Genomic DNA, 144,179 nt, shown 5'->3' on the forward strand with positions numbered 1-144,179 from the left:
AATCACAACTTTAAGGAGTCTCACTCTTCTTGCACTTAAGGCGGCATTGTGCCTTTTGTATTTAATTCCGATGCGATTTCTGTGTTTCATCGTCAATGTGAAGGTCCAAGGAACACATTGAACCTGCAGTGGTGTATCGGAAACTAATACCGGTCTCACAGGAAAGGATCAAAGCACAGACTCTAAGAAGTCTCACTCTACTTCCACTTAAGGCGGCATTGTGCCTTTTGTATTTAATTGCGATGCGATTTCTGTGTTTCATCGTCAATGTGAAGGTCCAAGGAACACATTGAACCTGCAGTGGTGTATCGGAAACTAATACCGGTCTCACAGGAAAGGATCAAAGCACAGACTCTAAGAAGTCTCACTCTACTTCCACTTAAGGCGGCATTGTGCCTTTTGTATTTAATTGCGATGCGATTTCTGTGTTTCATCGTCAATGTGAAGGTCCAAGGAATACATTAAACCTGCAGTGGTGTGTCGGAAACTAATACTGGTCTCACAGGAAATGATCAAAGCACAGACTCTAAGAAGTCACACTCTTCTTGCACTTAAGTCGGCATTGTGCCTTTAGTATTTAATTCCGTTGCGATATCTGTGCTTCATCGTCAATGTGAATGTCCATGGAATACATTGAATTTGCAGTGGTGTATCGGAAACTAATACTGGTCTCACAGGTAAGGATCAAATCACAACTTTAAGGAGTCTCACTCCTCTCGCACTTAAGGCGGCATTGTGCCTTTTGTATTTAATTCCGATGCGATTTCTGTGTTTCATCATCAATGTCAAGGTCCAAGGAATACATTGAAATTGCAAATGAGTATCGGAAACTAATACTGGTCTCACAGGAAAGGATCAATGCACAGACTCTAAGAAGTCTCATTCTTCTTGCACTTAAGGCGGCATTGTACCTTTTGTATTTAATTCCGATGCGATTTCTGTGTTTCATCGTCAATGTGAAGGTCCAAAGAATACATTGAACCTGCAGTGGTGTATCGGAAACTAATACTGGTCTCTCAGGGAACGGTCAAAGCACCGACTGTAAGAAGAGTCTCTATTCTTGTACTTAAAGCGGCATTGTGCCTTTTTGTATTTGATTCCGATGTGATATCTGTGTTTCATCGTCAATGTGAAGGTCCAAGGAACACATTGAACCTGCAGTGGTGTATCGGAAACTAATACCGGTCTCACAGGAAAGGATCAAAGCACAGCCTCTAAGAAGTCTCACTGTACTTGCACTTAAGGCGGCATTGTGCCTTTTGTATTTAATTGCGATGCGATTTCTGTGTTTCATCGTCAATGTGAAGGTCCAAGGAATACATTAAACCTGCAGTGGTGTATCGGAAACTAATACTGGTCTCACAGGAAAGGATCAAAGCACAGACTCTAAGAAGTCACACTCTTCTTGCACTTAAGTCGGCATTGTGCCTTTAGTATTTAATTCCGTTGCGATATCTGTGCTTCATCGTCAATGTGAAAGTCCATGGAATACATTGAATTTGCAGTGGTGTATCGGAAACTAATACTGGTCTCACAGGAAATAATCAAAACACAGACTCCAAGGAGTCGCACTCTTCTTGCACTTAATTCGGCATTGTGCCTTTTGAATTTAATTACGATGCGATTTCTGTGTTTCATCGTCAATGTGAACGTTCAAGGAATACATTGAACCTGCAGTGGTGTATCGGAAACTAATACTGGTTCACAGGAAAGGATCACAGCCCAGCCTCTAAGAAGTCTTACTCTTCTTGCACTTAAGTTGCATTGTGCCTTTGGTAATTAATTCCGATCTAATTTCAGTGTTTTATCGTCAACGTTTGTGTCCAAGGAACACATTGAACCTGCAGTGGTGTATCGGAAACTAATACTGGTCTCACAGGGAAAGCTCAAAGCACCGACTGTAAGAAGAGTGTCTATTCTTGTACTTAAGGCGGCATTGTGCCTTTTGTATTTAATTCCGATACGAATTCTGTATTTCATCGTCAATTTGAATGTCCAAGGAATACATTGAACCTGCAGTGGTGTATCGGAAACTAATACTGGTCTCACAGGAACGGATCAAAGCACAGACTGTCAAAAGTCTCACTCTTCTAGCACTTAAGGCAGCATTGTGCCTTTTGTATTTAATTCCGATGCGATTTCTGTGTTTCATCGTCAATGTGATTGTCCAATGAATACATTGAACCTGCAGTGGAGTATCTGAAACTAATACTGGTCTCACAGGAAAGGATCAATGCACAGACCCTAAGAAGTCACACTCTTCTTGCACTTAAGGCGGCATTGTACCTTTTGTATTTAATTCCGATCTAATTTCAGTGTTTCATCATCAAAGTGTACGTCCAGGGAATACATTGAACCTGCAGTGGTGTATCGGAAACTAATACTGGTCTCACAGAGAATGCTCACAACACGGTATGTAAGAATAGTTTCTATTCTTGTACTTAGGGCGGCATTTTGCTTTTGTATTTAATTCCGATGCGATTTCTGTGTTTCATCGTCAATGTGAAGGTCGAAGGAATACGTTGAACGTGCAGTGATGTATCGGAAACTAATACAGGTCTCACAGGAAAGGATCAAAGCACCGACTGTAAGAAGAGTCTCTATTCTTGTACTTAAGGCGGCATTGTGCCTTTTGTATTTAATGGCGATGCGATTTCTGTGTTTCATCATCAATGTGAAGGTCCAATGATTACATTGAACCTGCACTGGTTTATCGGAAACTAATACTGGACACACAACAAAGGATCCAAGCACAGACTCTATGAAGTGTCACTCTTCTTGCACTTAAGGCGGCACTGTGCCTTTGGATTTATCTCCGTTGTGATTTCTGTTTTTCATCGTCAATGTGAAGGTCCAAGGAATACATTGAACCTGCACTGGTTTATCCGAAACTAGTACTGGTTTCACAGGAAAGGACCAAAGCACAGACTCTATGAGGTGTCACTCTTCTTGCACTTAATGAGGCATTGTGCCTTTTGTATTTAATTCCGATGCGATTTCTGTGTTTCATCGTCAATGTGATGGTCCAAGGAATACATTGACCCTGCAGTGGAGTATCGGAAACTAATACTGGTCTCACAGGAAAAGATCAAAACACAGACTCTAAGAAGTCTCACTCTTCTTGCACTTAAGGTGGCACTGCGCCTTTTGTATTTAATTCCGATGTAATTTCAGTGGTTTATCATCAATGTGTATGTCCTAGGAATACATTGAACCTGCAGTGGTGTATCGGAAACTAATACAGGTCTCACAGGAAAGGATCAAAGCACCGACTGTAAGAAGAGTCTCTATTCTTGTACTTAGGGCGGCATTCTGCCTATTGTATTTAATTCCGATGCGATTTCTGTGTTTCATCGTCAATGTGAAGGTCCAAGGAATACATTGAACCTGCAGTGGGGTATCGGAAACTATTACCGGTCTCACAGGAAATTATCAAAGCACAGACCCTAAGAAGTCTCACTTTTCTTGCACTTAAGTTGCAATGTGCCTTTTGTATTTAATTCCGATCTATTTTCAGTGTTCTATCGTCAACGTTTGCGTCCATGGAATACATTGAACCTGCAGTGGTGAATCGGAAACTAATACTGGTCTCACAGGGATTGCTCAAAACACCGACTGTAAGAAGATCCTCTATTTTTGTACTTAAGGCTGCGTTGTGCCTTTTGTATTTAATTCCGATGCGACTTCTGTGTTTCATCGTCAATGTGTATGTCCAAGGAATACATTGAACCTGCAGTGGTGAATCGGAAACTAATACTGGTCTCACAGGGAATGCTCAGAACACCGCCTGTAAGAAGAGTCTCTATTTTCGTACTTAAGGCTGCATTGTGCCTTTTGTATTTAATTCCGACGCGATTACTGTGTTTCATCGTCAATGAGAAAGGTCCAAGGAATACATTTAACCTGCAGTGGTGTATCGGAAACTAATACTGGTCTCAAGGGAATGCTCAAAGCACCGACTGTAAGAAGAGTCTCTGTTCTTGTACTTAAGGCGGCATTGTGCCTTTTGTATTTAATTCCGATGCGATTTCTGTGTTTCATCGTCAATGTGAATGTCCAATGAATACATTGAACCTGCAGTGGAGTATCTGGAACTAATACTGGTCTCACAGGAAAGGATCAATGCACAGACTCTAAGAAGTCTCACTCTTCTTGCACTTAAGGCGGCATTGTACCTTTTGTATTTAATTCCGATCTAATTTCAGTGTTTCATCATCAAAGTGTACGTCCAGGGAATACATTGAACCTGCAGTGGTGTATCGGAAACTAATACTGGTCTCACAGAGAATGCTCAAAACACTGTATGAAAGAAGAGTCTCTATTCTTGTACTTAGAGCGGCATTTTGCCTTTTGAATGTAATTCCGATGCGATTTCTGTGTTTCAACGTCAATGTGAAGGTCGAAGGAATACATTGAACCTGCAGTGGTGTATCCGAAACTAATACTGGTTCACAGGAAAGGATCAAAGCACAGACTCTAAGAAGTCTCACTCTTCTTGCACTTAGGTTAAATTGTGCCTTTTGTATTTAATTTTGATCTAATCTCAGTGTTTCATCGTCAACGTGTGTGTCCAAGGAATACATGGAACCTGCAGTGGTGTATCGGAAACTAAAACTGGTCTCACAGGGAATGCTCAAAGCACCGACTGTAAGAAGAGTCTCTATTCTTGTTCTTAAGGCGGCATTGAGCCTTTTCTATTTAATTGCGATGCGATTTCTGTGTTTCATCATCAATGTGAAGGTCCAAGGAATACATTGAACCTGCAGTGGTATATCGGAAACTAATACTGGTCTCACAGGTAAGGATCAAATCACAACTTTAAGGAGTCTCACTCTTCTTGCACTTAAGGCGGCATTGTGCCTTTTGTATTTAATTCCGATGCGATTTCTGTGTTTCATCGTCAATGTCAAGGACCAAGGAATGCATTGAAATTGCAAATGAGTATCGGAAACTAATACTGGTCTCACAGGAAAGGATCAATGCACAGAATCTGAGAAGTCTCACTCTTCTTGCACTTAAGGCGGCATTGTGCCTTTTGTATTTAATTCCGATGCGATTTCTGTGTTTCATCGTCAATGTGAAGGTCCAAAGAATACTGTGAACCTGCAGTGGTGTATCGGAAACTAATACTGGACTCACAGGGAACGGTCAAAGCACCGACTGTAAGAAGAGTCTCTATTCTTGTAGTTAAAGCGGCATTGTGCCTTTTTGTATTTGATTCCGATGTGATATCTGTGTTTCATCGTCAATGTGAAGGTCCAAGGAACACATTGAACCTGCAGTGGTGTATCGGAAACTAATACCGGTCTCACAGGAAAGGATCAAAGCACAGACTCTAAGAAGTCTCACTCTACTTCCACTTAAGGCGGCATTGTGCCTTTTGTATTTAATTGCGATGCGATTTCTGTGTTTCATCGTCAATGTGAAGGTCCAAGGAATACATTAAACCTGCAGTGGTGTATCGGAAACTAATACTGGTCTCACAGGAAATGATCAAAGCACAGACTCTAAGAAGTCACACTCTTCTTGCACTTAAGTCGGCATTGTGCCTTTAGTATTTAATTCCGTTGCGATATCTGTGCTTCATCGTCAATGTGAATGTCCATGGAATACATTGAATTTGAAGTGGTGTATCGGAAACTAATACTAGTCTCACAGGAAATAATCAAACCACAGACTCCAAGGAGTCTCACTCTTCTTGCACTTAAGGCGGCATTGTGCCTTTTGAATTTAATTACGATGCGATTTCTGTGTTTCATCGTCAATGTGAACGTCCAAGGAATACATTGAACCTGCAGTGGTGTATCGGAAACAAATACTGGTCTCACAGGAAAGGATCAAAGCCCAGCCTCTAAGAAGTCTTACTCTTCTTGCACTTAAGTTGCATTGTGCCTTTGGTAATTAATTCCGATCTAATTTCAGTGTTTTATCGTCAACGTTTGTGTCCAAGGAACACAATGAACCTGCAGTGGTGTATCGGAAACTAATACTGGTCTCACAGGGAATGCTCAAAGCACCGACTGTAAGAAGAGTCTCTATTCGTGTACTTAAGACGGCATTGTGCCTTTTCTATTCAATTGCGATGCGATTTCTGTGTTTCATCATCAATGTAAAGGTCCAAGGAATACATTGAATCTGCAGTGGTGTATCGAAAACTAATACTGGTTCACAGGAAAGGATCAAACCACAGACTATAAGAAGTCCCACTGTTCTTGCACTTAAGGCGGCATTGTGCCTTTTGTATTTAAGTCTGATCTACTTACAGTAGTTCATCGTCAGTGTGTTTGTAGAAGGAATACATTGAACCTGCAGTGGTGTATCGGAAACTAATACTGGTCTCACAGGGAAAGCTCAAAGCACCGACTGTAAGAAGAGTGTCTATTCTTGTACTTAAGGCGGCATTGTGCCTTTTGTATTTAATTCCGATACGAATTCTGTGTTTCATCGTCAATTTGAATGTCCAAGGAATACATTGAACCTGCAGTGGTGTATCGGAAACTAATACTGGTCTCACAGGAACGGATCAAAGCACAGACTGTCAGAAGTCTCACTCTTCTAGCACTTAAGGCAGCATTGTGCCTTTTGTATTTAATTCCGATGCGATTTCTGTGTTTCATCGTCAATGTGAATGTCCAATGAATACATTGAACCTGCAGTGGAGTATCTGAAACTAATACTGGTCTCACAGGAAAGGATCAATGCACAGACTCTAAGAAGTCACACCCTTCTTGCACTTAAGGCGGCATTGTACCTTTTGTATTTAATTCCGATCTAATTTCAGTGTTTCATCATCAAAGTGTACGTCCAGGGAATACATTGAACCTGCAGTGGTGTATAGGAAACTAATACTGGTCTCACAGAGAATGCTCACAACACGGTATGTAAGAATAGTTTCTATTCTTGTACTTAGGGCGGCATTTTGCCTTTTGTATTTAATTCAGATGCGATTTCTGTGTTTCATCGTCAATGTGAAGGTCCAAGGAATACATTAAACCTGCAGTGGTGTATCGGAAACTAATACTGGTCTCACAGGAAATGATCAAAGCACAGACTCTAAGAAGTCACACTCTTCTTGCACTTAAGTCGGCATTGTGCCTTTAGTATTTAATTCCGTTGCGATATCTGTGCTTCATCGTCAATGTGAATGTCCATGGAATACATTGAATTTGCAGTGGTGTATCGGAAACTAATACTGGTCTCACAGGAAATAATCAAACCACAGACTCCAAGGAGTCTCACTCTTCTTGCACTTAAGGCGGCATTGTGCCTTTTGAATTTAATTACGATGCGATTTCTGTGTTTCATCGTCAATGTGAACGTCCAAGGAATACATTGAACCTGCAGTGGTGTATCGGAAACTAATACTGGTTCACAGGAAAAGATCAAAGCCCAGCCTCTAAGAAGTCTTACTCTTCTTGCACTTAAGTTGCATTGTGCCTTTGGTAATTAATTCCGATCTAATTTCAGTGTTTTATCGTCAACGTTTGTGTCCAAGGAACACATTGAACCTGCAGTGGTATATCGGAAACTAATACTGGTCTCACAGGGAATGCTCAAAGCACCGACTATAAGAAGAGTCTCTATTCGTGTACTTAAGACGGCATTGTGCCTTTTCTATTCAATTGCGATGCGATTTCTGTGTTTCATCATCAATGTAAAGGTCCAAGGAATACATTGAATCTGCAGTGGTGTATCGAAAACTAATACTGGTTCACAGGAAAGGATCAAACCACAGACTATAAGAAGTCCCACTGCTCTTGCACTTAAGGCGGCATTGTGCCTTTTGTATTTAAGTCTGATCTACTTACAGTAGTTCATCGTCAGTGTGTTTGTAGAAGGAATACATTGAACCTGCAGTGGTGTATCGGAAACTAATACTGGTCTCACAGGGAAAGCTCAAAGCACCGACTGTAAGAAGAGTGTCTATTCTTGTACTTAAGGCGGCATTGTGCCTTTTGTATTTAATTCCGATACGAATTCTGTGTTTCATCGTCAATTTGAATGTCCAAGGAATACATTGAACCTGCAGTGGTGTATCGGAAACTAATACTGGTCTCACAGGAACGGATCAAAGCACAGACTGTCAGAAGTCTCACTCTTCTAGCACTTAAGGCAGCATTGTGCCTTTTGTATTTAATTCCGATGCGATTTCTGTGTTTCATCGTCAATGTGAATGTCCAATGAATACATTGAACCTGCAGTGGAGTATCTGAAACTAATACTGGTCTCACAGGTAAGGATCAATGCACAGACTCTAAGAAGTCACACTCTTCTTGCACTTAAGGCGGCATTGTACCTTTTGTATTTAATTCCGATCTAATTTCAGTGTTTCATCATCAAAGTGTACGTCCAGGGAATACATTGAACCTGCAGTGGTGTATAGGAGACTAATACTGGTCTCACAGAGAATGCTCACAACACGGTATGTAAGAATAGTTTCTATTCTTGTACTTAGGGCGGCATTTTGCCTTTTGTATTTAATTCAGATGCGATTTCTGTGTTTCATCGTCAATGTGAAGGTCGAAGGAATACATTGAACGTGCAGTGATGTATCGGAAACTAATACTGGTCTCACAGGAAAGGATCAAAGCACCGACTGTAAGAAGAGTCTCTATTCTTGTACTTAAGGCGGCATTGCGCCTTTTGTATTTAATGGCGTTGCGATTTCTGTGTTTCATCATCAATGTGAAGGTCCAATGAATACATTGAACCTGCACTGGTTTATCGGAAACTAATACTGGTCACACAAGAAAGGATCCAAGCACAGACTCTATGAAGTGTCACTCTTCTTGCACTTAAGGCGGCACTGTGCCTTTGGATTTATCTCCGATGTGATTTCTGTTTTTCATCGTCAATGTGAAGGTCCAAGGAATACATTGAACCTGCACTGGTTTATCCGAAACTAGTACTGGTTTCACAGGAAAGGACCAAAGCACAGACTCTATGAGGTGTCACTCTTCTTGCACTTAATGAGGCATTGTGCCTTTGTATTTAATTCCGATGCAATTTCTGTGTTTCATCGTCAATGTGAAGGTCCAAGGAATGCATTGACCCTGCAGTGGATATCGGAAACTAATACTGGTCTCACAGGAAAAGATCAAAACACAGACTCTAAGAAGTCTCACTCTTCTTGCACTTAAGGTGGCACTGCGCCTTTTGTATTTAATTCCGATGTAATTTCAGTGGTTTATCGTCAATGTGTATGTCCTAGGAATACATTGAACCTGCAGTGGTGTATCGGAAACTAATACTGGTCTCACAGGAAAGGATCAAAGCACATACTCTAAGAGGTCTCACTCTTCTTGCACTTAAGGCGGAATTGTGAGTTTTGTATTCGATTCCGATGTAATTTCAGTGTTTAATCGTCAATGAGTATGTCCAAGGAATACATTGAACGAGCAGTGGTGTGTCAGAAACTAATACTGGTCTCACAGGGAATGCTCTAAACACCGACTGTAAGAGGAGACTCTATTCTTATATTTAAGGCGGCATTGTGCCTTTTGTACTTAATTCCGACGCGATTTCTGTGTTTCGTCGCCAATGTGAAGGTCCAAGGAGTACATTGAACCTGCAGTGGTGTGTCGGAAACTAATACTGGTCTCACGGGAAGGGACCAATGCACAGACTCTAAGAAGTCACACTCTTCTTGCACTTAAAGCGGAATTGTGCCTTTATTATTTAATACCGATGAGATAACTGTGTTTCATCGTCAATGATAATGTCCAAGGTATACATTGAACCTGCAGTGGTGTATCGGAAACTAATACTGACCTCACAGGAATGGATCAAAACACAGACTCAAAAAAGTCTCACTCTTCTTGCACTTAAGTCGAATTGTGCCTTTTGTATTTAATTCCGATCTAATTTCAGTGTTTCATAGTCAATGTGTACGTCCAAGGAATACATTGAACCTGCAGTGGTGTATCGGAAACTAATACTGGTTCACAGGAAAGGTTCAAAGCACAGACCATAAGAAGTCCCACTCTTTTTGCATTTAAGGGGGTATTGTGCCTTTTGTATTTAATTCCGATCTAACTTCAGAAGTTCATCGTCAGTGTGTATGTCCAAGGAATACACTGAACCTGCAGTGGTGTATCGGAAACTAATACTGGACTCACAGGGAAAGCTCAAAGCACCGACTGTAAGAAGAGTCTCTATTCTTGTACTTAAGGCGGCATTATGCGTTTTGCATTTAATTCCGATGCGATTTCTGTGTTTCATCGTCAATGTGAAGGTCCAAGGAATACATTGAACCTTCACTAGTGTATCGGAAACTAATACTGGCCTCACAGGAAAGGATCAAAGCACAGACTCTAAGAAGTCTCACTCTTCTCGCACTTAAGGCGGCATTGTGCCTTTTGTATTTAATTCCGATGCGCTTTCTGTGTTTCATCGTCAATGAGAAGGTCCAAGGAATACATTGAATCTTCAGTGGTATATCGGAAACCGATGCTGGTCTCACAGGAAAGGATCAAAGCACAGTCTCTCAGAAGTCACACGCCTCTTGCACTTAAGGCGGCATTGTGCCTTTTGTATTTAATTCCGATGCGATATCTGTGTTTCATCGTCAATGTGAATGTCCAACAAATACATTGAACCTGCAGTGGTGTATCGGAAACTAATACTGGTATCGCAGGAAAGGATCAAAGCACAGACCCTAAGATGTTTCACACTTGTTGCACTTAAGGCGGCATTGTGCCTTTTGTAATTAATTCCGATGCGATTTCTGTGTTTCATCGTCAATGTGAAGGTCCAAGGAATACATTGAACCTGCAGTGGAGTATCGGAAACTAATACTGGTCTCACAGAAAAGGATCAAAGCACAGACTCTAAGAAGTCACACTCTTCTTGCACTCAAGTCGCATTGTGCTTTTTGTTTTTAATTCCGATCTAATTTCAGTGTTTCATCGTCAACGTGTATGTCCAAGGAATACATTGAACCTGCAGTGGTGTATCGGAAAATAATACTGGTCACACAGGGAATGTTCAAAGCACCGGGTGTAAGAAGAGTCTCTGTTCTTGTACTTAAGGCGGCATTGTGCCGTTTGTATTTAATTCCGATCCGATTTCTGTGTTTCATCGTCAATGTGAAGGTCCAAGGAATACATTGAACCTGCAGTGGTGTATCGGAAACTTATACTGGTCTCACAGGAGAGAATCAAAGCACAGTTTCTAAGATGTCTCACTCTTCTTGCACTTAAGGCGGCATTGTGGATTTTGTATTTAATTCCGATGCGGTTTCTGTGTTTCATTGTCAATGTGTATGTCCAAGGAATACATTGAACCTGCAGTGGTGTATCGGAAACTAATACTGGTCTCACAGGAAAGGATCAAAGCACAGACTCTAAGAAGTCTCACTCTTCTTGCGCTTAAGGCGGCATTGTGCCTTTGGATTTATATCCGGTGAGATTTCTGTGTTTCATCGTCATTGATAATGTCGAAGGAATACATTGAACCTGCAGTAGTGTATCGGAAACTAAAACTGGTCTCACAGGAAAGGTTCAAACACAGACTCTAAGAAGTCTCACACTTCTTGCACTTAAGTCGCATTGTGTCTTTTGTATTTAATTCCGATCTAATTTCGGTGTTTCATCGTTAACGTGTATGTCCAAGGAATACATTGAACCAGCAGTGGTGTATCGGAAACTAATACTGGTCACACAGGAAAGGATCAAAGCACAGACTCTAAGAAGTCTCACTTTTCTTGCACTTAAGTCGTATTGTGCCTTTTGTATTTAATTCCGGTCTAATTTCAGTAGTTCATCGTCAGTGTGTATGTCCAAGGAATACATTGAACCTGCAGTGGTGTATCGGAAACTAATACGGGTCTCACAGGGAAAGCTCAAAGCACCGACTGTAAGAAGAGTCTCTATTCTTGTACTTAAGGCGGCATTGTGCCTTTTGCATTTCATTCCGATGCGATTTATGTGTTTCATCGTCAATGTGAATGTCCAATGAATACATTGAACCTGCAGAGGAGTATCTGAAACTAATACTGGTCTCACAGGAAAGGATCAATGCACAGACTCTAAGAAGTCACACTCTTCTTGCACTTAAGGCGGCATTGTACCTTTTGTATTTAATTCCGATCTAATTTCAGTGTTTCATCATCAAAGCGTACGTCCAGGGAATACATTGAACCTGCAGTGGTGTATAGGAAACTAATACTGGTCTCACAGAGAATGCTCACAATACGGTATGTAAGAATAGTTTCTATTCTTGTACTTAGGGCGGCATTTTGCCTTTTGTATTTAATTCAGATGCTATTTCTGTGTTTCATCGTCAATGTGAAGGTCGAAGGAATACATTGAACGTGCAGTGATGTATCGGAAACTAATACTGGTCTCACAGGAAAGGATCAAAGCACAGACTCTATGAAGTGTCACTCTTCTTGCACTTAAGGCGGCACTGTGCCTTTGGATTTATCTCCGATGTGATTTCTGTTTTTCATCGTCAATGTGAAGGTCCAAGGAATACATTGAACCTGCACTGGTTTATCCGAAACTAGTACTGGTTTCACAGGAAAGGACCAAGACACAGACTCTATGAGGTGTCACTCTTCTTGCACTTAATGAGGCATTGTGCCTTTTGTATTTAATTCCGATGCGATTTCTGTGTTTCATCGTCAATGTGAAGGTAAAAGGAATGCATTGACCCTGCAGTGGAGTATCGGAAACTAATACTGGTCTCACAGGAAAAGATCAAAACACAGACTCTAAGAAGTCTCACTCTTCTTGCACTTAAGGTGGCACTGCGCCTTTTGTATTTAATTCCGATGTAATTTCAGTAGTTTATCGTCAATGTGTATGTCCTAGGAATACATTGAACCTGCAGTGGTGTATCGGAAACTCATACAGGTCTCACAGGAAAGGATCAAAGCACATACTCTAAGAAGTCTCACTCTTCTTGCACTTAAGGCGGCATTGTGAGTTTTGTATTCGATTCCGATTTAATTTCAGTGTTTCATCGTCTATGTGTATGTCCAAGGAATACATTGAACCAGCAGTCGTGTGTCAGAAACTAATACTGGTCTCACAGGGAAATTTCAAAATAGCGACTGTAAGAGGAGTCCCTATTCTTATATTTAAGGCGGCATTGTGGCTTTTGTATTTAATTCCGACGCGATTTCTGTGTTTCATCGTCAATGTGAGGGTCCAAGGAATACATTGAACCTGCAGTGGTGTATCGGAAAATAATACTGGTCTCACAGGGAATGCTCAAAGCACCGACTGTAAGACGTGTGTTTATTCTTGTACTTAAGGCGGCATTGTGCGTTTTGTATTTAATTGCGATGCGATTTCTATGTTTCATCATCAATGTGAAGGTCCAAGGAATACATTGAACTTGCAGTGGTGTATCGGAAACTAATACTGGTCTCACAGGAGAGGATCAAAGCACAGACTCTAAGAAGTCTCACTCTTCTTGCACTTAAGGCGGCATTGTGCCTCTTGTATTTAATTCCGATGCGATTTCTGTGTTTCATCGTCAATGTGAAGGTATAAGGAATACATTGAACCAGCAGTGGTGTATCGGAAACTAATACTGGTCTCACAGGAAAGGATCAAAGCACAGACTCTAAGAAGTCTCACTCTCCTTGCACTTAAGGTGGCTTTGCGCCTTTTGTATTTAATTCCGATGTAATTTCAGTGGTTTATCGTCAATGTGTATGTCCTAGGAATACATTGAACCTGCAGTGGTGTATCGGGAACAAATACTGGTCTCACAGGAAAGGATCAAAGCACAGACTTTAAGAAGTCTCACTCTTCTTGCACTTAAGGCGGCATAATGAGATTTGTATTCAATTCCGATTTAATTTCAGTGTTTAATCGTCAATGAGTATGTCCAAGGAATACATTGAACCAGCAGTGGTGTGTCAGAAACTAATACTGGTCTCACAGGGAATGCTCTAAACACCGACTGTAAAAGGAGACTCTATTCTTATATTTAAGGCGGCATTGTGCCTTTTGTACTTAATTCCGACGCGATTTCTGTGTTTCGTCGCCAATGTGAAGGTCCAAGGAGTACATTGAACCTGCAGTGGTGTGTCGGAAACTAATACTGGTCTCACAGGAAGGGACCAATGCACAGACTCTAAGAAGTCACACTCTTCTTGCACTTAAAGCGGAATTGTGCCTTTAGTATTTGATACCGATGAGATAACTGTGTTTCATCGTCAATGATAATGTCCAAGGTATACATTGAACCTGCAGTGGTGTATCGGAAACTAATACTGACCTCACAGGAAAGGATCAAAACACAGACTCTAAAACGTCTCACTCTTCTTGCACTTAAGTCGAATTGTGCCTTTCGTATTTAATTCCGATCTAATTTCAGTGTTTCATCGTCAATGTGTACGTCCAAGGAATACATTGAACCTGCAGTGGTGTATCGGAAACTAATACTGGACTCACAGGGAAAGCTCAAAGCACCGACTGTAAGAAGAGTCTCTATTCTTGTACTTAAGGCGGCATTGTGCGTTTTGCATTTAATTCCGATGCGATTTCTGTGTTTCATCGTCAATGTGAAGGTCCAAGGAATACATTGAACCTTCACTGGTGTATCGGAAACTAATACTGGCCTCACAGGAAAGGATCAAAGCACAGACTCTAAGAAGTCTCACTCTTCTCGCACTTAAGGCGGCATTGTGTCTTTTGTATTTAATTCCGATGCGCTTTCTGTGTTTCATCGTCAATGAGAAGGTCCAAGGAATACATTGAATCTTCAGTGGTATATCGGAAACCGATGCTGGTCTCACAGGAAAGGATCAAAGCACAGTCTCTCAGAAGTCACACGCCTCTTGCACTTAAGGCGGCATTGTGCCTTTTGTATTTAATTCCGATGCGATATCTGTGTTTCATCGTCAATGTGAATGTCCAACAAATACATTGAACCTGCAGTGGAGTATCGGAAACTAATACTGGTCTCACAGGAAAGGATCAAAGCACAGACTCTAAGAAGTCACACTCTTCTTGCACTCAAGTCGCATTGTGCTTTTTGTTTTTAATTCCGATCTAATTTCAGTGTTTCATCGTCAACGTGTATGTCCAAGGAATACATTGAACCTGCAGTGGTGTATCGGAAAATAATACTGGTCACACAGGGAATGTTCAAAGCACCGGGTGTAAGAAGAGTCTCTGTTCTTGTACTTAAGGCGGCATTGTGCCGTTTGTATTTAATTCCGATCCGATTTCTGTGTTTCATCGTCAATGTGAAGGTCCAAGGAATACATTGAACCTGCAGTGGTGTATCGGAAACTTATACTGGTCTCACAGGAGAGAATCCAAGCACAGTTTCTAAGATGTCTCACTCTTCTTGCACTTAAGGCGGCATTGTGGATTTTGTATTTAATTCCGATGCGGTTTCTGTGTTTCATTGTCAATGTGTATGTCCAAGGAATACATTGAACCTGCAGTGGTGTATCGGAGACTAATACTGGTCTCACAGGAAAGGATCAAAGCACAGACTCTAAGAAGTCTCACTCTTCTTGCGCTTAAGGCGGCATTGTGCCTTTGGATTTATATCCGGCGAGATTTCTGTGTTTCATCGTCAATGATAATGTCGAAGGAATACATTGAACCTGCAGTGGTGTATCGGAAACTAAAACTGGTCTCACAGGAAAGGTTCAAAGCACAGACTCTAAGAAGTCTCACACTTCTTGCACTTAAGTCGCATTGTGTCTTTTGTATTTAATTCCGATCTAATTTCGGTGTTTCATCGTTAACGTGTATGTCCAAGGAATACATTGAACCTGCAGTGGTGTATCGGAAACTAATACTGGTCACACAGGAAAGGATCAAAGCACAGACTCTAAGAAGTCTCACTTTTCTTGCACTTAAGTCGTATTGTGCCTTTTGTATTTAATTCCGGTCTAATTTCAGTAGTTCATCGTCAGTGTGTATGTCCAAAGAATACATTGAACCTGCGGTGGTGTATCGGAAACTAATACGGGTCTCACAGGGAAAGCTCAAAGCACCGACTGTAAGAAGAGTCTCTATTCTTGTACTTAAGGCGGCATTGTGCCTTTTGCATTTAATTCCGATGCTATTTATGTGTTTCATCGTCAATGTGAAGGTCCAAGGAATACATTGAACCTGCAGTGGTGTATCGGAAACTAATACTGGACTCACAGGAAAGGATCAAAGCACAGACTGCAAGAAGAGTCTCTATTCTTGTACTTAAAACGTCATTGTGCCCTTTGTATTTAATTGCGAATCGATTTCTGTGTTTCATCATCAATGTGAAGGTCCAATGAATACATTGAACCTGCAGTGGTGTATCGGGAACTAATACTGGTTCACAGGAAAGGATCGAAGCACAGACTCTAAGAAGTCTCACTCTTCTTTCACGTAAGTTGCATTGTGCCTTTTGTATTTAATTCCGATCTAATTTCAGTGTTTCATCGTCACGTGTGTGTCCAAGGAATACATTGAACCTGCAGTGGTGTATCGGAAACTATTACTGGTCTCGCAGGGAATGCTCAAAACACTGACTGTAAGAAGAGTCTCTATTCTTATACTTAAGGCGGCATTGTGCCTTTCGTATTTAATTCCGATGTGATTTCTGTGTTTTATCGTCAATTTGAAGGTCCAAGGAATGCATTGAACCTGCAGTGGTGTACCGGAAACTAATACTGGTCTCACAGGAAAGGATCAAAGCACAGACTCTAAGATGTCTCACTCTTATTGCACTTAAGGCGGCATTGTGAGTTTTGTATTCAATTCCCATATAATTTCAGTGTTTCATCGTCAATGTGAATGTCCAAGGAGTACATTGAACCTGCAGTGGTGTATCGGAAAATAATACTGGTCTCACAGGAAAGGATCAAAACACAGACTCTATGAAGTTTCACTCTTCTTGCTCTCAAGTCGCATTATGCCTTTTGTATTTAATTCCGATCTAATTTAAGTGTTACATCGTCAACGTGTTTGGCCAAGGAATACATTGAACCTGCAATGGTGTATCGGAAAATAATACTGGTCTCGCAGGGAATGCTCAAAACACTGACTGTAAGAAGAGTCTCTATTCTTATACTTAAGGCGGCATTGTGCCTTTCGTATTTAATTCCGATGCGATTTCTGTGTTTCATCGTCAATGTGTATGTCCAAGGAATACATTGAACCTGCAATGGTGTATCGGAAACTAAAACTGGTCTCACAGGAAAGGATCAAAGCACAGACTCTAAGAAGTCTCACTCTTCTGGCACTTAAGGCGGCATTGTGCATTTGGATTTTTCTCCGATGTGATTTCTGTGTTTCATCGTCAATGTGAAGGTCCAAGGAATACATTGAACCTGCAGTGGTGTATCTGAAACTAATACTGGTCTCACAGCAGAGGATCAAAGCACAGACTCTAAGAAGTCTCACTCTTCTTGCACTTAAGGTGGCACTGCGCCTTTTGTATTTCATTCCGATGTAATTTCAGTGGTTTATCGTCAATGTGTATGTCCTAGGAATACGTTGAACCGGCAGTGGTGTATCGGAAACTAATACTGGTCTCACAGGAAAGGATCAAACCACAGACTCAAAGAAGTCTCACTCCTCTTGCACTTAAGGCGGCATTGTGTGTTTTGTATTCAATTCCGATTTCATTTCAGTGTTTCATCGTCAACTAATATGTCCAAGGAATACATTAAACCAGCAGTGGTGTGTCAGAAACTAATACTGGTCTCACAGGGAAAACTCAAAACACCGTCTTTAAGAGGAGTCTCTATTCCTATATTTAAGGCGGCATTGTGCCTTTCGTATTTAATTCCGACGCGATTTCTGTGTTTCATCGTCAATGTGAAGGTGCAAGGAGTACATTTAACCTGCAGTGATGTATCGGAAACTAATACTGGTCTCACAGGAAAGGATCAAACCACAGACACTAAGAAGTCACACTCTTCTTGCACTTAAGGCGGCATTGTGCCTTTTGCATTTAATACCGATGCGATTTCTGTGTTTCATCGTCAATGTGAATGTCCAAGGAATACATTGAACCTGCAGTGGTGTATAGGAAACTAATACTGGTCTCACAGGAAAGGATCAAAGCACAGACTCTAAGAGGTCTCACTCTTCTTGCACTCAAGTCGCATTATGCCTTTTGTATTTAATTCCGATCTAATTTCAGTGTTACATCGTCAACGTGTATGTCCGAGGAATACATTGAACCTGCAGTGGTGTATCGGAAACTAATACTGGTCTCACAGGGAATGCTCAAAGCACCGGGTGTAAGAAGAGTCTTTGTTCTTGTACTTAAGGTGGCATTATGCCTTTTGTATTTAATTCCGATGCGATTTCTGTGTTTCATCGTCAATGTGAAGGTCCAAGGAATACATTGAAACTGCAGTGGTGTATCTGAAACTAATACTGGTCTCACAGGAGAGGATCAAAGCACAGACTCTAAGATGTCTCACTCTTCTTGCACTTAAGGCGGCATTGTGGCTTTTGTATTTAATTCCGACGCGATTTCAGTGTTTCATCGTCAATGTGTGTGTCCAAGGTATACATTGAACCTGCAGTGGTGTATCGGAAACTAATACTGGTCACACAGGAAAGGATCAAAGCACAGACACTAAGAAGTCTCACTTTTCTTGCACTTAAGTCATATTGTGCCTTTTGTATTTAATTCTGATCTAATTTCAGTGTTTCATCGTCAACGTGCATGTCCACGGAATACATTGAGCCTGCAGTGGTGTATCGGAAACTAATACTGGTCTCACAGGGAATGCTCAAAGCACCGACTGTAAGAAGAGTCTCTATTCCTGTACTTAATGCGGCATTGTGCCTTTTGTATTTAATTGTGATGCGATTTCTGTGTGTCATCATCAATGTGAAGGTCCAAGGAATACATTGAACCTGCAGAGGTGCATCGGAAACTAATACTGGTTCACAGGAAAGGATCAAAGCACAGACTATAAGAAATCCCACTCTTCTTGAACTTAAGGCGGCATTGTGCCTTTTGTATTTAATTCCGATCTAATTTCAGTAGTTCATCGTCAGTGTGTATGTCCAAGGAATACATTGAACCTGCAGTGGTGTATCGGAAACTAATACTGGTCTCACAGGGAATGCTCAAAGCACTGGGTGTGAGATGAGTCTTTGTTCTTGTACTTAAGGCGGCATTGTGCCTTTTGTATTTAATTCCGATGCGATTTCTGTGTTTCATCGTCAATGTGAAGGTCCAAGGAATACATTGAACCTGCAGTGGTGTATCGGAAACTAATACTGGCCTCACAGGAAAGTATCAAAGCACAGACTCTAAGAAGTCACACGCCTCTTGCACTTAAGGCGGCATTGTGCCTTTTGTATTTAATTCCGATGCGATTTCTGTGTTTCATCGTCAATGTGAATGTCCAACAAATACATTCAAACTGCAGTGGAGTATCGGAAACTAATACTGGTCTCACAGGTAAGGATCAAAGCACAGACTCTAAGAAGCCTCACACCTCTTGCACTTAAGGCGGCATTGTGAGTTTTGTATTCAATTCCGATATAGTTTCAGTGTTTCATCGTCAATGTGTATGTCCAAGGAGTACATTGTACCTGCAGTGGTGTATCGGAAACTAATACTGGTGTCGCACGAAAGGATCAAAGCACAGACTCCAAGATGTCTCACTCCTGTTGCACTTAAGGCGGCATTGTGCGCTTTGTATTTAATTCCGATGCGATTTCTGTGTTTCATCGTCAATGTGAAGGACCAAGGAATACATTGAACCTGCAGTGGTGTATCGGAAACTAATACTTGTCTCACAGGAAAGGATCAAACCACAGACCCTAAGTAGTCACACTCTTCTTGCAGTTAAGGCGGCATTGTGCATTTGGATTTATCTCCGATGTGATTTCTGTGTTTCTTCGTCAATGTGAAGGTCCAAGGAATACATTGAACCTGCAGTGGTGTATCGGTAACTAATACTGGTCTTACAGGAAAGGATCAAAGCACAGACTCTAAGAAGTCTCACGCTTCTGGCACTTAAGGCGTCAATGTGCATTTGGATTTATCTCCGATGTGATTTCTGTGTTTCTTCGTCAATGTGAAGGTCCAAGGAATACATTGAACCTGCAGTGATTTATCGGAAACTAATGCTGGTCTCACAGGAAAGGATCAAAGCACAGACTCTAAGAAGTGTCACTCTTCTTGCACTTAATGCGGCATTGCGCCTTTTGTATTTAATTCCGATGCGATTTCTGTGTTTCATCGTCAATGTGAAGGTCTAAGGAATACATTGACCTTGCAGTGGAGTACCGGAAACTAATACTGTTCTCACAGGAAAGGATCAAAGCACAGACTCTAAGAAGTCTCACTCTTCTTGCACTTAATGTGGCACTGTGCCTTTTGTATATAATTCCGATGTAATTTCAGTGGATTATCGTCAATGTGTATGTCCTAGGAATACATTGAACCGGCAGTGGTGTATCGGAAACTAATACTGGTCTGACAGGAAAGGATCAAAGCACAGTCTCAAAGAAGTCTCATTCCTCTTGCACTTAAGGCGGCATTGTGTGTTTTGTATTCAATTCCGATTTAATTTCAGTGTTTCATCGTCAACTAATATGTCCAAGGAATACATTAAACCTGCAGTGGTGTGTCAGAAACTAATACTGGTCTCACAGGGAATACTCAAAACACCGTCGTTAAGAGGAGTCTCTATTCCTATATATAAGGCGGCATTGTGACTTTTGTATTTAATTCCGACGCGATTTCTGTGTTTCATCGTCAATGTGAAGGTGCAAGGAGTACATTTAACCTGCAGTGGTGTATCGGAAACTAATACTGGTCTCACAGGGAATGCTCAAAGCACCGGGTGTAAGAAGAGTCTTTGTTCTTGTACTTAAGCCGGCATTGTGCCTTTTGTATTTAATTCCGATGCGATTTCTGTGTTTCATCGTCAATGTGAAGGTCCAAGGAATACATTGAACCTGCAGTGGTGTATCTGAAACTAATACTGGTCTCACAGCAGAGGATCAAAGCACAGACTCTAAGATGTCTATCTCTTCTTGCACTTAAGGCGGCATTGTGGCTTTTGTATTTAATTCCGATGCGATTTCTGTGTTTCTTGTCAATGTGTGTGTCCAAGGAATACATTGAACCTGCAGTGATGTATCGGAAACTAATACTGGTCACACAGGAAAGGATCAAAGCACAGACACTAAGAAGTCTCACTTTTCTTGCACTTAAGTCGTATTGAGCCTTTTGTATTTAATTCTGATCTAATTTCAGTGTTTCATCGTCAACGTGTATGTCCAAGGAATACATTGAGCCTGCAGTGGTGTATCGGAAACTAATACTGGTCTCACAGGGAATGCTCAAAGCACCGACTGTAGGAAGAGTCTCTATTCCTGTACTTAATCAGGCATTGTGCCTTTTGTATTTAATTGTGATGCGATTTCTGTGTTTCATCGTCAATGTTAATGTCCAAGGAAAACATTGAACCTGCAGTGGTGTGTCGGAAACTAATACTGGTCTCACAGGAAAGGATCAAAGCACAGACTCTAAGAAGTCTCACTCTTCTTGCACTCAAGTCGCATTGTGCCGTTTGTATTTAATTCAGATCTAATTTCAGTGTTTCATCGTCAACATGTATGTCCAAGGAATACATTGAACCTGTAGTGGTGCATCGGATTCTATTACTGGTTCACAGGAAAGGATCAAAGCACAGACTATAAGAAGTACCACTCTTCTTGCACTTAAGGCGGCATTGTGCCTTTTGTATTTAATTCCGATATAATTCCAGTAGTTCATCGTCAGTGTGATTGTCCAAGGAATACATTGAACCTGCAGTGGTGTATCGGAAACTAATACTGGTCTCACAGGGAAAGCTCAAAGCACCGACTGTAAGAAGAGTCTCTATTCTTGTACTTAAGGCGGCATTGTGCCTTTTGTATTTAATTCTGATGCGATTTCTGTGTTTCATCGTCAATGTGAAGGTCCAAGGAAGTCATTGAACCTGCAGTGGTGTATCGGAAACTAATACTGGTCTCACAGGAAAGGAACAAAGCACAGACCCTAAGAAGTCTCACTCTTCTTGCTCTTAAATCGGCATTGTGCCATTTGTATTTCATTCCGATGATATTTCTGTGTTTCATCGTCAATGTGAAGGTTCAAGGAATACATTGTACCTGCAGTGGTATATCGGAAACTAATTTTGGTCTCACAGGAAAGGATCAAAGCACACACTCGAAGAAGTCACCGTCTTCTTGCACTTAAGGCGGCATTCTGCCTTTTGTATTTAATTCCGATGAGATTTCTGTGTTTCATCGTCAATGTAAATGTCCAAAGAATACATTGAAGCTCAGTGGTGTATCGGAAACTAATACTGGTCTCGCAGGAAAGGATCAAAGCACAGACTCTAAAAAGTCTCACTCTTGTTGAACTTAAGGCGGCATTGTGCCTTTTGTATTTAATTCCGATGCGATTTCTGTGTTTCATCGTCAATGTGAAGGTCCAAGGAATACATTGGACCTGCAGTGGTGTATCGGTAACTAATACTGGTCTCACAGGAAAGGATCAAAGCTGAGACTCTAAGAAGTCTCCCTCTTCTTGTACTTAAGGCGGCATTGTGCCTCTTGTATTTAATTCCGATGCGATTTCTGTGTTTCATCGTCAATGTGAAGGTCCAAGGAATACATTGAACGTGCAGTGGTGTATCGGAAACAAATACTGGTCTCACAAGGAATGCTCAAAGCACCGGGTGTAAGAAGAGTCTCTGTTCTTGTACTTATGGCGGCATAGTGCCTTTTGTATTTAATTCCGATGCGATTTCTGTGTTTCATCGTCAATGTGAAGGTCCAATGAATACATTGAACCTGCAGTGGAGTATCGGAGACTAATACTGGTCTCACAGGAAAGTATCAATGCACAGACTCTTAGAAGTATCATTCTTCTTGCACTTATGGCGGCATTGTGCCTTTTGAATATAATTCCGATGCGATTTCTGTGTTTCATCGTCAATGCGAAGGTCCAAGGAATACATTGAACCTGCAGTGGTGTATCGGAAACTAATACTGGTCTCACAGGGAAAGCGCAAAGCACCGACTGTAAGTAGAGTCTGTATTCTTGTACTTAAGGCGGCATTGTGCCTTTTCTATTTAATTCCGATGCGATTTCTGTGTTTCATCGTCATTGTGAAGGTCCAAGGAATACATTGAACCTGCAGTGGTGTATCGGAAACTAATATTGGTCTCACAGGAAAGGAACAAAGCACAGACTCTAAGAAGTCTCACTCTTCTTGCACTTAAGGCATCATAGTGCCATTTGTAGTTAATTCCGATGCGATTTCTGTGTTTCATCGTCAATGTGAAGGTTCAAGAAATACATTGATCCGGCAGCGGTATATCGGAAACTAATACTGGTCTCACAGGAAAGGATCAATGCACAGACTCGAAGAAGTCACACTCCTCTTGCACTTAAGGCGGCATTCTGCCTTTTGTATTAAATTCCGATGCGGTTTCTGTGTTTCATCGTCAATGTGAATGTCCAACGAATACATTGAACCTGCAATGGTGTATCGGAAACTAATACAGGTCTCACAGGGAATGCTCAAAGCACCGACTGTAAGAAGAGTCTCTGTTCTTGTAGTTAAGGTAGCATTGTGCATTTTGTATTTAATTCCGATGCGATTTCTGTGTTTCATCGTCAATGTGTATGTCCAAGGCTTACATAGAACCTGCAGTGGTGCATCGGAAACTAATACTGGTCTCACAGGAAAGGATCAAAGCACAGACCCTAAGAAGTCTCACTCATCTTGCACTTAGGGCGGGATTGTGCCTTTTGTATTTAATTCCCATCTAATTTCAGTGTTTCATCGTCAGAGTGAATGTCCAAGGAATTCATTGAACCTGCAGTGGTGAATCGGAAACTAATACTGGTCTCACAGGGAAGGCTGAAAGCACCGACTGTAAGAAGAGTCTGTATCCTTGTACTTAAGGCGGCATTGTGCCTTTTGTATTTAATTCCGATGAGATTTCTGTGTTTCATCGTCAATGTGACAGATCCAAGGAATACTTTGAACCTGCAGTGGTGTATCGGACACTAATACTGGTCTCACAGGAAAAGATCAAAGCACAGACTCTAAGAAGTCTCACTCTTCTTGCACATAAGGTGGCATTGTGAGTTTTGTATTCAATTCCGATTTAATTTCAGTGTTTCATCGTCAATGTGTATGTCCAAGCAATACATTGAACCTGCAGTGCTGTATCGGAAACTAATACTGGACTCACAGAGAAAGCTCAAAGCAACGACTGTAAGAAGAGTCTCTATTCTTGTACTTAAGGCAGAATTGTGCCTTTTGCATTTAATTCCGATGCGATTTCTGTGTTTCATCGTCAAAGTGAAGGTCCAAGGAATACATTGAACCTGCAGTGGTGTATCGGAAACTAATACTGGCCTCACAGGAAAGGATCAAAGCACAGACTCTAAGAAATCTCACTCCTTTTGCACTTAAGTCGGCATTGTGCCTTTTGTATTTAATTCCGATGCGATTTCTGTGTTTCATCGTCAATGTGAAGGTCCAAGGAATACATTGAATGTGCAGTGGTAAATTGGAAACTGATACTGGTCTTACAGGAAAGGATCAAAGCACAGACTCTAAGAAGTCACCCTCCTCTTCCACTTAAGGCGGCATTGTGCCTTTTGTATTTAATTCCTAAGCGATTTCTGTGTTTCATCGTCAATGTGAATGTCCAAGAAATACATTGAAGCTACAGTAGTGTATCGGAAACTAATACTGGTCTCGCAGGAAAGGATCAAAGCACAGACTCGAAGAAGTCTCACTCTTGTTGCACTTAAGGCGGCAATGTTCCTTTTGTGTTTAATTCCGATGCGATTTCAGTGTTTCATCGTCAATGGGTATGTCCAAGGAGTGCATTGTACCTGCAGTGGTGTGTCAGAAACTAATACTGGTCTCACAGGGAATGCTCAAAACACCGACTGTAAGAAGAGTCTCTATTCTTATACTTAAGGCGGCATTGTGCCTTTTGTATTTAATTCCGAATCGATTTCTGTGTTTCATCGTCAATGTGAAGGTCCAAGGAGTACATTGAACCTGCAGTGGTGTAACGGAAATTAATACTGGTCTCACAGGAATGGATCAAAGCACAGACTCTAAGAAGTCACACTCATCTAGCACTTAGGGCGACATTGTGCCTTTTGTATTTAATACCGATGCGATTTCTGTATTTCATCGTCAACGTGTATGTCCAAGGAATACATTGAACCTGCAGTGGTGTATCGGAAACTAATACTGGTCTCACAGGAAAGGATCAAAGCACAGACTGTAAGAAGTCTGTCTCTTCTTGCACTCAAGTCGCATGTGCCTTTTGTATTTAATTCCGATCCAATTTTAGTGTTTCATCATCAACGTGTATGTCCAAGGAATACATTGAACCTGCAGTGGTGTATCGGAAACTAATACTGGTCTCAATGAAAAGAATCAAAGCACAGACTCTAAGAAATCTCACACTTCTTGCACTTAAGACGGCATTGTGAGTTTTGTATTCAATTCCGATTTAATTTCAGTGTTTCATCGTCAATGTGTATGTCCATGGAATACATTGAACCTGCAGTGGTGTATCGGAAACTAATACTGGTATCACAGGGAATGCTCAAAACACCGACTGTAAGAAGAGTCTCTACTCTTGTACTTAAGGCTGCATTGTGCCTTTTGTACTTAATTCCGACGCGATTTCTGTCTTTCATCGTCAATGTGAAGGTCCAAGGAATACATTGAAACTGCAGTGGTGTATCGGAAACTAATACTGCTCTCACGGGAAAAGATCAAAGCACTGACTCTAAGAAGTCTCTCTCCTCTTGAACTTAAGGCGGCATTGTGCCTTTTGTATTTAATTCCGATCTAATTTCAGTGTTTCATCGTCAATGTGTATGTCCATGGAATACATTGAACCTGCAGTGGTGTATCGGAAACTAATACTGGTCTCACAGGGAATGCCAAAAGCACCGACTGTAAGCGAGTCTCTATTCTTGTACTTAAGGCTGTATTGTGCCTTTTGTACTTAATTCCGACGCGATTTCTGTGTTTCATCGTCAATGCGAAGGTCCAAGGAATACATTGAACCTGCAGTGGTGTGTCGGAAACTAATACTTGTCTCACAGGGAATGCTCAAAGCACCGACTGTAAGACGAGTCTCTGTTCTTGTACTTAAGGTAGCATTGTGCATTTTGTATTTAATTCCGATGCGATTTCTGTGTTTCATCGTCAATGTGTATGTCCAAGGCATACATAGAACCTGCAGTGTTGCATCGGAAACTAATACTGGTCTCACAGGAAAGGATCAAAGCACAGACCCTAAGAAGTCTCACTCATCTTGCACTTAAGGCGGCATTGTGCCTTTTGTATTTAATTCCCATCTAATTTCAGTGTTTCATCGTCAGTGTGTATGTCCAAGGAATTCATTGAACCTGCAGTGGTGAATCGGAAACTAATACTGGTCTCACAGGGAAAGCTGAAAGCACCGACTGTAAGAAGAGTCTGTATCCTTGTACTTAAGGCGGCATTGTGCCTTTTGTATTTAATTCCGATGAGATTTCTGTGTTTCATCGTCAATGTAAATGTCCAAGGAATACATTGAACCAGCAGTGGTGTATCGGAAACTAATACTGGTCTCACAGGAAAGGAACAAAGCACAGACTCTAAGAAGTCTCACTCTGCTTGCACTTAAAGCGGCATTGTGCCATTTGTATTTAATTCCGATGCGATTTCTGTGTTTCATCGTCAATGTGAAGGTTCAAGGAATACATTGAACCTACAGTGGTATATCGGAAACTAATACTGGTCTCACAGGAAAGGATCAATTCACAGACTCGAAGAAGTCAGACTCTTCTTGCACTTAAGGCGGAATTCTGCCTTTTGTATTAAATTCCGATGCGATTTCTGTGTTTCATCGGCAATGTGAATGTCCAAGGAATACATTGAACCTGCAGTGGTGTATCGGAAACTAATACTGGTCTCGCAGGAAAGGATCAAAGCACAGACTCTAAGTAGTCTGACTCTTGTTGCACTTAAGGCGGCATTGTGCCTTTTGTATTTAATTCCGATGCGATTTCTGTGTTTCATCGTCAATGTGAAGGTCCAAGGAATACTTTGAACCTGCAGTGGAGTATCGGAAACTAATACTTGTCTCACAGGAAAGGATCAATGCACAGACTCAAAGATGTCTTACTCTTCTTGCACTTAAGGCGGCATTGTGCTTTTTGTAATTAATTCCGATCTAATTTCTGTGTTTCATCGTCAATGTGTATGTCCATGGAATACATTGAACCTACAGTGGTGTATCGGAAACTAATACTGGTCTGACAGGGAATGCTTAAAACACCGACTGTAAGAAGAGTCTCTATTCATGTACTTAAATCTGCATTGTGCCTTTTGTACTTAATTCCGACGCGATTTCTGAGTTTCATCGTCAATGTCAAGCTCCATGGAATACATTGAACCTGCAGTGGTGTGTCGGAAACTAATACTGGTCTCACACGGAATGCTGAAAGCACCGACTGTAAGAAGAGTCTCTGTTCTTGTACTTAAGGTAGCATTGTGCCTTTTGTATTTAATTCCTATGCGATTTCTGTGTTTCATCGTCAATGTGAAGGTCCAAGGAGTTCATTGAACCTGCAGTGGTGTAACGGAAATTAATACTGGTCTCACAGGAAAGGATCAAAGCACAGACTCTAAGAAGTCACACTCATCTAGCACTTAGGGCGACATTGTGCCTTTTGTATTTAATACCGATGCGATTTCTGTGTTTCATCGTCAACGTGTATGTCCAAGGAATACATTGAACCTGCAGTGGTGTATCGGAAACTAATACTGGTCTCACAGGAAAGGATCAAAGCACAGACTGTAAGAAGTCTGTCTCTTCTTGCACTCATGTCGCATTGTGCCTTTTGTATTTAATTCCGATCCAATTTTAGTGTTTCATCATCAACGTGTATGTCCAAGGAATACATTGAACCTGCAGTGGTGTATCGGAAACTAATACTGGTCTCACAGGGAATGCTCAAAGCACCGGGTGTAAGAAGAGTCTCTGTTCTTGTACTTAAGGCGGAATTGTGCCTTTTCTACTTAATTCCGATGCGATTTCTGTGTTTCATCGTCAGTGTCAAGGTCCAATGAATACATTGAATCTGCAGTGGAGTATCGGAAACAAATACTGGTCTCAGAGGAAAGGATCACTGCACAGACTCTAAGAAGTCTCTCTCTTCTTGCACTTAAGGCGGCATTGTGCCTTTTGTATTTAATTGCGATGCGATTTCTGTGTTTCATCGTCAATGTGAATGTCCAAGGAATACAATGAACCTGCAGTGGTGTATCGGACACTAATACTGGTCTCACAGGAAAGGATCAAAGCATAGACTCTAAGAAGTCTCACACTTCTTGCACTTAAGTCGTATTGTGCCTTTTGTATTTAATTCCTATCTAATTTCATTGTTTCATCGTCAACGTGTATGTCAAGGAATACATTGACCCTGTAGTGGTGTATCGGAAACTAATACTGGTATCACAGGGAATGCTCAAATCACCGACTGTAAGAAGTGTCTCTATTCCTGTACTTAAGGCGGCATTGTTAATTTTGTATTTAATTGCGATGCGATTTCTGTGTTTCATCATCAATGTGAAGGTCCAAGGAATACATTGAACTTGTAGTGATGCATCGGAATCTAATACTGGTTCACAGGAAAGGATCAAAGCACAGACTATAAGAAGTCCCACTCTTCTTGCACTTAAGGGGGCATTGTGCCTTTTGTATTTAATTCCGATCTAATTTCAGTACTTCATCGTAAGTGTGTTTGTCCAAAGAATACATTGAACCTGCAGTAGTGTATCGGAAACTAATACTGGTATAACAGGGAAAGCTCAAATCACCGACTGCAAGAAGAGTCTCTATTCTTGTACTTAAGGCGGCATTGTGCCTTTTGTATTTAATTCCGATGCGATTTCTGTGTTTCATCGTCAATGTGAATATCCAAGGAATACATTGAACCTGCAGTGGTGTATCGGAAACTAATACTGGTCTCACAGGAAAGGATAAAAGCACAGACCCTAAGAAGTATCACTCTTCTTGCACTTAAGGCGGCATTGTGCCATTTGTATTTCATTCCGATGCGATTTCTTTGTTTCATTGTCAATGTGAAGGTTCAAGGAATACATTGAACCTGCAGTGGTATATCGGAAACTAATACTGGTCTCACAGGAAAGGATCAAAGCACACACTCGAAGAAGTCACACTCTTCTTGCTCTTAAGGCGGCATTCTGCCTTTTGTATTTAATTCCGATGCGATATCTGTGTTTCATCGTCAATGTGAATGTCCAAGGAATACATTGAACCTCAGTGGTGTATCGGAAACTAACACTGGTCTCGCAGGAAAGGATCAAAGCACAGACTCTAAGAAGTCTCACTCTCTTTGCCCTTAAGGCGGCTTTGTGCCTTCTGTATTTAATTCCGATGCGATTTCTGTGTTTCATCGTCAATGTGAAGGTCCAAGGAATACACTGAACCTGCAGTGGAGTATCGGAAACTAATACTGGTCTCACAGGAAAGGATCAATGCACAGACTCTAAGAAGTCTCACTCTTCTTGCACTTAAGGCGGCATTGTGCCTTTTGTATTTAATTCCGATGCGATCTCTGTGTTTCATCGTCAATGTGAAGGTCCAAGGAATACATTGACCCTGCAATGGAGTATCGGAAACTAATACCGGTCTGACAGGAATGGATCAAAGCACAGACTCTAAGAAGTCTCACTCTTCTTGCGCTTAAGGCGGCACTGCGCCTTTTGTATTTAATTCCGATGTAATTTCAGTGGTTTATCGTCAATTTGTGTGTCCTAGGATTACATTGAACTTGCAGTGGTGTATCGGAAACTAATACTGGTCTCAATGGAAGGAATCAAAGCACAGACTCTAAGAAATCTCACTCTTCTTGCACTTAAGGCGGCATTGTGAGTTTTGTATTCAATTCCGATTTAATTTCAGTGTTTCATCGTCAATGTGTATGTCCATGGAATACATTGAACCTGCAGTGGTGTATCGGAAACTAATACTGGTATCACAGGGAATGCTCAAAACACCGACTGTAAGAAGAGTCTCTATTCTTGTACTTAAGGCTGCATTGTGCCCTTTGTACTTAATTCCGAGGCGATTTCTGTCTTTCATCGTCAATGTGAAGGTCCAAGGAATACATTGAAACTGCAGTGGTGTATCGGAAACTAATACTGCTCTCACAATAAAAAGATCAAAGCACTGACTCTAAGTGGTCTCTCTCCTCTTGAACTGAAGGCGGCATTGTGCCTTTTGTATTTAATTCCGATCTAATTTCAGTGTTTCATCGTCAATGTGTATGTCCATGGAATACATTGAACCTGCAGTGGTGTATCGGAAACTAATACTGGTCTCACAGGGAATGCCCAAAACACCGACTGTAAGCAGAGTCTCTATTCTTGTACTTAAGGCTGTATTGTGCCTTTTGTACTTAATTCCGACGCGATTTCTGTGTTTCATCGTCAATGCGAAGGTCCAAGGAATACATTGAACCTGCAGTGGTGTGTCGGAAACTAATACTTGTCTCACAGGGAATGCTCAAAGCACCGACAGTAAGACGAGTCTCTGTTCTTGTACTTAAGGTAGCATTGTGCATTTTGTATTTAATTCCGATGCGATTTCTGTATTTCATCGTCAATGTGTATGTCCAAGGCATACATAGAACCTGCAGTTTTGCATCGGAAACTAATACTGGTCTCACAGGAAAGGATCAAAGCACAGACCCTAAGAAGTCTCACTCATCTTGCACTTAAGGCGGCATTGTGCCTTTTGTATTTAATTCCCATCTAATTTCAGTGTTTCATCGTCAGTGTGTATGTCCAAGGAATTCATTGAACCTGCAGTGGTGAATCGTAAACTAATACTGGTCTCACAGGGAAAGCTGAAAACACCGACTGTAAGAAGAGTCTGTATCCTTGTACTTAAGGCGGCATTGTGCCTTTTGTATAAAATTCCGATAAGATTTCTGTGTTTCATCGTCAATGTAAATGTCCAAGGAATTCATTGAACCAGCAGTGGTGTATCGGAAACTAATACTGGTCTCACAGGAAAGGAACAAAGCACAGACTCTAAGAAGTCTCACTCTGCTTGCACTTAAAGCGGCGTTGTGCCATTTGTATTTAATTCCGATGCGATTTCTGTGTTTCATCGTCAATGTGAAGGTTCAAGGAATACATTGAACCTACAGTGGTATATCGGAAACTAATACTGGTCTCACAGGAAAGGATCAATTCACAGACTCGAAGAAGTCAGACTCTTCTTGCACTTAAGGCGGAATTCTGCCTTTTGTATTAAATTCCGATGCGATTTCTGTGTTTCATCGGCAATGTGAATGTCCAAGGAATACATTGAACCTGCAGTGGTGTATCGGAAACTAATACTGGTCTCGCAGGAAAGGATCAAAGCACAGACTCTAAGTAGTCTGACTCTTGTTGCACTTAAGGCGGCATTGTGCCTTTTGTATTTAATTCCGATGCGATTTCTGTGTTTCATCGTCAATGTGAAGGTCCAAGGAATACTTTGAACCTGCAGTGGAGTATCGGAAACTAATACTTGTCTCACAGGAAAGGATCTATGCACAGACTCTAAGATGTCTCACTCTTCTTGCACTTAAGGCGGCATTGTGCTTTTTGTAATTAATTCCGATCTAATTTCAGTGTTTCATCGTCAATGTGTATGTCCATGGAATACATTGAACCTACAGTGGTGTATCGGAAACTAATACTGGTCTGACAGGGAATGCTTAAAACACCGACTGTAAGGAGAGTCTCTATTCATGTACTTAAATCTGCATTGTGCCTTTTGTACTTAATTCCGACGCGATTTCTGAGTTTCATCGTCAATGTGAAGGTCCATGGAATACATTGAACCTGCAGTGGTGTGTCGGAAACTAATACTGGTCTCACACGGAATGCTGAAAGCACTGACTGTAAGAAGAGTCTCTGTTCTTGTACTTAAGGTAGCATTGTGCCTTTTGTATTTAATTCCTATGCGATTTCTGTGTTTCATCGTCAATGTGAAGGTCCAAGGAGTACATTGAACCTGCAGTGGTGTAATGGAAATTAATACTGGTCTCACAGGAAAGGATCAAAGCACAGACTCTAAGAAGTCACACTCATCTAGCACTTAGGGCGACATTGTGCCTTTTGTATTTAATACCGATGCGATTTCTGTGTTTCATCGTCAACGTGTATGTCCAAGGAATACATTGAACCTGCAGTGGTGTATCGGAAACTAATACTGGTCTCACAGGAAAGGATCAAAGCACAGACTGTAAGAAGTCTGTCTCTTCTTGCACTCAAGTCGCATTGTGCCTTTTGTATTTAATTCCGATCCAATTTTAGTGTTTCATCATCAACGTGTATGTCCAAGGAATACATTGAACCTGCAGTGGTGCATCGGAAACTAATACTGGTCTCACAGGGAATGCTCAAAGCACCGGGTGTAAGAAGAGTCTCTGTTCTTGTACTTAAGGCGCCATTGTGCCTTTTCTACTTCATTCCGATGCGATTTCTGTGTTTCATCGTCAATGTCAAGGTCCAATGAATACATTGAATCTGCAGTGGAGTATCGGAAACAAATACTGGTCTCAGAGGAAAGGATCACTGCACAGACTCTAAGAAGTCTCTCTCTTCTTGCACTTAAGGCGGCATTGTGCCTTTTGTATTTAATTGCGATGCGATTTCTGTGTTTCATCGTCAATGTGAAAGTCCAAGGAATACAATGAACCTGCAGTGGTGTATCGGACACTAATACTGGTCTCACAGGAAAGGATCAAAGCATAGACTCTAAGAAGTCTCATACTTCTTGCACTTAAGTCGTATTGTGCCTTTTGTATTTAATTCCTATCTAATTTCATTGTTTCATCGTCAACGTGTAAGTCAAGGAATACATTGACCCTGTAGTGGTGTATCGGAAACTAATACTGGTATCACAGGGAATGCTCAAATCACCGACTGTAAGAAGTGTCTCTATTCCTGTACTTAAGGCGGCATTGTTAATTTTGTATTTAATTGCGATGCGATTTCTGTGTTTCATCATCAATGTGAAGGTCCAAGGAATACATTGAACTTGTAGTGGTGCATCGGAATCTAATAGTGGTTCACAGGAAAGGATCAAAGCACAGACTATAAGAAGTCCCACTCTTCTTGCACTTAAGGGGGCATTGTGCCTTTTGTATTTAATTCCGATCTAATTTCAGTACTTCATCGTAAGTGTGTATGTCCAGGGAATACATTGAACCTGCAGTGGTGTATCGGAAACTAATACTGGTATAACAGGGAAAGCTCAAATCACCGACTGCAAGAAGAGTCTCTATTCTTGTACTTAAGGCGGCATTGTGCCTTTTGTATTTAATTCCGATGCGATTTCTGTGTTTCATCGTCAATGTGAATGTCCAAGGAATACATTGACCCTGCAATGGAGTATCGGAAACTAATACTGGTCTGACAGGAATGGATCAAAGCACAGACTCTAAGAAGTCTCACTCTTCTTGCGCTTAAGGCGGCACTGCGCCTTTTGTATTTAATTCCGATGTAATTTCAGTGGTTTATCGTCAATTTGTGTGTCCTAGCAATACATTGAACCTGCAGTGGTGTATCGGAAACTAATACTGGTCTCAATGGAAAGAATCGAAGCACAGACTCTAAGAAATCTCACTCTTCTTGCACTTAAGGCGGCATTGTGAGTTTTGTATTCAATTCCGATTTAATTTCAGTGTTTCATCGTCAATGTGTATGTCCATGGAATACATTGAACCTGCAGTGGTGTATCGGAAACTAATACTGGTATCACAGGGAATGCTCAAAACACCGACTGTAAGAAGAGTCTCTATTCTTGTACTTAAGGCTGCATTGTGCCTTTTGTACTTAATTCCGACGCGATTTCTGTCTTTCATCGTCAATGTGAAGGTCCAAGGAATACATTGAAACTGCAGTGGTGTATCGGAAACTAATACTGCTCTCACAATAAAAAGATCAAAGCACTGACTCTAAGAAGTCTCTCTCCTCTTGAACTTAAGGCGGCATTGTGCCTTTTGTATTTAATTCCGATCTATTTTCAGTGTTTCATCGTCAATGTGTATGTCCATGGAATACATTGAACCTGCAGTGGTGTATCGGAAACTAATACTGGTATCACAGGGAATGCCAAAAACACCGACTGTAAGCAGAGTCTCTATTCTTGTACTTAAGGCTGTATTGTGCCTTTTGTACTTAATTCCGACGCGATTTCTGTGTTTCATCGTCAATGCGAAGGTCCAAGGAATACATTGAACATGCAGTGGTGTGTCGGAAACTAATACAGGTCTCACAGGGAATGCTCAAAGCACCGACTGTAAGACGAGTCTCTGTTCTTGTACTTAAGGTAGCATTGTGCATTTTGTATTTAATTCCGATGCGATTTCTGTGTTTCATCGTCAATGTGTATGTCCAAGGCATACATAGAACCTGTAGTGTTGCATCGGAAACTAATACTGGTCTCACAGGAAAGGATCAAAGCACAGACCCTAAGAAGTCTCACTCATCTTGCACTTAAGGCGGCATTGTGCCTTTTGTATTTAATTCCCATCTAATTTCAGTGTTTCATCATCAGTGTGTATGTCCAAGGAATTCATTGAACCTGCAGTGGTGAATCGGAAACTAATACTGGTCTCACAGATAAAGCTGAAAGCACCGACTGTAAGAAGAGTCTGTATCCTTGTACTTAAGGCGGCATTGTGCCTTTTGTATTTAATTCCGATGAGATTTCTGTGTTTCATCGTCAATGTAAATGTCCAAGGAATACATTGAACCAGCAGTGGTGTATCGGAAACTAATACTGGTCTCACAGGAAAGGAACAAAGCACAGACTCTAAGAAGTCTCACTCTGCTTGCACTTAAGGCGCCGTTGTACCATTTGTATTTAATTCCGATGCGATTTCTGTTTTTCATCGTCAATGTGAAGGTTCAAGGAATACATTGAACCTACAGTGGTATATCGGAAACTAATACTGGTCTCACAGGAAAGGATCAATTCACAGACTCGAAGAAGTCAGACTCTTCTTGCACTTAAGGCAGAATTCTGCCTTTTGTATTAAATTCCGATGCGATTTCTGTGTTTCATCGGCAATGTGAATGTCCAAGGAATACATTGAACCTGCAGTGGTGTATCGGAAACTAATACTGGTCTCGCAGGAAAGGATCAAAGCACAGACTCTAAGTAGTCTGACTCTTGTTGCACTTAAGGCGGCATTGTGCCTTTTGTATTTAATTCCGATGCGATTTCTGTGTTTCATCGTCAATGTGTATGTCCATGGAATACATTGAACCTGCAGTGGTGTATCGGAAACTAATACTGGTCTCACAGGGAATGCTTAAAACACCGACTGTAAGAAGAGTCTCTATTCATGTACTTAAATCTGCATTGTGCCTTTTGTACTTAATTCCGACGCGATTTCTGAGTTTCATCGTCAATGTGAAGGTCCAAGGAATACATTGAACCTGCAGTGGTGTGTCGGAAACTAATACTGGTCTCACAGGAAAGGATCAAAGCACAGACTCTATGAAGTCTCACTCTTCTTGCACATAAGGCGGCATTGTGCCTTTGGATTTATCTACGATGTGATTTCTGTGTTTCATCGTCAATGTGGCAGGTCCAAGGAATACATTGAACCTGCAGTGGTTTATCGGAAACTAGTACTGGTCTCACAGGAAAGGATCAAAGCACAGACTCTAAGAAGTGTCACTCTTCTTGCACTTAATGCGGCATTGTGCCTTTTGTATTTAATACAGATGCGATTTCTGTGTTTCATCGTCAATGTGAAGGTCCAAGGAATACATTGAACCTGCAGTGGTGTATCGGAAACTAATACTGGTCCCACAGGAAAGGATCAAAGCACAGACTGTAAGAAGTCTCACTCTTCTTGCACTCAAGTCGCATTGTGCCTTTTGTATTTAATTCCGATCCAATTTCAGTGTTTCATCATCAACGTGTATGTCCAAGGAATACATTGAACCTGCAGTGGTGTATCGGAAACTAATACTGGTCTCACAGGGAATGCTCAAAGCACCGGGTGTAAGAAGAGTCTCTGTTCTTGTACTTATGGCGGCAGTGTGCCTTTTCTATTTCATTCCGATGCGATTTCTGTGTTTCATCGTCAATGTCAAGGTTCAATGAATACATTGAATCTGCAGTGGAGTATCGGAAACTAATACTGGTCTCAGAGGAAAGGATCACTGCACAGACTCTAAGAAGTCTCTCTCTTCTTGCACTTAAGGCGGCATTGTGCCTTCTGTATTTAATCCCGATGCGATTTCTGTGTTTCATCGTCAATGTGAAAGTCCAAGGAATACAATGAACCTGTAGTGGTGCATCGGAATCTAATACTGGTTCACAGGAAAGGATCAAAGCACAGACTATAAGAAGTCCCACTCTTCTTGCACTTAAGGGGGCATTGTGCCTTTCGTATTTGATTCCGATCTAATTTCAGTACTTCATCGTAAGTGTGTATGTCCAAGGAATACATTGAACCTGCAGTGGTGTATCGGAAACTAATACTGGTTCACAGGAAAGGATCAAAGCACAGACTATAAGAAGTCCCACTCTTCTTGCTCTTAAGGCGGCATTCTGCCTTTTGTATTTAATTCCGATGCGATATCTGTGTTTCATCGTCAATGTGAATGTCCAAGGAATACATTGAACCTCAGTGGTGTATCGGAAACTAACACTCGTCTCGCAGGAAAGGATTAAAGCACAGACTCTAAGAAGTCTCACTCTCTTTGACCTAAATGCGGCATTGTGCCTTCTGTATTTAATTCCGATGCGATTTCTGTGTTTCATCGTCAATGTGAAGGTCCAAGGAATACATTGAACCTGCAGTGGAGTATCGGAAACTAATACTGGTCTCACAGGAAAGGATCAATGCACAGACTCTAAGAAGTCTCACTCTTCTTGCACTTAAGGCGGCATTGTGCCTTTTGTATTTAATTCCGATGCGATCTCTGTGTTTCATCGTCAATGTGAAGGTCCAGGGAATACATTGACCCTGCAGTGGAGTATCGGAAACTAATACTGGTCTGACAGGAATGGATCAAAGCACAGACTCTAAGAAGTCTCACTCTTCTTGCGCTTAAGGCGGCACTGCGCCTTTTGTATTTAATTCCGATGTAATTTCAGTGGTATATCGTCAATTTGTGTGTCCTAGGAATACATTGAACCTGCAGTGGTGTATCGGAAACTAATACTGGTCTCAATGGAGAGAATCAAAGATCAGACTCTAAGAAATCTCACTCTTCTTGCACTTAAGGCGGCATTGTGAGTTTTGTATTCAATTCCGATTTAATTTCAGTGTTTCATCGTCAATGTGTATGTCCATGGAATACATTGAACCTGCAGTGGTGAATCGGAAACTAATACTGGTATCACAGGGAATGCTCAAAACACCGACTGTAAGAAGAGTCTCTATTCTTGTACTTAAGGCTGCATTGTGCCTTTTGTACATAATTCCGACGCGATTTCTGTCTTTCATCGTCAATGTGAAGGTCCATGGAATACATTGAAACTGCAGTGGTGTATCGGAAACTAATACTGCTCTCACAGGAAAGGATCAAAGCACTGACTCTAAGAAGTCTCTCTCCTCTTGAACTTAAGGCGGCATTGTGCCTTTTGTATTTAATTCCGATCTAATTTCAGTGTTTCATCGTCAATGTGTATGTCCATGGAATACATTGAACCTGCAGTGGTGTATCGGAAACTAATACTGGTCTCACAGGGAATGCCCAAAACACCGACTGAAAGCAGAGTCTCTATTCTTGTACTTAAGGCTGTATTGTGCCTTTTGTACTTAATTCCGACGCGATTTCTGTGTTTCATCGTCAATGCGAAGGTCCAAGGAATACATTGAACCTGCAGTGGTGTGTCGGAAACTAATACTGGTCTCACTGGGAATGCTCAAAGCACCGACTGTAAGACGGGTCTCTGTTCTTGTACTTACGGTAGCATTGTGCATTTTGTATTTAATTCCGAAGCGATTTCTGTGTTTCATCGTCAATGTGTATGTCCAAGGCATACATAGAACCTGCAGTGTTGCGTCGGAAACTAATACTGGTCTCACAGGAAAGGATCAAAGCACAGACCCTAAGAAGTCTCACACATCTTGCACTTAAGGCGGCATTGTGCCTTTTGTATTTAATTCCCATCTAATTTCAGAGTTTCATCGTCAGTGTGTATGTCCAAGGAATTCATTGAACCTGCAGTGGTGAATCGGAAACTAATACTGGTCTCTCAGGGAAAGCTGAAAGCACCGACTGTAAGAAGAGTCTGTAACCTTGTACTTAAGGCGGCATTGTGCCTTTGTATTTAATTCCGATGAGATTTCTGTGTTTCATCGTCAATGTAAATGTCCAAGGAATACATTGAACCTGCAGTGGTGTATCGGAAACTAATACTGGTCTCACAGGAAAGGAAGAAAGCACAGACTCTAAGAAGTCTCACTCTTCTTGCACTTAAGGCGGCGTTGTGCCATTTGTATTTAATTCCGATGCGATTTCTGTGTTTCATCGTCAATGTGAAGGTTCAAGGAATACTTTGAACCTGCAGTGGTATATCGGAAACTAATACTGGTCTCACAGGAAAGGATCAATTCACAGACTCGAAGAAGTCAGACTCTTCTTGCACTTAAGGCGGAATTCTGCCTTTTGTATTAAATTCCGATGCGATTTCTGTGTTTCGTCGGCAATGTGAATGTCCAAGGAATACATTGAACCTCAGTGGTGTATCGGAAACTAACACTGGTCTCGCAGGAAAGGATTAAAGCACAGACTCTAAGTAGTCTGACTCTTGTTGCACTTAAGGCGGCATTGTGCCTTTTGTATTTAATTCCGATGCGATTTCTGTGTTTCATCGTCAATGTGAAGGTCCAAGGAATACATTGAACCTGCAGTGGAGTATCGGAAACTAATACTTGTCTCACAGGAAAGGATCAATGCACAGACTCTAAGATGTCTCACTCTTCTTGCACTTAAGGCGGCATTGTGCTTTTTGTAATTAATTCCGATCTAATTTCAGTGTTTCATCGTCAATGTGTATGTCCATGGAATACATTGAACCTGCAGTGGTGTATCAGAAACTAATACTGGTCTCACAGGGAATGCTTAAAACACCGACTGTAAGAAGAGTCTCTATTCATGTACTTAAATCAGCATTGTGCCTTTTGTATTTAATTCCGATGCGATATCTGTGTTTCATCGTCAATGTGAATGTCCAAGGAATACATTGAACCTCAGTGGTGTATTGGAAACTAACACTGGTCTCGCAGGAAAGGATTAAAGCACAGACTCTAAGAAGTCTCACTCTCTTTGACCTAAATGCGGCATTGTGCCTTCTGTATTTAATTCCGATGCGATTTCTGTGTTTCATCGTCAATGTGAAGGTCCAAGGAATACATTGAACCTGCAGTGGAGTATCGGAAACTAATACTGGTCTCACAGGAAAGGATCAATGCACAGACTCTAAGAAGTCTCACTCTTCTTGCACTTAAGGCGGCATTGTGCCTTTTGTATTTAATTCCGATGCGATCTCTGTGTTTCATCGTCAATGTGAAGGTCCAAGGAATACATTGACCCTGCAGTGGAGTATCGGAAACTAATACTGGTCTGACAGGAATGGATCAAAGCACAGACTCTAAGAAGTCTCACTCTTCTTGCGCTTAAGGCGGCACTGCGCCTTTTGTATTTAATTCCGATGTAATTTCAGTGGTTTATCGTCAATTTGTGTGTCCTAGGAATACATTGAACCTGCAGTGGTGTATCGGAAACTAAAACTGGTCTCAATGGAAAGAATCAAAGATCAGACTCTAAGAAATCTCACTCTTCTTGCACTTAAGGCGGCATTGTGAGTTTAGTATTCAATTCCGATTTAATTTCAGTGTTTCATCGTCAATGTGTATGTCCATGGAATACATTGAACCTGCAGTGGTGAATCGGAAACTAATACTGGTATCACAGGGAATGCTCAAATCACCGACTGTAAGAAGAGTCTCTATTCTTGTACTTAAGGCTGCATTGTGCCTTTTGTACATAATTCCGACGCGATTTCTGTCTTTCATCGTCAATGTGAAGGTCCAAGGAATACATTGAAACTGCAGTGGTGTATCGGAAACTAATACTGCTCTCACAGGAAAGGATCAAAGCACTCACTCTAAGAAGTCTCTCTCCTCTTGAACTTAAGGCGGCATTGTGCCTTTTGTATTTAATTCCGATGCGATTTCTGTGTTTCATCGTCAATGTGAAGGTCCAAGGAATAGTTTGAACCTGCAGTGGAGTATCGGAAACTAATACTTGTCTCACAGGAAAGGATCAATGCACAGACTCTAAGATGTCTCACTCTTCTTGCACTTAAGGCGGCATTGTGCTTTTTGTAATTAATTCCGATCTAATTTCAGTGTTTCATCGTCAATGTGTATGTCCATGGAATACATTGAACCTGCAGTGGTGTATCGGAAACTAATACTGGTCTCACAGGGAATGCTTAAAACACCGACTGTAAGAAGAGTCTCTATTCATGTACTTAATTCCGCATTGTGCCTTTTGTACTTAATTCCGACGCGATTTCTGAGTTTCATCGTCAATGTGAAGGTCCAAGGAATACATTGAACCTGCAGTGGTGTGTCGGAAACTAATACTGGTCTCACAGGGAATGCTGAAAGCACCGACTGTAAGAAGAGTCTCTGTTCTTGTACTTAAGGTAGCATTGTGCCTTTTGTATTTAATTCCGATGCGATTTCTGTGTTTCATCGTCAATGTGTATGTCCAAGGAATACATTGATCCTGCAGTGGTGTATCGGAAACTAATACTGGTCTCACAGGAAAGGATCAAAGCACAGACTCTATGAAGTCTCACTCTTCTTGCACATAAGGCGGCATTGTGCCTTTCGATTTATCTACGATGTGATTTCTGTGTTTCATCGTCAATGTGACAGGTCCAAGGAATACATTGAACCTGCAGTGGTTTATCGGAAACTAGTACTGGTCTCACAGGAAAGGATCAAAGCACAGACTCTAAGAAGTGTCACTCTTCTTGCACTTAATGCGGCATTGTGAATTTTGTATTTAATTCAGATGCGATTTCTGTGTTTCATCGTCAATGTGAAGGTCCAAGGAATACATTGAACCTGCAGTGGAGTATCGGAAACTAATACTGGTCTCACAGAAAGGATCAAAGCACAGACTCTAAGAAGTCTCACTCTTCTTGCACTTAAGGTGGCACTGCGCCTTTTGTATTTAATTCCGATGTAATTTCAGTGGTTTATCGTCAATGTGTATGTCCTAGGAATACATTGAACCTGCAGTGGTGTATCGGAGACTAATACTGGTCTCACAGGAAAGGATCAAAACACAGACTCTAAGAAGTCTCACTCTTCTTGCACTTAAGGTGGCATTGTGAGTTTTGTATTCAATTCCGATTTAATTTCGGTGTTTCACCGTTAATGTGTATGTCCAAGCAATACATTGAACCTGCAGTGGTGTGTCAGAAACTAATACTGGTCTCACAGGGAATGCTCAAAACACCGACTGTAAGATGAGTTTCTATTCATATATTTAAGGCAGCATTGTGGCTTTTGTATTTAATTCCGACGCGATTTCTGTGTTTCATCGTCAATGTGAAGGTCCAAGCAGTACATTCAACCTGCAGTGGTGTGTCGGAAACTAATACTGGTCTCACAGGAAAGGACCAAACCACAGATTCTAAGAAGTCACACTGTTCTTGCACTTAAAGCGGCATTGTGCCTTTTGTATTTAATACCGATGAGATATCTGTGTTTCATCGTCAGTGTTAATGTCCAAGGAATACATTGAACCTGCAGTGGTGTATCGGAAACTAATACTGGTCTCCCAGGAAAGGATCAAAGCACAGACTCTAAGAAGTCTCACTCTTCTTGCACTTAAGTCGCATTGTGCCTTTAGTATTTAATTCTGATCTAATTTCAGTGTTTCATCGTCAACGTGTATGTCCATGGAATACATTGAACCTGCACTGGTGTATCGGAAACTAATACTGGTCTCAAAGGGAATGCTCAAAGCACCGACCGTAAGAAGAGTCTCTATTCCTGTACTTAACGCGGCATTGTGCATTCTGTATTTAATTGTGGTGCGATTTCTGTGTTTCATCATCAATGTGAAGGTCCAAGAAATACATTGAACCTGCAGTGGTGCATCGGAAACTAATACCGGTTCACAGGAAAGGATCAAAGCACAGACTATAAGAAGTCCCACACTTCATGCACTTAAGGCGGCATTGTGCCTTTTGTATTTAATTCCGATCTAATTTCAGTAGTTCATTGTCAGTGTGTATGTCCAAGGAATACATTGAACCTGCAGTGCTGTATCGGAAACTAATAATGGACTCACAGGGAATGCTCAAAACACCGACTGTAAGAAGAGTCCCTATTCTTGTACTTAGGGCTGCATTGTGCCTTTTGCATTTAATTCCGATGCGATATCTGTGTTTCATCGTCAATGTGAAGGTCCAAGGAATACATTGAACCTGCAGTGGTGTATCGGAAACTAATACTGGCCTCACAGGAATGGATCAAAGCACAGACTCTAAGAAATCTCACTCCTTTTGCACTTAAGGCGGCATTGTGCCTTTTGTATTTAATTCCGATGCGATTTCTGTGTTTCAATGTCAATGTGAAGGTCAAAGGAATACATTGAATCTGCAGTGGTAAATCGGAAACTGATACTGGTCTCACAGGAAAGGATCAAACCACAGACTCTAAGAAGTCACACTCCTCTTGCACTTAAGGCGGCATTGTGCCTTTTGTATTTAATTCCGATGAGATTTCTGTGTTTCATCGTCAATGTGGATGTCCAAGAAATACATTGAAACTGCAGTGGTGTATCGGAAACTAATACTGGTCTCGCAGGAAAGGATCAAAGCACAGACTCGAAGAAGTCTCACTCTTGTAGCACTTAAGGCGGCAATGTGCCTTTTGTGTTTAATTCCGATGCGATTTCAGTGTTTCATCGTCAATGTGTATGTCCAAGGAGTACATTGTACCTGCAGTGGTGTGTCAGAAACTAATACTGGTCTCACAGGGAATGCTCATAACACCGACTGTAAGAAGAGTCTCTATTCTTATACTTAAGGCGACATTGTGCCTTTTGTATTTAATTCCGAATCGATTTCTGTGTTTCATCGTCAATGTGAAGGTCCAAGGAGTACATTGAACCTGCAGTGGTGTATCGGAAACTAATACTGGTCTCACAGGAAAGGATCAAAGCACAGCCTCTAAGAAGTCACACTCTTCTTGCACTTAAGGCGGCATTGTGCCTTTTGTATTTAATACCGATGCGATTTCTGTATTTCATCGTCAACGTGTATGTCCAAGGAATACATTGAACCTGCAGTGGTGTATCGGAAACTAATACTGGTCTCACAGGAAAGGATCAAAGCACAGACTCTAAGAAGTCACACTCTTCTGGCACTCAAGTCGCATTGTGCCTTTTGTATTTAATTCCGATCTAATTTCAGTGTTTCATCATCAACGTGTATGTCCAAGGAATACATTGAACCTGCAGTGGTGTATCGGAAACTAATACTGGTCTCACAGGGAATGCTCAAAGCACTGGGTGTAAGAAGAGTCTCTGTTCTTGTACTTAAGGCGGCATTGTGCATTTTCTATTTAAATCCGATGCGATTTCTGTGTTTCATCGTCAATGTCAAGGTCCAATGAATACATTGAATCTGCAGTGGAGTATCGGAAACTAACATTGGTATCAGAGGAAAGGATCTCTGCACAGACTCTAAGAAGTCTCTCTCTTCTTGCACTTAAGGCGGCATTGTGCCTTTTGTATTTAATTCCGATGCGATTTCTGTGTTTCATCGTCAACGTGTATGTCCAAGGAATACATTGAACCTGCAGTGGTGAATCGGAAACTAATACTGGTCTCACAGTGAATGCTCAAAGCACCGACTGTAAGAAGAGTCTCTATTCCTGTACTTAAGGCGGCATTATTAATTTTGTATTTAATTGCGATGCGATTTCTGTGTTTTCATCAACAATGTGAAGGTCCAAGGAATACATTGAACCTGTAGTGGTGCATCGGAATCTAATACTGGTTCATAGGAAAGTATCAAAGCACAGACTATAAGAAGTCCCACTCTTCTTGCACTTAAGGGGGCTTTGTGCCTTTTGTATTTAATTCCGATCTAATTTCAGTAGTTCATCGTAAGTGTGTATGTCCAAGGAATACATTGAACCTGCAGTGGTGTATCGGAAACTAATACTGGTCCAACAGGGAAAGCTCAAATCACCAACTGTAAGAAGTGTCTCTATTCTTGTACTTAAGGCGGCATTGTGCCTTTTGTATTTCATTCCGATGCGATTTCTGTGTTTGATCGTCAATGTGAATGTCCAAGGAATACATTGAACCTGCAGTGGTGTATCGCACACTAATACTGGTCTCACAGGAAAGGATCAAAGCACAGACCCTAAGAAGTATCACTCTTCTTGCACTTAAGGCGGCATTGTGCCATTTGTATTTAATTCCTATGCGATTTCTTTCCTTCATTGTCAATGTGAAGGTTCAAGGAATACATAGTACCTGCAGTGGTATATCGGAAACTAATACTGCTCTCACAGGAAAGGATCAAAGCACACACTCGAAGAAGTCACACTCTTCCTGCTCTTAAGGGGGCATTCTGCCTTTAGTATTTAATTCCGATGCGATATCTGTGTTTCATCGTCAATGTGAATGTCCAAGGAATACATTGAACCTCAGTGGTGTATCGGAAACTATTACTGGTCTCGCTGGAAATGATCAAAGCACAGACTCTAAGAAGTGTCACTCTTGTTGCCCTTAAGGCGGCATTGTGCCTTTGTATTTAATTCCGATGCGATTTCTGTGTTTCATCGTCAATGTGAAGGTCCAAGGAATACATTGAACCTGCAATGGAGTATCGGAAACTAATACTGGTCTCACAGGAAAGGATCAATGCACAGACTCTAAGAAGTCTCACTCTTCTTGCACTTAAGGCAGCATTGTGCCTTTTGTATTTAATTCCGATCTAATTTCAGTAGTTCATCGTCTGTGTGTATGTCCACGGAATACATTGAACCTGCAGTGGTGTATCGGAAACTAATACTGGTCTCACAGGGAAAGCTCAAAGCACCGACTGTAAGAAGAGTCTGTATTCTTGTACTTAAGGCGGCATTCTGCCTTTTGTATTTAATTCCGATGCGATATCTGTGTTTCATCGTCAATGTGAAGGTCCAAGGAATACACTGAACCTGCAGTGGTGTATCGGAAACTAATACTGGTCTCACAGGAAAGGAACAAATCACAGACTCTAAGAAGTCTCACTCTTCTTGCACTTAGGGCGGCATTGTGCCATTTGTATTTCATTCCGATGCGATTTCTGTGTTTCATCGTCAATGTGAAGGATCAAGGAATACATTGAACCTGCAGTGGTATATCAGAAACTAATACTGGTCTCACAGGAAAGGATCAATGCACAGACTCGAAGAAGTCACACTCTTCTTGCACTTAAGGCGGCATTCTGCCTTTTGTATTAAATTCCGATGCGATTTCTGTGTTTCATTGTCAATGTGATTGTCCAAGGAATACAATGAACCTGCAGTGGTGTATCGGAAACCAATACTGGTCCCGCAAGAAAGGATCAAAGCACAGACACTAAGAAGTCTCATTCTTGTTGAACTTAAGGCGGCATTGTGCCTTTTGAATTTAATTCCGATGCGATATCTGTGTTTCATCGTCAATGTGAAGGTCCAAGGTATACATTAAACCTGCAGTGGAGTATCGGAAACTAATACTGGTCTCACAGGAAAGGATCAATGCACAGACTCTAAGAAGTCTCACTCTTCTTGCACTTAAGGCGGCATTGTGCCTTTTATATTTAATTCCGATGCGATTTCTGTGTTTCATTGTCAATGTGAAGGTCAAAGGAATACATTGAACCTACAGTGGTGTATCGGAAACTAATACCGCTCTCACAGGAAAGGATCAAAGCACTGACTCTAAGAAGTCTCACTCTTGTTGCACTTAAGGCGGAATTGTGCCTTTTGTATTTAATTCCGATCTAATTTCAGTGTTTCATCGTCAAAGTGTATGTCCATGGAATACATTGAACCAGCAGTGGTGTATCGGAACCTAATGCTGGTCTCACAGGGAATGCTCAAAGCACCGACTGTAAGAAGAGGTTCTATTCTGGTACTTAAGGCTGCATTGTGCGTTTTGTATTTAATTCCGACGCGATTTCTGAGTTTCATCGTCAATGTGAAGGTCCAAAGAATACATTGAACCTGCAGTGGTGTGTCGGAAACTAATAGTGGTCTCACAGGGAATGCTCAAAGCACCGACTGTAAGAAGAGTCTATGTTCTTGTACTTAAGGTAGCATTGTGCCTTTTGTATTTTATTCCGATGCGATTTCTGTGTTTCATCGTCAAAGTGAAGGTACAAGGAATACATTGAACTTGCAGTGGAGTATCGGAAACTAATACTGGTCTCACAGGATAGGATCAATACACAGACTCTAAGAAGTCTCACTCTTCTTGCACTTAAGGCGGCATTGTGCCTTTTGTATTTAAATCCGATGCGATTTCTGTGTTTCATCGTCACTGTGAAGGTCCAAGGAAGACACTGAACCTGCAGTGGTATATCGGAAACTAATACTGCTCTCACAGGAAAGGATCAAAGCACAGACTCTATGAAGTCTCACTCATCTTGCACGTAAGGCAGCATTGTGCATTTTGTATTTAATTCCGATGCGATTTCTATGTTTCATCGTCAATGTGAAGGTCCAAGGAAAACATTGAACCTGCAGTGGAGTATCTGAAAATAATACTGGTCTCACAGGCTCACAGGAAAGGATCAATGCACAGACTCTAAGAAGTCTCACTCTTCTCGCACTTAAGGCGGCATTGTGCCTTTTGTATTTAATTCCGATCTAATTTCAGTGTTTCATCGTCAACGTGTATGTCCGGCGAATACATTGAACCTGCAGTGGGGAATCGGAAACTAATACTGGTCTCACAGGAAAGGATCAAAGCACAGAATCTAAGAAGTCTCACTCTTCTTGCACTTAAGTCGTATTGTGTCTTTTGTATTTAATTCCGATCTAATTTCAGTGTTTCATCGTCAACGTGTATGTCCAAGGAATACATTGAACCTGTAGTGGTGTATGGGAAACTAATACTGGTCTCACAGGAATGCTCAAAGCACCGACTGTAAGAAGAGTCTCTATTCATGTACTTAAGGCGCCATTGTGCCTTTTGTATTTAATTGCGATGCGATTTCTGTGTTTCATCGTCAATGTGAAGGTCCAAGGAATACAGTGAACCTGCAGTGGTGCATCGGAAACTAATACTGGTTCACAGGAAAGGATCAGAGCACAGACTATAAGAAGTCCCACTCTTCTTGCACTTATGGCGCCATTGTGCCTTTCCGATCTAATTTCAGTAGTTCATCGTCAGTGTGTATGTCCAAGGAATACATTGAAACTGCAGTGGTGTTTCGGAGACTAATAATGGTCTCACAGGGAAAGCTCAAAGCACCGACTGTAAGAAGAGTCTGTGTTCTTGTACTTAAGGCGGCATTGTGCCGTTTGTATTTAATTCCGATGCGATTTATGTGTTTCATCGTCGATGTGAAGGTCCAAGGAATACATTGGATCTGCAGTGGTATATCGGAAACTAATACTGGTCTCACAGGAAAGGATCAAAGCACAGACTCTATGAAGTACCACTCTTCTTGCACTTAAGGTGGCATTGTGCATTTTGTATTTAACTCCGATGCGATTTCTATGTTTCATCTTCAATGTGAGGGTCCAAGGAATACATTGAACCAGCAGTGGAGTATCTGAAACTAATACTGGTCTCACAGGCTCACAGGAAAGGATCAATGCACAGACTCTAAGAAGTCTCATTCTTCTCGCACTTAAGGCGGCATTGTGCCTTTTGTATTTAATTCCGATGCGATTTCTGTGTTTCATCGTCAATGTGAAGGTCCAAGTGTTGTGTCGGTAGCTGGGCCGACACCGTGAAGTTGAGATGGCTGAAAATGCAGACGGGCGTGAAGTACTGGAACATGAGAACTTATAAATGAATAAGAAGAAAGGTATGTAGATGCTTATTACTTATCTTTTATTTAATCCTTGGAATACATCTCTCTTGAATACTCGTAAGCTATAGGCACTGATACAAATGGCGCCTTGCTAGTTCGTAGCCATTAACTTAGCTGATGGCTAATCTGTCTCTCGGCTAATGAGAGAGAAAGGCTTCGTACATCTGGTCGGTAGCTAGGTTCTCGTACAACTGGGCGGTAGCTAGGTTCTCGTACAACTGGGGCGAGTCCACTCTCGTATCACGAGACCTGCCTTGGTGGTGGCGCTAGGTCTGCGATCACAGTGGCGACACGCGGGTCCGACATGTACTAAATGGACCGCGGCCGATTTAATCTACCACCTAGCAAGTGTGGTGTCTGGCGGTGACACCACATTTCTCCCCGCAAATCGGCGAGCGGTCGTGAGATAAGGCTTCCGCCCGCTGTGGGGAGGACCACATGTTGACGTATGCGATGAGGTGGGGAGCCTAACAACAGGCGAGGCTGTGCCACCCGCACCCGGCCATTCGGTCCGAGGGGAGCTAGGAAACGCCTGCAAAACTAGTCCAGGGTGCACGTCAACATGCGGTGTATGCGCCCGTAAAGAGACAGGAGTGACCGAAGGGTCAACCTCCATAGCGTCGGGGTAGCCGACGCGCGATGACGTCATGTGGTCCGGAGCGGGCGGGAGGTCCATGGCGGAGGACAGCTGGTCACGGGAAGCGATCGGCGGCGCGTGACCCTGGGAGGCGCCTGGCGGCTGCAACGAAGCGTCGAATGCGGGCGGCGCCGGCGGGAGAACAAGCGGCGGCGGCGGCGGCTGCTGCTGCTGCGGCGGCGGCGGCGCGTCGCCATGGTGCAAAATGGAAGGCATCGACGGTAACACCTGGGGATGAGGCGAGCCAGTAGATGGGTCCCCAGGGCGCTGACCGGACGGCACCGTCGCTGAAAGCAGACGGGGAGCGGCAGAACCCGAGCGACGACAGAGGCGCAGCTGATTGAGATGCCGACGCACCTCACCAGAGGCCCCCAAAACCAAATACATCGCGCGGCCGAGGCAGCGAAGAATGCGCCCTGCGAGCCAACGCCGTGAACCTCGATAGTTGCGATAAAATACAACGTCGCCTGGAGCAAAAGCAGGATTCTGCCGCTGCACAGGAACCTGATGCGGCGGATGCAGCAAAGACATCAAGGTGCGATGAGGACGACCGTGGAGCAACTCAGCCGGCGAGCGACCATCTCGGGGCTGAGAGCGATACGAAGACAAAAAGAGCAACAATGCGTCCTCCCGAGAATGCGACTCTTTCAATTTCAACATCTGTGACTTGAAAGTCCGGACCAATCGTTCAGCGGCACCGTTGGACTGAGGCGAAAACGGCGCGGATGTCAGATGTTGAATACCATTGGCCTGGCAGAATGACTGAAATTCTGCGGACATGAATTGTGGGCCATTGTCGGAAACAATAGTCTGCGGAAGACCTTCAATGCAAAAGATAGCAGACAACGCTTGTATGGTGGCGGAGGACGTCGTGGAAGACATCCGGGCAACAAAAGGAAAATTACTGAAGGCGTCGACCAGAACCAACCACCGAGCATTCCAGAATGGACCAGCAAAATCAATGTGCAAGCGTTGCCAAGGGGAAGTGGCTTTAGGCCACGCAAAGACTTTCCGCGGCGGTGCGGACTGTTGTTCGGCACACGCCGGGCACGAAGAACACATATGCGTAATCGCAGCATCGATTCCGAACCAAGTACAGTGCTGACGAGCAAGTTGTTTCGTTCGCACTATACCCCAATGTCCTTGGTGAAGAAGCCGTAAAACAGAGGACTGTAACGAACGTGGGACCACGACTCTGGACTGATCATTATCAGAACGCAACAACAAAACACCACGTCGAACAAAAAGTCTCTCCTTGTGAGCAAAAAATCGGCGAACCAACGGATCCTCGATCCGAGACTTGGACAAAGGCCATTTCGTAGCAACAAAACGTAAAACAGTAGCAAGGACAGGGTCAGCAGCTGTGGCTGTAGCGACACGACGAAAATCAATCGGAAACGATTCGACCACTTCATCGGTTTCCGAATCAATGAACATGCAAGCAAGTTCGGAAGAATCGAATGCTTTATCCGCAGCAACAGGCAAACGGGACAACGCATCGGCGTTTCCGTGCGTAGCAGTGGACCGATACAAGATATCGTAGCGGTACTGCGAGAGGAAAATAGACCAGCGAATGAATTTCTGCGCTGTACGTGGAGGTACAGGCTTGGTCGGATGAAAAAGCGATGTCAAAGGTTTGTGGTCTGTGATGATGGTAAAATGACGACCATACAAGAAATCATGGAACTTAGTAACACCAAACACGAGAGCCAAAGCTTCTTTCTCTATCTGTGAATAATTTCTTTGCGCAGACGAGAGCAATTTGGACTCAAAGGCAATAGGGCGATCATGGGAGCCAACTTTGTGCGCAAGCACAGCACCGATCCCGAAATCCGATGCATCTACCATCAACAAAAGGGGTTTCTGGGGATCGAATGGCGTAAGGCAAGTATTAGAAAGCAACGCCGATTTCAACTGGCGAAAGGCGCGTTCACATTCCGTCGTCCAGACGAACGGAACACCTTTACGGCGTAAGCGATGAAGTGGAGCTGAAATGGAAGAGGCATTGCGCAGAAAGCGATGATAATAGTTGATTTTACCCAACACACTCTGTAGCTGTTTCACATTTTGAGGGGAAGGCAATTCTTGTATGGCACGGAGGTGCTCGGGACTCGGATGTATGCCTTGGGCATTAATGACATGTCCCAGGTATGGTAAGTCACGAGCAAAAAACACACATTTGTCCTTCCTCAAGCGAAGACCATTTTGCCGCAAGACCTGAAATAATGTTCGTAAGTTCGCAAGATGATCTTCTTCTGTCTGTCCGGAGATCACTATATCGTCCAGATAGTTTGCTGCAGTATGGACCGACGCACAAATAGTTTGTAAATATTGCTGAAACAAGGCAGGGGCGGATGCACACCCGAATGGCAGTCTTTTGAAGCGGTACAATCCAAGATGCGTGTTAACCACCAATACGCGCTGGGATTCGTCGTCCACCGGTATTTGCAAGTACGCATCGGCTAGGTCCAACTTGGAAAAATATTTTCCCGGGCACAGTTTAGCAAAAAGATCTTCCGGGCGGGGCAAAGGAAAAGTAGCAGTCACTAGCTGTGGATTCACTGTGGCCTTGAAGTCCACGCAAAGTCTCAATTTTCCGGAAGGTTTTGGCAAAATTACTAAGGGTGAGGCCCAGAGAGAAGCTTGCACACGTCCAATTACACCCTGTGATTCGAGATCGTGTAACGTTCTTGCGACCTCTTTACGCAATGCGTGGGGAACATTGCGCGCCCTGAAAAATTTCGGTTGCGCGTTTACCTTCAGTTCTAAATGTGCTTCATAGTTTTTAGCGCAACCTAAGCCCGGTGCAAAAATGTCTGCAAATTCGTCACACAGCCGAGAAACACTGTCTGTAGGCACAGTCTGATTCACTGAGAGGACCTGATTTACAATAGACATGTTAAACAACTGAAATAAATCTAGACCAAACAAATTCACTGCAGAAGAAGAACGAAGAACATAAAATGACACAAGTTTTGTTTGTCCCTTGTATGTTGCAAGAAGGCTGCACTGTCCTAACACAGGAATTTTCTGTCCGGAATATGTAGTTAGCTTAACATTTGCGGAACGCAACGGAGGTTTGCCCAGTTGTTTGTACGTGTCATGATTGAGCAATGAAACTGCAGCTCCGGTATCGAGCTGGAATGGTATCACTTTGCTTCAAAGTCTAAGTCCACAAAAAGTTTATTGTTCTGCTGACGACAAGAGCGACTGTTTTGTGCAATTTGAATAGACACTGGTACAGAATCACTTGCTAATTGACGTGATTTCCGGCGACGTCGACGCACAGTTTTTGTGGGACGAACACAGTCACTGTTAGAGAAAGTGTCACTGGACGAAGTGGAATTAACGACATGAATGTCCATAGGCGAAGGTCCACGAGCCTGAGTGTCCTTGGTTCGATTCCGGCGCGAAGCAAAGGGCCTGGAATGATTGTGATTGTCTGATCTGAGCTTTTTCTGGCAAACACTTTGAACATGTCCTTTCTTATTGCAGAAAAAGCAAATAGCTTGGCGTGACGGGCAATGTTCACGCGAATGTCTAGTAGCACACCGCGGGCATGATTTCACTACATTTGTGGGCTGGCGCGGCACACGTGGCTTAGCACGCGGCGGTCGCTGTGTCGACGTGCGCAAGGCCCGGTTACCGGGCCGCGCAGCGCGTCCAGCGGGCCGGTTAATGTTACACACGGCTGGCGAAGTTTCAAAAGATTCCTGAGCACAGTCAAGTGTGTCCTGTCTATCCAATATGTCTATCACTTGTTGAAGGGAGGGATTAACTAGTTTCAAAATTTGCTCCCGTATGCGAACATCAGAAACGTTCTGTGCAATTGCATCACGCACCATTGTATCTGAATAAGAAAGACCACAGTCACATTCAAAGGCACAGTCCCTAGTAAGTCCTTGCAATGTTGCTACCCACTCCCTATTAGTTTGACCGGCCGTACGTTTTGTACGAAAGAACGTATACCGTTTTGCAACCACATTAACTGTTTCTTTGAAATAGGCATCTAATGCAGACAAAATTGCCTCGTAGGACAGAGTTGCTACGTCTCGTCGGGGAAACAATTTCACTATCACACGGTATGTGGACACACCGACACAAGAAAGCAAAAACGGCTGCCGCTCATTACCTTGAATTCTGTAGGCAGCAAGGTGGAAGTGGAACTGGCGAGACCACTCTTGCCACGTCTCATCGGCTGCCACGTATGGTCGAAAGGGAGGTGCAACAGCGTTTAGTGGCAGCGGTAGCGAAGAAGCGGCGGCGGCCGCATCGGTGTGCAGCGCACGTTGACCCTGGACGAGCTGTCCAAGGGCATCCAATAACGCCTGCGTCTGCTGATTCTGCAAGCGATAAAATTCGGACAGTACATCTGGAGAATGTGGCGAAGCCATGACACAATTAAATGTAAGCAATCAGAAAACACTTTAAATCGTCGCCAATGTTGTAAACGAATTAATACAAACTCTTTTGCTCGTCGCCAATAAATGTTGTGTCGGTAGCTGGGCCGACACCGTGAAGTTGAGATGGCTGAAAATGCAGACGGGCGTGAAGTACTGGAACATGAGAACTTATACATGAATAAGAAGAAAAGTATGTAGATGCTTATTACTTATCTTTTATTTAATCCTTGGAATACATCTCTCTTGAATACTCGTAAGCTATAGGCACTGATACAAATGGCGCCTTGCTAGTTCGTAGCCATTAACTTAGCTGATGGCTATTCTGTCTCTCGGCTAATGAGAGAGAAAGGCTTCGTACATCTGGTCGGTAGCTAGGTTCTCGTACAACTGGGCGGTAGCTAGGTTCTCGTACAACTGGGGCGAGTCCACTCTCGTATCACGAGACCTGCCTTGGTGGTGGCGCTAGGTCTGCGATCACAGTGGCGACACGCGGGTCCGACATGTACTAAATGGACCGCGGCCGATTTAATCTACCACCTAGCAAGTGTGGTGTCTGGCGGTGACACCACACCAAGGAACACATTGATCCTGCAATGGTGTATCGGAAACTAATACTGATCTCACAGGGAATGCTCAAAACACCGACTGTAAGAAGAGTCTCTATTCTTGTACATAAGGCTGCATTGTGCCTTTTGTATTTAATTTCGACGCGATTTCTGAGTTTCATCGTCAATTGGAAGGTCCAAGGAATACATTGAACCTGCAGTGGTGTGTCGGAAACTAATACTGGTCTCAGAGAAAAGGATCAAAGCACAGACTCTAAGAAGTCACACTCTTCTTGCACTTAAGGCGAAATTGTGCCTTTTGTATTTAATACCGATGCTATTTCTGTGTTTCATCCTCAATGTGAATGTCCAAGGAATACATTCAACCTGCAGTGGTGTATCGGAAACTAATATTGGTCTCACAGTAAAGGATCAAAGCACAGACTCTAAGAAGTCTCACTCTTTTTGCACTTAAGTCGCATTGTGCCTTTTGTATTTAATTCCGATCTCATTTCAATGTTTCATCGTCAACGTGTACGTCCGAGGAATACATTGAACCTGCAGTGGGGAATCGGAAACTAATACTTGTCTCACAGGAAAGGATCAAAGCACAGACTCTAAGAAGTCTCACTCTTCTTGCACTTAAGTCGTATTGTGCCTTTTGTATTTAATTCCGATCTAATTTCAGTGTTTCATCGTCAACGTGTATGTCCAAGGAATACATTGAACCTGTAGTGGTGTATCGGAAACTAATACTGGTCTCACAGGCAATGCTCAAAGCACCGACTGTCAGAAGAGTCTCTATTCCTGTACTTAAGGCGGCATTGTGCCTTTTGTATTTAATTCCGATGCGATTTATGTGTTTCATCGTCGATGTGAAGGTCCAAGGAATACATTGAACCTGCAGTGGTGCATCGGAAACTAATACTGGTTCACAGGAAAGGATCAAAGCACAGACTATAAGAAGTCCCACACTTCTTGCACTTAAGGCGGCATTGTACCTTTTGTATTTAATTCCGATCTAATTTCAGTAGTTCATCGTCAGTGTGTTTGTCCAAGGAACACATTGAACCTGCAGTGGTGTATCGGAAACTAATACTGGTCTCACCGGGAAAGCTCAAAGCACCGACTGTAAGAAGAGTCTGTATTATTGTACTTAAGGCGTCATTGTGCCTTTTGTATTTAATTCCGATCTAATTTCAGTGTTTCATCGTCAAAGTGCATGTCCATGGAATACATTGAACCAGCAGTGGTGTATCAGAAACTAATACTGGTCTCACAGCGAATGCTCAAAGCACCGACTGTAAGAAGAGTCTATGTTCTGTACTTAATGTAGCATGGTGCCTTTTGTATTTAATTCCGATGCGATTTCTGTGTTTCTTCGTCAATGTGAAGGTACAAGGAATACATTGAACCTGCAGTGGTGTGTCGGAAAATAATAGTGGTCTCACAGGGAATGCTCAAAGCACCGACTGTAAGAATAGTCTATGTTCTTGTACTTAAGGTAGCATTGTGCCATTTGTATTTAATTCCGATGCGATTTCTGTGTTTCATCGTCAAAGTGGAGGTACAAGGAATACATTGAACTTGCAGTGGAGTATCGGAAACTAATACTGGTCTCACAGGATAGGATCAATACACAGACTCTAAGAAGTCTCACTCTTCTTGCACTTAAGGCGGCATTGTGCCTTTTGTATTTAATTCCGATTCGATTTCTGTGTTTCATCGTCACTGTGAAGGTCCAAGGAATACACTGAACCTGCAGTGGTATATCGGAAACGAATACTGGTCTCACAGGAGAGGATCAATGCACAGACTCTAAGGAGTCAAACTCTTCTTGCACTTAAGGCGGCATTGTGCCTTTTGTATTTAATTCCGATGCGATTTCTGTGTTTCATCGTCAATGTGTATGTCCGGCGAATACATTGAACCTGCAGTGGGGAATCGGAAACTAATACTGGTCTCACAGGAAAGGATCAAAGCACAGACTCTAAGAAGTCTCACTATTCCTGCACTTAAGTCGTATTGTGCCTTTTTGTATTTAATTCCGATCTAATTTCAGTGTTTCATCGTCAACGTGTATGTCCAAGGAATACATTGAACCTGTAGTGGTGTATGGGAAACTAATACTGGTCTCACAGGAATGATCAAAGCACCGACTGTAAGAAGAGTCTCTATTCCTGTATTTAAGGCGCCATTGTGAGTTTTGTATTTAATTGCGATGCGATTTCTGTGTTTCATCGTCAATGTGAAGGTCCAAGGAATACATTGAACCTGCAGTGGTGCATCGGAAACTAATACTGGTTCACAGGAAAGGATCAAAGCACAGACCATAAGAAGTCCCACTCTTCTTGCACTTAAGGCGGCATTGTGCCTTTTGTATTTAATTCCGATGCGATTTCTGTGTTTCATCGTCAAAGTGAAGGTCCAAGGAATACATTTAACCTGCAGTGGTGTAACGGAAACTAATATTGGTCTCACAGGAAAGGAACAAAGCACAGAATCTAAGAAGTCTCACTCTTCTTGCACTTAAGGCAGCATTGTGCCGATTGTATTTAATTCCGATGCGATTTCTGTGTTTCATCGTCAATGTGAAGATTCAAGGAACACATTAAACCTGCAGTGGTATATCGGAAACTAATACTGGTCTCTCAGGAAAGGATCAGTGCACAGACTCGAAGAAGTCACACTCTTCTTGCACTTAAGGCGGATTTCTGCCTTTTGTATTAAATTCCAATGAGATTTCTGTGTTTCATCGTCAATGTGAATGTCCAAGGATTACAATGTACCTGCAGTGGAGTATTAGAAACTAATACTGGTCTCACAGGAAAGGATCAATGCACAGACTCTAAGAAGTCTCACTCTTCTTGCACTTAAGGCGGCATTGTGCCTTATGTATTTAATTCCGATGCGATTTCTGTGTTTCATCGTCAATGTGAAGGTTCAAGGAACACATTAAACCTGCAGTGGTATATCGGAAACTAATACTGGTCTCTCAGGAAAGGATCAGTGCACAGACTCGAAGAAGTCACACTCTTCTTGCACTTAAGGCGGATTTCTGCCTTTTGTATTAAATTCCAATGAGATTTCTGTGTTTCATCGTCAATGTGAATGTCCAAGGATTACAATGTACCTGCAGTGGAGTATTAGAAACTAATACTGGTCTCACAGGAAAGGATCAATGCACAGACTCTAAGAAGTCTCACTCTTCTTGCACTTAAGGCGGCATTGTGCCTTTTGTATTTATTTCCGATGCGATTTCTGTGTTCCATCGTCATTGTGAACGTCCAAGGAATATATTGAACCTGCAATGGTGTATCGGAAACTAAAACTGCTCTCACAGTAAAGGATCAAAGCACAGACTCGAAGAAGTCTCACTCTTCTTGCGCTTAAGTCGTATTGTGCCTTTTATATTTAATTCCGATGCGATTTCTGTGTTTCATTGTCAATGTGAAGGTCCAAGGAATACACTGAACCTGCAGTGGTGTATCGGAAACTAATACCGCTCTCACAGGAAAGAATCAAAGCACTGACTCTAAGAAGTCTCACTCTTGTTGCACTTAAGGCGGCATTGTGCCTTTTGTATTTAATTCCGATCTAATTTCAGTGTTTCATCGTCAAAGTGTATGTCCATGGAATACAGTGAACCAGCAGTGGTGTATCGGAAACTAATGCTGGTCTCACAGGGAATGCTCAAAGCACCGACTGTAAGAAGAGGTTCTATTCTGGTACTTAGGGCTGCATTGTGCCTTTTGTATTTAATTCCGACGCGATTTCTGAGTTTCATCGTCAATGTGAAGGTCCAAAGAATACATTGAACCTGCGGTGGTGTGTCGGAAACTAATAGTGGTCTCACAGGGAATGCTCAAAGCACCGACTGTAAGAAGAGTCTATGTTCTTGTACTTAAGGTAGCATTGTGCCTTTTGTATTTTATTCCGATGCGATTTCTGTGTTTCATCGTCAAAGTGAAGGTACAAGGAATACATTGAACTTGCAGTGGAGTATCGGAAACTAATACTGGTCTCACAGGCTCACAGGAAAGGATCAATGCACAGACTCTAAGAAGTCTCACTCTTCTCGCACTTAAGGCGGCATTGTGCCTTTTGTATATAATTCCGATGCGATTTCTGTGTTTCATCGTCAATGTGTATGTCCAAGGAATACATTGACCCTGCAGTGGTGTATCGGAAACTGATACTGGTCTCACAGGGACGGATCAAAGCACAGACTCTAAGAAGGCTCACTCTTCTTGCACGTAAGGCGCATTGTGCCTTTTGTATTTAATTCCGATCTAATTTCAGTGTTTCATCGTCAACGTGTATGTCCGGCGAATACATTGAACCTGCAGTGGGGAATCGGAAACTAATACTGGTCTCACAGGAAAGGATCAAAGCACAGACTCTAAGAAGTCTCACTCGTCTTGCACTTAAGTCGTATTGTGTCTTTTGTATTTAATTCCGATCTAATTTCAGTGTTTCATCGTCAACGTGTATGTCCAAGGAATACATTGAACCTGTAGTGGTGTATGGGAAACTAATACTGATCTCACAGGAATGCTCAAAGCACCGACTGTAAGAAGAGTCTCTATTCCTGTACTTAAGGCGCCATTGTGCCTTTTGTATTTAATTGCGATGCGATTTCTGTGTGTCATCGTCAATGTGAAGGTCCAAGGAATACATTGAACCTGCAGTGGTGCATCGGAAACTAATACTGGTTCACAGGAAAGGATCAGAGCGCAGACTATAAGAAGTCCCACTCTTCTTGCACTTAAGGCGGCATTTTGCCTTTTATATTTAATTCCGATCTAATTTCAGTAGTTCATCGTCAGTGTGTATGTCCAAGGAATACATTGAAACTGCAGTGGTGTATCGGAAACTAATACTGGGCTCACAGGGAAAGCTCAAAGCTCCGACTGTAAGAAGAGTCTGTATTCTTGTACTTAAGGCGGCATTGTGCCTTTTGTATTTAATTCCGATGCGATATCTGTGTTTCATCGTCAATGTGAAGGTCCAAGGAATACATTGAACCTGCAGTGGTGTATCGGAAACTAATACTGGTCTCACAGGAAAGGAACAAAGCACAGACTCTAAGAAGTCTCACTCTTCTTGCACTTAAGGCGGCATTGTGCCGTTTGTATTTAATTGCGATGCGATTTCTGTGTGTCATCGTCAATGTGAAGGTCCAAGGAATACATTGAACCTGCAGTGGTGCATCGGAAACTAATACTGGTTCACAGGAAAGGATCAGAGCGCAGACTATAAGAAGTCCCACTCTTCTTGCACTTAAGGCGGCATTTTGCCTTTTATATTTAATTCCGATCTAATTTCAGTAGTTCATCGTCAGTGTGTATGTCCAAGGAATACATTGAAACTGCAGTGGTGTATCGGAAACTAATACTGGGCTCACAGGGAAAGCTCAAAGCTCCGACTGTAAGAAGAGTCTGTATTCTTGTACTTAAGGCGGCATTGTGCCTTTTGTATTTAATTCCGATGCGATATCTGTGTTTCATCGTCAATGTGAAGGTCCAAGGAATACATTGAACCTGTAGTGGTGTATGGGAAACTAATACTGATCTCACAGGAATGCTCAAAGCACCGACTGTAAGAAGAGTCTCTATTCCTGTACTTAAGGCGCCATTGTGCCTTTTGTATTTAATTGCGATGCGATTTCTGTGTGTCATCGTCAATGTGAAGGTCCAAGGAATACATTGAACCTGCAGTGGTGCATCGGAAACTAATACTGGTTCACAGGAAAGGATCAGAGCGCAGACTATAAGAAGTCCCACTCTTCTTGCACTTAAGGCGGCATTTTGCCTTTTATATTTAATTCCGATCTAATTTCAGTAGTTCATCGTCAGTGTGTATGTCCAAGGAATACATTGAAACTGCAGTGGTGTATCGGAAACTAATACTGGGCTCACAGGGAAAGCTCAAAGCTCCGACTGTAAGAAGAGTCTGTATTCTTGTACTTAAGGCGGCATTGTGCCTTTTGTATTTAATTCCGATGCGATATCTGTGTTTCATCGTCAATGTGAAGGTCCAAGGAATACATTGAACCTGCAGTGGTGTATCGGAAACTAATACTGGTCTCACAGGAAAGGAACAAAGCACAGACTCTAAGAAGTCTCACTCTTCTTGCACTTAAGGCGGCATTGTGCCGTTTGTATTTAATTCCGATGCGATTTATGTGTTTCATCGTCAATGTGAATGTCCAAGGAATACATTGGACCTGCAGTGGTATGTTGTTGTTGTGGTCTTCAGTCCTGAGACTGGTTTGATGCAGCTCTCCATGCCATACAGTAAAGCTGCATGCCCTCGGGAAAAATTACGGCTGTAGTTTCCCCTTGCTTTCAGCCGTTCGCAGTACCAGCACAGCAAGGACGTTTTGGTTATTGTTACAAGGCCAGATCAGTCAATCATCCAGACTGTTGCCCTTGCAACTACTGGAAAGGCTGCTGCCCCTCTTCAGGAACCACACGTTTGTCTGGCCTCTCAACAGATACCCCTCCGTTGTGGTTGCACCTACGGTACGGCTATCTGTATCGCTGAGGCACGCAAGCCTCCCCACCAACGGCAAGGTCCATGGTTCATGGGGGGGGGGGGGGGCAGTGGTATATCGGAAACTAATACTGGTCTCACAGGAAAGGATCAAAGCACAGACTCTATGAAGTCTCACTCTTCTTGCACTTAAGGCGGCATTGTGCATTTTGTATTTAACTCCGATGCGATTTCAATGTTTCATCGTCAATGTGAAGGTCCAAGGAATACATAGAACCTGCAGTGGTGTATCGGAAACTAATACTGGTCTCACAGGAAAGGAACAAAGCACAGACTCTAAGAAGTCTCACTCTTCTTGCACTTAGGGCGGCATTGTGCCATTTGTATTTCATTCCGATGCGATTTCTGTGTTTCATCGTCAATGTGAAGGATCAAGGAATTCATTGAACCTGCAGTGGTATATCAGAAACTAATACTGGTCTCACAGGAAAGGATCAATGCACAGACTCGAAGAAGTCACACTCTTCTTGCACTTAAGGCGGCATTCTGCCTTTTGTATTAAATTCCGATGCGATTTCTGTGTTTCATTGTCAATGTGATTGTCCAAGGAATACAATGAACCTGCAGTGGTGAATCGGAAACCAATACTGGTCCCGCAAGAAAGGATCAAAGCACAGACACTAAGAAGTCTCATTCTTGTTGAACTTAAGGCGGCATTGTGCCTTTTGTATTTAATTCCGATCTAATTTCAGTGTTTCATCGTCAAAGTGTATGTCCATGGAATACATTGAACCAGCAGTGGTGTATCGGAAACTAATGCTGGTCTCACAGGGAATGCTCAAAGCACCGACTGTAAGAAGAGGTTCTATTCTGGTACTTAAGGCTGCATTGTGCCTTTTGTATTTAATTCCGACGCGATTTCTGAGTTTCATCGTCAATGTGAAGGTCCAAAGAATACATTGAACCTGCAGTGGTGTGTCGGAAACTAATAGTGGTCTCACAGGGAATGCTCAAAGCACCGACTGTAAGAAGAGTCTATGTTCTTGTACTTAAGGTAGCATTGTGCCTTTTGTATTTTATTCCGATGCGATTTCTGTGTTTCATCGTCAAGGTGAAGGTACAAGGAATACATTGAACTTGCAGTGGAGTATCGGAAACTAATACTGGTCTCACAGGATAGGATCAATACACAGACTCTAAGAAGTCTCACTCTTCTTGCACTTAAGGCGGCATTGTGCCTTTTGTATTTAAATCCGATGCGATTTCTGTGTTTCATCGTCACTGTGAAGGTCCAAGGAATACACTGAACCTGCAGTGGTATATCGGAAACTAATACTGCTCTCACAGGAAAGGATCAAAGCACAGACTCTATGAAGGCTCACTCTTCTTGCACGTAAGGCGCATTGTGCCTTTTGTATTTAATTCCGATCTAATTTCAGTGTTTCATCGTCAACGTGTATGTCCGGCGAATACATTGAACCTGCAGTGGGGAATCGGAAACTAATACTGGTCTCACAGGAAAGGATCAAAGCACAGACTCTAAGAAGTCTCACTCTTCTTGCACTTAAGTCGTATTGTGTCTTTTGTATTTAATTCAGATCTAATTTCAGTGTTTCATCGTCAACGTGTATGTCCAAGGAATAAATTGAACCTGTAGTGGTGTATGGGAAACTAATACTGGTCTCACAGGAATGCTCAAAGCACCGACTGTAAGAAGAGTCTCTATTCATGTACTTAAGGCGCCATTGTGCCTTTTGTATTTAATTGCGATGCGATTTCTGTGTTTCATCGTCAATGTGAAGGTCCAAGGAATACAGTGAACCTGCAGTGGTGCATCCGAACCTAATACTGGTTCACAGGAAAGGATCAGAGCACAGACTATAAGAAGTCCCACTCTTCTTGCACTTATGGCGGCATTGTGCTTTTCCGATCTAATTTCAGTAGTTCATCGTCAGTGTGTATGTCCAAGGAATACATTGAAACTGCAGTGGTGTTTCGGAGACTAATAATGGTCTCACAGGGAAAGCTCAAAGCACCGACTGTAAGAAGAGTCTGTGTTCTTGTACTTAAGGCGGCATTGTGCCGTTTGTATTTAATTCCGATGCGATTTATGTGTTTCATCGTCGATGTGATGGTCCAAGGAATACATTGGATCTGCAGTGGTATATCGGAAACTAATACTGGTCTCACAGGAAAGGATCAAAGCACAGACTCTATGAAGTACCACTCTTCTTGCACTTAAGGTGGCATTGTGCATTTTGTATTTAACTCCGATGCGATTTCTATGTTTCATCTTCAATGTGAAGGTCCAAGGAATACATTGAACCAGCAGTGGAGTATCTGAAACTAATACTGGTCTCACAGGCTCACAGGAAAGGATCAATGCACAGACTCTAAGAAGTCTCATTCTTCTCGCACTTAAGGCGGCATTGTGCCTTTTGTATTTAATTCCGATGCGATTTCTGTGTTTCATCGTCAATGTGAAGGTCCAAGGAACACATTGATCCTGCAATGGTGTATCGGAAACTAATACTGATCTCACAGGGAATGCTCAAAACACCGACTGTAAGAAGAGTCTCTATTCTTGTACATAAGGCTGCATTGTGCCTTTTGTATTTAATTTCGACGCGATTTCTGAGTTTCATCGTCAATTGGAAGGTCATAGGAATACATTGAACCTGCAGTGGTGTGTCGGAAACTAATACTGGTCTCAGAGAAAAGGATCAAAGCACAGACTCTAAGAAGTCACACTCTTCTTGCACTGAAGGCGAAATTGTGCCTTTTGTATTTAATACCGATGCTATTTCTGTGTTTCATCCTCAATGTGAATGTCCAAGGAATACATTGAACCTGCAGTGGTGTATCGGAAACTAATATTGGTCTCACAGTAAAGGATCAAAGCACAGACTCTAAGAAGTCTCACTCTTTTTGCACTTAAGTCGCATTGTGCCTTTTGTATTTAATTCCGATCTCATTTCAATGTTTCATCGTCAACGTGTATGTCCGAGGAATACATTGAACCTGCAGTGGGGAATCGGAAACTAATACTTGTCTCACAGGAAAGGATCAAAGCACAGACTATAAGAAGTCCCACACTTCTTGCACTTAAGGCGGCATTGTGCCTTTTGTATTTAATTCCGATCTAATTTCAGTAGTTCATCGTCAGTGTGTTTGTCCAAGGAACACATTGAACCTGCAGTGGTGTATCAGAAACTAATACTGGTCTCACCGGGAAAGCTCAAAGCACCGACTGTAAGAAGAGTCTGTATTATTGTACTTAAGGCGTCATTGTGCCTTTGGTATTTAATTCCGATCTAATTTCAGTGTTTCATCGTCAAAGTGTATGTCCATGGAATACATTGAACCAGCAGTGGTGTATCAGAAACCAATACTGGTCTCACAGCGAATGCTCAAAGCACCGACTGTAAGTAGAGTCTATGTTCTGGTACTTAATGTAGCACTGTGCCTTTTGTATTTAATTCCGATGCGATTTCTGTGTTTCTTCGTCAATGTGAAGGTACAAGGAATACATTGAACCTGCAGTGGTGTGTCGGAAACTAATAGTGGTCTCACAGGGAATGCTCAAAGCACCGACTGTAAGACGAGTCTATGTTCTTGTACTTAAGGTAGCATTGTGCCATTTGTATTTAATTCCGATGCGATTTCTGTGTTTCATCGTCAAAGTGGAGGTACAAGGAATACATTGAACTTGCAGTGGAGTATCGGAAACTAATACTGGTCTCACAGGGTAGGATCAATACACAGACTCTAAGAAGACTCACTCTTCTTGCACTTAAGGCGGCATTGTGCCTTTTGTATTTAATTCCGATTCGATTTCTGTGTTTCATCGTCACTGTGAAGGTCCAAGGAATACACTGAACCTGCAGTGGTATATCGGAAACGAATACTGGTCTCACAGGAAAGGATCAATGCACAGACTCTAAGGAGTCAAACTCTTCTTGCACTTAAGGCGGCATTGTGCCTTTTGTATTTAATTCCGATGAGATTTCTGTGTTTCATCGTCAATGTGTATGTCCGGCGAATACATTGAACCTGCAGTGGGGAATCGGAAACTAATACTGGTCTCACAGGAAAGGATCAAAGCACAGACTCTAAGAAGACTCACTATTCCTGCACTTAAGTCGTATTGTGCCTTTTTGTCTTTAATTCCGATCTAATTTCAGTGTTTCATCGTCAACGTGTATGTCCAAGGAATACATTGAACCTGTAGTGGTGTATGGGAAACTAATACTGGTCTCACAGGAATGATCAAAGCACCGACTGTAAGAAGAGTCTCTATTCCTTTATTTAAGGCGCCATTGTGAGTTTTGTATTTAATTGCGATGCGATTTCTGTGTTTCATCGTCAATGTGAAGGTCCAAGGAATACATTGAACCTGCAGTGGTGCATCGGAAACTACTACTGGTTCACAGGAAAGGATCAAAGCACAGACCATAAGAAGTCCCACTCTTCTTGCACTTAAGGCGGCATTGTGCCTTTTGTATTTAATTCCGATGCGATTTCTGTGTTTCATCGTCAAAGTGAAGGTCCAAGGAATACATTTAACCTGCAGTGGTGTAACGGAAACTAATATTGGTCTCACAGGAAAGGAACAAAGCACAGAATCTAAGAAGTCTCACTCTTCGTGCACTTAAGGCAGCATTGTGCCGATTGTATTTAATTCCGATGCGATTTCTGTGTTTCATCGTCAATGTGAAGGTTCAAGGAACACATTAAACCTGCAGTGGTATATCGGAAACTAATACTGGTCTCTCAGGAAAGGATCAGTGCACAGACTCGAAGAAGTCACACTCTTCTTGCACTTAAGGCGGATTTCTGCCTTTTGTATTAAATTCCAATGAGATTTCTGTGTTTCATCGTCAATGTGAATGTCCAAGGATTACAATGTACCTGCAGTGGAGTATTAGAAACTAATACTGGTCTCACAGGAAAGGATCAATGCACAGACTCTAAGAAGTCTCACTCTTCTTGCACTTAAGGCGGCATTGTGCCTTTTGTATTTATTTCCGATGCGATTTCTGTGTTCCATCGTCATTGTGAACGTCCAAGGAATATATTGAACCTGCAATGGTGTATCGGAAACTAAAACTGCTCTCACAGTAAAGGATCAAAGCACAGACTCGAAGAAGTCTCACTCTTCTTGCGCTTAAGTCGTATTGTGCCTTTTATATTTAATTCCGATGCGATTTCTGTGTTTCATTGTCAATGTGAAGGTCCAAGGAATACACTGAACCTGCAGTGGTGTATCGGAAACTAATACCGCTCTCACAGGAAAGAATCAAAGCACTGACTCTAAGAAGTCTCACTCTTGTTGCACTTAAGGCGGCATTGTGCCTTTTGTATTTAATTCCGATCTAATTTCAGTGTTTCATCGTCAAAGTGTATGTCCATGGAATACATTGAACCAGCAGTGGTGTATCGGAAACTAATGCTGGTCTCACAGGGAATGCTCAAAGCACCGACTGTAAGAAGAGGTTCTATTCTGGTACTTAGGGCTGCATTGTGCCTTTTGTATTTAATTCCGACGCGATTTCTGAGTTTCATCGTCAATGTGAAGGTCCAAAGAATACATTGAACCTGCGGTGGTGTGTCGGAAACTAATAGTGGTCTCACAGGGAATGCTCAAAGCACCGACTGTAAGAAGAGTCTATGTTCTTGTACTTAAGGTAGCATTGTGCCTTTTGTATTTTATTCCGATGCGATTTCTGTGTTTCATCGTCAAAGTGGAGGTACAAGGAATACATTGAACTTGCAGTGGAGTATCGGAAACTAATACTGGTCTCACAGGCTCACAGGAAAGGATCAATGCACAGACTCTAAGAAGTCTCACTCTTCTCGCACTTAAGGCGGCATTGTGCCTTTTGTATATAATTCCGATGCGATTTCTGTGTTTCATCGTCAATGTGTATGTCCGAGGAATACATTGACCCTGCAGTGGTGTATCGGAAACTAATACTGGTCTCACAGGGACGGATCAAAGCACAGAGTCTAAGAAGGCTCACTCTTCTTGCACGTAAGGCGCATTGTGCCTTTTGTATTTAATTCCGATCTAATTTCAGTGTTTCATCGTCAACGTGTATGTCCGGCGAATACATTGAACCTGCAGTGGGGAATCGGAAACTAATACTGGTCTCACAGGAAAGAATCAAAGCACAGACTCTAAGAAGTCTCACTCTTCTTGCACTTAAGTCGTATTGTGTCTTTTGTATTTAATTCCGATCTAATTTCAGTGTTTCATCGTCAACGTGTATGTCCAAGGAATACATTGAACCTGTAGTGGTGTATGGGAAACTAATACTGGTCTCACAGGAATGCTCAAAGCACCGACTGTAAGAAGAGTCTCTATTCATGTACTTAAGGCGCCATTGTGCCTTTTGTATTTAATTGCGATGCGATTTCTGTGTTTCATCGTCAATGTGAAGGTCCAAGGAATACAGTGAACCTGCAGTGGTGCATCGGAAACTAATACTGGTTCACAGGAAAGGATCAGAGCACAGACTATAAGAAGTCCCACTCTTCTTGCACTTATGGCGGCATTGTGCCTTTCCGATCTAATTTCAGTAGTTCATCGTCGGTGTGTATGTCCAAGGAATACATTGAAACTGCAGTGGTGTTTCGGAGACTAATAATGGTCTCACAGGGAAAGCTCAAAGCACCGACTGTAAGAAGAGTCTGTGTTCTTGTACTTAAGGCGGCAATGTGCCGTTGTATTTAATTCCGATGAGATTTATGTGTTTCATCGTCGATGTGAAGGTCCAAGGAATACATTGGATCTGCAGTGGTATATCGGAAACTAATACTGGTCTCACAGGAAAGGATCAAAGCACAGACTCTATGAAGTACCACTCTTCTTGCACTTAAGGTGGCATTGTGCATTTTGTATTTAACTCCGATGCGATTTCTATGTTTCATCTTCAATGTGAAGGTCCAAGGAATACATTGAACCAGCAGTGGAGTATCTGAAACTAATACTGGTCTCACAGGCTCACAGGAAAGGATCAATGCACAGACTCTAAGAAGTCTCATTCTTCTCGCACTTAAGGCGGCATTGTGCCTTTTGTATTTAATTCCGATGCGATTTCTGTGTTTCATCGTCAATGTGAAGGTCCAAGGAACACATTGATCCTGCAATGGTGTATCGGAAACTAATACTGATCTCACAGGGAATGCTCAAAACACCGACTGTAAGAAGAGTCTCTATTCTTGTACATAAGGCTGCATTGTGCCTTTTGTATTTAATTTCGACGCGATTTCTGAGTTTCATCGTCAATTGGAAGGTCCAAGGAATACATTGAACCTGCAGTGGTGTGTCGGAAACTAATACTGGTCTCAGAGAAAAGGATCAAAGCACAGACTCTAAGAAGTCACACTCTTCTTGCACTTAAGGCGAAATTGTGCCTTTTGTATTTAATACCGATGCTATTTCTGTGTTTCATCCTCAATGTGAATGTCCAAGGAATACATTGAACCTGCAGTGGTGCATCGGAAACTAATACTGGTTCACAGGAAAGGATCAGAGCGCAGACTATAAGAAGTCCCACTCTTCTTGCACTTAAGGCGGCATTTTGCCTTTTGTATTTAATTCCGATCTAATTTCAGTAGTTCATCGTCAGTGTGTATGTCCAAGGAATACATTGAAACTGCAGTGGTGTATCGGAAACTAATACTGGGCTCACAGGGAAAGCTCAAAGCACCGACTGTAAGAAGAGTCTGTATTCTTGTACTTAAGGCGGCATTGTGCCTTTTGTATTTAATTCCGATGCGATTTCTGTGTTACATCGTCAATGTGAAGGTCCAAGGAATACATTGAACCTGCAGTGGTGTATCGGAAACTAATACTGGTCTCACAGGAAAGGAACAAAGCACAGACTCTAAGAAGTCTCACTCTTCTTGCACTTAAGGCGGCATTGTGCCGTTTGTATTTAATTCCGATGCGATTTATGTGTTTCATCGTCAATGTGAAGGTCCAAGGAATACATTGGACCTGCAGTGGTATATCGGAAACTAATACTGGTCTCACAGGAAAGGATCAAAGCACAGACTCTATGAAGTCTCACTCTTCTTGCACTTAAGGCGGCATTGTGCAATTTGTATTTAACTCCGATGCGATTTCAATGTTTCATCGTCAATGTGAAGGTCCAAGGAATACATTGAACCTGCAGTGGAGTATCTGAAACTAATACTGGTCTCACAGGCTCACAGGAAAGGATCAATGCACAGACTCTAAGAAGTCTCACTCTTCTCGCACTTTACGCGGCATTGTGCCTTTTGTATTTAATTCCGATGCGATTTCTGTGTTTCATCGTCAATGTGAAGGTCCAAGGAACACATTGATCCTGCAATGGTGTATCGGAAACTAATACTGATCTCACAGGGAATGCTCAAAACACCGACTGTAAGAAGAGTCTCTATTCTTGTACATAAGGCTGCATTGCGCCTTTTTTATTTAATTTCGACGCGATTTCTGAGTTTCATCGTCAATGGGAAGGTCCAAGGAATACATTGAACCTGCAGTGGTGTGTCGGAAATTAATACTGGTCTCACAGAAAAGGATCAAAGCACAGACTATAAGAAGTCTCACTCATCTTGCACTTAAGTCGCATTGTGCCTTTTGTATTTAATTCCGATCTAATTTCAATGTTTCATCGTCAACGTGTGTGTCCGAGGAATACATTGAACCTGCAGTGGGGAATCGGAAACTAATACTGGTCTCACAGGAAAGGATCAAAGCACAGACTCTAAGAAGTCTCACTCTTCTTGCACTTAAGTCGTATTGTGCCTTTTGTATTTAATTCCGATCTAATTTCAGTGTTTCATCGTCAACGTGTATGTCCAAGGAATACATTGAAATTGATCCTGTAGTGGTGTATCGGAAACTAATACTGGTCTCACAAAGAATGCTCAAAGCACCGACTGTCAGACGAGTCTCTATTCCTGTACTTAAGGCGGTATTGCGCCTTTTGTATTTAATTGCGATGCGATTTCTGTGTTTCATCATCAATGTGAAGGTCCAAGGAATACATTGAACCTGCAGTGGTGCATCGGAAACTAATACTGGTTCACAGGAAAGGATCAAAGCTCAGATTATAAGAAGTCCCACTCTTCTTGCACTTAAGGCGGCATTGTGCCTTTTGTATTTACTTCCGATCTAACTTCAGTAGTCCATCGTCAGTGTGTTTGTCCAAGGAACACATTGACCCTGCAGTGGTGTATCGGAAACTAATACTGGTCTCACAGGGAATGCTCAAAACACCGACTGTAAGAAGAGTCTCTATTCTTGTACATAAGGCTGCATTGTGCCTGTTGTATTTAATTTCGACGCGATTTCTGAGTTTCATCGTCAATTGGAAGGTCCAAGGAATACATTGAACCTGCAGTGGTGTGTCGGAAACTAATACTGGTCTCAGAGAAAAGGATCAAAGCACAGACTCTAAGAAGTCACACTCTTCTTGCACTTAAGGCGAAATTGTGCCTTTTGTATTTAATACCGATGCTATTTCTGTGTTTCATCCTCAATGTGAATGTCCAAGGAATACATTGAACCTGCAGTGGTGTATCGGAAACTAATATTGGTCTCACAGTAAAGGATCAAAGCACAGACTCTAAGAAGTCTCACTCTTTTTGCACTTAAGTCGCATTGTGCCTTTTGTATTTAATTCCGATCTCATTTCAATGTTTCATCGTCAACGTGTATGTCCGAGGAATACATTGAACCTGCAGTGGGGAATCGGAAACTAATACTTGTCTCACAGGAAAGGATCAAAGCACAGACTCTAAGAAGTCTCACTCTTCTTGCACTTAAGTCGTATTGTGCCTTTTGTATTTAATTCCGATCTAATTTCAGTGTTTCATCGTCAACGTGTATGTCCAAGGAATACATTGAACCTGTAGTGGTGTATCGGAAACTAATACTGGTCTCACAGGCAATGCTCAAAGCACCGACTGTCAGAAGAGTCTCTATTCCTGTACTTAAGGCGGCATTGTGCCTTTTGTATTTAATTCCGATGCGATTTATGTGTTTCATTGTCGATGTGAAGGTCCAAGGATTACATTGAACCTGCAGTGGTGCATCGGAAACTAATACTGGTTCACAGGAAAGGATCAAAGCACAGACTATGAGAAGTCCCACACTTCTTGCACTTAAGGCGGCATTGTGCCTTTTGTATTTAATTCCGATCTAATTTCAGTAGTTCATCGTCAGTGTGTTTGTCCAAGGAACACATTAAACCTGCAGTGGTGTATCGGAAACTAATACTGGTCTCACCGGGAAAGCTCAAAGCACCGACTGTAAGAAGAGTCTGTATTATTGTACTTAAGGCGTCATTGTGCCTTTTGTATTTAATTCCGATCTAATTTCAGTGTTTCATCGTCAAAGTGTAGGTCCATGGAATACATTGAACCAGCAGTGGTGTATCAGATACTAATACTGGTCTCACAGCGAATGCTCAAAGCACCGACTGTAAGAAGAGTCTATGTTCTGGTACTTAATGTAGCATTGTGCCTTTTGTATTTAATTCCGATGCGATTTCTGTGTTTCATCGTCAATGTGTATGTCCGGCGAATACATTGAACCTGCAGTGGGGAATCGGAAACTAATACTGGTCTCACAGGAAAGGATCAAAGCACAGACTCTAAGAAGTCTCACTATTCCTGCACTTAAGTCGTATTGTGCCTTTTTGTATTTAATTCCGATCTAATTTCAGTGTTTCATCGTCAACGTGTATGTCCAAGGAATACATTGAACCTGTAGTGGTGTATGGGAAACTAATACTGGTCTCACAGGAATGATCAAAGCACCGACTGTAAGAAGAGTCTCTATTCCTGTATTTAAGGCGCCATTGTGAGTTTTGTATTTAATTGCGATGCGATTTCTGTGTTTCATCGTCAATGTGAAGGTCCAAGGAATACATTGAACCTGCAGTGGTGCATCGGAAACTAATACTGGTTCACAGGAAAGGATCAAAGCACAGACCATAAGAAGTCCCACTCTTCTTGCACTTAAGGCGGCATTGTGCCTTTTGTATTTAATTCCGATGCGATTTCTGTGTTTCATCGTCAAAGTGAAGGTCCAAGGAATACATTTAACCTGCAGTGGTGAAACGGAAACTAATATTGGTCTCACAGGAAAGGAACAAAGCACAGAAACTAAGAAGTCTCACTCTTCTTGCACTTAAGGCAGCATTCTGCCGATTGTATTTAATTCCGATGCGATTTCTGTGTTTCATCGTCAATGTGAAGGTTCAGGGAACACATTAAACCTGCAGTGGTATATCGGAAACTAATACTGGTCTCTCAGGAAAGGATCAGTGCACAGACTCGAAGAAGTCACACTCTTCTTGCACTTAAGGCGGATTTCTGCCTTTTGTATTAAATTCCAATGAGATTTCTATGTTTCATCGTCAATGTGAATGTCCAAGGATTACAATGTACCTGCAGTGGAGTATTAGAAACTAATACTGGTCTCACAGGAAAGGATCAATGCACAGACTCTAAGAAGTCTCACTCTTCTTGCACTTAAGTCGGCATTGTGCCTTTTGTATTTAATTCCGATTCGATATCTGTGTTTCATCGTCAATGTGAAGGTCCAAGGAATACATTGAACCTGCAGTGGTGTATCGCAAACTAATACTGGTCTCACAGGGAGTGCTCAAAACACCGACTGTAAGAAGAGTCTCTATTCTTGTACTTATGGAGGCATTGTGCCTTTTCTATTTAATTCCGATGCGATTTCTGTATTTCATCGTCAATGTGAAGGTTCAAGGAATACATTGACCCGGCAGTGGTATATCGGAAACTAATACTGGTCTCACAGGAAAGGATCAAAACACAGACTCTAAGAAGTCTCACTCTTCTTGCACTTAAGGCGGCATTGTGCCTTTCGTATTTAATTCCGATCTAATTTCAGTGTTTCACCGTCAATGAGTATGTCCAAGGAATACATTGAACCTGCAGTGGTGTATCGCAAACTAATACTGGTCTCACAGGGAATGCTCAAAACACCGACTGTAAGAAGAGTCTCCATTCTTGAACTTAAGGCTGCATTGGGCCTTTTGTATTTAATTCCGACGCGATTTCTTAGTGTCATCGTAAATGCGAAGGTGTAAGGAATACATTGAACTTGCAGTGGTGTGTCGGAAACTAATACTGTCTCACAGGGAATGCTCAAAGCACCGACTGTAAGGAGAGTCTCTGTTCTTGTACTTCAGGTGGCATTGTGCCTTTTGTATTTAATTCCGATGCGATTTCTCTGTTTCATTGTCAATGTGAAGGTACAAGTTATACATTGAACCTGCAGTGGAGAATCGGAAACTAATACTGGTCTCACAGGAAAGGATCGAAGCACAGACTCTAAGAAGTCTCACTCTTCTTGCACTTAAGTCGGCATTGAGCCTTTTGTATTTAATTCCGATGCGATTTCTGTGTTTCATCGTCAATGTGAAGGTCCAAGGAATACATTGAACCTGCAGTGGTGTATCGGAAACTAATACTGGTCTCACAGGGAGTGCTCAAAACACTGACTGTAAGAAGAGTCTCTATTCTTGTACTTATGGTGGCATTGTGCCTTTTGTATTTAATTCCGATGCGATTTCTGTGTTTCATTGTCAATGTGAAGGTCCAAGGAATACATTGAACCTGCAGTGGTATATCGGAAACTAATACTGGTCTCACAGGAAAGGATCAAAGCACAGACTATTAGAAGTCTCACTCTTCTTGCACTTAAGGCGGCATTGTGCCTTTTGTATTTAATTCCGTTGCGATTTCTGTGTTTCATCGTCAATGTGAAGGTTCAAGGAATACATTGAACCGGCAGTGGTATATCGGAAACTAATACTGGTCTCACAGGAAAGGATCAAAACACAGACTCTAAGGTGTCACACTCTTCTTGCACTTAAGGCTGCATTATGCCTTTTGTATTTAATTCCGACTCGATTTCTGAGTTTCATCGTCAATGTGAAGGTCCAAGAAATACATTGAACCAGCAGTGGTGGATCGGAAACTAATACTGGTCTCACAAGGAATGCTCAAAACACCGACTGTAGGAAGAGTCTCTATTCTTGTACGTAAGGCGACATTGTGCCTTTTGTATTTAATTCCGATGCGATTTCTGTGTTTCATCGTCAATGTGAAGGTCCAAGGAATACATTGAACCTGCAGTGGAGAATCGGAAACTAATACTGGTGTCACAGGAAAGGATCAAAGCACAGACTCTAAGAAGTCTCACTCTTCTTGCACTTATGTCGACATTGAGCCTTTTGTATTTAATTCCGATGCGATTTCTGTGTTTCATCGTCAATCTGAAGGTCCAAGGAATTCATTGAACCTGCAGTGGTGTATCGCAAACTAATACTGGTCTCACAGGGAGTGCTCAAAATAGCGACTGTAAGAAGAGTCTCTATTCTAGTACTTATGGAGGCATTGTGCCTTTTGTATTAAATTCCGATGCGGTTTCTGTGTTTCTTCGTCAATGGGAACGTCCAAGGAATACATTGAAATTGCAGTGGTGTATCGGAAACTAATACTGGTCTCACAGGAAAGAATCAAAGCACAGACTATTAGAAGTCTCACTCTTCTTGCACTTAAGGCGGCATTGAGCCTTTTTTATATAATTCCGAGTTAATTTCAGTGTTTCATCGTCAATGTGTATGTCCAAGGAATACATTGAACCTGCAGTGGTGTATCGCAAACTAATACTGGTCTCACAGGCAGTGCTCAAAACACCGACTGTATGAAGAGTCTCAATTCTTGTACTTATGGAGGGATTGTGCCTTTTGTATTTAATTCCGATGCGATTTCTGTGTTTCATCGTCAATGTGAAGGTCCAAGGAAAACATAGAACCAGCAGTGGTGTATCGGAAACTAATACTGGTCTCACAGGAAAGGATCAATGCACAGACTCTAAGAAGTCTCACTCTTCTTGCACTTATGGCGAGATTGGGCCTTTTGTATTTATCTCCGATGTGATTTCTGTGTTTCATCGTCAATGTGAAGCTCCAAAGAATACATTGAACCTGCAGTGGTGTATCGGAAACTAATACTGGTCTCACAGGAAAGGATCAAAGCACAGACTCTAAGAAGTCTCACTCATCTTGCACTTAAAGTGGCATTGAGTCTTTTTTATTTAAATCCGATCTAATTTCAGTGTTTCATCGTCAATGTGTATGTCCAAGCAATACATTGAACCTGCAGTGGTGTATCGAAACTAATACTGCTCTCACAGGGAGTGCTCAAACAACCGACTGTAAGAAGAGTCTCTATTCTTCTCCTTATGGAGGCATTGTCCCTTTTGTATTTAATTCCGATGCAATTTCTGTGTTTCATCGTCAATGTGAAGGTCCAAGGAATACATAGAACCAGCAGTGGTGTATCGGAAACTAATACTGGTCTCACAGGAAAGTATCAATGCACAGACTCTAAGAAGTCTCACTCTTATTGCACTTAAGTCGGCATTGTACCTTTTGTATTTAATTCCGATGCGGTTTCTGTGTTTCATCGTCAATGTGAAGGTCCAAGGAATACATTGAACCTGCAGTGGTGTATCGGAGACTAATACTGGTCTCACAGGAAAGAATCAAAGCACAGACTCTAAGAAGTCTCACTCTTCTTTCACTTAAGTCGGCATTGTGCCTTTTTTATTTAATTCCGATGCGATTTCTGTGTTTCATCGTCAATGTGAAGGTCCAAGGAATACATTGTACCTGCAGTGGTGTATCGGAAACTAATACTGGTCTCACAGGAAATGATCAATGCACAGACTCTAGGAAGTCTCACTCTTCTTGCACTTAAGTCGGCATTGTGCCTTTTGTATTTAATTTCTATGCGATTTCTGTGTTTCATCGTCAATGTGAATGTCCAAGGAATACATTGAACCTGCAGTGGTGTATCGGAAACTAATACTGGTCTCACAGGAATGGATCAATGCACAGACTCTAAGAAGTCTCACTCTTCTTGCACTTAAGTCGGCATTGTGCCTTTTGTATTTAATTCCGATGCGATATCTGTGTTTCATGGTCAATGTGAAGGTTCAAGGAATACATTGAACCGGCAGTGGTATATCGGAAACTAATACTGGTCTCACAGGAAAGGATCAAAACACAGACTCTAAGAAGTCTCACTCTTCTTGCACTTAAGGCGGCATTGTGCCTTTCGTATTTAATTCCGATCTAATTTCAGTGTTTCACCGTCAATGTGTATGTCCAAGGAATACATTGAACCTGCAGTGGTGTATCGCAAACTAATACTGGTCTCACAGGGAATGCTCAAAACACCGACTGTAAGAAGAGTCTCTGTTCTTGAACTTAAGGCTGCATTGGGCCTTTTGTATTTAATTCCGACGCGATTTCTTAGTGTCATCGTAAATGCGAAGGTATAAGGAATACATTGAACCTGCAGTGGTGTGTCGGAAACTAATACTGTCTCACAGGGAATGCTCAAAGCACCGACTGTAAGGAGAGTCTCTGTTCTTGTACTTCAGGTGGCATTGTGCCTTTTGTATTTAATTCCGATGCGATTTCTCTGTTTCATTGTCAATGTGAAGGTACAAGTTATACATTGAACCTGCAGTGGAGAATCGGAAACTAATACTGGTCTCACAGGAAAGGATCGAAGCACAGACTCTAAGAAGTCTCACTCTTCTTGCACTTAAGTCGGCATTGAGCCTTTTGTATTTAATTCCGATGCGATTTCTGTGTTTCATCGTCAATCTGAAGGTCCAAGGAATTCATTGAACCTGCAGTGGTGTATCGGAAACTAATACTGGTCTCACAGGGAGTGCTCAAAACACTGACTGTAAGAAGAGTCTCTATTCTTGTACGTAAGGCGACATTGTGCCTTTTGTATTTAATTCCGATGCGATTTCTGTGTTTCATCGTCAATGTGAAGGTCCAAGGAAAACATAGAACCAGCAGTGGTGTATCGGAAACTAATACTGGTCTCACAGGAAAGGATCAATGCACAGACTCTAAGAAGTCTCACTCTTCTTGCACTTATGGCGAGATTGGGCCTGTTGTATTTATCTCCGATGTGATTTCTGTGTTTCATCGTCAATGTGAAGCTCCAAAGAATACATTGAACCTGCAGTGGTGTATCGGAAACTAATACTGGTCTCACAGGAAAGGATCAAAGCACAGACTCTTAGAAGTCTCACTCATCTTGCACTTAAGGTGGCATTGAGTCTTTTTTATTTAAATCCGATCTAATTTCAGTGTTTCATCGTCAATGTGTATGTCCAAGCAATACATTGAACCTGCAGTGGTGTATCGAAACTAATACTGCTCTCACAGGGAGTGCTCAAACAACCGACTGTAAGAAGAGTCTCTATTCTTGTACTTATGGAGGTATTGTGCCTTTTGTATTTAATTCCGATGCAATTTCTGTGTTTCATCGTCAATGTGAAGGTCCAAGGAATACATAGAACCAGCAGTGGTGTATCGGAAACTAATACTGGTCTCACAGGAAAGTATCAATGCACAGACTCTAAGAAGTCTCACTCTTATTGCACTTAAGTCGGCATTGTGCCTTTTGTATTTAATTCCGATGCGGTTTCTGTGTTTCATCGTCAATGTGAAGGTCCAAGGAATACATTGAATCTGCAGTGGTGTATCGGAAACTAATACTGGTCTCACAGGAATGGATCAATGCACAGACTCTAAGAAGTCTCACTCTTCTTGCACTTAAGTCGGCATTGTGCCTTTTGTATTTAATTCCGATGCGATATCTGTGTTTCATGGTCAATGTAAAGGTCCAAGGAATACATTGAACCTGCAGTGGTGTATTGAAAACTAAACCTGGTCTCACAGGAAAGGATCAATGCACAGACTCTAAGAAGTCCCACTCTTCTTGCACTTAAGTCGGCATTGTGCCTTTTGTATTTAATTCCGATGCGATTTCTGTGTTTCATCGTCAATGTGAAGGTCCAAGGAATACATTGAACCTGCAGTGGTGTATCGAAAACTAATACTGGTCTCACAGGAAAGGATCAATGCACAGACTCTAAGAAGTCTCATTCTTCTTGCACTTAAGTCGGCATTGTGCCTTTTGTATTTAATTCCGAACCGATTTCTCTGTTTCATCGTCAATGTGAAGGTCCAAGGAATACATTGAACCTGCAGTGGTGTATTGAAAACTAATACTGGTCTCACAGGAAAGGATCAATGCACAGACTCTAAGAAGTCTCACTCTTCTTGCACTTAAGTCGGCATTGTGCCTTTTGTATTTAATTCCGATGCGATTTCTGTGTTTCATCGTCAATGTGAATGTCCAAGGAATACATTGAACCTGCAGTGGGTTATCGGAAACTAATACTGGTCTCACAGGAAAGGATCAATGCACAGACTCTAAGAAGTCTGACTCTTCTTGCACTTAAGTCGGCATTGTGCCTTTTGTATTTAATTCCGATGCGATTTCTATGTTTCATCGTCATTGTGAAGGTCCAAGGAATACATTGAACCTGCAGTGGTGTATCGGAAACTAATACTGGTCTCACAGGAAAGGATCAAGGCACAGACTCTAAGAAGTCTCACTCCTCTTACACTTAAGGCGGCATTGAGCCATTTTTATTTAATTCCGATCTAATTTCAGTGTTTCATCGTCAATGTGTATGTCCAATGAATACATTGAACCTGCAGTGGTGTATCGCAAACTAACACTGGTCTCACAGGGAGTGCACAAAACACCGTCTGTAGGAAGAGTCTCTATTCTTGTACTTATGGAGGCTTTGTGCCTTTTGTATTTAATTCCGATGCGATTTCTGTGTTTCATCGTCAATGTGAAGGTCCAAGGAACACATTGAACCTGCGGTGGTGTATCGGAAACTAATACTGGTCTGACAGGAATGGATCAATGCACAGAGTCTAAGAAGTCTCACTCTCCTTGCACTTAAGTCGGCATTGTGCCTTTTGTATTTAATTCCGATGCGATTTCTGTGTTTCATCGTCAATGTGAAGGTCCAAGGAATACATTGAACCTGCAGTGGTGTATCGCAAACTAATACTATTCTCACAGGGAGTGCTCAAAACACCGACTGAAAGAAAAGTCTCTATTCTTGTATTTATGGAGGCATTGTGCCTTTTGTATTTAATTCCGATGCGATTTCTGTGTTTCATCGTCACTGTGAAGGTCCAAGGAATACATAGAACCTGCAGTGGTGTATCAGAAACTAATACTGGTCTCACAGGAAAGGATCAATGCACAGACTCTAAGAAGTCTCACTCTTCTTGCACTTAAGTCGGCATTGTGCCTTTTGGATTTAATTCCGATGCGATTTCTGTGTTTCATCGTCAATGTGAAGGTCCAAGGAATACATTGAACCTGCAGTGGTGTATCGCAAACTAATACTGGTCTCACAGGAAATGTTCAAAGCGATGACTCTAAGAAGTCTCACTCTTCTTGCACTTAAGGTGGCATTGAGCCTTTTTTAATTAATTCTGATCTAATTTCAGTGATTCATCGTCAATGTGTATGTCCAAGGAATACATTGAACCTGAAGTGGTGTATCGCAAACTAATACTGGTCTCACAGGGACTGCTCAAAGCACCGACTGTAAGAAGAGTCTCTATTCTTGTACTTATGGAGGCATTGTGCCTTTTGTATTTAATTCCGATGCGATTTCTGTGTTTCATCGTCAAAGTGAAGGTCCAAGGAATACATTGAACCTGCAGTGGTGTATCGCAAACTAATACTGGTCTCACAGGAAAGGATCAAAGCACAGACTCTAAGAAGTCTCACTCTTCTTGCACTTAAGGCGGCATTGAGCCTTTTTTATTTAATTCCGATCTAATTTCAGTGTTTCATCGTCAATGTGTATGTCCAAGGAATACATTGAACCTGCAGTGGTGTATTGCAAACTAATACTGGTCTCACAGGGAATGCTCAAAGCACCTACTGTAAGAAGAGTCTCTATTCTTGTACTTATGGAGGCATTGTGCCTTTTGTATTTAATTCCGATGCGATCTCTGTGTTTTATCGTCAATGTGAAGGTCCAAGGATTACATTGAAATTGCAGTGGTGTATCGGAAACTACTACTGGTCTCACAGGATAGGATCAAAGCACAGACTATAAGAAGTCTCACTCTTCTTGCACTTAAGGCGGCATTGTGCTTTTTTTATTTAATTCCGATCTAATGTCAGTGTTTCATCTTCAATGTGTATGTCCAAGGAATACATTGAACCTGCAGTGGTGTATCGCAAACCAATACTGGTCTCACAGGGAGTGCTAAAACACCGACTGTAAGAAGAGTCTCTATTCTTGTACTTATGGAGGCATTGTGCCTTTTGTATTTAATTCCGATGCGATTTCTGTGTTTCATCGTCAATGTGAAGGTCCAAGGATAACATTGAAATTGCAGTGGTGTATCGGAAACTAATACTGGTCTCACAGCGAGTGCTCAAAACACCGACTGTAAGAAGAGTCTCTATTCTTGTACTTATGGAGGCATTGTGCCTTTTGTATTTAATTCCGATGCGATCTCTGTGTTTCATCGTCAATGTGAAGGTCCACGGATTACATTGAAATTGCAGTGGTGTATCGTAAACTAATACTGGTCTCACAGGAAAGGATCAAAGCACAGAGTATAAGAAGTCTCACTCTTCTAGCACTTAAGGCGGCATTGAGCCTTTTTTATTTAATTCCGATCTAATGTCAGTGTTTCATCGTCAATGTGTATGTCCAAGGAATACATTGAACCTGCAGTGGTGTATCGCAAACCAATACTGGTCTCACAGGGAGTGCTCTAAACACCGACTGTAAGAAGTCTCTCTCTTCTTGCACTTATGTCGGCATTGTGCCTTTTGTATTTAATTCCGATGCGATATATGTTTTTCATCGTCATTGTGAAGGTCCAAGGAATACAATGAACCTGCAGTGGTGTATCGCAAACTAATACTGGTCTCACAGGAAAGGATCAATGCACAGACTCTAACAAGTCTCACTCTTCTTGCAGTTAAGTCGGCATTGTGCCTTTTGTATTTAATTCCTATGCGATTTCTGTGTTTTATCGTCAATGTGAAGGTCCAAGGAATACATTGAATCTGCAGTGGTGTATTGAAAACTAATACTGGTCTCACAGGAAAGGATCAATGCACAGACTCTAAGAAGTCTCACTCTTCTTGCACTTAAGTCGGCATTGTGCCTTTTTTATTTAATTCCGATCTAATGTCAGTGTTTCATCGTCAATGTGTATGTCCAAGGAATACATTGAACCTGCAGTGGTGTATCGCAAACCAATACTGGTCTCACAGGGAGTGCTCAAAACACCGACTGTAAGAAGAGTCTCTATTCTTGTACTTATGGAGGCATTGTGCCTTTTGTATTTAATTCCGATGCGATTTCTGTGTTTCATCGTCAATGTGAAGGTCCAAGGATAACATTGAAATTGAAGTGGTGTATCGGAAACTGATACTGGTCTCACAGCGAGTGCTCAAAACACCGACTGTAAGAAGAGTCTCTATTCTTGTACTTATGGAGGCATTGTGCCTTTTGTATTTAATTCCGATGCGATCTCTGTGTTTCATCGTCAATGTGAAGGTCCACGGATTACATTGAAATTGCAGTGGTGTATCGTAAACTAATACTGGTCTCACAGGAAAGGATCAAAGCACAGAGTATAAGAAGTCTCACTCTTCTAGCACTTAAGGCGGCATTGAGCCTTTTTTATTTAATTCCGATCTAATGTCAGTGTTTCATCGTCAATGTGTATGTCCAAGGAATACATTGAACCTGCAGTGGTGTATCGCAAACCAATACTGGTCTCACAGGGAGTGCTCTAAACACCGACTGTAAGAAGTCTCTCTCTTCTTGCACTTATGTCGGCATTGTGCCTTTTGTATCTAATTCCGATGCGATATATGCTTTTCATCGTCATTGTGAAGGTCCAAGGAATCCAATGAACCTGCAGTGATGTATCGCAAACTAATACTGGTCTCACAGGAAAGGATCAATGCACAGACTCTAAGAAGTCTCACTCTTCTTGCACTTAAGTCGGCATTGTGCCTTTTGTATTTTATTCCGATGCGATTTCTATGTTTCATCGTCAATGTGAAGGTCCAAGGAATACATTGAACCTGCAGTGGTGTATCGCAAACTAATACTGGTCTCACAGGGAGTGCACAAAACACCGACTGTAGGAAGAGTCTCTATTCTTGTACTCATGGAGGCTTTGTGCCTTTTGTATTTAATTCCGATGCGATTTCTGTGTTTCATCGTCAATGTGAAGGTCCAAGGGATACATTGAACCTGCAGTGGTGTATCGGAAACTAATACTGGTCTGACAGGAAAGGAGCAATGCACAGACTCTAAGAAGTCTCACTCTTCTTGCACTTAAGTCGGCATTGTGCCTTTTGTATTTAATTCCGATGCGATTTCTGTGTTTCATCGTCAATGTGAAGGTCCAAGGAATACATTGAACTTGCAGTGGTGTATCGCAAACTAATACTTTTCTCACAGGGAGTGCTCAAAACACCGACTGAAAGAAGAGTCTCTATTCTTGTACTTATGGAGGCATTGTGCCTTTTGTATTTAATTCCGATGAGATTTCTGTGTTTCATCGTCAATGTGAAGGTCCAAGGAATTCATTGAACCTGCAGTGGTGTATCGCAAACTAATACTGGTCTCACAGGAAAGGTTCAAAGCGATGACTCTAAGAAGTCTCACTCTTCTTGCACTTAAATTGGCATTGAGCCTTTTTTATTTAATTCTGATCTAATTTCAGTGTTTCATCGTCAATGTGTATGACTAAGGAATACATTGAACCTGTAGTGGTGTATCGCAAACTAATACTGGTCTCACAGGGAGTGCTCAAAACACCGACTGTAGGAAGAGTCTCTATTCTTGTACTTATGGAGGCATTGTGCCTTTTGTATTTAATTCCGATGCGATTTCTGTGTTTCATCGTCAATGTGAAGGTCCAAGGGATACATTGAACCTGCAGTGGTGTATCGGAAACTAATACTGGTCTGACAGGAAAGGAGCAATGCACAGACTCTAAGAAGTCTCACTCTTCTTGCACTTAAGTCGGCATTGTGCCTTTTGTATTTAATTCCGATGCGATTTCTGTGTTTCATCGTCAATGTGAAGGTCCAAGGAATACATTGAACTTGCAGTGGTGTATCGCAAACTAATACTTTTCTCACAGGGAGTGCTCAAAACACCGACTGAAAGAAGAGTCTCTATTCTTGTACTCATGGAGGCATTGTGCCTTTTGTATTTAATTCCGATGCGATTTCTGTGTTTCATCGTCAATGTGAAGGTCCAAGGAATTCATTGAACCTGCAGTGGTGTATCGCAAACTAATACTGGTCTCACAGGAAAGGTTCAAAGCGATGACTCTAAGAAGTCTCACTCTTCTTGCACTTAAGGTGGCATTGGGCCTTTTTTATTTAATTCTGATCTAATTTCAGTGTTTCATCGTCAATGTGTATGTCTAAGGAATACATTGAACCTGTAGTGGTGTATCGCAAACTAATACTGGTCTCACAGGGAGTGCTCAAAACACCGACTGTAAGAAGAGTCTCTATTCTTGTACTTATGGAGGCATTGTGCCTTTTGTATTTAATTCCGATGCGATTCCTGTGTTTCATCGTCAATGTGAAGGTCCAAGGAATACATTGAACCTGCAGTGTTGTATCGCAAACTAATACTGGTCTAACAGGAAAGAATCAAAGCACAGACTCTAAGAAGTCTCTCTCTTCTTGCACTTATGTCGGCATTGAGCCTTTTGTATTTAATTCCGATGCGATTTCTGTGTTTCATCGTCAATGTGAAGGTCCAAGGAATACATTGAACCTGCAGTGGTGTATCGCAAACTAATACTGGTCTCACAGGAAAGGATCAAAGCACAGACTCTAAGAAGACTCACTCTTCTTGCACTTAAGGCGGCATTGAGCCTTTTTTATTTAATTCCGATCTAATTTCAGTGTTTCATCGTCAATGTGTATGTCCAAGGAATACATTGAACCTGCAGTGGTGTATCGCAAACTAATACTGGTCTAACAGGAAAGAATCAAAGCACAGACTCTAAGAAGTCTCTCTCTTCTTGCACTTATGTCGGCATTGAGCCTTTTGTATTTAATTCCGATGCGATTTCTGTGTTTCATCGTCAATGTGAAGGTCCAAGGAATACATACATACTGCAGTGGTGTATCGGAAACTAATACTGGTCTCACAGGAAAGGATCAAAGCACAGACTATAAGAAGTCTCACTCTTCTTGCACTTAAGTCGGCATTGAGCCTTTTGTATTTAATTGCGATGAGATTTCTTTGTTTCATCGTCAATCTGAAAGTCCAAGGAATTCATTGAACTTGCAGTGGTGTATCGCAAACTAATACTGGTCTCACAGGAAGTGCTCAAAACACCGACTGTAAGAAGAGTCTCTATTCTTGTACTTATGGAGACATTGTGCCTTTTGTATTTCATTCCGATGCGATTTCTGTGTTTCATCGTCAATGTGAAGGTCCAAGGATTACATAGAACCTGCAATGGTGTATCGGAAACTAATACTGGTCTCACAGGAAAGGATCAAAGCACAGACTATAAGAAGTCTCACTCTTCTTGCACTTAAGTCGGCATTGAGCCTTTTGTATTTTATTCCTGTGGTGTCACCGCCAGACACCACACTTGCTAGGTGGTAGCTTAAATCGGCCGCGGTCCATTTAGTACATGTCGGACCCGCGTGTCGCCACTGTGTAATCGCAGACCTAGCGCCACCACCAAGGCAGGTCTCGTGATACGAGAGAGCACTCGCCCCAGTTGTACGAGAACCTAGCTACCGACCAGATGTACGAAGCCTTTCTCTCTCATTAGCCGAGAGAGAGAATAGCCATCAGCTAAGTTAATGGCTACGAACTAGCAAGGCGCCATTAGCCATACAGTGATTGTACTTAAAGTCTCCTGTGTATCGTCAAGATCGATGTACCACAATGATTGAGTAAAGTTAAGTATCAAACCTGCTCCGTTCTTTTCTTCCTAACATTAATTACGTATCCTGTTCCAGTACTTCACGCCCGTCTGCGTTAGTCTAGCTTGCCTTTTCAGCCATCTCAACTTCACGGTGTCGGCCCAGATACCGACACAACATTGGCGACGAGGATGGGATGTATTTGGTTTTGGGGGCCTCTGGTGAGGTGCGTCGGCATCTCAATCAGCTGCGCCTCTGTCGTCGCTCGGGTTCTGCCGCTCCCCGTCTGCTTTCAGCGACGGTGCCGTCCAGTCAGCGCCCTGGGGACCCATCTACTGGCTCGCCTCATCCCCAGGTGTTACCGACGATGCCTTCCATTTTGCCCCATGGCGACGCGCCGCCGCCGCCGCAGCAGCAGCAGCCGCCGCCGCCGTCGCTTGTTCTCCCGCCGGCGCCGCCCGCATTCGACGCTTCGTTGCAGCCGCCAAGCGCCTCCCAGGGTCACGCGCCGCCGATCGCTTCCCGTGACCAGCTGTCCTCCGCCATGGAACTCCCGCCCGCTCCGGACCACATGACGTCATCGCGCGTCGGCTACCCCGACGCAATGGAGGTTGATCCTTCGGTCCCTCCTGTCTCTTTACGGGCGCATACACCGCATGTTGACGTGCACCCTGGACTAGTTTTTCAGGCGTTTCCTAGCTCCCCTCGGACCGAATGGCCGGGTGCGGGTGGCACAGCCTCGCCTGTTGTTAGGCTCCCCATCTCATCGCATACGTCAACATGTGGTCCTCCCCACGGCGGGCGGAAGCCTTATCACACGACCGTTCGCCGATTTGCGGGGGAGGAATGTGGTGTCACCGCCAGACACCACACTTGCCACACTTGCTAGGTGGTAGCTTAAATCGGCCGCGGTCCATTTAGTACATGTCGGACCCGCGTGTCGCCACTGTGTAATCGCAGACCTAGCGCCACCACCAAGGCAGGTCTCGTGATACGAGAGAGCACTCGCCCAAGTTGTACGAGAACCTAGCTAACGACCAGATGTACGAAGCCTTTCTCTCTCATTAGCCGAGAGACAGAATAGCCATCAGCTAAGTTAATGGCTACGAACTAGTAAGGCGCCATTAGCCATACACTGATTGTACTTAAAGTCTCCTGTGTATCGTCAAGATCGATGTACCACAATGATTGAGTAAAGTTAAGTATTAAAACTGCTCCGTACTTTTCTTCCTAACATTAATTACGTATCCTGTTCCAGTACTTCACGCCCGTCTGACTTAGTCTAGCTTGCCTTTTCAGCCATCTCAACTTCACGGTGTCGGCCCAGATACCGACACAACAATTCCGATGCGATTTCTGTGTTTCATCGTCAATCTGAATGTCCAAGGAATGCATTGAACCTGCAGTGGTGTATCGCAAACTAATACTGGTCTCACAGGGAGTGCTCAAAACACCGACTGTAAGAAGAGTCTGTATTCTTGTACTTATGGAGGCATTGTGCCTTTTGTATTTAATTCCGATGCGATTTATGTGTTTCATCGTCAATGTGAAGGTCCAAGGATTACATAGATCCTGCAGTGGTGTATCGGAAACTAATACTGGTCTCACAGGAAAGGATCAAAGCACAGACTATAAGAAGTCTCACTCTTCTTGCACTTAAGGCGGTATTGAGCCTTTCTTATTTAATTCCGATCTAATTTCAGTGTTTCATCGTCAATGTGTATGTCCAAGGAATACATTGAACCTGCAGTGGTGTATCGCAAACTAATACTGGTCTCACAGGGAGTGCACAAAACACCGACTGTAAGAAGAGTCTCTATTCTTGTACTTATGGAGGCATTGTGCCTTTTGTATTAAATTCCGATGCGATTTCTGTGTTTCATCGTCAATGTGAAGGTCCAAGGAATACATAGAACCTGCAATGGTGCATCGGAAACTAATACTGGTCTCACAGGAAAGGATCAAAGCACAGACTATATGAAGTCTCACTCTTCTTGCACTTAAGGCGGCATTGCGCCTTTTTGATTTAATTCCGATCTAATTTCAGTGTTTCATCGTCAATGTGTATGTCCAAGGAATACATTGAACCTGCAGTGGTGTATCGCAAACTAATACTGGTCTCACAGGGAGTGCTCAAAACACCGACTGTAAGAAGAGTCTCTATTCTTGTACTTATGGAGGCATTGTGCCTTTTGTATTTAATTCCGATGCGATCTCTGTGTTTCATCGTCAATGTGAAGCTCCAAGGATTACATTGAAATTGCAGTGGTGTATCGGAAACTAATACTGGTCTCACAGGAAAGGATCAAAGCACAGACTATAAGAAGTCTCACTCTTCTTGCACTTAAGGCGGCATTGAGCCTTTTTTATTTAATACCGATCTAATGTCAGTGTTTCATCGTCAATGTGTATGTCCAAGGAATACATTGAACCTGCAGTGGTGTATCGCAAACCAATACTGGTCTCACAGGGAGTGCTCAAAACACCGACTGTAAGAAGAGTCACTATTCTTGTACTTATGGAGGCATTGTGCCTTTTGTATTTAATTCCGATGCGATTTCTGTGTTTCATCGTCAATGTGATGGTCCAAGGATAACATTGAAACTGCAGTGGTGTATCGGAAACTAATACTGGTCTCACAGGGAGTGCTCAAAACACCGACTGTAAGAAGAGTCTCTATTCTTGTACTTATGGAGGCATTGTGCCTTTTGTATTTAATTCCGATGCGATCTCTGTGTTTCATCGTCAATGTGAAGGTCCACGGAATACATTGAAATTGCAGTGGTGTATCGGAAACTAATACTGGTCTCACAGGAAAGGATCAAAGCACAGACTATAAGAAGTCTCACTCTTCTAGCACTTAAGGCGGCATTAAGCCTTTTTTATTTAATTCCGATCTAATGTCAGTGTTTCATCGTCAATGTGTATGTCCAAGGAGTACATTGAACCTGCAGTGCTGTATCGCAAACCAATACTGGTCTCACAGGAAGTGCTCTAAACACCGACTGTAAGAAAAGTCTCTATTCTTGTACTTATGGAGGCATTGTGCCTTTTGTATTTAATTCCGATGCGATTTCTGTGTTTCATCGTCAATGTGAAGGTCCAAGGAATACATTGAACCTGCAGTGGTGTATCGCAAACTAATTCTGGTCTCACAGGAAAGGATCAAGGCACAGACTCTAAGAAATCTCACTCTTCTTGCACTTAAGTCGGCATTGTGCCTTTTGTATTTAATTCCGATGCGATATCTGTTTTTCATCGTCATAGTGAAGGTCCAAGGAATACATTGAACCTGCAGTGGTGTATCGCAAACTAATTCTGGTCTCACAGGAAAGGATCAATGCACAGACTCTAACAAGTCTCACTCTTCTTGCACTTAAGTCGGCATTGTGAATTTTGTATTTAATTCCGATGCGATTTCTGTGTTTCATCGTCAATGTGCAGGTCCAAGGAATACATTGAACCTGCAGTGGTGTATCGCAAACTAATTCTGGTCTCACAGGAAAGGATCAATGCACAGACTCTAACAAGTCTCACTCTTCTTGCACTTAAGTCGGCATTGTGCCTTTTGTATTAAATTCCTTGCGATTTCTGTGTTTCATCGTCAATCTGAAGGTCCAAGGAATACATTGAACCTGCAGTGGTGTATTGAAAACTAATACTGGTCTCACAGGAAAGGATCAATGCACAGACTCTAAGAAGTCTCCCTCTTCTTGCACTTAAGTCGGCATTGTGCTTTTTGTATTTAATTCCGATCGATTTCTGTGTTTCATCGTCAATGTGAAGGTCCAAGGAATGCATTGAACCTGCAGGGGTGTATCGGAAACTAATACTGGTCTCACAGGAATGGATCAATGCACAGACTCTAAGAAGTCTCACTCTTCTTGCACTTAAGTCGGCATTGTGCCTTTTGTATTTAATTCCGATGCGATTTCTATGTTTCATCGTCAATGTGAAGGTCCAAGGAATACATTGAACATGCAGTGGTGTATCGGAAACTAATACTGCTCTCACAGGAAAGGATCAAAGCACAGACTCTAAGAAGTCTCACTCTTCTTGCACTTAAGTCGGCATTGTGCCTTTTGTATTTAATTCTGATCTAATTTCAGTGTTTCATTGTCAATGTGTATGTCCAAGGAATACATTAAACCTGCAGTGGTGTATCGCAAACTAATACTGGTCTCACAGGGAGTGCTCAAACACCGACTGTAAGAAGAGTCTCTATTCTTGTACTTATGGAGGCATTGTGCCTTTTGTATTTAATTCCGATGCGATTTCTGTGTTTCATCATCAATGTGAGGGTCCAAGGAATACATTGAACCTGCAGTGGTGTATCGGAAACTAATACTGGTCTCACAGGAAAGGATCAAAGCACCGACTCTAAGAAGTCTCACTCTTCTTGCACTTAAGGCGGCATTGAGCCTGTTTTATTTAATTCCGATCTAATTTCATTGTTTCATCGTCAATGTGTATGTCCAAGGAATACATTGAACCTGCAGTGGTGTATCGCAAAGTAATACTGGTCTCACAGGAAAGGATCAAAGCACCGACTCTAAGAAGTCTCACTCTTCTTGCACTTAAGGCGGCATTGAGCCTGTTTTATTTAATTCCGATCTAATTTCATTGTTTCATCGTCAATGTGTATGTCCAAGGAATACATTGAACCTGCAGTGGTGTATCGCAAACTAATACTGGTCTAACAGGAAAGAATCAAAGCACAGACTCTAAGAAGTCTCGCTCTTCTTGCACTTATGACTGCATTGAGCCTTTTGTATTTAATTCCGATGCGATTTCTGTGTTTCATCGTCAATGTGAAAGTCCAAGGAATACATAGATACTGCAGTGGTGTATCGGAAACTAATACTGGTCTCACAGTAAAGGATCAAAGCACAGACTATAAGAAGTCTCACTCTTCTTGCACTTAAGTCGGCATTGAGCCTTTTGTATTTAATTCCGATGCGATTTCTGTGTTTCATCGTCAATCTGAAGGTCCAAGGATTGCATTGAACCTGCAGTGGTGTATCGCAAACTAATACTGGTCTCACAGGGAGTGCTCAAAACACCGACTGTAAGAAGAGTCTCTATTCTTGTACTTATGGAGACATTGTGCCTTTTGTATTTCATTCCGATGCGATTTCCGTGTTTCATCGTCAATGTGAAGGTCGAAGGAATACATAGAGCCTGCAGTGGTGTAGCGGAAACTAATACTGGTCTCACAGGAAAGGATCAAAGCACAGACTATAAGAAGTCTCACTCTTCTTGCACTTAAGTCGGCATTGAGCCTTTTGTATTTTATTCCGATGCGATTTCTGTGTTTCGTCGTCAATCTGAATGTCCAAGGAATGCATTGAACCTGCAGTGGTGTATCGCAAACTAATACTGGTCTCACAGGGAGTGCTCAAAACACCGACTGTAAGAAGAGTCTGTATTCTTGTACTTATGGAGGCATTGTGCCTATTGTATTTAATTCCGATGCGATTTATGTGTTTCATCGTCAATGTGAAGGTCCAAGGATTACATAGATCCTGCAGTGGTGTATCGGAAACTAATACTGGTCTCACAGGAAAGGATCAAAGCACAGACTATAAGAAGTCTCACTCTTCTTGCACTTAAGGTGGCATTGAGCCTTTCTTATTTAATTCCGATCTAATTTCAGTGTTTCATCGTGAATGTGTATGTCCAAGGAATACATTGAACCTGCAGTGGTGTATCGCAAACTAATACTGGTCTCACAGGGAGTTCACAAAACACCGACTGCAAGATGAGTCTCTATTCTTGTACTAATGGAGGCATTGTGCCTTTTGCATTTAATTCAGATGCGATTTATGTGTTTCATCGTCAATGTGAAGGTCCAAGAATTACATAGATCCTGCAGTGGTGTATCGGAAACTATTACTGGTCTCACAGGAAAGAATCAAAGCACAGACTATAAGAAGTCTAACTCTTCTTGCACTTAAGTCGGCATTGAGCCTTTTGTATTTTATTCCGATGCGATTTCTGTGTTTCATCGTCAATCTGAATGTCCAAGGAATGCATTGAACCTGCATTGGTGTATCGCAAACTAATACTGGTCTCACAGGGAGTGCTCAAAACACCGACTGTAAGAAGAGTCTCTATTCTTGTACTTATGGAGGCATTGTGCCTTTTGTATTTAATTCCGATGCGATTTATGTGTTTCATCGTCAATGTGAAGGTCCAAGGATTACATAGATCCTGCAGTGGTGTATCGGAAACTAATACTGGTCTCACAGGAAAGGATCAAAGCACAGACTATAAGAAGTCTCACTCTTCTTGCACTTAAGGCGGCATTGAGCCTTTTTTATTTAATTCCGATCTAATGTCAGTGTTTCATCGTCAATGTGTATGTCCAAGGAATACATTGAACCTGCAGTGGTGTATCGCAAACCAGTACTGGTCTCACAGGGAGTGCTCAAAACACCGACTGTAAGAAGAGTCTCTATTCTTGTACTTATGGACGTATTGTGCCTTTTGTATTTAATTCCGATGCGATTTCTGTGTTTCATCGTCAATGTGAAGGTCCAAGGATAACATTGATATTGCAGTGGTGTATCGGAAACTAATACTGGGCTCACAGGGAGTGCTCAAAACACCGACTGTAAGAAGAGTCTCTATTCTTGTACTTATGGAGGCATTGTGCCTTTTGTATTTAATTCCGATGCGATCTCTGTGTTTCATCGTCAATGTGAAGGTCCACGGATTACATTGAAATTGCAGTGGTGTATCGGAAACTAATACTGGTCTCACAGGAAAGGATCAAAGCACAGACTATAAGAAGTCTCACTCTTCTAGCACTTAAGGCTGCATTGAGCCTTTTTTATTTAATTCCGATCTAATGTCAGTGTTTCATCGTCAATGTGTATGTCCAAGGAATACATTGAACCTGCAGTGGTGTATCGCAAACCAAAACTGGTCTCACAGGGAGTGCTCTAAACACCGACTGTAAGAAGAGTCTCTATTCTTGTACTCATGGAGGCATTGTGCCTTTTGTATTTAATTCCGATGCGATTTCTGTGTTTCATTGTCAATGTGAAGGTCCAAGGAATACATTGAACCTGCAGTGGTGTATTGGAAACTAATACTGGTCTCACAGGAATGGATCAATGCACAGACGCTAAGAAGTCTCACTCTTCTTGCACTTAAGTCAGCATTGTGCCTTTTGTATTTAATTCCGATGCGATTTCTGTGTTTCATCGTCAATGTGAAGGTCCAAGGAATTAATTGAACCTGCTGTGGTGTATCGCAAACTAATACTGGTCTCACAGGGAGTGCTCAAAACACCGACTGTTAGAAGAGTCTCAATTCTTGTACTTATGGAGACATTGTGCCTTTTGTATTTAATTCCGATGCGATTTCTGTGTTTCATCGTCAATGTGAAGGTCCAAGGAATACATTGAACCTGCAGTGGTGTATCGCAAACTAATTCTGGTCTCACAGGAAAAGATCAATGCACAGACTCTAAGAAGTCTCAATCTTCTTGCACTTAAGTCGGCATTGTGCCTTTTGTATTTAATTCCTATGCGATTTCTGTGTTTCATTGTCAATGTGAAGGGGTAAGGAATACATTGAACCTGCAGTGGTGTATCGGAAACTAATACTGGTCTCACAGGAAAGGATCAATGCACAGCCTCTAGGAATTCTCACTCTTCTTGCACTTAAGTCGGCATTGTGCCTTTTGTATTTAATTCCTATGCGATATCTGTTTTAAATCGTCATTGTGGAGGTCCAAGGAATACATTGAACCTGCAGTGGTGTATCGCAAACTAATACTGGTCTCACAGGAAGGGATCAATGCACAGACTCTAACAAGTCTCACTCTTCTTGCACTTAAGTAGGCATTGTGTCTTTTGTATTTAATTCCAATGCGATTTCTGTGTTTCATCGTCAATGTGAAGGTCAAAGGAATACATTGAACCTGCAGTGGTGTATCGAAAACTAATACTGGTCTCACAGGAAAAGATCAATGCACAGACTCTAAGAAGTCTCACTCTTCTTGCACTTAAGTAGGCATTGTGCCTTTTGTATTTAATCCTATGCGATATCTGTTTTAAATCGTCATTGTGGAGGTCCAAGGAATACATTGAACCTGCAGTGGTGTATCGCAAACTAATACTGGTCTCACAGGAAAGGATCAATGCACAGACTCTAACAAGTCTCACTCTTCTTGCACTTAAGTCGGCATTGTGCCTTTTGTATTTAATTCCTATGCGATATCTGTTTTAAATCGTCATTGTGGAGGTCCAAGGAATACATTGAACCTGCAGTGGTGTATCGCAAACTAATACTGGTCTCACAGGAAAGGATCAATGCACAGACTCTAACAAGTCTCACTCTTCTTGCACTTAAGTCGGCATTGTGCCTTTTGTATTTAATTCCTATGCGATATCTGTTTTAAATCGTCATTGTGGAGGTCCAAGGAATACATTGAACCTGCAGTGGTGTATCGCAAACTAATACTGGTCTCACAGGAAAGGATCAATGCACAGACTCTAACAAGTCTCACTCTTCTTGCACTTAAGTCGGCATTGTGCCTTTTGTATTTAATTCCTATGCGATATCTGTTTTAAATCGTCATTGTGGAGGTCCAAGGAATACATTGAACCTGCAGTGGTGTATCGCAAACTAATACTGGTCTCACAGGAATGGATCAATGCACAGACTCTAACAAGTCTCACTCTTCTTGCACTTAAGTCGGCATTGTGCCTTTTGTATTTAATTCCTATGCGATATCTGTTTTAAATCGTCATTGTGGAGGTCCAAGGAATACATTGAACCTGCAGTGGTGTATCGCAAACTAATACTGGTCTCACAGGAAAGGATCAATGCACAGACTCTAACAAGTCTCACTCTTCTTGCACTTAAGTCGGCATTGTGCCTTTTGTATTTAATTCCTATGCGATATCTGTTTTAAATCGTCATTGTGGAGGTCCAAGGAATACATTGAACCTGCAGTGGTGTATCGCAAACTAATACTGGTCTCACAGGAAAGGATCAATGCACAGACTCTAACAAGTCTCACTCTTCTTGCACTTAAGTCGGCATTGTGCCTTTTGTATTTAATTCCTATGCGATATCTGTTTTAAATCGTCATTGTGGAGGTCCAAGGAATACATTGAACCTGCAGTGGTGTATCGCAAACTAATACTGGTCTCACAGGAAAGGATCAATGCACAGACTCTAACAAGGCTCACTCTTCTTGCACTTAAGTCGGCATTGTGCCTTTTGTATTTAATTCCTATGCGATATCTGTTTTAAATCGTCATTGTGGAGGTCCAAGGAATACATTGAACCTGCAGTGGTGTATCGCAAACTAATACTGGTCTCACAGGAAAGGATCAATGCACAGACTCTAACAAGTCTCACTCTTCTTGCACTTAAGTCGGCATTGTGCCTTTTGTATTTAATTCCTATGCGATATCTGTTTTAAATCGTCATTGTGGAGGTCCAAGGAATACATTGAACCTGCAGTGGTGTATCGCAAACTAATACTGGTCTCACAGGAAAGGATCAATGCACAGACTCTAACAAGTCTCACTCTTCTTGCACTTAAGTCGGCATTGTGCCTTTTGTATTTCATTCCTATGCGATATCTGTTTTAAATCGTCATTGTGGAGGTCCAAGGAATACATTGAACCTGCAGTGGTGTATCGCAAACTAATACTGGTCTCACAGGAAAGGATCAATGCACAGACTCTAACAAGTCTCACTCTTCTTGCACTTAAGTCGGCATTGTGCCTTTTGTATTTAATTCCTATGCGATATCTGTTTTAAATCGTCATTGTGGAGGTCCAAGGAATACATTGAACCTGCAGTGGTGTATCGCAAAATAATACTGGTCTCACAGGAAAGGATCAATGCACAGACTCTAACTAGTCTCACTCTTCTTGCACTTAAGTCGGCATTGTGCCTTTTGTATTTAATTCTGATCTAATTTCAGTGTTTCATCGTCAATGTGTATGTCCAAGGAATACATTAAACCTGCAGTGGTGTATCGCAAACTAATACTGGTCTCACAGGGAGTGCTCAAACACCGACTGTAAGAAGAGTCTCTATTCTTGTACTTATGGAGGCATTGTGCCTTTTGTATTTAATTCCGATGCGATTTCTGTGTTTCATCATCAATGTGAGGGTCCAAGGAATACATTGAACCTGCAGTGGTGTATCGGAAACTAATACTGGTCTCACAGGAAAGGATCAAAGCACCGACTCTAAGAAGTCTCACTCTTCTTGCACTTAAGGCGGCATTGAGCCTGTTTTATTTAATTCCGATCTAATTTCATTGTTTCATCGTCAATGTGTATGTCCAAGGAATACATTGAACCTGCAGTGGTGTATCGCAAAGTAATACTGGTCTCACAGGAAAGGATCAAAGCACCGACTCTAAGAAGTCTCACTCTTCTTGCACTTAAGGCGGCATTGAGCCTGTTTTATTTAATTCCGATCTAATTTCATTGTTTCATCGTCAATGTGTATGTCCAAGGAATACATTGAACCTGCAGTGGTGTATCGCAAACTAATACTGGTCTAACAGGAAAGAATCAAAGCACAGACTCTAAGAATTCTCGCTCTTCTTGCACTTATGACTGCATTGAGCCTTTTGTATTTAATTCCGATGCGATTTCTGTGTTTCATCGTCAATGTGAAAGTCCAAGGAATACATAGATACTGCAGTGGTGTATCGGAAACTAATACTGGTCTCACAGGAAAGGATCAAAGCACAGACTATAAGAAGTCTCACTCTTCTTGCACTTAAGTCGGCATTGAGCCTTTTGTATTTAATTCCGATGCGATTTCTGTGTTTCATCGTCAATCTGAAGGTCCAAGGATTGCATTGAACCTGCAGTGGTGTATCGCAAACTAATACTGGTCTCACAGGGAGTGCTCAAAACACCGACTGTAAGAAGAGTCTCTATTCTTGTACTTATGGAGACATTGTGCCTTTTGTATTTCATTCCGATGCGATTTCCGTGTTTCATCGTCAATGTGAAGGTCGAAAGAATACATAGAGCCTGCAGTGGTGTAGCGGAAACTAATACTGGTCTCACAGGAAAGGATCAAAGCACAGACTATAAGAAGTCTCACTCTTCTTGCACTTAAGTCGGCATTGAGCCTTTTGTATTTTATTCCGATGCGATTTCTGTGTTTCGTCGTCAATCTGAATGTCCAAGGAATGCATTGAACCTGCAGTGGTGTATCGCAAACTAATACTGGTCTCACAGGGAGTGCTCAAAACACCGACTGTAAGAAGAGTCTCTATTCTTGTACTTATGGAGGCATTGTGCCTATTGTATTTAATTCCGATGCGATTTATGTGTTTCATCGTCAATGTGAAGGTCCAAGGATTACATAGATCCTGCAGTGGTGTATCGGAAACTAATACTGGTCTCACAGGAAAGGATCAAAGCACAGACTATAAGAAGTCTCACTCTTCTTGCACTTAAGGTGGCATTGAGCCTTTCTTATTTAATTCCGATCTAATTTCAGTGTTTCATCGTGAATGTGTATGTCCAAGGAATACATTGAACCTGCAGTGGTGTATCGCAAACTAATACTGGTCTCACAGGGAGTTCACAAAACACCGACTGCAAGATGAGTCTCTATTCTTGTACTAATGGAGGCATTGTGCCTTTTGCATTTAATTCAGATGCGATTTATGTGTTTCATCGTCAATGTGAAGGTCCAAGAATTACATAGATCCTGCAGTGGTGTATCGGAAACTATTACTGGTCTCACAGGAAAGAATCAAAGCACAGACTATAAGAAGTCTAACTCTTCTTGCACTTAAGTCGGCATTGAGCCTTTTGTATTTTATTCCGATGCGATTTCTGTGTTTCATCGTCAATCTGAATGTCCAAGGAATGCATTGAACCTGCATTGGTGTATCGCAAACTAATACTGGTCTCACAGGGAGTGCTCAAAACACCGACTGTAAGAAGAGTCTCTATTCTTGTACTTATGGAGGCATTGTGCCTTTTGTATTTAATTCCGATGCGATTTATGTGTTTCATCGTCAATGTGAAGGTCCAAGGATTACATAGATCCTGCAGTGGTGTATCGGAAACTAATACTGGTCTCACAGGAAAGGATCAAAGCACAGACTATAAGAAGTCTCACTCTTCTTGCACTTAAGGCGGCATTGAGCCTTTTTTATTTAATTCCGATCTAATGTCAGTGTTTCATCGTCAATGTGTATGTCCAAGGAATACATTGAACCTGCAGTGGTGTATCGCAAACCAGTACTGGTCTCACAGGGAGTGCTCAAAACACCGACTGTAAGAAGAGTCTCTATTCTTGTACTTATGGACGTATTGTGCCTTTTGTATTTAATTCCGATGCGATTTCTGTGTTTCATCGTCAATGTGAAGGTCCAAGGATAACATTGATATTGCAGTGGTGAATCGGAAACTAATACTGGGCTCACAGGGAGTGCTCAAAACACCGACTGTAAGAAGAGTCTCTATTCTTGTACTTATGGAGGCATTGTGCCTTTTGTATTTAATTCCGATGCGATCTCTGTGTTTCATCGTCAATGTGAAGGTCCACGGATTACATTGAAATTGCAGTGGTGTATCGGAAACTAATACTGGTCTCACAGGAAAGGATCAAAGCACAGACTATAAGAAGTCTCACTCTTCTAGCACTTAAGGCTGCATTGAGCCTTTTTTATTTAATTCCGATCTAATGTCAGTGTTTCATCGTCAATGTGTATGTCCAAGGAATACATTGAACCTGCAGTGGTGTATCGCAAACCAAAACTGGTCTCACAGGGAGTGCTCTAAACACCGACTGTAAGAAGAGTCTCTATTCTTGTACTCATGGAGGCATTGTGCCTTTTGTATTTAATTCCGATGCGATTTCTGTGTTTCATTGTCAATGTGAAGGTCCAAGGAATACATTGAACCTGCAGTGGTGTATTGGAAACTAATACTGGTCTCACAGGAATGGATCAATGCACAGACGCTAAGAAGTCTCACTCTTCTTGCACTTAAGTCAGCATTGTGCCTTTTGTATTTAATTCCGATGCGATTTCTGTGTTTCATCGTCAATGTGAAGGTCCAAGGAATTAATTGAACCTGCTGTGGTGTATCGCAAACTAATACTGGTCTCACAGGGAGTGCTCAAAACACCGACTGTTAGAAGAGTCTCAATTCTTGTACTTATGGAGACATTGTGCCTTTTGTATTTAATTCCGATGCGATTTCTGTGTTTCATCGTCAATGTGAAGGTCCAAGGAATACATTGAACCTGCAGTGGTGTATCGCAAACTAATTCTGGTCTCACAGGAAAAGATCAATGCACAGACTCTAAGAAGTCTCAATCTTCTTGCACTTAAGTCGGCATTGTGCCTTTTGTATTTAATTCCTATGCGATTTCTGTGTTTCATTGTCAATGTGAAGGGGTAAGGAATACATTGAACCTGCAGTGGTGTATCGGAAACTAATACTGGTCTCACAGGAAAGGATCAATGCACAGCCTCTAGGAATTCTCACTCTTCTTGCACTTAAGTCGGCATTGTGCCTTTTGTATTTAATTCCTATGCGATATCTGTTTTAAATCGTCATTGTGGAGGTCCAAGGAATACATTGAACCTGCAGTGGTGTATCGCAAACTAATACTGGTCTCACAGGAAGGGATCAATGCACAGACTCTAACAAGTCTCACTCTTCTTGCACTTAAGTAGGCATTGTGTCTTTTGTATTTAATTCCAATGCGATTTCTGTGTTTCATCGTCAATGTGAAGGTCAAAGGAATACATTGAACCTGCAGTGGTGTATCGAAAACTAATACTGGTCTCACAGGAAAAGATCAATGCACAGACTCTAAGAAGTCTCACTCTTCTTGCACTTAAGTAGGCATTGTGCCTTTTGTATTTAATCCTATGCGATATCTGTTTTAAATCGTCATTGTGGAGGTCCAAGGAATACATTGAACCTGCAGTGGTGTATCGCAAACTAATACTGGTCTCACAGGAAAGGATCAATGCACAGACTCTAACAAGTCTCACTCTTCTTGCACTTAAGTCGGCATTGTGCCTTTTGTATTTAATTCCTATGCGATATCTGTTTTAAATCGTCATTGTGGAGGTCCAAGGAATACATTGAACCTGCAGTGGTGTATCGCAAACTAATACTGGTCTCACAGGAAAGGATCAATGCACAGACTCTAACAAGTCTCACTCTTCTTGCACTTAAGTCGGCATTGTGCCTTTTGTATTTAATTCCTATGCGATATCTGTTTTAAATCGTCATTGTGGAGGTCCAAGGAATACATTGAACCTGCAGTGGTGTATCGCAAACTAATACTGGTCTCACAGGAAAGGATCAATGAACAGACTCTAACAAGTCTCACTCTTCTTGCACTTAAGTAGGCATTGTGCCTTTTGTATTTAATTCCTATGCGATTTCTGTGTTTCATCGTCAATGTGAAGGTCCAAGGAATACATTGAACCTGCAGTGGTGTACTGAAAACTAATACTGGTCTCACAGGAAAGGATCAATGCACAGACTCTAACAAGTCTCACTCTTCTTGCACTTAAGTCGGCATTGTGCCTTTTGTATTTAATTCCTATGCGATATCTGTTTTAAATCGTCATTGTGGAGGTCCAAGGAATACATTGAACCTGCAGTGGTGTATCGCAAACTAATACTGGTCTCACAGGAATGGATCAATGCACAGACTCTAACAAGTCTCACTCTTCTTGCACTTAAGTCGGCATTGTGCCTTTTGTATTTAATTCCTATGCGATATCTGTTTTAAATCGTCATTGTGGAGGTCCAAGGAATACATTGAACCTGCAGTGGTGTATCGCAATCTAATACTGGTCTCACAGGAAAGGATCAATGCACAGACTCTAACAAGTCTCACTCTTCTTGCACTTAAGTCGGCATTGTGCCTTTTGTATTTAATTCCTATGCGATTTCTGTGTTTCATCGTCAATGTGAAGGTCCAAGGAATACATTGAACCTGCAGTGGTGTATTGAAAACTAATACTGGTCTCACAGGAAAGGATCAATGCACAGACTCTAACAAGTCTCACTCTTCTTGCACTTAAGTCGGCATTGTGCCTTTTGTATTTAATTCCTATGCGATATCTGTTTTAAATCGTCATTGTGGAGGTCCAAGGAATACATTGAACCTGCAGTGGTGTATCGCAAACTAATACTGGTCTCACAGGAAAGGATCAATGCACAGACTCTAACAAGTCTCACTCTTCTTGCACTTAAGTCGGCATTGTGCCTTTTGTATTTAATTCCCATGCGATTTCTGTGTTTCATCGTCAATGTGAAGGTCCAAGGAATACATTGAACCTGCAGTGGTGTATCGAAAACTAATACTGGTCTCACAGGAAAAGATCAATGCACAGACTCTAAGAAGTATCACTCTTCTTGCACTTAGGTCAGCATTGTGCCTTTTGTATTTAATTCCAATGCGATTTCTGTGTTTCATCGTCAATGTGAAGGTCCAAGGAATACATTGAACCTGCAGTGGTGTATTGAAAACTAATACTGGTCTCACAGGAAAGGATCAATGCACAGACTCTAACAAGTCTCACTCTTCTTGCACTTAAGTCGGCATTGTGCCTTTTGTATTTAATTCCTATGCGATATCTGTTTTAAATCGTCATTGTGGAGGTCCAAGGAATACATTGAACCTGCAGTGGTGTATCGCAAACTAATACTGGTCTCACAGGAAAGGATCAATGCACAGACTCTAACAAGTCTCACTCTTCTTGCACTTAAGTCGGCATTGTGCCTTTTGTATTTAATTCCTATGCGATATCTGTTTTAAATCGTCATTGTGGAGGTCCAAGGAATACATTGAACCTGCAGTGGTTATCGCAAACTAATACTGGTCTCACAGGAAAGGATCAATGCACAGACTCTAACAAGTCTCACTCTTCTTGCACTTAAGTAGGCATTGTGCCTTTTGTATTTAATTCCTATGCGATTTCTGTGTTTCATCGTCAATGTGAAGGTCCAAGGAATACATTGAACCTGCAGTGGTGTATTGAAAACTAATACTGGTCTCACAGGAAAGGATCAATGCACAGACTCTAACAAGTCTCACTCTTCTTGCACTTAAGTCGGCATTGTGCCTTTTGTATTTAATTCCTATGCGATATCTGTTTTAAATCGTCATTGTGGAGGTCCAAGGAATACATTGAACCTGCAGTGGTGTATCGCAAACTAATACTGGTCTCACAGGAAAGGATCAATGCACAGACTCTAACAAGTCTCACTCTTCTTGCACTTAAGTCGGCATTGTGCCTTTTGTATTTAATTCCTATGCGATATCTGTTTTAAATCGTCATTGTGGAGGTCCAAGGAATACATTGAACCTGCAGTGGTGTATCGCAAACTAATACTGGTCTCACAGGAAAGGATCAATGCACAGACTCTAACAAGTCTCACTCTTCTTGCACTTAAGTCGGCATTGTGCCTTTTGTATTTAATTCCTATGTGATATCTGTTTTAAATCGTCATTGTGGAGGTCCAAGGAATACATTGAACCTGCAGTGGTGTATCGCAAAGTAATACTGGTCTCACAGGAATGGATCAATGCACAGACTCTAACAAGTCTCACTCTTCTTGAACGTAAGTCGGCATTGTGCCTTTTGTATTTAATTCCTATGCGATATCTGTTTTAAATCGTCATTGTGGAGGTCCAAGGAATACATTGAACCTGCAGTGGTGTATCGCAAACTAATACTGGTCTCACAGGAAAGAATCAATGCACAGACTCTAACAAGTCTCACTCTTCTTGCACTTAAGTCGGCATTGTGCCTTTTGTATTTAATTCCTATGCGATATCTGTTTTAAATCGTCATTGTGGAGGTCCAAGGAATACATTGAACCTGCAGTGGTGTATCGCAAACTAATACTGGTCTCACAGGAAAGGATCAATGCACAGACTCTAACAAGTCTCACTCTTCTTGCACTTAAGTCGGCATTGTGCCTTTTGTATTTAATTCCTATGCGATATCTGTTTTAAATCGTCATTGTGGAGGTCCAAGGAATACATTGAACCTGCAGTGGTGTATCGCAAACTAATACTGGTCTCACAGGAAAGGATCAATGCACAGACTCTAACAAGTCTCACTCTTCTTGCACTTAAGTCGGCATTGTGCCTTTTGTATTTAATTCCTATGCGATATCTGTTTTAAATCGTCATTGTGGAGGTCCAAGGAATACATTGAACCTGCAGTGGTGTATTGCAAACTAATACTGGTCTCACAGGAAAGGATCAATGCACAGACTCTAACAAGTCTCACTCTTCTTGCACTTAAGTCGGCATTGTGCCTTTTGTATTTAATTCCTATGCGATATCTGTTTTAAATCGTCATTGTGGAGGTCCAAGGAATACATTGAACCTGCAGTGGTGTATCGCAAACTAATACTGGTCTCACAGGAAAGGATCAATGCACAGACTCTAACAAGTCTCACTCTTCTTGCACTTAAGTCGGCATTGTGCCTTTTGTATTTAATTCCTATGCGATATCTGTTTTAAATCGTCATTGTGGAGGTCCAAGGAATACATTGAACCTGCAGTGGTGTATCGCAAACTAATACTGGTCTCACAGGAAAGGATCAATGCACAGACTCTAACAAGTCTCACTCTTCTTGCACTTAAGTCGGCATTGTGCCTTTTGTATTTAATTCCTATGCGATATCTGTTTTAAATCGTCATTGTGGAGGTCCAAGGAATACATTGAACCTGCAGTGGTGTATCGCAAACTAATACTGGTCTCACAGGAAAGGATCAATGCACAGACTCTAACAAGTCTCACTCTTCTTGCACTTAAGTCGGCATTGTGCCTTTTGTATTTAATTCCTATGCGATATCTGTTTTAAATCGTCATTGTGGAGGTCCAAGGAATACATTGAACCTGCAGTGGTGTATCGCAAACTAATACTGGTCTCACAGGAAAGGATCAATGCACAGACTCTAACAAGTCTCACTCTTCTTGCACTTAAGTCGGCATTGTGCCTTTTGTATTTAATTCCTATGCGATATCTGTTTTAAATCGTCATTGTGGAGGTCCAAGGAATACATTGAACCTGCAGTGGTGTATCGCAAACTAATACTGGTCTCACAGGAAAGGATCAATGCACAGACTCTAACAAGTCTCACTCTTCTTGCACTTAAGTCGGCATTGTGCCTTTTGTATTTAATTCCTATGCGATATCTGTTTTAAATCGTCATTGTGGAGGTCCAAGGAATACATTGAACCTGCAGTGGTGTATCGCAAACTAATACTGGTCTCACAGGAAAGGATCAATGCACAGACTCTAACAAGTCTCACTCTTCTTGCACTTAAGTCGGCATTGTGCCTTTTGTATTTAATTCCTATGCGATATCTGTTTTAAATCGTCATTGTGGAGGTCCAAGGAATACATTGAACCTGCAGTGGTGTATCGCAAACTAATACTGGTCTCACAGGAAAGGATCAATGCACAGACTCTAACAAGTCTCACTCTTCTTGCACTTAAGTCGGCATTGTGCCTTTTGTATTTAATTCCTATGCGATATCTGTTTTAAATCGTCATTGTGGAGGTCCAAGGAATACATTGAACCTGCAGTGGTGTATCGCAAACTAATACTGGTCTCACAGGAAAGGATCAATGCACAGACTCTAACAAGTCTCACTCTTCTTGCACTTAAGTCGGCATTGTGCCTTTTGTATTTAATTCCTATGCGATATCTGTTTTAAATCGTCATTGTGGAGGTCCAAGGAATACATTGAACCTGCAGTGGTGTATCGCAAACTAATACTGGTCTCACAGGAAAGGATCAATGTACAGACTCTAACAAGTCTCACTCTTCTTGCACTTAAGTCGGCATTGTGCCTTTTGTATTTAATTCCTATGCGATATCTGTTTTAAATCGTCATTGTGGAGGTCCAAGGAATACATTGAACCTGCAGTGGTGTATCGCAAACTAATACTGGTCTCACAGGAAAGGATCAATGCACAGACTCTAACAAGTCTCACTCTTCTTGCACTTAAGTCGGCATTGTGCCTTTTGTATTTAATTCCCATGCGATTTCTGTGTTTCATCGTCAATGTGAAGGTCCAAGGAATACATTGAACCTGCAGTGGTGTATCGAAAACTAATACTGGTCTCACAGGAAAAGATCAATGCACAGACTCTAAGAAGTCTCACTCTTCTTGCACTTAGGTCAGCATTGTGCCTTTTGTATTTAATTCCAATGCGATTTCTGTGTTTCATCGTCAATGTGAAGGTCCAAGGAATACATTGAACCTGCAGTGGTGTATTGAAAACTAATACTGGTCTCACTGGAAAGGATCAATGCACAGACTCTAACAAGTCTCACTCTTCTTGCACTTAAGTCGGCATTGTGCCTTTTGTATTTAATTCCTATGCGATATCTGTTTTAAATCGTCATTGTGGAGGTCCAAGGAATACATTGAACCTGCAGTGGTGTATCGCAAACTAATACTGGTCTCACAGGAAAGGATCAATGCACAGACTCTAACAAGTCTCACTCTTCTTGCACTTAAGTCGGCATTGTGCCTTTTGTATTTAATTCCTATGCGATATCTGTTTTAAATCGTCATTGTGGAGGTCCAAGGAATACATTGAACCTGCAGTGGTGTATCGCAAACTAATACTGGTCTCACAGGAAAGGATCAATGCACAGACTCTAACAAGTCTCACTCTTCTTGCACTTAAGTAGGCATTGTGCCTTTTGTATTTAATTCCTATGCGATTTCTGTGTTTCATCGTCAATGTGAAGGTCCAAGGAATACATTGAACCTGCAGTGGTGTATTGAAAACTAATACTGGTCTCACAGGAAAGGATCAATGCACAGACTCTAACAAGTCTCACTCTTCTTGCACTTAAGTCGGCATTGTGCCTTTTGCATTTAATTCCTATGCGATATCTGTTTTAAATCGTCATTGTGGAGGTCCAAGGAATACATTGAACCTGCAGTGGTGTATCGCAAACTAATACTGGTCTCACAGGAAAGGATCAATGCACAGACTCTAACAAGTCTCACTCTTCTTGCACTTAAGTCGGCATTGTGCCTTTTGTATTTAATTCCTATGCGATATCTGTTTTAAATCGTCATTGTGGAGGTCCAAGGAATATATTGAACCTGCAGTGGTGTATCGCAAACTAATACTGGTCTCACAGGAAAGGATCAATGCACAGACTCTAACAAGTCTCACTCTTCTTGCACTTAAGTCGGCATTGTGCCTTTTGTATTTAATTCCTATGCGATATCTGTTTTAAATCGTCATTGTGGAGGTCAAAGGAATACATTGAACCTGCAGTGGTGTATCGCAAACTAATACTGGTCTCACAGGAAAGGATCAATGCACAGACTCTAACAAGTCTCACTCTTCTTGCACTTAAGTCGGCATTGTGCCTTTTGTATTTAATTCCTATGTGATATCTGTTTTAAATCGTCATTGTGGAGGTCCAAGGAATACATTGAACCTGCAGTGGTGTATCGCAAAGTAATACTGGTCTCACAGGAATGGATCAATGCACAGACTCTAACAAGTCTCACTCTTCTTGCACTTAAGTCGGCATTGTGCCTTTTGTATTTAATTCCTATGCGATATCTGTTTTAAATCGTCATTGTGGAGGTCCAAGGAATACATTGAACCTGCAGTGGTGTATCGCAAACTAATACTGGTCTCACAGGAAAGAATCAATGCACAGACTCTAACAAGTCTCACTCTTCTTGCACTTAAGTCGGCATTGTGCCTTTTGTATTTAATTCCTATGCGATATCTGTTTTAAATCGTCATTGTGGAGGTCCAAGGAATACATTGAACCTGCAGTGGTGTATCGCAAACTAATACTGGTCTCACAGGAAAGGATCAATGCACAGACTCTAACAAGTCTCACTCTTCTTGCACTTAAGTCGGCATTGTGCCTTTTGTATTTAATTCCTATGCGATATCTGTTTTAAATCGTCATTGTGGAGGTCCAAGGAATACATTGAACCTGCAGTGGTGTATCGCAAACTAATACTGGTCTCACAGGAAAGGATCAATGCACAGACTCTAACAAGTCTCACTCTTCTTGCACTTAAGTCGGCATTGTGCCTTTTGTATTTAATTCCTATGCGATATCTGTTTTAAATCGTCATTGTGGAGGTCCAAGGAATACATTGAACCTGCAGTGGTGTATCGCAAACTAATACTGGTCTCACAGGAAAGGATCAATGCACAGACTCTAACAAGTCTCACTCTTCTTGCACTTAAGTCGGCATTGTGCCTTTTGTATTTAATTCCTATGCGATATCTGTTTTAAATCGTCATTGTGGAGGTCCAAGGAATACATTGAACCTGCAGTGGTGTATCGCAAACTAATACTGGTCTCACAGGAAAGGATCAATGCACAGACTCTAACAAGTCTCACTCTTCTTGCACTTAAGTCGGCATTGTGCCTTTTGTATTTAATTCCTATGCGATATCTGTTTTAAATCGTCATTGTGGAGGTCCAAGGAATACATTGAACCTGCAGTGGTGTATCGCAAACTAATACTGGTCTCACAGGAAAGGATCAATGCACAGACTCTAACAAGTCTCACTCTTCTTGCACTTAAGTCGGCATTGTGCCTTTTGTATTTAATTCCTATGCGATATCTGTTTTAAATCGTCATTGTGGATGTCCAAGGAATACATTGAACCTGCAGTGGTGTATCGCAAACTAATACTGGTCTCACAGGAAAGGATCAATGCACAGACTCTAACAAGTCTCACTCTTCTTGCACTTAAGTCGGCATTGTGCCTTTTGTATTTAATTCCTATGCGATATCTGTTTTAAATCGTCATTGTGGAGGTCCAAGGAATACATTGAACCTGCAGTGGTGTATCGCAAACTAATACTGGTCTCACAGGAAAGGATCAATGCACAGACTCTAACAAGTCTCACTCTTCTTGCACTTAAGTCGGCATTGTGCCTTTTGTATTTAATTCCTATGCGATATCTGTTTTAAATCGTCATTGTGGAGGTCCAAGGAATACATTGAACCTGCAGTGGTGTATCGCAAACTAATACTGGTCTCACAGGAAAGGATCAATGCACAGACTCTAACAAGTCTCACTCTTCTTGCACTTAGGTCGGCATTGTGCCTTTTGTATTTAATTCCTATGCGATATCTGTTTTAAATCGTCATTGTGGAGGTCCAAGGAATATATTGAACCTGCAGTGGTGTATCGCAAACTAATACTGGTCTCACAGGAAAGGATCAATGCACAGACTCTAACAAGTCTCACTCTTCTTGCACTTAAGTCGGCATTGTGCCTTTTGTATTTAATTCCTATGCGATATCTGTTTTCAATCGTCATTGTGGAGGTCCAAGGAATACATTGAACCTGCAGTGGTGTATCGCAAACTAATACTGGTCTCACAGGAAAGGATCAATGCACAGACTCTAACAAGTCTCACTCTTCTTGCACTTAAGTCGGCATTGTGCCTTTTGTATTTAATTCCTATGCGATATCTGTTTTAAATCGTCATTGTGGAGGTCCAAGGAATACATTGAACCTGCAGTGGTGTATCGCAAACTAATACTGGTCTCACAGGAAAGGATCAATGCACAGACTCTAACAAGTCTCACTCTTCTTGCACTTAAGTCGGCATTGTGCCTTTTGTATTTAATTCCTATGCGATATCTGTTTTAAATCGTCATTGTGGAGGTCCAAGGAATACATTGAACCTGCAGTGGTGTATCGCAAACTAATACTGGTCTCACAGGAAAGGATCAATGCACAGACTCTAACAAGTCTCACTCTTCTTGCACTTAAGTCGGCATTGTGCCTTTTGTATTTAATTCCTATGCGATATCTGTTTTAAATCGTCATTGTGGAGGTCCAAGGAATACATTGAACCTGCAGTGGTGTATCGCAAACTAATACTGGTCTCACAGGAAAGGATCAATGCACAGACTCTAACAAGTCTCACTCTTCTTGCACTTAAGTCGGCATTGTGCCTTTTGTATTTAATTCCTATGCGATATCTGTTTTAAATCGTCATTGTGGAGGTCCAAGGAATACATTGAACCTGCAGTGGTGTATCGCAAACTAATACTGGTCTCACAGGAAAGGATCAATGCACAGACTCTAACAAGTCTCACTCTTCTTGCACTTAAGTCGGCATTGTGCCTTTTGTATTTAATTCCTATGCGATATCTGTTTTAAATCGTCATTGTGGAGGTCCAAGGAATACATTGAACCGGCAGTGGTGTATCGCAAACTAATACTGGTCTCACAGGAAAGGATCAATGCACAGACTCTAACAAGTCTCACTCTTCTTGCACTTAAGTCGGCATTGTGCCTTTTGTATTTAATTCCTATGCGATTTCTGTGTTTCATCGTCAATGTGAAGGTCCAAGGAATACATTGAACCTGCAGTGGTGTATCGAAAACTAATACTGGTCTCACAGGAAAAGATCAATGCACAGACTCTAAGCAGTCTCACTCTTCTTGCACTTAAGTCGGCATTGTGCCTTTTGTATTTAATTCCAATGCGATTTCTGTGTTTCATCGTCAATGTGAAGGTCCAAGGAATACATTGAACCTGCAGTGGTGTATTGAAAACTAATACTGGTCTCACAGGAAAGGATCAATGCACAGACTCTAAGAAGTCTCACTCTTCTTGCACTTAAGTCGGCATTGTGCCTTTTGTAGTTAATTCCGATGCGATTTCTGTGTTTCATCGTCAATGTGAAGGTCCAAGGAATGCATTGAACCTGCAGTGGTGTATCGGAAACTAATACTGGTCTTACAGGAAAGGATCAATGCACAGACTCTAAGAAGTCTCATTCTTCTTGCACTTATGTCTGCATTGTGCGTTTTGTATTTAATTCCGATGCGATATCTATGTTTCATCGTCAATGTGTAGGTCCAAGGAATACATTGAACCTGCAGTGGTGTATCGGAAACTAATACCGGTCTCACAGGAAAGGATCAAAGCACAGACTCTAAGAAGTCTCACTCTTCTTACACTTAAGGCGGCATTGAGCCTTTTTTATTTAATTCCGATCTAATTTCAGTGTTTCATCGTCAATGTGTATGTCCAAGGAATACATTGAACCTGCAGTGGTGTATCGCAAACTAATACTGGTCTCACAGGGAGTGCACAAAACACAGACTGTAGGAAGAGTCTCTATTCTTGTACTTATGGAGGCATTGTGCCTTTTGTATTTAATTCCGATGCGATTTCTGTGTTTCATCGTCAATGTGAAGGTCCAAGGAATACATTGAACCTGCAGTGGTGTATCGGAAACTAATACTGGTCTGACAGGAAAGGATCAATGCACAGACTCTAAGAAGTCTCATTCTTCTTGCACTTAAGTCGGCATTGTGCGTTTTGTATTTAATTCCGATTCGATTTCTGTGTTTCATCGTCAATGTGAAGGTCCAAGGAATACATTGAACTGGCAGTGGTGTATTGGAAACTAATACTGGTCTCACAGGAAAGGACCAATGCACAGACTCTAAGAAGTCTCACTCTTCTTGCACTTAAGTCGGCATTGTGCCTTTTGTATTTAATTCCGATGCGATTTCTGTGTTTCATCGTCAATGTGAAGGTCCAAGGAATTAATTGAACCTGCAGTGGTGTATCGCAAACTAATACTGGTCTCACAGGGAGTGCTCAAAACACCGACTGTAAGAAGAGTCTCTATTCTTGTACTTATGGAGACATTGTGCCTTTTGTATTTAATTCCGATGCGATTTCTGTGTTTCATCGTCAATGTGAAGGTCCAAGGAATACATTGAACCTGCAGTGGTGTATTGAAAACTAATACTGGTCTCACAGGAAAGGATCAATGCACAGACTCTAAGAAGTCTCACTCTTCTTGCACTTAAGTCGGCATTGTGCCTTTTGTATTTAATTCCGATGCGATTTCTGTGTTTCATCGTCAATGTGAAGGTTCAAGGAATGCATTGAACCTGCAGTGGTGTATCGGAAACTAATACTGGTCTCACAGGAAAGGATCAATACACAGACTCTAAGAAGTCTCACTCTTCTTGCACTTAAGTCGGCATTGTGCCTTTTGTATTTAATTCCGATGCGATTTCTATGTTTCATCGTCAATGTGAAGGTCCAAGGAATACATTGAACCTGCAGTGGTGTATCGGAAACTAATACTGGTCTCACAGGAACGGATCAAATCACAGACTCTAAGAAGTCTCACTCTTCTTACACTTAAGGCGGCATTGAGCCTTTTTTATTTAATTCCGATCTAATTTCAGTGTTTCATCGTCAATGTTTATGTCCAAGGAATACATTGAACCTGCAGTGGTGTATCGCAAACTAATACTGGTCTCACAGGGAGTGCACAAAAACACCGACTGTAAGAAGAGTCTCTATTCTTGTACTTATGGAGGCATTGTGCCTTTTGTATTTAATTCCGATGCGATTTCTGTGTTTCATCGTCAATGTGAAGGTCCAAGGAATACATTGAACATGCAGTGGTGTATCGGAAACTAATACTGGTCTGACAGGAAAGGATCTATGCACAGACTCTAAGAAGTCTCACTCTTCTTGCACTTAAGTAGGCATTGTGCCTTTTGTATTTAATTCCGATGCGATTTCTGTGTTTCATCGTCAATGTGAAGGTCCAAGGAATACATTGAACCTGCAGTGGTGTATCGCAAACTAATACTTTTCTCACAGGGAGTGCTCAAAGCACCGGCTGAAGAAGAGTCTCTATTCTTGTACTTATGGAGGCATTGTGCCTTTTGTATTTAATTCCGATGCGATTTCTGTGTTTCATCGTCAATGTGAAGGTCCAAGGAATACATAGAACCTGCAGTGGTGTATCAGTAACTAATACTGGTCTCACAGGAAAGGATCAAAGCACAGACTCTAAGAAGTCTCACTCTTCTTGCACTTAAGTCGGCATTGTGCCTTTTGGATTTAATTCCGATGCGATTTCTGTGTTTCATCGTCAATGTGAAGGTCCAAGGAATACATTGAACCTGCAGTGGTGTATCGCAAACTAATACTGGTCACACAGGAAAGGTACAAAGCGATAAATCTAAGAAGTCTCACTCTTCTGGCACTTAAGGTGGCATTGAGCCATTTTATTTAATTCTGATCTAATTTCAGTGTTTCATCGTCAATGTGTATGTCCAAGGAATACATTGAACTTGCAGTGGTGTATCGCAAACTAATACTGGTCTCACAGGGAGTGCTCAAAACACCGACTGTAAGAAGAGTCTCTATTCTTGTACTTATGGAGGCATTGTGCCTTTTGTGTTTAATTCTGATGCGATTTCTGTGTTTCATCATCAATGTGAGGGTCCATGGAATACATAGAACCTGCAGTGGTGTATCGGAAACTAATACTGGTCTCACAGGAAAGGATCAATGCACAGACTCTAAGAAGTCTCACTCTTCTTGCACTTAAGGCGGCATTGAGCCTTTTTTATTTAATTCCGATCTAATTTCAGTGTTTCATCGTCAATGTGTATGTCCAAGGAATACATTGAACCTGCAGTGGTGTATCGCAAACTAATACTGATCTAACAGGAAAGAATCAAAGCACAGACTCTAAGAAGTCTCACTCTTCTTGCACTTATGTCGGCATTGAGCCTTTTGTATTTAATTCCGATGCGATTTCTGTGTTTCATCGTCAATGTGAAGGTCCAAGGAATACATAGATACTGTAGTGGTGTATCGGACTGGTCTCACAGGAAATGATCAAAGCACAGACTATAAGAAGTCTCACTCTTCTTGCACTTTAGTCGGCATTGAGCCTCGGACTGGTCTCACAGGAAAGGATCAAAGCACAGACTATAAGAAGTCTCACTCTTCTTGCACTTTAGTCGGCATTGAGCCTTTTGTATATTATTCCGATGCGATTTCTGTGTTTCATCGTCAATCTGAATGTCCAAGGAATGCATTGAACCTGCAGTGGTGTATCGCAAACTAATACTGGTCTCACAGGGAGTGCTCAAAACACCGACTGTAAGAAGAGTCTCTATTCTTGTACTTATGGAGCATTGTGCCTTTTGTATTTAATTCGATGCGATTTATGTGTTTCATCGTCAATGTGAAGGTCCAAGGATTACATAGATCCTGCAGTGGTGTATCGGAAACTAATACTGGTCTCACAGGAAAGGATCAAAGCACAGACTATAAGAAGTCTCACTCTTCTTGCACTTAAGGCGGCATTGAGCCTTTCTTATTTAATTCCGATGCGATTTCTGTGTTTCATCGTCAATGTGAAGGTCCAAGGAATACATAGATACTGTAGTGGTGTATCGGACTGGTCTCACAGGAAAGGATCAAAGCACAGACTATAAGAAGTCTCACTCTTCTTGCACTTTAGTCGGCATTGAGCCTCGGACTGGTCTCACAGGAAAGGATCAAAGCACACACTATAAGAAGTCACTCTTCTTGCACTTTAGTCGGCATTGAGCCTTTTGTATATTATTCCGATGCGATTTCTGTGTTTCATCGTCAATCTGAATGTCCAAGGAATGCATTGAACCTGCAGTGGTGTATCGCAAACTAATACTGGTCTCACAGGGAGTGCTCAAAACACCGACTGTAAGAAGAGTCTCTATTCTTGTACTTATGGAGGCATTGTGCCTTTTGTATTTAATTCGATGCGATTTATGTGTTTCATCGTCAATGTGAGGGTCCAAGGATTACATAGATCCTGCAGTGGTGATCCGAAACTAATACTGGTCTCACAGGAAAGGATCAAAGCACAGACTATAAGAAGTCTCACTCTTCTTGCACTTAAGGCGGCATTGAGCCTTTCTTATTTAATTCCGATCTAATTTCAGTGTTTCATCGTCAATGTGTATGTCCAAGGAATACATTGAACCTGCAGTGGTGTATCGCAAACTAATACTGGTCTCACAGGGAGTGCTCAAAACACCGCCTGTAAGAAGAGTCTCTATTCATGTAATTATGGAGGCATTGTGCCTTTTGTATTTAATTCCGATGCGATTTCTGTGTTTCATCGTCAATGTGAAGGTCCAAGGATAACATTGAAATTGCAGTGGTGTATCGGAAACTAATACTGGTCTCACAGGGAGTGCTCAAAACACCGACTGTAAGAAGAGTCTCTATTCTTGTACTTATGGAGGCATTGTGCCTTTTGTATTTAATACCGATGCGATTTCTGTGTTTCATCGCTAATGTGAAGGTCCAAGGAATACATTGAACCTGCAGTGGTGTATCGGAAACTAATACTGGTCTCACAGGAAAGGATCAAAGCGCAGACTATAAGAAGTCTCACTCTTCTTGCACTTAAGGCGGCATTGAGAATTTTTGATTTAATTCCGATCTAATTTCAGTGTTTCATCGTCAATGTGTATGTCCAAGGAATACATTGAACCTGCAGTGGAGTATCGCAAACTAATACTGGTCTCACAGGGAGTGCTCAAAACACCGACTGTAAGAAGAGTCTCTATTCTTGTACTTATGGAGGCATTGTACCTTTTGTATTTAATTCCGATGCGATTTCTGTGTTTCATCGTCAATGTGAAGGTCCAAGTATAACATTGAAATTGCAGTGGTGTATTGGAAACTAATACTGGTCTCACAGGGAGTGCTCAAACCACCGGCTGTAAGAAGAGTCTCTATTCTTGTACTTATGGAGGCATTGTGCCTTTTGTATTTAATTCCGATGCGATCTCTGTGTTTCATCGTCAATGTGAAGGTCAACGGATTACACTGAAATTGCAGTGGTATATCGGAAACTAATACTGGTCTCACAGGAAAGGATCAAAGTGCAGACTATAAGAAGTCTCACTCTTCTAGCACTTAAGGCAGCATTGAGCCTTTTTTTATTTAATTCCGATCTAATGTCAGTGTTTCATCGTCAATGTGTATGTCCAAGGAATACATAGAACCTGCAGTGGTGTATCGCAAACCAATACTGGTCTCACAGGGAGTGCTCTAAACACCGACTGTAAGAAGAGTCTCTATTCTTGTACTTATGGAGGCATTGTGCCTTTTGTATTTAATTCCGATGCGATCTCTGTGTTTCATCGTCAATGTGAAGGTCCAAGGATTACATTGAAATTGCAGTGGTGTATCGAAAACTAATACTGGTCTCACAGGAAAGAATCAAAGCACAGACTATTAGAAGTCTCACTCTTCTTGCACTTAAGGCGGCATTGAGCCTTTTTTATTTAATTCCGATCTAATTTCAGTGTTTCATCGTCAAAGTGTATGTCCAAGGAATACATTGAACCTGCTGTGGTGTATCGCAAACTAATACTGTTCTAACAGGAAAGAATCAAAGCACAGACGCTAAGAAGTCTCACTCTTCTTGCACTTATGTCGGCATTGAGCCTTTTGTATTTAATTCCGATGCGATTTCTGTGTTTCATCGTCAATCTGAAGGTCCAAGGAATTCATTGAACCTGCAGTGGTGTATCGCAAACTAATACTGGTCTCACAGGGAGTGCTCAAAACACCGACTGTAAGAAGAGTCTCTATTCCTGTACTTATGGAGGCATTGTGCCTTTTGTATTTAATTCCGATGCGATCTCTGTGTTTCATCGTCAATGTGAAGGTCCAAGGATTACATTGAAATTGCAGTGGTGTAACGGAAACTAATACTGGTCTCACAGGAAAGGATCAAAGCACAGACTATAAGAAGTCTCACTCTTCTTGCACTTAAGGCGGCATTGAGACTTTTTTATTTAATTCCGATCTAATGTCAGTGTTTCATCGTCAATGTGTATGTCCAAGAATACATTGAACCTGCAGTGGTGTATCGCAAACCAATACTGGTCTCACAGGGAGTGCTCAAAACACCGACTGTAAGAAGAGTCTCTATTCTTGTACTTATGGAGGCATTGTGCCTTTTGTATTTAATTCCGATGCGATTACTGTGTTTCATCGTCAATGTGAAGGTCCAAGGATAACATTGAAATTGCAGTGGTGTATCGGAAACTAATACTGGTCTCACAGGGAGTGCTCAAAACAGCGACTGTAAGAAGAGTCTCTATTCTTGTACTTATGGAGGCATTGTGTCTTTTGTATTTAATTCCGATGCGATCTCTGTGTTTCATCGTCAATGTGAAGGTCCACGGATTACATTGAAATTGCAGTGGTGTATCGGAAACTAATACTGGTCTCACAGGAAAAGATCAAAGCTCAGACTATAAGAAGTCTCACTCTTCTAGCACTTAAGGCGGCATTGAGCCTTTTTTATTTAATTCCGATCTAATGTCAGTGTTTCATCGTCAATGTGTATGTCCAAGGAATACATTGCACCTGCAGTGGTGTATCGCAAACCAATACTGGTCTCACAGGGAGTGCTCTAAACACCGACTGTAAGAGGAGTCTCTATTCTTGTACTTATGGAGGCATTGTGCCTTTTGTATTTTATTCCGATGCGATCTCTGTGTTTCATCGTCAATGTGAAGGTCCAAGGGTTACATTGAAATAGCAGTGGTGTATCGGAGACTAATACTGGTCTCACAGGAAAGAATCAAAGCACAGACTATAAGAAGTCCCACTCTTCTTGCACTTAAGGCGGCATTGAGCCTTTTTTATTTAATTCCGATATAATTTCAGTGTTTCATCGTCAATGTGTATGTCCAAGGAATACATTGAACCTGCAGTGGTGTATCGCAAACTAATACTGGTCTAACAGGAAAGGATCAAAGCACAGACTCTAAGAAGTCTCACTCTTCTTGCACTTATGTCGGCATTGAGCCTTTTGTATTTAATTCCGATGCGATTTCTCTGTTTCATCGTCAATCTGAAGGTCCAAGGGATTCATTGAACCTGCAGTGGTGTATCGCAAATTAATACTAGTCTCACAGGAAGTGCTCAAAACACCGACTTTAAGAAGAGTCTCTATTCTTGTACTTATGGAGGCATTGTGCCTTTTGTACTTAATTCCGATGCGATTTCTGTGTTTCATCTTCAATGTGAAGGTCCAAGGAATACATTGAAATTGCAGTGGTGTATCGGAAACTAATACTGGTCTCACAGGAAAGGATCAAAGCACAGACTATTAGAAGTCTCACTCTTCTTGCACTTAAGGCGGCATTGAGCCTTTTTTATATAATTCCGATTAAATTCAGTGTCTCATCGTCAATGTGTATGTCCAAGGAATACACTGAACCTGCAGTGGTGTATCGCAAACTAATACTGGTCTCACAGGGAGTGCTCAAAACACCGACTGTAAGAAGTGTCTCTATTCTTGTACTTATGGAGGCATTGTGCCTTTTGTATTTAATTCCGATGCGATTTCTGTGTTTCATCGTCAATGTGAAGGTCCAAGGAAAACATAGAACCAGCAGTGGTGTATCGGAAACTAATACTGGTCTCACAGGAAAGGATCAATGCACATACTCTAAGAAGTCTCACCCTTTTTGCACTTATGGCGGGATTGGGCCTTTTGTATTTATCTCCGATGTGATTTCTGTGTTTCATCGACAATGTGAAGGTTCAAAGAATACATTGAACCTGCTGTGGTGTATCGGAAACTAATACTGGTCTCACAGGAAAGGATCAAAGCACAGACTCTAAGAAGTCTAACTCTTCTTGCACTTAAGGCGGCGTTGAGCCTTTTTTATTTAAATCCGATCTAAGTTCAGTGTTTCATCGTCAATGTGTATGGCCAAGCAATACATTGAACCTGCAGTGGTGTATCGAAACTAATACTGCTCACACAGGGAGTGCTTAAACAACCGACTGTAAGAAGAGTCTCTATTCTTGTAATAATGGAGGCATTGGGCCTTTTGTATTTAATTCCGATGCGATTTCTGTGTTTCATAGTCAATGTGAAGGTCCAAGGAATACATAGAACCAGCAGTGGTGTATCGGAAACTAATACTGGTCTCACAGGAAAGGATCAATGCACAGACTCTAAGAAGTCTCACTCTTCTTGCACTTAAGGCGGCATTATGTCTTTTTTATTTAATTCCGATCTAATTTCAGTGTTTCATCGTCAATGTGTATGTCCAAGGAATACATTGAACCTGCAGTGGTGTATCGCAAACAAATACTGGTCTTACAGGGAGTGCTCAAAACACCGACTGTAAGAAGAGTCTCTATTTTTGTACTTATGGAGGCATTGTGCCTTTTGTTTTTAATTCCGATGCGATTTCTGTGTTTCATCGCTAATGTGAAGGTCCAAGGAATACATTGAACCTGCAGTGGTGTATCGGAAACTAATACTGGTCTCACAGGAAAGGTTCAATGCACAGACTCTAGGACGTCTCACTCTTCTTGCAATTAAGTCGGCATTGTGTCTTTTGTATTTAATTCCTATGCGATTTCTGTGTTTCATCGTCAATGTGAAGGTCCAAGGAATACATTGAACCTGCAGTGGTGTATCGGAAACTAAAACTGGTCTCACAGGAATGGATCAATGCACAGACTCTAAGAGGTCTCACTCTTCTTGCACTTAAGTCGGCATTGTGCCTTTTGTATTTAATTCCGATGCGATATCTGTGTTTCATGGTCAATGTAAAGGTCCAAGGAATACATTGAACCTGCAGTGGTGTATTGGAAACTAATACTGGTCTCACAGGAAAGATTCAATGCACAGACTCTAAGAAGTCTCACTCTTCTTGCACTTAAGTCGGCATTGTGCCTTTTGTATTTAATTCCGATGCGATTTCTGTGTTTCATCGTCAATGTGAAGGTCCAAGGAATTAATTGAACCTGCAGCGGTGTATCGCAAACTAATTCTGGTCTCACATTAAAGGATCAATGCACAGACTCTAAGAATTCTCACTCTTCTAGCACTTAAGTCGGCATTGTGCCTTTTGTATTTAATTCCTATGCGATTTCTGTGTTTGATCGTCAATGTGAAGGGGTAAGGAATACATTGAACCTGCAGTAGTGTATCGGAAACTAATACTGGTCTCACAGGAAAGGATCAATGCACAGACTCTAAGATGTCTCACTCTTCTTGCACTTAAGTCGGCATTGTGCCTTTTGTATTTCATTCCCATTCGATATCTGTGTTTCATCGTCAATGTGAAGGTCCAAGGAATACATTGAACCTGCAGTGGTGTATCGCAAACTAATACTGGTCTCACAGGAAAGGATCAATGCACAGACTCTAAGAAGTCTCACTTTTCTTGCACTTAAGTCGGCATTGTGCCTTTTGTATTTAATTCCTATGCGATTTCTGTGTTTCATCGTCAATGTGAAGGTCCAAGGAATACATTGAACCTGCAGTGGTGTATCGGAAACTAATACTGGTCTCACAGGAAAAGATCAATGCACAGACTCTAAGAAGTCTCACTTTTCTTGCACTTAAGTCGGCATTGTGCCTTTTGTATTTAATTCCTATGCGATTTCTGTGTTTCATCGTCAATGTGAAGGTCCAAGGAATACATTGAACCTGCAGTGGTGTATCGAAAACTAGTACTGGTCTCACAGGAAAGGATCAATGCACAGACTCTAAGAAGACTCACTCTTCTTGCACTTAAGTCGGCATTGTGCCTTTTGTATTTAATTCCGATGCGATTTCTGTGTTTCATCGTCAATGTGAAGGGGTAAGGAATACATTGAACCTGCAGTAGTGTATCGGAAACTAATACTGGTCTCACAGGAAAGGATCAATGCACACACTCTAAAAAGTCTCACTCTTCTTGCACTTAAGTCGGCATTGTGCCTTTTGTATTTCATTCCGATTCGATATCTGTGTTCCATCGTCAATGTGAAGGTCCAAGGAATACATTGAACCTGCAGTTGTGTATCGGAAACTAATACTGGTCTCACAGGAAAAGATCAATGCACAGACTCTAAGAAGTCTCACTTTTCTTGCACTTAAGTCGGCATTGTGCCTTATGTATTTAATTCCGATGCGATTTCTGTGTTTCATCGTCAATGTGAAGGTCCGAGGAATACATTGAACCTGCAGTGGTGTATCGGAAACTAATACTGGTCTCACAGGAAAAGATCAATGCACAGACTCTAAGAAGTCTCACTTTTCTTGCACTTAAGTCGGCATTGTGCCTTTTGTATTTAATTCCTATGCGATTTCTGTGTTTCATCGTCAATGTGAAGGTCCAAGGAATACATTGAACCTGCAGTTGTGTATCGGAAACTAATACTGGTCTCACAGGAAAAGATCAATGCACAGACTCTAAGAAGTCTCACTTTTCTTGCACTTAAGTCGGCATTGTGCCTTATGTATTTAATTCCGATGCGATTTCTGTGTTTCATCGTCAATGTGAAGGTCCAAGGAATACATTGAACCTGCAGTGGTGTATCGGAAACTAATACTGGTCTCACAGGAAAAGATCAATGCACAGACTCTAAGAAGTCTCACTTTTCTTGCACTTAAGTCGGCATTGTGCCTTTTGTATTTAATTCCTATGCGATTTCTGTGTTTCATCGTCAATGTGAAGGTCCAAGGAATACATTGAACCTGCAGTGGTGTATCGAAAACTAGTACTGGTCTCACAGGAAAGGATCAATGCACACACTCTAACAAGTCTCACTCTTCTTGCACTTAAGTCGGCATTGTGCCTTTTGTATTTAATTCCTATGCGATTTCTGTGTTTGATCGTCAATGTGAAGGGGTAAGGAATACTTTGAACCTGCAGTAGTGTATCGGAAACTAATACTGGTCTCACAGGAAAGGATCAATGCACAGACTCTAAGATGTCTCACTCTTCTTGCACTTAAGTCGGCATTGTGCCTTTTGTATTTCATTCCGATTCGATATCTGTGTTTCATCGTCAATGTGAAGGTCCAAGGAATACATTGAACCTGCAGTGGTGTATCGCAAACTAATACTGGTCTCACAGCAAAAGATCAATGCACAGACTCTAAGAAGTCTCACTTTTCTTGCACTTAAGTCGGCATTGTGCCTTTTGTATTTAATTCCTATGCGATTTCTGTGTTTCATCGTCAATGTGAAGGTCCAAGGAATACATTGAACCTGCAGTGGTGTATCGGAAACTAATACTGGTCTCACAGGAAAGGATCAATGCACACACTCTAACAAGTCTCACTCTTCTTGCACTTAAGTCGGCATTGTGCCTTTTGTATTTAATTCCTATGCGATTTCTGTGTTTGATCGTCAATGTGAAGGGGTAAGGAATACATTGAACCTGCAGTAGTGTATCGGAAACTAATACTGGTCTCACAGGAAAGGATCAATGCACACACTCTAACAAGTCTCACTCTTCTTGCACTTAAGTCGGCATTGTGCCTTTTGTATTTCATTCCGATTCGATATCTGTGTTTCATCGTCAATGTGAAGGTCCAAGGAATACATTGAACCTGCAGTGGTGTATCGCAAACTAATACTGGTCTCACAGGAAAAGATCAATGCACAGACTCTACGAAGTCTCACTTTTCTTGCACTTAAGTCGGCATTGTGCCTTTTGTATTTAATTCCTATGCGATTTCTGTGTTTCATCGTCAATGTGAAGGTCCAAGGAATACATTGAACCTGCAGTGGTGTATCGAAAACTAGTACTGGTCTCACAGGAAAGGATCAATGCACAGACTCTAAGAAGACTCACTCTTCTTGCACTTAAGTCGGCATTGTGCCTTATGTATTTAATTCCGATGCGATTTCTGGGTTTCATCGTCAATGTGAAGGTCCAAGGAATACATTGAACCTGCAGTGGTGTATCGGAAACTAGTACTGGTCTCACAGGAAAGGATCAAAGCACAGACTCTAAGAAGTCTCACTTTTCTTGCACTTAAGTCGGCATTGTGCCTTTTGTATTTAATTCCGATGCGATTTCTGTGTTTCATCGTCAATGTGAAGGTCCAAGGAATACATTGAACCTGCAGTGGTGTATCGGAAACTAATACTGCTCTCACAGGAAAGGATCAATGCACAGACTCTAAGAAGACTCACTCTTCTTGCACTTAAGTCGGCATTGTGCCTTATGTTTTTAATTCCGATGCGATTTCTGTGTTTCATCGTCAATGTGAAGGTCCAAGGAATACATTGAACCTGCAGTGGTGTATCGAAAACAAGTACTGGTCTCACAGGAAAGGACCAATGCACAGACTCTAAGAAGACTCACTCTTCTTGCACTTAAGTCGGCATTGTGCCTTATGTATTTAATTCCGATGCGATTTCTGTGTTTCATCGTCAATGTGAAGGTCCAAGGAATACATTGAACCTGCAGTGGTGTATCGGAAACTAATACTGGTCTCACAGGAAAAGATCAATGCACAGACTCTAAGAAGTCTCACTTTTCTTGCACTTAAGTCGGCATTGTGCCTTATGTATTTAATTCCGATGCGATTTCTGTGTTTCATCGTCAATGTGAAGGTCCAAGGAATACATTGAACCTGCAGTGGTGTATCGGAAACTAATACTGGTCTCACAGGAAAAGATCAATGCACAGACTCTAAGAAGTCTCACTTTTCTTGCACTTAAGTCGGCATTGTGCCTTTTGTATTTAATTCCTATGCGATTTCTGTGTTTCATCGTCAATGTGAAGGTCCAAGGAATACATTGAACCTGCAGTGGTGTATCGAAAACTAGTACTGGTCTCACAGGAAAGGATCAATGCACACACTCTAACAAGTCTCACTCTTCTTGCACTTAAGTCGGCATTGTGCCTTTTGTATTTAATTCCTATGCGATTTCTGTGTTTGATCGTCAATGTGAAGGGGTAAGGAATACTTTGAACCTGCAGTAGTGTATCGGAAACTAATACTGGTCTCACAGGAAAGGATCAATGCACAGACTCTAAGATGTCTCACTCTTCTTGCACTTAAGTCGGCATTGTGCCTTTTGTATTTCATTCCGATTCGATATCTGTGTTTCATCGTCAATGTGAAGGTCCAAGGAATACATTGAACCTGCAGTGGTGTATCGCAAACTAATACTGGTCTCACAGCAAAAGATCAATGCACAGACTCTAAGAAGTCTCACTTTTCTTGCACTTAAGTCGGCATTGTGCCTTTTGTATTTAATTCCTATGCGATTTCTGTGTTTCATCGTCAATGTGAAGGTCCAAGGAATACATTGAACCTGCAGTGGTGTATCGAAAACAAGTACTGGTCTCACAGGAAAGGACCAATGCACAGACTCTAAGAAGACTCACTCTTCTTGCACTTAAGTCGGCATTGTGCCTTATGTATTTAATTCCGATGCGATTTCTGTGTTTCATCGTCAATGTGAAGGTCCAAGGAATACATTGAACCTGCAGTGGTGTATCGGAAACTAATACTGGTCTCACAGGAAAAGATCAATGCACAGACTCTAAGAAGTCTCACTTTTCTTGCACTTAAGTCGGCATTGTGCCTTATGTATTTAATTCCGATGCGATTTCTGTGTTTCATCGTCAATGTGAAGGTCCGAGGAATACATTGAACCTGCAGTGGTGTATCGGAAACTAATACTGGTCTCACAGGAAAAGATCAATGCACAGACTCTAAGAAGTCTCACTTTTCTTGCACTTAAGTCGGCATTGTGCCTTTTGTATTTAATTCCTATGCGATTTCTGTGTTTCATCGTCAATGTGAAGGTCCAAGGAATACATTGAACCTGCAGTGGTGTATCGAAAACTAGTACTGGTCTCACAGGAAAGGATCAATGCACACACTCTAACAAGTCTCACTCTTCTTGCACTTAAGTCGGCATTGTGCCTTTTGTATTTAATTCCTATGCGATTTCTGTGTTTCATCGTCAATGTGAAGGTCCAAGGAATACATTGAACCTGCAGTTGTGTATCGGAAACTAATACTGGTCTCACAGGAAAAGATCAATGCACAGACTCTAAGAAGTCTCACTTTTCTTGCACTTAAGTCGGCATTGTGCCTTATGTATTTAATTCCGATGCGATTTCTGTGTTTCATCGTCAATGTGAAGGTCCAAGGAATACATTGAACCTGCAGTGGTGTATCGGAAACTAATACTGGTCTCACAGGAAAAGATCAATGCACAGACTCTAAGAAGTCTCACTTTTCTTGCACTTAAGTCGGCATTGTGCCTTTTATATTTAATTCCTATGCGATTTCTGGGTTTCATCGTCAATGTGAAGGTCCAAGGAATACATTGAACCTGCAGTGGTGTATCGGAAACTAGTACTGGTCTCACAGGAAAGGATCAAAGCACAGACTCTAAGAAGTCTCACTTTTCTTGCACTTAAGTCGGCATTGTGCCTTTTGTATTTAATTCCGATGCGATTTCTGTGTTTCATCGTCAATGTGAAGGTCCAAGGAATACATTGAACCTGCAGTGGTGTATCGGAAACTAATACTGCTCTCACAGGAAAGGATCAATGCACAGACTCTAAGAAGACTCACTCTTCTTGCACTTAAGTCGGCATTGTGCCTTATGTTTTTAATTCCGATGCGATTTCTGTGTTTCATCGTCAATGTGAAGGTCCAAGGAATACATTGAACCTGCAGTGGTGTATCGAAAACAAGTACTGGTCTCACAGGAAAGGACCAATGCACAGACTCTAAGAAGACTCACTCTTCTTGCACTTAAGTCGGCATTGTGCCTTATGTATTTAATTCCGATGCGATTTCTGTGTTTCATCGTCAATGTGAAGGTCCAAGGAATACATTGAACCTGCAGTGGTGTATCGGAAACTAATACTGGTCTCACAGGAAAAGATCAATGCACAGACTCTAAGAAGTCTCACTTTTCTTGCACTTAAGTCGGCATTGTGCCTTATGTATTTAATTCCGATGCGATTTCTGTGTTTCATCGTCAATGTGAAGGTCCGAGGAATACATTGAACCTGCAGTGGTGTATCGGAAACTAATACTGGTCTCACAGGAAAAGATCAATGCACAGACTCTAAGAAGTCTCACTTTTCTTGCACTTAAGTCGGCATTGTGCCTTTTGTATTTAATTCCTATGCGATTTCTGTGTTTCATCGTCAATGTGAAGGTCCAAGGAATACATTGAACCTGCAGTTGTGTATCGGAAACTAATACTGGTCTCACAGGAAAAGATCAATGCACAGACTCTAAGAAGTCTCACTTTTCTTGCACTTAAGTCGGCATTGTGCCTTATGTTTTTAATTCCGATGCGATTTCTGTGTTTCATCGTCAATGTGAAGGTCCAAGGAATACATTGAACCTGCAGTGGTGTATCGAAAACAAGTACTGGTCTCACAGGAAAGGACCAATGCACAGACTCTAAGAAGACTCACTCTTCTTGCACTTAAGTCGGCATTGTGCCTTATGTATTTAATTCCGATGCGATTTCTGTGTTTCATCGTCAATGTGAAGGTCCAAGGAATACATTGAACCTGCAGTGGTGTATCGGAAACTAATACTGGTCTCACAGGAAAAGATCAATGCACAGACTCTAAGAAGTCTCACTTTTCTTGCACTTAAGTCGGCATTGTGCCTTATGTATTTAATTCCGATGCGATTTCTGTGTTTCATCGTCAATGTGAAGGTCCGAGGAATACATTGAACCTGCAGTGGTGTATCGGAAACTAATACTGGTCTCACAGGAAAAGATCAATGCACAGACTCTAAGAAGTCTCACTTTTCTTGCACTTAAGTCGGCATTGTGCCTTTTGTATTTAATTCCTATGCGATTTCTGTGTTTCATCGTCAATGTGAAGGTCCAAGGAATACATTGAACCTGCAGTTGTGTATCGGAAACTAATACTGGTCTCACAGGAAAAGATCAATGCACAGACTCTAAGAAGTCTCACTTTTCTTGCACTTAAGTCGGCATTGTGCCTTATGTATTTAATTCCGATGCGATTTCTGTGTTTCATCGTCAATGTGAAGGTCCAAGGAATACATTGAACCTGCAGTGGTGTATCGAAAACTAATACTGGTCTCACAGGAAAGGATCAATGCACACACTCTAACAAGTCTCACTTTTCTTGCACTTAAGTCGGCATTGTGCCTTTTGTATTTAATTCCTATGCGATTTCTGTGTTTCATCGTCAATGTGAAGGTCCAAGGAATACATTGAACCTGCAGTGGTGTATCGAAAACTAATACTGGTCTCACAGGAAAGGATCAAAGCACAGACTCTAACAAGTCTCACTTTTCTTGCACTTAAGTCGGCATTGTGCCTTTTGTATTTAATTCCTATGCGATTTCTGTGTTTCATCGTCAATGTGAAGGTCCAAGGAATACATTGAACCTGCAGTGGTGTATCGGAAACTAATACTGGTCTCACAGGAAAGGATCAATGCACAGACTCTAAGAAGTCTCACTCTTCTTGCACTTAAGTCGGCATTGTGCCTTTTGTATTTAATTCCTATGCGATTTCTGTGTTTGATCGTCAATGTGAAGGGGTAAGGAATACATTGAACCTGCAGTAGTGTATCGGAAACTAATACTGGTCTCACAGGAAAGGATCAATGCACACACTCTAACAAGTCTCACTCTTCTTGCACTTAAGTCGGCATTGTGCCTTTTGTATTTAATTCCTATGCGATTTCTGTGTTTCATCGTCAATGTGAAGGTCCAAGGAATACATTGAACCTGCAGTGGTGTATCGAAAACTAATACTGGTCTCACAGGAAAGGATCAAAGCACAGACTCTAACAAGTCTCACTTTTCTTGCACTTAAGTCGGCATTGTGCCTTTTGTATTTAATTCCTATGCGATTTCTGTGTTTCATCGTCAATGTGAAGGTCCAAGGAATACATTGAACCTGCAGTGGTGTATCGGAAACTAATACTGGTCTCACAGGAAAGGATCAATGCACACACTCTAACAAGTCTCACTCTTCTTGCACTTAAGTCGGCATTGTGCCTTTTGTATTTAATTCCTATGCGATTTCTGTGTTTGATCGTCAATGTGAAGGGGTAAGGAATACATTGAACCTGCAGTAGTGTATCGGAAACTAATACTGGTCTCACAGGAAAGGATCAATGCACACACTCTAACAAGTCTCACTCTTCTTGCACTTAAGTCGGCATTGTGCCTTTTGTATTTCATTCCGATTCGATATCTGTGTTTCATCGTCAATGTGAAGGTCCAAGGAATACATTGAACCTGCAGTGGTGTATCGCAAACTAATACTGGTCTCACAGGAAAAGATCAATGCACAGACTCTACGAAGTCTCACTTTTCTTGCACTTAAGTCGGCATTGTGCCTTTTGTATTTAATTCCTATGCGATTTCTGTGTTTCATCGTCAATGTGAAGGTCCAAGGAATACATTGAACCTGCAGTGGTGTATCGAAAACTAGTACTGGTCTCACAGGAAAGGATCAATGCACAGACTCTAAGAAGACTCACTCTTCTTGCACTTAAGTCGGCATTGTGCCTTATGTATTTAATTCCGATGCGATTTCTGGGTTTCATCGTCAATGTGAAGGTCCAAGGAATACATTGAACCTGCAGTGGTGTATCGGAAACTAGTACTGGTCTCACAGGAAAGGATCAAAGCACAGACTCTAAGAAGTCTCACTTTTCTTGCACTTAAGTCGGCATTGTGCCTTTTGTATTTAATTCCGATGCGATTTCTGTGTTTCATCGTCAATGTGAAGGTCCAAGGAATACATTGAACCTGCAGTGGTGTATCGGAAACTAATACTGCTCTCACAGGAAAGGATCAATGCACAGACTCTAAGAAGACTCACTCTTCTTGCACTTAAGTCGGCATTGTGCCTTATGTTTTTAATTCCGATGCGATTTCTGTGTTTCATCGTCAATGTGAAGGTCCAAGGAATACATTGAACCTGCAGTGGTGTATCGAAAACAAGTACTGGTCTCACAGGAAAGGACCAATGCACAGACTCTAAGAAGACTCACTCTTCTTGCACTTAAGTCGGCATTGTGCCTTATGTATTTAATTCCGATGCGATTTCTGTGTTTCATCGTCAATGTGAAGGTCCAAGGAATACATTGAACCTGCAGTGGTGTATCGGAAACTAATACTGGTCTCACAGGAAAAGATCAATGCACAGACTCTAAGAAGTCTCACTTTTCTTGCACTTAAGTCGGCATTGTGCCTTATGTATTTAATTCCGATGCGATTTCTGTGTTTCATCGTCAATGTGAAGGTCCGAGGAATACATTGAACCTGCAGTGGTGTATCGGAAACTAATACTGGTCTCACAGGAAAAGATCAATGCACAGACTCTAAGAAGTCTCACTTTTCTTGCACTTAAGTCGGCATTGTGCCTTTTGTATTTAATTCCTATGCGATTTCTGTGTTTCATCGTCAATGTGAAGGTCCAAGGAATACATTGAACCTGCAGTTGTGTATCGGAAACTAATACTGGTCTCACAGGAAAAGATCAATGCACAGACTCTAAGAAGTCTCACTTTTCTTGCACTTAAGTCGGCATTGTGCCTTATGTATTTAATTCCGATGCGATTTCTGTGTTTCATCGTCAATGTGAAGGTCCAAGGAATACATTGAACCTGCAGTGGTGTATCGGAAACTAATACTGGTCTCACAGGAAAAGATCAATGCACAGACTCTAAGAAGTCTCACTTTTCTTGCACTTAAGTCGGCATTGTGCCTTTTGTATTTAATTCCTATGCGATTTCTGTGTTTCATCGTCAATGTGAAGGTCCAAGGAATACATTGAACCTGCAGTGGTGTATCGAAAACTAGTACTGGTCTCACAGGAAAGGATCAATGCACACACTCTAACAAGTCTCACTCTTCTTGCACTTAAGTCGGCATTGTGCCTTTTGTATTTAATTCCTATGCGATTTCTGTGTTTGATCGTCAATGTGAAGGGGTAAGGAATACTTTGAACCTGCAGTAGTGTATCGGAAACTAATACTGGTCTCACAGGAAAGGATCAATGCACAGACTCTAAGATGTCTCACTCTTCTTGCACTTAAGTCGGCATTGTGCCTTTTGTATTTCATTCCGATTCGATATCTGTGTTTCATCGTCAATGTGAAGGTCCAAGGAATACATTGAACCTGCAGTGGTGTATCGCAAACTAATACTGGTCTCACAGCAAAAGATCAATGCACAGACTCTAAGAAGTCTCACTTTTCTTGCACTTAAGTCGGCATTGTGCCTTTTGTATTTAATTCCTATGCGATTTCTGTGTTTCATCGTCAATGTGAAGGTCCAAGGAATACATTGAACCTGCAGTGGTGTATCGAAAACTAGTACTGGTCTCACAGGAAAGGATCAAAGCACAGACTCTAACAAGTCTCACTTTTCTTGCACTTAAGTCGGCATTCTGCCTTTTGTATTTAATTCCATTGCGACTTCTGTGTTTCATCGTCAATGTGAAGGTCCAAGGAATACATTGAACCTGCAGTGGTGTATCGGAAACTAATACTGGTCTCACAGGAAAGGATCAATGCACAGACTCTAAGAAGTCTCACTCTTCTTGCACTTAAGTCGGCATTGTGCCTTTTGTATTTAATTCCTATGCGATTTCTGTGTTTGATCGTCAATGTGAAGGGGTAAGGAATACATTGAACCTGCAGTAGTGTATCGGAAACTAATACTGGTCTCACAGGAAAGGATCAATGCACAGACTCTAAGATGTCTCACTCTTCTTGCACTTAAGTCGGCATTGTGCCTTTTGTATTTCATTCCGATTCGATATCTGTGTTTCATCGTCAATGTGAAGGTCCAAGGAATACATTGAACCTGCAGTGGTGTATCGCAAACTAATACTGGTCTCACAGGAAAAGATCAATGCACAGACTCTAAGAAGTCTCACTTTTCTTGCACTTAAGTCGGCATTGCGCCTTTTATATTTAATTCCTATGCGATTTCTGGGTTTCATCGTCAATGTGAAGGTCCAAGGAATACATTGAACCTGCAGTGGTGTATCGGAAACTAGTACTGGTCTCACAGGAAAGGATCAAAGCACAGACTCTAAGAAGTCTCACTTTTCTTGCACTTAAGTCGGCATTGTGCCTTTTGTATTTAATTCCGATGCGATTTCTGTGTTTCATCGTCAATGTGAAGGTCCAAGGAATACATTGAACCTGCAGTGGTGTATCGGAAACTAATACTGCTCTCACAGGAAAGGATCAATGCACAGACTCTAAGAAGACTCACTCTTCTTGCACTTAAGTCGGCATTGTGCCTTATGTTTTTAATTCCGATGCGATTTCTGTGTTTCATCGTCAATGTGAAGGTCCAAGGAATACATTGAACCTGCAGTGGTGTATCGAAAACAAGTACTGGTCTCACAGGAAAGGACCAATGCACAGACTCTAAGAAGACTCACTCTTCTTGCACTTAAGTCGGCATTGTGCCTTATGTATTTAATTCCGATGCGATTTCTGTGTTTCATCGTCAATGTGAAGGTCCAAGGAATACATTGAACCTGCAGTGGTGTATCGGAAACTAATACTGGTCTCACAGGAAAAGATCAATGCACAGACTCTAAGAAGTCTCACTTTTCTTGCACTTAAGTCGGCATTGTGCCTTATGTATTTAATTCCGATGCGATTTCTGTGTTTCATCGTCAATGTGAAGGTCCGAGGAATACATTGAACCTGCAGTGGTGTATCGGAAACTAATACTGGTCTCACAGGAAAAGATCAATGCACAGACTCTAAGAAGTCTCACTTTTCTTGCACTTAAGTCGGCATTGTGCCTTTTGTATTTAATTCCTATGCGATTTCTGTGTTTCATCGTCAATGTGAAGGTCCAAGGAATACATTGAACCTGCAGTTGTGTATCGGAAACTAATACTGGTCTCACAGGAAAAGATCAATGCACAGACTCTAAGAAGTCTCACTTTTCTTGCACTTAAGTCGGCATTGTGCCTTATGTATTTAATTCCGATGCGATTTCTGTGTTTCATCGTCAATGTGAAGGTCCAAGGAATACATTGAACCTGCAGTGGTGTATCGGAAACTAATACTGGTCTCACAGGAAAAGATCAATGCACAGACTCTAAGAAGTCTCACTTTTCTTGCACTTAAGTCGGCATTGTGCCTTATGTATTTAATTCCGATGCGATTTCTGTGTTTCATCGTCAATGTGAAGGTCCGAGGAATACATTGAACCTGCAGTGGTGTATCGGAAACTAATACTGGTCTCACAGGAAAAGATCAATGCACAGACTCTAAGAAGTCTCACTTTTCTTGCACTTAAGTCGGCATTGTGCCTTTTGTATTTAATTCCTATGCGATTTCTGTGTTTCATCGTCAATGTGAAGGTCCAAGGAATACATTGAACCTGCAGTTGTGTATCGGAAACTAATACTGGTCTCACAGGAAAAGATCAATGCACAGACTCTAAGAAGTCTCACTTTTCTTGCACTTAAGTCGGCATTGTGCCTTATGTATTTAATTCCGATGCGATTTCTGTGTTTCATCGTCAATGTGAAGGTCCAAGGAATACATTGAACCTGCAGTGGTGTATCGGAAACTAATACTGGTCTCACAGGAAAAGATCAATGCACAGACTCTAAGAAGTCTCACTTTTCTTGCACTTAAGTCGGCATTGTGCCTTTTGTATTTAATTCCTATGCGATTTCTGTGTTTCATCGTCAATGTGAAGGTCCAAGGAATACATTGAACCTGCAGTGGTGTATCGAAAACTAGTACTGGTCTCACAGGAAAGGATCAATGCACACACTCTAACAAGTCTCACTCTTCTTGCACTTAAGTCGGCATTGTGCCTTTTGTATTTAATTCCTATGCGATTTCTGTGTTTGATCGTCAATGTGAAGGGGTAAGGAATACTTTGAACCTGCAGTAGTGTATCGGAAACTAATACTGGTCTCACAGGAAAGGATCAATGCACAGACTCTAAGATGTCTCACTCTTCTTGCACTTAAGTCGGCATTGTGCCTTTTGTATTTCATTCCGATTCGATATCTGTGTTTCATCGTCAATGTGAAGGTCCAAGGAATACATTGAAACTGCAGTGGTGTATCGCAAACTAATACTGGTCTCACAGCAAAAGATCAATGCACAGACTCTAAGAAGTCTCACTTTTCTTGCACTTAAGTCGGCATTGTGCCTTTTGTATTTAATTCCTATGCGATTTCTGTGTTTCATCGTCAATGTGAAGGTCCAAGGAATACATTGAACCTGCAGTGGTGTATCGAAAACTAGTACTGGTCTCACAGGAAAGGATCAAAGCACAGACTCTAACAAGTCTCACTTTTCTTGCACTTAAGTCGGCATTCTGCCTTTTGTATTTAATTCCATTGCGACTTCTGTGTTTCATCGTCAATGTGAAGGTCCAAGGAATACATTGAACCTGCAGTGGTGTATCGGAAACTAATACTGGTCTCACAGGAAAGGATCAATGCACAGACTCTAAGAAGTCTCACTCTTCTTGCACTTAAGTCGGCATTGTGCCTTTTGTATTTAATTCCTATGCGATTTCTGTGTTTGATCGTCAATGTGAAGGGGTAAGGAATACATTGAACCTGCAGTAGTGTATCGGAAACTAATACTGGTCTCACAGGAAAGGATCAATGCACAGACTCTAAGATGTCTCACTCTTCTTGCACTTAAGTCGGCATTGTGCCTTTTGTATTTCATTCCGATTCGATATCTGTGTTTCATCGTCAATGTGAAGGTCCAAGGAATACATTGAACCTGCAGTGGTGTATCGCAAACTAATACTGGTCTCACAGGAAAAGATCAATGCACAGACTCTAAGAAGTCTCACTTTTCTTGCACTTAAGTCGGCATTGTGCCTTTTATATTTAATTCCTATGCGATTTCTGGGTTTCATCGTCAATGTGAAGGTCCAAGGAATACATTGAACCTGCAGTGGTGTATCGGAAACTAGTACTGGTCTCACAGGAAAGGATCAAAGCACAGACTCTAAGAAGTCTCACTTTTCTTGCACTTAAGTCGGCATTGTGCCTTTTGTATTTAATTCCGATGCGATTTCTGTGTTTCATCGTCAATGTGAAGGTCCAAGGAATACATTGAACCTGCAGTGGTGTATCGGAAACTAATACTGCTCTCACAGGAAAGGATCAATGCACAGACTCTAAGAAGACTCACTCTTCTTGCACTTAAGTCGGCATTGTGCCTTATGTTTTTAATTCCGATGCGATTTCTGTGTTTCATCGTCAATGTGAAGGTCCAAGGAATACATTGAACCTGCAGTGGTGTATCGAAAACAAGTACTGGTCTCACAGGAAAGGACCAATGCACAGACTCTAAGAAGACTCACTCTTCTTGCACTTAAGTCGGCATTGTGCCTTATGTATTTAATTCCGATGCGATTTCTGTGTTTCATCGTCAATGTGAAGGTCCAAGGAATACATTGAACCTGCAGTGGTGTATCGGAAACTAATACTGGTCTCACAGGAAAAGATCAATGCACAGACTCTAAGAAGTCTCACTTTTCTTGCACTTAAGTCGGCATTGTGCCTTATGTATTTAATTCCGATGCGATTTCTGTGTTTCATCGTCAATGTGAAGGTCCGAGGAATACATTGAACCTGCAGTGGTGTATCGGAAACTAATACTGGTCTCACAGGAAAAGATCAATGCACAGACTCTAAGAAGTCTCACTTTTCTTGCACTTAAGTCGGCATTGTGCCTTTTGTATTTAATTCCTATGCGATTTCTGTGTTTCATCGTCAATGTGAAGGTCCAAGGAATACATTGAACCTGCAGTTGTGTATCGGAAACTAATACTGGTCTCACAGGAAAAGATCAATGCACAGACTCTAAGAAGTCTCACTTTTCTTGCACTTAAGTCGGCATTGTGCCTTATGTATTTAATTCCGATGCGATTTCTGTGTTTCATCGTCAATGTGAAGGTCCAAGGAATACATTGAACCTGCAGTGGTGTATCGGAAACTAATACTGGTCTCACAGGAAAAGATCAATGCACAGACTCTAAGAAGTCTCACTTTTCTTGCACTTAAGTCGGCATTGTGCCTTTTGTATTTAATTCCTATGCGATTTCTGTGTTTCATCGTCAATGTGAAGGTCCAAGGAATACATTGAACCTGCAGTGGTGTATCGAAAACTAGTACTGGTCTCACAGGAAAGGATCAATGCACACACTCTAACAAGTCTCACTCTTCTTGCACTTAAGTCGGCATTGTGCCTTTTGTATTTAATTCCTATGCGATTTCTGTGTTTGATCGTCAATGTGAAGGGGTAAGGAATACTTTGAACCTGCAGTAGTGTATCGGAAACTAATACTGGTCTCACAGGAAAGGATCAATGCACAGACTCTAAGATGTCTCACTCTTCTTGCACTTAAGTCGGCATTGTGCCTTTTGTATTTCATTCCGATTCGATATCTGTGTTTCATCGTCAATGTGAAGGTCCAAGGAATACATTGAACCTGCAGTGGTGTATCGCAAACTAATACTGGTCTCACAGCAAAAGATCAATGCACAGACTCTAAGAAGTCTCACTTTTCTTGCACTTAAGTCGGCATTGTGCCTTTTGTATTTAATTCCTATGCGATTTCTGTGTTTCATCGTCAATGTGAAGGTCCAAGGAATACATTGAACCTGCAGTGGTGTATCGAAAACTAGTACTGGTCTCACAGGAAAGGATCAAAGCACAGACTCTAACAAGTCTCACTTTTCTTGCACTTAAGTCGGCATTCTGCCTTTTGTATTTAATTCCATTGCGACTTCTGTGTTTCATCGTCAATGTGAAGGTCCAAGGAATACATTGAACCTGCAGTGGTGTATCGGAAACTAATACTGGTCTCACAGGAAAGGATCAATGCACAGACTCTAAGAAGTCTCACTCTTCTTGCACTTAAGTCGGCATTGTGCCTTTTGTATTTAATTCCTATGCGATTTCTGTGTTTGATCGTCAATGTGAAGGGGTAAGGAATACATTGAACCTGCAGTAGTGTATCGGAAACTAATACTGGTCTCACAGGAAAGGATCAATGCACAGACTCTAAGATGTCTCACTCTTCTTGCACTTAAGTCGGCATTGTGCCTTTTGTATTTCATTCCGATTCGATATCTGTGTTTCATCGTCAATGTGAAGGTCCAAGGAATACATTGAACCTGCAGTGGTGTATCGCAAACTAATACTGGTCTCACAGGAAAAGATCAATGCACAGACTCTAAGAAGTCTCACTTTTCTTGCACTTAAGTCGGCATTGTGCCTTTTATATTTAATTCCTATGCGATTTCTGTGTTTCATCGTCAATGTGAAGGTCCAAGGAATACATTGAACCTGCAGTGGTGTATCGGAAACTAATACTGGTCTCACAGGAAAGGATCAATGCACAGACTCTAAGAAGTCTCACTCTTCTTGCACTTAAGTCGGCATTGTGCATTTTGTATTTCATTCCGATTCGATATCTGTGTTTCATCGTCAATGTGAAGGTCCAAGGAATACATTGAACCTGCAGTGGTGTATCGCAAACTAATACTGGTCTCACAGGAAAAGATCAATGCACAGACTCTAAGAAGTCTCACTTTTCTTGCACTTAAGTCGGCATTGTGCCTTTTGTATTTAATTCCTATGCGATTTCTGTGTTTCATCGTCAATGTGAAGGTCCAAGGAATACATTGAACCTGCAGTGGTGTATCGGAAACTAATACTGGTCTCACAGGAAAGGATCAATGCACAGACTCTAAGAAGTCTCACTCTTCTTGCACTTAAGTCGGCATCGTGCCTTTTGTATTTAATTCCTATGCGATTTCTGTGTTTGATCGTCAATGTGAAGGGGTAAGGAATACATTGAACCTGCAGTAGTGTATCGGAAACTAATACTGGTCTCACAGGAAAGGATCAATGCACACACTCTAACAAGTCTCACTCTTCTTGCACTTAAGTCGGCATTGTGCCTTTTGTATTTAATTCCGATGCGATTTCTGTGTTTCATCGTCAATGTGAAGGTCCAAGGAATACATTGAACCTGCAGTGGTGTATCGAAAACTAATACTGGTCTCACAGGAAAGGATCAATGCACACACTCTAACAAGTCTCACTTTTCTTGCACTTAAGTCGGCATTGTGCCTTTTGTATTTAATTCCTATGCGATTTCTGTGTTTCATCGTCAATGTGAAGGTCCAAGGAATACATTGAACCTGCAGTGGTGTATCGAAAACTAATACTGGTCTCACAGGAAAGGATCAAAGCACAGACTCTAACAAGTCTCACTTTTCTTGCACTTAAGTCGGCATTGTGCCTTTTGTATTTAATTCCTATGCGATTTCTGTGTTTCATCGTCAATGTGAAGGTCCAAGGAATACATTGAACCTGCAGTGGTGTATCGGAAACTAATACTGGTCTCACAGGAAAGGATCAATGCACAGACTCTAAGAAGTCTCACTCTTCTTGCACTTAAGTCGGCATTGTGCCTTTTGTATTTAATTCCTATGCGATTTCTGTGTTTGATCGTCAATGTGAAGGGGTAAGGAATACATTGAACCTGCAGTAGTGTATCGGAAACTAATACTGGTCTCACAGGAAAGGATCAATGCACACACTCTAACAAGTCTCACTCTTCTTGCACTTAAGTCGGCATTGTGCCTTTTGTATTTAATTCCTATGCGATTTCTGTGTTTCATCGTCAATGTGAAGGTCCAAGGAATACATTGAACCTGCAGTGGTGTATCGAAAACTAATACTGGTCTCACAGGAAAGGATCAAAGCACAGACTCTAACAAGTCTCACTTTTCTTGCACTTAAGTCGGCATTGTGCCTTTTGTATTTAATTCCTATGCGATTTCTGTGTTTCATCGTCAATGTGAAGGTCCAAGGAATACATTGAACCTGCAGTGGTGTATCGGAAACTAATACTGGTCTCACAGGAAAGGATCAATGCACACACTCTAACAAGTCTCACTCTTCTTGCACTTAAGTCGGCATTGTGCCTTTTGTATTTAATTCCTATGCGATTTCTGTGTTTGATCGTCAATGTGAAGGGGTAAGGAATACATTGAACCTGCAGTAGTGTATCGGAAACTAATACTGGTCTCACAGGAAAGGATCAATGCACACACTCTAACAAGTCTCACTCTTCTTGCACTTAAGTCGGCATTGTGCCTTTTGTATTTCATTCCGATTCGATATCTGTGTTTCATCGTCAATGTGAAGGTCCAAGGAATACATTGAACCTGCAGTGGTGTATCGCAAACTAATACTGGTCTCACAGGAAAAGATCAATGCACAGACTCTACGAAGTCTCACTTTTCTTGCACTTAAGTCGGCATTGTGCCTTTTGTATTTAATTCCTATGCGATTTCTGTGTTTCATCGTCAATGTGAAGGTCCAAGGAATACATTGAACCTGCAGTGGTGTATCGAAAACTAGTACTGGTCTCACAGGAAAGGATCAATGCACAGACTCTAAGAAGACTCACTCTTCTTGCACTTAAGTCGGCATTGTGCCTTATGTATTTAATTCCGATGCGATTTCTGGGTTTCATCGTCAATGTGAAGGTCCAAGGAATACATTGAACCTGCAGTGGTGTATCGGAAACTAGTACTGGTCTCACAGGAAAGGATCAAAGCACAGACTCTAAGAAGTCTCACTTTTCTTGCACTTAAGTCGGCATTGTGCCTTTTGTATTTAATTCCGATGCGATTTCTGTGTTTCATCGTCAATGTGAAGGTCCAAGGAATACATTGAACCTGCAGTGGTGTATCGGAAACTAATACTGCTCTCACAGGAAAGGATCAATGCACAGACTCTAAGAAGACTCACTCTTCTTGCACTTAAGTCGGCATTGTGCCTTATGTTTTTAATTCCGATGCGATTTCTGTGTTTCATCGTCAATGTGAAGGTCCAAGGAATACATTGAACCTGCAGTGGTGTATCGAAAACAAGTACTGGTCTCACAGGAAAGGACCAATGCACAGACTCTAAGAAGACTCACTCTTCTTGCACTTAAGTCGGCATTGTGCCTTATGTATTTAATTCCGATGCGATTTCTGTGTTTCATCGTCAATGTGAAGGTCCAAGGAATACATTGAACCTGCAGTGGTGTATCGGAAACTAATACTGGTCTCACAGGAAAAGATCAATGCACAGACTCTAAGAAGTCTCACTTTTCTTGCACTTAAGTCGGCATTGTGCCTTATGTATTTAATTCCGATGCGATTTCTGTGTTTCATCGTCAATGTGAAGGTCCGAGGAATACATTGAACCTGCAGTGGTGTATCGGAAACTAATACTGGTCTCACAGGAAAAGATCAATGCACAGACTCTAAGAAGTCTCACTTTTCTTGCACTTAAGTCGGCATTGTGCCTTTTGTATTTAATTCCTATGCGATTTCTGTGTTTCATCGTCAATGTGAAGGTCCAAGGAATACATTGAACCTGCAGTGGTGTATCGAAAACTAGTACTGGTCTCACAGGAAAGGATCAATGCACACACTCTAACAAGTCTCACTCTTCTTGCACTTAAGTCGGCATTGTGCCTTTTGTATTTAATTCCTATGCGATTTCTGTGTTTGATCGTCAATGTGAAGGGGTAAGGAATACATTGAACCTGCAGTAGTGTATCGGAAACTAATACTGGTCTCACAGGAAAGGATCAATGCACAGACTCTAAGATGTCTCACTCTTCTTGCACTTAAGTCGGCATTGTGCCTTTTGTATTTCATTCCGATTCGATATCTGTGTTTCATCGTCAATGTGAAGGTCCAAGGAATACATTGAACCTGCAGTGGTGTATCGAAAACTAGTACTGGTCTCACAGGAAAAGATCAATGCACAGACTCTAAGAAGTCTCACTTTTCTTGCACTTAAGTCGGCATTGTGCCTTTTGTATTTAATTCCGATGCGATTTCTGTGTTTCATCGTCAATGTGAAGGTCCAAGGAATACATTGAACCTGCAGTGGTGTATCGGAAACTAATACTGGTCTCACAGGAAAAGATCAATGCACAGACTGTAAGAAGTCTCACTTTTCTTGCACTTAAGTCGGCATTGTGCCTTTTGTATTTAATTCCTATGCGATTTCTGTGTTTCATCGTCAATGTGAAGGTCCAAGGAATACATTGAACCTGCAGTGGTGTATCGAAAACTAGTACTGGTCTCACAGGAAAGGATCAATGCACACACTCTAACAAGTCTCACTCTTCTTGCACTTAAGTCGGCATTGTGCCTTTTGTATTTAATTCCTATGCGATTTCTGTGTTTGATCGTCAATGTGAAGGGGTAAGGAATACATTGAACCCGCAGTAGTGTATCGGAAACTAATACTGGTCTCACAGGAAAGGATCAATGCACAGACTATAAGATGTCTCACTCTTCTTGCACTTAAGTCGGCATTGTGCCTTTTGTATTTCATTCCGATTCGATATCTGTGTTTCATCGTCAATGTGAAGGTCCAAGGAATACATTGAACCTGCAGTGGTGTATCGCAAACTAATACTGGTCTCACAGGAAAGGATCAATGCACAGACTCTAAGAAGTCCCACTTTTCTTGCACTTAAGTCGGCATTGTGCCTTTTGTATTTAATTCCTATGCGATTTCTGTGTTTCATCGTCAATGTGAAGGTCCAAGGAATACATTGAACCTGCAGTGGTGTATCGCAAACTAATACTGGTCTCACAGGAAAAGATCAATGCACAGACTCTAAGAAGTCTCACTTTTCTTGCACTTAAGTCGGCATTGTGCCTTTTGTATTTAATTCCGATGCGATTTCTGTGTTTCATCGTCAATGTGAAGGTCCAAGGAATACATTGAACCTGCAGTGGTGTATCGGAAACTAGTACTGGTCTCACAGGAAAGGATCAAAGCACAGACTCTAACAAGTCTCACTTTTCTTGCACTTAAGTCGGCATTGTGCCTTATGTATTTAATTCCGATGCGATTTCTGTGTTTCATCGTCAATGTGAAGGTCCAAGGAATACATTGAACCTGCAGTGGTGTATCGGAAACTAGTACTGGTCTCACAGGAAAGGATCAAAGCACAGACTCTAAGAAGTCTCACTTTTCTTGCACTTAAGTCGGCATTGTGCCTTTTGTATTTAATTCCGATGCGATTTCTGTGTTTCATCGTCAATGTGAAGGTCCAAGGAATACATTGAACCTGCAGTGGTGTATCGGAAACTAATACTGGTCTCACAGGAAAAGATCAATGCACAGACTCTAAGAAGTCTCACTTTTCTTGCACTTAAGTCGGCATTGTGCCTTTTGTATTTAATTCCTATGCGATTTCTGTGTTTCATCGTCAATGTGAAGGTCCAAGGAATACATTGAACCTGCAGTGGTGTTTCGAAAACTAGTACTGGTCTCACAGGAAAGGATCAATGCACACACTCTAACAAGTCTCACTCTTCTTGCACTTAAGTCGGCATTGTGCCTTTTGTATTTAATTCCTATGCGATTTCTGTGTTTGATCGTCAATGTGAAGCGGTAAGGAATACATTGAACCTGCAGTAGTGTATCGGAAACTAATACTGGTCTCACAGGAAAGGATCAATGCACAGACTCTAAGATGTCTCACTCTTCTTGCACTTAAGTCGGCATTGTGACTTTTGTATTTCATTCCGATTCGATATCTGTGTTTCATCGTCAATGTGAAGGTCCAAGGAATACATTGAACCTGCAGTGGTGTATCGCAAACTAATACTGGTCTCACAGGAAAGGATCAATGCACAGACTCTAAGAAGTCTCACTTTTCTTGCACTTAAGTCGGCATTGTGCCTTTTGTATTTAATTCCTATGCGATTTCTGTGTTTCATCGTCAATGTGAAGGTCCAAGGAATACATTGAACCTGCAGTGGTGTATCGAAAACTAGTACTGGTCTCACAGGAAAGGATCAAAGCACAGACTCTAACAAGTCTCACTTTTCTTGCACTTAAGTCGGCATTGTGCCTTTTGTATTTAATTCCTATGCGATTTCTGTGTTTCATCGTCAATGTGAAGGTCCAAGGAATACATTGAACCTGCAGTGGTGTATCGGAAACTAATACTGGTCTCACAGGAAAGGATCAATGCACAGACTCTAAGAAGTCTCACTCTTCTTGCACTTAAGTCGGCATTGTGCCTTTTGTATTTAATTCCTATGCGATTTCTGTGTTTGATCGTCAATGTGAAGGGGTAAGGAATACATTGAACCTGCAGTAGTGTATCGGAAACTAATACTGGTCTCACACGAAAGGATCAATGCACAGACTCTAAGATGTCTCACTCTTCTTGCACTTAAGTCGGCATTGTGCCTTTTGTATTTCATTCCGATTCGATATCTGTGTTTCATCGTCAATGTGAAGGTCCAAGGAATACATTGAACCTGCAGTGGTGTATCGCAAACTAATACTGGTCTCACAGGAAAAGATCAATGCACAGACTCTAAGAAGTCTCACTTTTCTTGCACTTAAGTCGGCATTGTGCCTTTTGTATTTAATTCCTATGCGATTTCTGTGTTTCATCGTCAATGTGAAGGTCCAAGGAATACATTGAACCTGCAGTGGTGTATCGGAAACTAATACTGGTCTCACAGGAAAAGATCAATGCACAGACTCTAAGAAGTCTCACTCTTCTTGCACTTAAGTCGGCATTGTGCCTTTTGTATTTCATTCCGATTCGATATCTGTGTTTCATCGTCAATGTGAAGGTCCAAGGAATACATTGAACCTGCAGTGGTGTATCGCAAACTAATACTGGTCTCACAGGAAAAGATCAATGCACAGACTCTAAGAAGTCTCACTTTTCTTGCACTTAAGTCGGCATTGTGCCTTTTGTATTTAATTCCTATGCGATTTCTGTGTTTCATCGTCAATGTGAAGGTCCAAGGAATACATTGAACCTGCAGTGGTGTATCGGAAACTAATACTGGTCTCACAGGAAAGGATCAATGCACAGACTCTAAGAAGTCTCACTCTTCTTGCACTTAAGTCGGCATTGTGCCTTTTGTATTTAATTCCTATGCGATTTCTGTGTTTGATCGTCAATGTGAAGGGGTAAGGAATACATTGAACCTGCAGTAGTGTATCGGAAACTAATACTGGTCTCACAGGAAAGGATCAATGCACACACTCTAACAAGTCTCACTCTTCTTGCACTTAAGTCGGCATTGTGCCTTTTGTATTTAATTCCTATGCGATTTCTGTGTTTCATCGTCAATGTAAAGGTCCAAGGAATACATTGAACCTGCAGTGGTGTATCGAAAACTAATACTGGTCTCACAGGAAAGGATCAATGCACACGCTCTAACAAGTCTCACTTTTCTTGCACTTAAGTCGGCATTGTGCCTTTTGTATTTAATTCCTATGCGATTTCTGTGTTTCATCGTCAATGTGAAGGTCCAAGGAATACATTGAACCTGCAGTGGTGTATCGAAAACTAATACTGGTCTCACAGGAAAGGATCAAAGCACAGACTCTAACAAGTCTCACTTTTCTTGCACTTAAGTCGGCATTGTGCCTTTTGTATTTAATTCCTATGCGATTTCTGCGTTTCGTCGTCAATGTGAAGGTCCAAGGAATACATTGAACCTGCAGTGGTGTATCGGAAACTAATACTGGTCTCACAGGAAAGGATCAATGCACAGACTCTAAGAAGTCTCACTCTTCTTGCACTTAAGTCGGCATTGTGCCTTTTGTATTTAATTCCTATGCGATTTCTGTGTTTGATCGTCAATGTGAAGGGGTAAGGAATACATTGAACCTGCAGTAGTGTATCGGAAACTAATACTGGTCTCACAGGAAAGGATCAATGCACACACTCTAACAAGTCTCACTCTTCTTGCACTTAAGTCGGCATTGTGCCTTTTGTATTTTATTCCTATGCGATTTCTGTGTTTCATCGTCAATGTGAAGGTCCAAGGAATACATTGAACCTGCAGTGGTGTATCGAAAACTAATACTGGTCTCACAGGAAAGGATCAAAGCACAGACTCTAACAAGTCTCACTTTTCTTGCACTTAAGTCGGCATTGTGCCTTTTGTATTTAATTCCTATGCGATTTCTGTGTTTCATCGTCAATGTGAAGGTCCAAGGAATACATTGAACCTGCAGTGGTGTATCGGAAACTAATACTGGTCTCACAGGAAAAGATCAATGCACAGACTCTAAGAAGTCTCACTTTTCTTGCACTTAAGTCGGCATTGTGCCTTTTGTATTTAATTCCTATGCGATTTCTGTGTTTCATCGTCAATGTGAAGGTCCAAGGAATACATTGAACCTGCAGTGGTGTATCGAAAACTAGTACTGGTCTTACAGGAAAGGATCAATGCACAGACTCTAAGAAGACTCACTCTTCTTGCACTTAAGTCGGCATTGTGCCTTATGTATTTAATTCCGATGCGATTTCTGTGTTTCATCGTCAATGTGAAGGTCCAAGGAATACATTGAACCTGCAGTGGTGTATCGGAAACTAGTACTGGTCTCACAGGAAAGGATCAAAGCACAGACTCTAAGAAGTCTCACTTTTCTTGCACATAAGTCGGCATTGTGCCTTTTGTATTTAATTCCGATGCGATTTCTGTGTTTCATCGTCAATGTGAAGGTCCAAGGAATACATTGAACCTGCAGTGGTGTATCGGAAACTAATACTGGTCTCACAGGAAAGGATCAATGCACAGACTCTACGAAGACTCACTCTTCTTGCACTTAAGTCGGCATTGTGCCTTATGTATTTAATTCCGATGCGATTTCTGTGTTTGATCGTCAATGTGAAGGGGTAAGGAATACATTGAACCTGCAGTAGTGTATCGGAAACTAAAACTGGTCTCACAGGAAAGGATCAATGCAGAGACTCTAAGATGTCTCACTCTTCTTGCACTTAAGTCGGCATTGTGCCTTTTGTATTTCATTCCGATTCGATATCTGTGTTTCATCGTCAATGTGAAGGTCCAAGGAATACATTGAACCTGCAGTGGTGTATCGAAAACTAGTACTGGTCTCACAGGAAATGATCAGTGCACAGACTCTAAGAAGTCTCACTTTTCTTGCACTTAAGTCGGCATTGTGCCTTTTGTATTTAATTCCGATGAGATTTCTGTGTTTCATCGTCAATGTGAAGGTCCAAGGAATACATTGAACCTGCAGTGGTGTATCGGAAACTAATACTGGTCTCACAGGAAAAGATCAATGCACAGACTCTAAGAAGTCTCACTTTTCTTGCACTTAAGTCGGCATTGTGCCTTTTGTATTTAATTCCTATGCGATTTCTGTGTTTCATCGTCAATGTGAAGGTCCAAGGAATACATTGAACCTGCAGTGGTGTATCGGAAACTAATACTGGTCTCACAGGATAAGATCAATGCACAGACTCTAAGAAGTCTCACTTTTCTTGCACTTAAGTCGGCATTGTGCCTTTTGTATTTAATTCCTATGCGATTTCTGTGTTTGATCGTCAATGTGAAGGGGTAAGGAATACATTGAACCTGCAGTAGTGTATCGGAAACTAATACTGGTCTCACAGGAAAGGATCAATGCACAGACTCTAAGATGTCTCACTCTTCTTGCACTTAAGTCGGCATTGTGCCTTTTGTATTTCATTCCGATTCGATATCTGTGTTTCATCGTCAATGTGAAGGTCCAAGGAATACATTGAACCTGCAGTGGTGTATCGAAAACTAGTACTGGTCTCACAGGAAAAGATCAATGCACAGACTCTAAGAAGTCTCACTTTTCTTGCACTTAAGTCGGCATTGTGCCTTTTGTATTTAATTCCGATGCGATATCTGTGTTTCATCGTCAATGTGAAGGTCCAAGGAATACATTGAACCTGCAGTGGTGTATCGGAAACTAATACTGGTCTCACAGGAAAAGATCAATGCACAGACTCTAAGAAGTCTCACTTTTCTTGCACTTAAGTCGGCATTGTGCCTTTTGTATTTAATTCCTATGCGATTTCTGTGTTTGATCGTCAATGTGAAGGGGTAAGGAATACATTGAACCTGCAGTAGTGTATCGGAAACTAATACTGGTCTCACAGGAAAGGATCAATGCACAGACTCTAAGATGTCTCAATCTTCTTGCACTTAAGTCGGCATTGTGCCTTTTGTATTTCATTCCGATTCGATATCTGTGTTTCATCGTCAATGTGAAGGTCCAAGGAATACATTGAACCTGCAGTGGTGTATCGAAAACTAGTACTGGTCTCACAGGAAAAGATCAATGCACAGACTCTAAGAAGTCTCACTTTTCTTGCACTTAAGTCGGCATTGTGCCTTTTGTATTTAATTCCGATGCGATATCTGTGTTTCATCGTCAATGTGAAGGTCCAAGGAATACATTGAACCTGCAGTTGTGTATCGGAAACTAATACTGGTCTCACAGGAAAAGTTCAATGCACAGACTCTAAGAAGTCTCACTTTTCTTGCACTTAAGTCGGCATTGTGCCTTATGTATTTAATTCCGATGCGATTTCTGTGTTTCATCGTCAATGTGAAGGTCCAAGGAATACATTGAACCTGCAGTGGTGTATCGGAAACTAATACTGGTCTCACAGGAAGAGATCAATGCACAGACTCTAAGAAGTCTCACTTTTCTTGCACTTAAGTCGGCATTGTGCCTTTTGTATTTAATTCCTATGCGATTTCTGTGTTTCATCGTCAATGTGAAGGTCCAAGGAATACATTGAACCTGCAGTGGTGTATCGAAAACTAGTACTGGTCTCACAGGAAAGGATCAATGCACACACTCTAACAAGTCTCACTCTTCTTGCACTTAAGTCGGCATTGTGCCTTTTGTATTTAATTCCTATGCGATTTCTGTGTTTGATCGTCAATGTGAAGGGGTAAGGAATACATTGAACCTGCAGTAGTGTATCGGAAACTAATACTGGTCTCACAGGAAAGGATCAATGCACAGACTCTAAGATGTCTCACTCTTCTTGCACTTAAGTTGGCATTGTGCCTTTTGTATTTCATTCCGATTCGATATCTGTGTTTCATCGTCAACGTGAAGGTCCAAGGAATACATTGAACCTGCAGTGGTGTATCGCAAACTAATACTGGTCTCACAGGAAAGGATCAATGCACAGACTCTAACAAGTCTCACTTTTCTTGCACTTAAGTCGGCATTGTGAATTTTGTATTTAATTCCTATGCGATTTCTGTGTTTCATCGTCAATGTGAAGGTCCAAGGAATACATTGAACCTGCAGTGGTGTATCGGAAACTAATACTGGTCTCACAGGAAAAGATCAATGCACAGACTCTAAGAAGTCTCACTTTTCTTGCACTTAAGTCGGCATTGTGCCTTTTGTATTTAATTCCTATGCGATTTCTGTGTTTCATCGTCAATGTGAAGGTCCAAGGAATACATTGAACCTGCAGTGGTGTATCGAAAACTAGTACTGG

The sequence above is a fragment of the Schistocerca serialis genome, chromosome 2 (assembly GCF_023864345.2).
Source record: "Schistocerca serialis cubense isolate TAMUIC-IGC-003099 chromosome 2, iqSchSeri2.2, whole genome shotgun sequence".
Taxonomy (NCBI): domain Eukaryota; kingdom Metazoa; phylum Arthropoda; class Insecta; order Orthoptera; family Acrididae; genus Schistocerca; species Schistocerca serialis.